Source organism: Vigna unguiculata, chromosome 8 (genome assembly GCF_004118075.2).
Source record: "Vigna unguiculata cultivar IT97K-499-35 chromosome 8, ASM411807v1, whole genome shotgun sequence".
NCBI lineage: Eukaryota > Viridiplantae > Streptophyta > Magnoliopsida > Fabales > Fabaceae > Vigna > Vigna unguiculata.
Genome location: NC_040286.1, coordinates 8387379 through 8531557, shown reverse-complemented (window position 1 = coordinate 8531557; position 144179 = coordinate 8387379). Strand labels below are relative to the sequence as shown.

The 144179-nt window shown below is 32.1% G+C and overlaps 9 protein-coding genes and 2 non-coding genes across 12 annotated transcripts in view; 8 read left to right on the top strand and 3 right to left on the bottom strand.

Annotated features, from left to right (window-relative positions):
* Window positions 1–429, top strand: part of LOC114193716 (putative RNA methyltransferase At5g10620) — a 7569-nt gene extending 7140 nt beyond the window's left edge. Inside the window, exons 6-7 of the mRNA XM_028083617.1 lie at window positions 1–2; window positions 157–429. The exon at window positions 1–2 is cut by the window's left edge and continues 144 nt beyond it. Of these exons, the coding sequence (XP_027939418.1) occupies window positions 1–2; window positions 157–196 (42 nt within the window). The 3' untranslated portion in view covers window positions 197–429. The remainder of the gene's footprint in view (window positions 3–156) is intronic.
* A 7799-nt stretch (window positions 430–8228) lies between these two features.
* On the top strand, window positions 8229–13081 carry LOC114195393 (uncharacterized protein At2g24330-like). Of its 2 annotated transcripts, XR_003606478.1 has the most exons (6): window positions 8229–8725; window positions 9808–9952; window positions 10599–10708; window positions 11689–12109; window positions 12242–12572; window positions 12733–13081. XR_003606478.1 is itself a non-coding variant. In XM_028085846.1 (5 exons), exons 1-5 carry the CDS (start codon window positions 8453–8455, stop codon window positions 12487–12489), a joined length of 1197 nt encoding a protein of 398 aa, XP_027941647.1. In that variant the 5' UTR covers window positions 8229–8452; the 3' UTR covers window positions 12490–12863. The 2 variants fall into 2 exon arrangements, 1 of the variants encoding a protein (XP_027941647.1); XM_028085846.1 differs by having other exon boundaries at window positions 12242–12863.
* A 21014-nt stretch (window positions 13082–34095) lies between these two features.
* LOC114195600 (ubiquitin carboxyl-terminal hydrolase 26-like) lies at window positions 34096–43415 on the top strand. The gene is made up of 16 exons (XM_028086121.1): window positions 34096–34212; window positions 34334–34379; window positions 35048–35146; window positions 35237–35833; window positions 36560–36815; window positions 37248–37978; window positions 38157–38265; window positions 38840–39018; window positions 39245–39529; window positions 39609–39807; window positions 40080–40151; window positions 40368–40607; window positions 42178–42441; window positions 42706–42853; window positions 43017–43143; window positions 43196–43415. Exons 3-15 carry the CDS (start codon window positions 35070–35072, stop codon window positions 43109–43111), a joined length of 3252 nt encoding a protein of 1083 aa, XP_027941922.1. The 5' UTR covers window positions 34096–34212; window positions 34334–34379; window positions 35048–35069; the 3' UTR covers window positions 43112–43143; window positions 43196–43415.
* Window positions 43416–54793: 11378 nt separating this feature from the next.
* On the bottom strand, window positions 54794–56188 carry LOC114193814 (guanine nucleotide-binding protein subunit gamma 1-like). The gene is made up of 4 exons (XM_028083757.1): window positions 55874–56188; window positions 55678–55730; window positions 55511–55555; window positions 54794–55024 (listed from the first exon to the last, which is right to left on the bottom strand). Exons 1-4 carry the CDS (start codon window positions 56063–56065, stop codon window positions 54943–54945), a joined length of 372 nt encoding a protein of 123 aa, XP_027939558.1. The 5' UTR covers window positions 56066–56188; the 3' UTR covers window positions 54794–54942.
* A 5686-nt stretch (window positions 56189–61874) lies between these two features.
* LOC114193266 (ribosomal RNA small subunit methyltransferase H) lies at window positions 61875–65862 on the top strand. The gene is made up of 5 exons (XM_028082994.1): window positions 61875–62347; window positions 62973–63197; window positions 64105–64173; window positions 64874–65066; window positions 65321–65862. Exons 1-5 carry the CDS (start codon window positions 61991–61993, stop codon window positions 65731–65733), a joined length of 1257 nt encoding a protein of 418 aa, XP_027938795.1. The 5' UTR covers window positions 61875–61990; the 3' UTR covers window positions 65734–65862.
* A 4821-nt stretch (window positions 65863–70683) lies between these two features.
* LOC114193589 lies at window positions 70684–73982 on the bottom strand. The gene is made up of 4 exons (XM_028083453.1): window positions 73810–73982; window positions 71565–71637; window positions 71427–71482; window positions 70684–71037 (listed from the first exon to the last, which is right to left on the bottom strand). Exons 1-4 carry the CDS (start codon window positions 73854–73856, stop codon window positions 70923–70925), a joined length of 291 nt encoding a protein of 96 aa, XP_027939254.1. The 5' UTR covers window positions 73857–73982; the 3' UTR covers window positions 70684–70922.
* A 7294-nt stretch (window positions 73983–81276) lies between these two features.
* On the bottom strand, window positions 81277–84140 carry LOC114195686. Its single transcript, XM_028086231.1, has 4 exons — window positions 83850–84140; window positions 83661–83757; window positions 82112–82332; window positions 81277–81820 (listed from the first exon to the last, which is right to left on the bottom strand). The coding sequence occupies exons 2-4, from the start codon at window positions 83748–83750 to the stop codon at window positions 81514–81516; spliced, it is 618 nt and encodes a 205-aa protein (XP_027942032.1). The 5' UTR covers window positions 83751–83757; window positions 83850–84140; the 3' UTR covers window positions 81277–81513.
* Window positions 84141–101200: 17060 nt separating this feature from the next.
* Window positions 101201–104463, top strand: LOC114195662 (mediator of RNA polymerase II transcription subunit 36a-like). The gene is made up of 7 exons (XM_028086209.1): window positions 101201–101317; window positions 101779–102092; window positions 102175–102270; window positions 102369–102446; window positions 102523–102699; window positions 103611–103679; window positions 103973–104463. The coding sequence occupies exons 1-7, from the start codon at window positions 101302–101304 to the stop codon at window positions 104150–104152; spliced, it is 930 nt and encodes a 309-aa protein (XP_027942010.1). The 5' UTR covers window positions 101201–101301; the 3' UTR covers window positions 104153–104463.
* Window positions 102984–103054, top strand: LOC114195736. Its single transcript, XR_003606569.1, has one exon. It is a non-coding gene; the product is annotated as a small nucleolar RNA snoR60 (small nucleolar RNA).
* Window positions 103272–103342, top strand: LOC114195735. Its single transcript, XR_003606568.1, has one exon. It is a non-coding gene; the product is annotated as a small nucleolar RNA snoR60 (small nucleolar RNA).
* A 31451-nt stretch (window positions 104464–135914) lies between the features above and the next one.
* Window positions 135915–139284, top strand: LOC114194284 (glucan endo-1,3-beta-glucosidase 5). The gene is made up of 2 exons (XM_028084411.1): window positions 135915–136836; window positions 138008–139284. The coding sequence occupies exons 1-2, from the start codon at window positions 136496–136498 to the stop codon at window positions 139107–139109; spliced, it is 1443 nt and encodes a 480-aa protein (XP_027940212.1). The 5' UTR covers window positions 135915–136495; the 3' UTR covers window positions 139110–139284.
* The last annotated feature ends 4895 nt before the right edge of the window (window positions 139285–144179 follow it).

Here is a 144179-nt window from a genome sequence, read left to right as displayed (position 1 = left end):
AGGTATCTATCCTTTAATCTCTCAATATTGTATTATAATTTTTTTAATGCTATAGACTAAAGTTGTAGCACTAGGTCTTCATAATTATCCAAATGAATTGATCATATTCATGAGACTATTAGTTCTATGTCGCTAACATCAATATTTGATTTGTAGGTCTTGGACAATTTTAAAAGGACAAAAGTACCACCATTAGATATCCTTTCTTATTCTTCTTATCTATATGTCTGTTACGACCAATCGAGCTTTCCTCTGAACCTTTTATCTCTTGTCTTCTATTTAACATAATTTCCTTCTTTGAATTTTGGGTGAAAGGCCGAGTTGTCTTGTTATGTATAGTTGAATTTGATTACATAGTGTATATGAAGTGACGTGAAAATTTGTGAGGTGGTTGTTTTTATTTGTTTAACTTGTTCCATTATTAAAGCGGAAGTGTGTTTCAGTTAGAATTATTTTAAAATCAAACGTGTCACGGTAGAAGAAATTGTGTTTAAAGCTATCATATACTTTATCTACAGATTAAATTGTTCGAATTTGCTTTGGAAGTTTGTCCAAATAGAATATGGCATTACTCTTTTTGCATTTGACCCTATCCTTTTTGGAAAAACTTCTAGACTATATTTAAACTCCAATGTAATAGTTACGAGTAGAAAATTAGTATAGGGGTGGTTACTACCACAACACATGAATGCAGACTACCATTTGAAATTAGTATAGGGGTGGTTACTATCATGCTTATATCATGAATGGTTCACACTCAAACTATTTCCATTAACATCCATCACTTGTCTAACGACAAAGTGGATGTACATTTCAAATAATTGAACACATGCATATTGATGTAGGCAATTTCAAAATAATTCATATTTGAGATAATTTAAAAGGATAATTCGTCTATTTAGATAATTTTAAAACTTTTACACTAAAGTGATTTGTTTGGATAAAATAAATAAATAAAAATTGAAATTTAAAAATATTTGGAAGGTATTTCAAATGCATAAAATAGAATAATTTCAAATACCTTAAAAATATAAAACATTTGAAGTTTTAGTCCTTTTTAGGTTAAGTTGGGTTGGTCCAAAGATAAAATTGAGCCAATTCAATCTATCTCGAAGTTCTAGATTGATAAGCGTGGATCATAAGTTGAGAAGAGTTGACTAGGTCAATGGTCGAGTCAATTTAATGTAGGTTGTAGAAGTTGATTTGGTGCAAGTCAAAAGGTTGAGTAATTCATCTTGTGATGAATGATAAGTCAAATCAATTGTGGTTGAAGGTCGAGCCAATTTAGCATGGACGAAAGATTGAGTTGATTCGTCTTAGGATAAATGCGACTCAAGTTAATTATGGTCGAAGGTCAACATGAGTCAACATGGGTCAAAGCTCGACACAAGTTGAAAGTCGAGACAAGCAATTGAGTCAAGGTCAAGAATAGGATTGTAGGTTGAGTGGTTTTGAACTAAATTGAAGGTCGAGTTAAGTTGGTTTGCGTGGAAAGTCAACAAGTCGACTTGTACTAAGGATTAGGATGAGTCAGTTAAGTCGAAAGTCGAGATGAGTTGACTTGGGTCAAAGGTCAAGATGAGTTGTCTCAGGACAAATATCTAGTCAAGTTGTCCTAGGTTGAAGGTTGAGCTAATTCAACTCGGGCTAAAGGGTAAAATTGAGTTATCTAAATATTTTTAAAATAAATTTTTACCTTAAATGAAAAATTAAAATTGCTTTTTTCAAACAATAAATTTGAATTCTAAGATATTTCAATTACTTCATTCAAACAAACTATTTGGGAAATGAAGAGAATTCAATTGATAGTAATTCTAATTCAAATACCATGTGTTCTAACTTCAAGTTCGTTGAGAAAATATCGTTAGGGTCAATCATATCGCATATGAGATATTGTCCACATCAGAGACTAGAGTTCCATCATTGTTTTTCCTCAAAAGGTGCCTTAAAGGGTTGAAGGAAGAAAGCGTATTTAAACTTATCTTAGTTTTGACTTCTAAATGATGTGAGATTATTGGATATCGACTCCCCACAAACGGTGTCAATGTTTGAATCCCAAGTCTGTCAAGATAACATTGTTAGGGTCAGTTATCACATCTGAAGTATTGTCTGCTTTAAAATTCGTAACTCCTTCATGGTTTTATCCTTATAAGACATCTCACTACATTGACTAGGTGGATCTTCCCCTATTTCTCTTTAGAGCGCAATAGTTTTCTCACCAAGAGATACAACTCGGGTCTTGAGAACCTCATACTTTGCCTAAAAAATTTTTTAATGCTTAAGTCGGTAAGAAAATAATGATTGTACAATGATAATTAAGTGTAGAGAATATGAATTGAGTACTTCATTTGGTAGGAAGTTGTATTTCTAAGCTTCTCAAGAGGTAAGTATATAGGTATATTAAAAAGATTTTATTACTCGAAGATAATCAAATTTTATATCTTGAAGATATTTGTAAGATCCGAGAAAATTAAATAGTTATTTAAATAATTATTTAATTATGGCGGGTAATGGAAACATTTAAAGTAATTAATGTGTGGAACTATGACGTGGAAAAGTACTAGCTTAAGTGGTTGAGAGTACTTGAGAGTACTTTATTGTGTGTGAGGACTTGGGTTTGAGTTCTATGTGCGCCACTTGAATGTTATTTAATTTATGCCTTTTTGTTTAATGAAATATTGAATGCGTGGTGGGTTGATAAATTCCTAAAATTTTAGGAGTTATCATGACATATGAATTGGTTGAGTTGGTTATGTACTTTAATTGTTAATTGATTTGTTGTGGGTTCAATCCTTACTAAGAACAAAACTAATTTTCTTTTTGGCAAATTTTTGGTTGCATGGTATTGAAGGGACGTAGAAACCCTAGCTGCATATAAAGGCAGTCTAATGGGTTAGAAACCATTCAATAATGGTTCATGAGTAGTCATTAACAAGAATACTTAAGGTATTTTCGTTTTTAGCATTGAGCACACTTAATTGGGTAGTAAGTGAGAGAGAAAAGGCTAGTTGGAGAGGCAAAGAGTACTGCAATTGCGTGCAAGGGTCGAATACTAGGTTTGCAGAAGGGAAAAACTGATTGTAAAGGGGTGGAGAGGCTGGAAAACATATTGGATGTGCAAGAGAGGGTTAAGAAAGCTTTTGGATTGGAGCTACATCAAGAATTCGTGGTTTAGCAAGGAATTCCAGGTAAGGGGAGTTGTCTTTGCGTGTTTTTAGTCGAGAAAACCATACTGTATGTTGTTGATTGGAATTGTAAGCCTTTCATCCATTTTCGGTACTGTTTGATTGAGATTTCTGGGTTTTTCCCAGAAACCGCCTGGTGGTTCAATCCCTACCGCCAGGCGGCACATCAGTGGTAAGCATTGTTCTTGTTTTGGTATGAACCGCCTGGCGACGATGAATTTCTGCCAGGCGACGCGAAGCTATTCGCGAATTTCCTTTGATTTGTTCTGTGCGCAGGGGTCAGTGAAACATTTGATTGTGATCTTGTATTGATGCTATGTGTTAATAGTACGAAATTGTGAGAATTGGGGGTTGTTGGTTCTTTGGAAATATTTTTCAGAATTAGCATGGTTAGAGTTGGGGTGTTAGAAGGGGGTAGAATCCAAATTGAATTGCTATGGTTCATAGTTGGTACGAATTAGAGGATATATTGTCAACGGAAATTGGGTTAGTAAACCATGAGCGAATTATTGCCTGGTATTGAATTTGATAACTGAATTGTGTCTTGAACGTCTTGAGTGGGTCGCGGGTATAATAGCCTGGGATTTTTCTGGGTTCTGGTGTACCGCCTAGCGGTACTCAGCTTGCCGCCAGGCGATGACAAGGACAGTGGCACAAGATGCTGTGTTGGTTTTGGTTGGTTGCGAGGGAAGAGGTTGGGAGTGAGTTGGAATAGAAGTTTAGGTCGAGGAAAATGGAAGAGACACGGGTACTTAATGTCCTTGTAGTGGAGACAATAGGAGAATTAAAATTGAGTTTTTACTAAGTATATTAGGCTGGAATGCTAACTTGTAAGTATGAGGTGTAAATGTGTAGGATATGAACTAGGAAATGTTGAGAACCTGGATGCCTTGAGATAAGAATGTGTAATTGGTAAGAAAAATTAAAGGAAAGAAACACTAGTGTACAGAGTGTTAAAGAATGTGAAATGGTATATCTTAATGATGCGTGTGATGATGATAAACTAGTAACTAGTGAAAAGTGTATGAGCCACTTATGTCTTAGAGGATTGGTAAGGATATTGATAGTCATACCTCGCGGGAAATGGGGAAATTTGGTGGGTATAGGTTGTAAGTAATTGAACCACTGTAATGTCATAATTGGATTTGACTACCATTAAAGAGAGGGTGCATCGAAAAATTAGAATGCTTGGGGTATAAATCAGATGGTATAGAGTGCCTAAACCAGCAGCTTTTCGCTACTGACATAGCGCCTGGCGGCTCGAGTAAGTGCGTCAGGCGATAGGGACAGCAGGGAGGAGATCTGCATCGCGTGGCGCCTGGCGGCAAGGGTATGCCCGCCAGGCGGTGGTTGAAATACAGTGGCACTAGAAGGGCGCTGGCGCCAGGCGATCTGGGCTTGTGCCGCCTAGCGGCGCTGGGTACTACGCCAGGCAATTTCGCTGCAGGTTATGACTTATGTGCGTTGATTTTAATTGACAATGATGCTACACTTGGATCGGGAGATGTTGTGCCATGAGCGGATAGGTTCATGGATGGTGGTTAACATGTGATGATATGAACGGGGAGGTTCATATCCAGTTACTCTCACGTGAGGATACGAGCAAGGTAGGTTCGTATGTTTCGTGCTCACAGTTGAGAGATGCCACGTGCGGGGAGGTACGGGGCTGGTGGATCACATGTGTTGGACTACGGGCGGGCAGGTCCGTAGAGCAGGACTACGAGCGGGGAGGTTCGTAGAGGCAGGACCACGAGCGGGCAGGTTCGTGTAAGCATCATATTTCCCGAGTCCAAGACTAACCATTTGTGTGATTTGGAGGCTGTAAAGCCTTGAGGTTAAGGTCTTGGCCAAGAACTATGTAGGATGAATAAGATGGGTATATGTTTATCTTGTATTATATATACCTGTTATTTTATTTTTCTCAGCTCACCCTTTTTGTTTGTGTATGGCGATGATCGTGTAATTCGTTACACGGGAGCAGATGTTGATACAGGTGGTGCTGAGGATGTCCTGGCGACGGAGTGAGGGCTAGCTTTGGGATTAGAGTTTTTAGGATTTTTCTCACATGTATTATTTATGCTTTTATTTATGAACACGTATTTTGGGAACTTGTAACACTTTATCGTTTAAGTTATGAGTTCTGGCGCGCTTTTTAATAAAATTTAAATTTTTCCGCGTTGGGATTATTACGAATGCGACTTTTGATATAATTTTATACTTTTATTATTTATTTTTAAGTAATATTCCTTAGGGATGTTACAATATTCGATAATCACTTCTTATATCATGAGGTATTTAATCATAATATCTTTAGATAATTAAGAATTATTTAATAATATCTTTAAGATACAATAGAATCTAATAATAAGTTATTATATCATAACATATTATCTTTTGGAAAATGGGTGTTAAAGTTCATGTCTTAGCTTTGACGATATTGTGATAAAATCAATTGGTAATGAATTTTTGAGTTAAATATGTTTTGGTTCCTTAACTTTCAATGAAAATGGGAATTAGTTCATTTTCAAAATTTTGGTTCAATTTAGTTCCTTAGCTTTATAAATGCGTGAATTTAATCATTTTAGTTATTTTTTTAAGTTTATTTGACATTTCAAATGTGTTTCATAATAGCATTTGAGTTGTTTATACCGTTTGACAAATTTTCACTTCTATGTTAGTTGGGAAACGCCTTTGAAACGTCAAATAAATTTTACAAAAATTTGTTAAATGAACTAAATTCACGCATTTATAAAAAGAGGAGACTAAATTGATCCAAAGTTTCAAGATCCAATGTTTTAAAGAGAGACTAATTCCAATTTTCACTGAAAGTTAAAGAATCAAAACATATTTAACTCATGAAGTTTTTGAAAATTCGTTGGTAAATTTGTTGATAATTGATTTGTTTTTTTGAAAATTTGTTAGTAATTTTTTAAGTAATTGTGTTTTTAAAAATTTGTCAGGAATTTCGTCAGTAAAATGGACATCAATTTTACCGCCAAATCTGATAATATATTTTTTATAAATTAAATGGAGATGGATGAGAACAAGAAAGGAAGAAGAAAAAATAATGAGGAGAAAGAGGGAGAAGATAAGGCGATGACGACAATGATGGTAGTGAGATTGGTGACAAAGGAGGAGGAGGAGGAGTCAAATGATGGTGGTAACGAATGCAATGATAGCAACAAACACAAGAACGGTGACAATGGCGACCACAAGGGAGGACCATGAGGAAGAAGAAAAATAGGAAGAAAAAAAAAGAAGAAATGGAGAAAAAAAGAAGAAAACCAAATCATGATATTTACCAATGAATTTTATCGATGAAAAAAAATCATCGATAAATACCGACAGATAATTATCGACAAATTTTCATTGTTTGTAATTTTATTTATCAACGAGTATTTTACCGATAGATTTTTAACGGTTTGTAAATAAAAATAATTTTGTTCTAACAATGAATTTCTGTGATTACCCGAATGATTTTAATAGTACTACCAACTTTTCTTGTAATATTTAGGTTACTCATACTTGGTACTTAAATCACATAAACTTTTTAAGTTATTTAGTGGGTTAAGTATATTTTTAATCCCTGAATTTTGGCCAAAAATTGGAATTCGTCTCTGGTTGAAACTTTAATAAATTTTGGTCCCTAAACTTTAAAAATGAATGAATATAATCCTTTTAACCCAATTACGTTGACTTTTTTTAACATGTCGAATGTGTTTCATGTTAATATAAGAGTTGTTTACGCCGTTTGACACATTCTCGGCTCAATATTTACTGAGAAATGCGTTCGAAACCTAAAAAATAGTTAACAAAATTAGGTTAAAAGGACTATATTCATTCATTTTTAAAGTTTAGAGACCAAAATTTATCAAAATTTCAGCAAGAAACGAATTTCAATTTTGGATCAAAGTTTAGGGATTAAAAACATACTTAACCCTTATTTATTCTAGTTTCTTTAAAAAATAACATCTTACGATTGTATAAATAAAGATTGGTAATTCCAACCCTCCATCCACCCGAAAACATAAAATTATTTTAAGCTTGCACATTATTGAAGTATTTTCACAAATGATTTGTAGGTATGTTACGGATTGACATTATTTAAAATAATCTAATCCCATAATTAGAATTGAAAATAAAAAAATAAATTCCACAAAACCGGATTAAATATTAATAAAACAACGAAAATAAATATCAATATAAGAAGAAAAGTGATCATTAGTCAGAGAAATTATTAACAAGAAGAAAGGAATGAGGTGAATCAAACCAAACTTTGCATACATTTTCCAAAAATGTGATGAAGCTGTGTCATGAAGTTTTATTAAAGAAAGAACATAAAAATAAAAATAAAAAAACTCAGACTGGTACTAAATGAAATACATTTTTATACTCTTCCTCTTATTTTCCTTTTCTCATTGATCTTCATTCTTCTCTCTTTTTTTTATTTTAGTTTTTTATTTTCTTACAAAATATTTCACCTCCCACGAAAGAGAAGCAACAATGCGTTTTTGTAACAATAGCTAATAAAAAAACATTATTATTTTATTAATAGTTGAAATCAAAGTGTATGTTTACTATTTCCTTAAATTATACAAGAAACTTCTCCACTTTATCATTTAACATATTCTATAGCAAGTTAATTTAATTTTAAGAAAATAATAATTATATAAAATTCCTCCAAAGTCAACCTACTTTGATCGGTACTCTCTATTTTAATCTCTATTTTAACATGCCACATGATTTGACATCACATCGCACCGTTTTGGACTCATTCATTACACGATTTTTTTTTCTTAAATACAAAAAAGAAATTATAATTTATTGAAATAGTTTTAATATATAGATAATTATAAATTTTAAAACTTTTAAAATTTTAAATCTATATTTTTTTTAACTTTTCCATAACACTAATAGTAAGGTATAACATACAGTAATTAACGGTTGACTGGTAGTGGTAAGTCCCAACTACATCATAAGTGTCATAAAACCATTCGCGGAGCGTGAACTCCAACGCGCGTGGCATCGCGTGCACCAGCAACGTTATCGAAAAACCAAAACCCCAAAAATTTGAATAACCCTCTCTGCCTTCTCCTTCTTCTTCCTCTCCCCCACTACACAACTCCACCCTCACCCTCTTACGCGCGCAAGATCTCAACTGCCGAACATTCTAGAACCCTTTCAGATCGAACACCATCTTCCATCTTCCATCTTCATTCTCTTCTGTTGTTCTTCTGGCGACTGATTCGAACGAAGCGCTGAGAGTGATGGGGGATGAGAAAGCTGAGAAGAAAGAAAGTGGTGCGGTGAAGGAGAATATCGAGAACAATGGAGAGAAGACGAAGGAAGAGAAGAAGAAGAAGAAGGGGTTTATTTCGAGAATTTGGCACGCGATGTTCAGGTCCAACAACGACGATTTCGAGAAGAGGCTTCAGTATATCACCAAAGAAGAAAACGCTGTCGTTGTGAGAATGAGCAACAGATCTCGCTCTTGGAGGCGAACCTCTCGCCAGCTTATTTTATTTTCAATTCTGTTTGAGGTAATTCTTCGTTTTGCTCTGAACTTGCTTGGCTACTGTGGGGAGAGTAGAAATAGTAGATATATAGATGTGAGATTTTGAATTGTTGTTGTAGAGTCTCTGATGATTGACATGGTTGGAATTGTTGTTGAGATATGGTTTTGGAGGCTTCGGACATTATTGATGTTGTGGAGATTTTGGAGAGGAAACTTTGGCATTGCGAGAATTCGCGGCTGCAATTGTGGCTGCTATTGCGGTTGTGATATGATTTTGGAACTTCAAAGACCTTGACGTTGGGAAAAATATTGCCTGCAATTGCGTTTTTGAAAGAGTGGAGAATTTAAATCCTTGGATATGTGAATGAATTAAGCATGGGCTTATTTTCGTTTTTTGAAGAAAATAACAACTTTTTTTCTTTTAATTTTTTTTTTTGGAAAGATTTAAGTCGTGAATTTATTCGTTTGATGAGTTTTAAGGTTGTTGGTGTTTTAGTTTGTTTTTTTTTTTTTTTTTTTTTTGTGGACAATTGGTGGATTGGATGAGATTATGGGATGATTTTGGCTGAATCGGGGTTAAAAAAAAGTGATCTGTATTTTGGAAATGGTCTTGGTAGGTACTTGGGTATTATGAGATGCCTAAGTTCCACATTCAGTAAGATGAGATTCTCTGTGTGGTATTTAAGTTCTCATCCCTTAATAGCTAACTTTTCAAAGTGGGTTCTCCGAGTTTTTTGGTGTTTTTCAATTGGTATTTGAGTTATTGGTGTCTCGAAAAGGAATACTTGCAGATAGTATTAAAGGGTTTGATTCTCCAAATTCTTGGGTGCTTACACGTCTTTTAGAAGTTAGTTTAGATTTTGTTTGGATAAGAAAGTAGAACCATTTTTGGAGTGTTAGTGTAGAGTAGTTTGGATTATGCCATAGATTATTGAAAGGAAATGAAAATGGAATAGATACGAGGTGTGTGATAATGTCTCTATCTTCTATATAGAATGACAACGGGGAATAGCCTCAATTTTTTAAATTTCTCCACTAACATTATTCTTATCTTTCTGAGGGTGTAAAATTAAATGGATTTTACTTAAAATCGTTTTCAACTTTCAGGTCATTGCTGTAGGTTATGCTATTATGACTACAAGATCAATGGATATGAATTGGAAAATGCGGGCAATTCGAGTGTTGCCAATGTTTCTTTTGCCTGCCTTGTCAACTGCTACATATTCAACATTTGTCAGCTTCACAAGGATGTGTGAGTTCCAAACTCATATATATCTCATTCTTTTGCATGTAGTTTTTTGGAAATTTTAGCACCATTTATTTATCTGTTCTACTGAATTTGCCGCTGACTTCTAGGGCCAGTAGAACCTTAATTTAGTGTACCGATTTTTTTTTTCAAATTTGTGCTCATCATTGTTCGAGTCTTCCATATATGGTTTATAGTTGGAAGGGTTTTCACTCCATCACTTTTATTAACAACCTCTAAGTGAGTGAAAAAGTCTATATTTAAGTACTCAGATGAATGAATGCTTTTTATAAAAAATAATTGCTCCTATAGTTTTGCAGCAAGTGCTGATAAAAAAATGCTTGATCTTAACATATGTTTACATTAAGTAGAAGTAGAAGGTCCCCAAGATTATAAGCAATCTTTGTACAAATACCGGAAATGAAATTCTGTGCAGAAAAAAAGGTGAACATGGAGCAGCGTTTATTATACATTTAGTACCATCATTCATAAGTTGTAAAGGCTACCACTGATAACCATAGTCATTTAATTTGTAACATTAGATTTCAATTTAATGGTAGAGTTTTTGAACCTGAAGCTAGTTTTTAGAGTTTGAAATGCCAAGTGCAAATAATATTAGTTTAATTTTAAATAGAAAAGTGTGATTTTATAGGTGATCGCAAGGACCAGAAAATTCTTGAAAGGCTTAGAGCTGAAAGGAAAGCGAAAATTGATGAGCTCAAAGAGAAGACAAATTATTACATTACTCAACAACTCATTCAGGTAATTTTTTAAAGCAATTATTAGTACATAGGTTTCAATATTACCTTTGTTCCTTGTCAATCAGAGCAGACAATATACTGGGATTGTTTTCTTTCATGCTTTAATTGGTGCATACAATGTAGTAGATCTTTAGTGCTTAAGTAAATACTATCTTTTACTTGGTGTTCACACACCACACTTCATAGTATGGTCAAATTCAGTCAAACAAATTGAACCTGTTACAAGTCATAATCATAGCCGCAGCACTTGATATGACCTAATAAAAAAAAAAGTTCTTGCACTAGCGTGACCAACTGCTGCTGAAACCAACGTGCCAATGCCATCACCGCCACACAATTAGTATCAGATGAGCCTTCAAGAAATATGGCGCCTAAAATAAAGGCTTTTTACAACCCAAACATAATATAAACCTAATCAGACAAAAAAATCCCAAAATAAACTAGTTTGAAAGATAAGACAATCACCAAATTGCATAAGTAGGACAGTTATTTCAAAAAGTAACACATAATTAATAAATACTTTGCATTAGGTAATTGAATCATATATTCTATTAGAGCCAAGGGTGTTTTTTTTTTGTCCGGTAGTATTGTCAGATTATATTTTGCTTGACAGCAAACATATAATCGGCTAGCATCACGCTATCTTGTTGCTCATGCAACTGGGAAAAAATTGATTGTATAAGAGCCAAGCCTCTTTATACTCAGGCCGTATCCCATTATCTGTAAAAATAGATAAACTTTTTTACATAATAAACAATCACTTTGAATTTGGTCGCGTCCATTATGTTATTTGTTAACATTAAGAACTTTTTGCCTTGGGGAAGTAAACAAATTGCATGTGCTATGACCAATTAAACACGACTAGTTTCTTTAGTATATGTTCCTGTGCTTTCAAGTGTATTATTAAAAGTCAACTTGATGTATGTGTTTGCAAATAATTTAATATTCTTGTGTATTATACTTGGCTCTTGTGATCCACAGAGATATGACACGGATCCAGCAGCAAAAGCAGCCGCTGCAACTGTTTTAGCATCTAAGTTGGGTTCAGATTCTGGTTTGAACGTGTATGTGGAGGATGAATCTTCTGCTGCTCCAACTGGGAAGACCAAGGATGTTGAAGTTGTGCAGTCAAGTGGTCTTCGAAATCGCAAGCAAGTGAACTCTAGATCCACTAGTCCAGGGACAAAGCCAACAAATTATTCTGATGAACAATTAGTTGGTTCTGGGAAAATTAATCAAACTCAAACTCCTGAGCAAAATGAGCTTGTAGTTGTTGAACATCATCCTCAAAGTTCAGCAATGAATGATGGAGGATGGATTGCTCGAATTGCAGCATTGCTTGTTGGTGAAGATCCAACGCAATCTTATGCACTCATATGTGGTAATTGCCATATGCATAATGGTAAGTCCACTGCCTTTAATGTTCTAGGATTTTCATACACATGCACTGACACACGATCACACAATACAAAGTAATCGCTAATTTTCATTTTTGAATTATAAAATGTGTTTTTATCTTCCGATTTCTTTTCAGGTCTTTCTCGGAAGGAGGATTTCCCATTCATTACCTATTACTGCCCACACTGTCACGCCTTGAACAAACCAAAGCATTCGGAAGAACATACATCTATCCCAAATACTGGTTCTCCAAAAGCAGATGATGGCGAAGAAGTCCAAAAAGCTGGTGCTTCTGACAGCTCAATCTCAAGCGATAATCCTGTAAAAGCGACCCCTGAGATTGAGGAAGTAGCTGCCCGGGCTATTTCAGGTGAAGAAAGCTAGTTAAATGAGAAGCCTCTTTTGGTGATGGACTATTTGAATGACATGTCTTGCCCTTTGTTTCATGTCAAGGTCCAACTGTTAAGGTAAACAACTTTGCAGTTTGTTTCCTTATTGATGTTGTAACAGGAAGAGTTTTGAGATATTACTTTGAAAAAATGCAATTTATAAATTATAATACATAAAGTACATGGCTTTCTTGGCAATTTTAGAATTTTGATATATTTTTTCCTTTTCTTTTGTTAGGATACTCAATTTTAAAATCGGACTGTATACCCAAGAGACTTGAAAACAACTTCGCAGTTGGTTTCCTTACTGTTGTTGTAACGAGAAGAGTTTTAATATATTGCTTTGAAACTTGTGGTTTACAAATTATAGTTCACAGATTACATCTCTTGCTTTTGAGTTGAGGCAATTTTTTGATTTCCATATATTTTCCCTCTTTCTTGGAATAGTTTAATAGATCAAAACAAGAAACAATAAGAAAATTTCATAAATTGGGTAAGTGTGGATGATTTTGGTGTGAGATTTATTTCATAAACATTGTAACTTTGTAATAGCTATGTTATGACTAATGAAAAAATAGTTCTCATTTTATTCTTTTGCAATTTTAATTTATGTTTATTTTTAGTTTTACATTATTGTTGTTCAATCATTCAAAAGCATTTGCCTTATCTGCATTCTCAAATTATCCCCGTTGGTTCATTCTGCGTTTGTGCCTTATCTGCATTCTCAAATTTTCATGTCCTATTCATTTTAATCTTTGATAACCATTTTCAACTATTTGGTTTCATCTAACTAATAATTCTGCAAGTTTCTTTTACGTCATTTATAATTCAAGCAACTTTACTTACATTTTATTTCCAATATTCTTCAGATTAACAAAAGATTATTAAATTCTATTTTTATCTTTTTGGTCAAGATGAAGTTTTGATAATAAGTATCAATTTTAATTCTTATGGTAATTAAAATCGTATTTTGATAATAATAAATATCAATTTTGATTCTTAAATTGCTATCAAGTTGAAACTAACAAAGATTGTTTGTCTAAAAAGAATTTACAATCATCATTCTTTTGATTGAGATATTTTTATAAATTTACTTTTTACCAAAAATAAATTGGGAATTTTGGTACAACAATATCGACAAGGCAAAGTCAATCTATTGTGGTATTTTGTAATAACACATGTTGATCCAAATGTGATCACAACAATGGAAAACATTGCTCCAATCACAGTCAACCTTACAAAAAGGTAAGGACTTCAAAACAAATAAATTGAATCGATGGATCTTCTATGAATATATCCAAGGTATGCCTCAATGCCAAACTACACAAAATCCAAATTTATAAACATTACCCAATCTATCAAATTTAGGATTATGGGGAAATTTTTTTATAAATCCACAAATAGGATATTCAAGAAGTTTTGTTACTCGAAGGGGAGGTATATGGGTAGAGGTTTTTTTTATGTGCTTTTAATATAAATATAGAAGGGGATTTAATACAAGTATATTGAATAATATAGGGGACAAATTTAGTGATTTTGGAGAAAAGTTAATTTTTAAATGTTTAAAGTTTAGAGTTTAGGATTTAGGTTTTATAGGTTGAATTACATTACTTGATTTTTCCTGAAAAAGGGTCATTGAATGTGTTCCCAATAATATAATAAAAATTTTAAACAACAAATGGAATGGATCATTGTATTTATGATATGGTAAATGACAAGCTTTCAACGTACAGTGATATTAATATATTAAATTTTTTTAATATATTTTAAAATAATAAAATCAGTGTCGTACCTTAAAGACTTGACAAAAGGACAAAACAAAAAATGACAATAGTTTTAAACTTACTAGTGAAATGGTAGTTTTAACTATCAGAAGACTCTAATGATATGAATAGGAGAAGATTTTGCCATTAATCAAAAGGATAATATTAATTTAGATCTTCATATAAACAATAATATCGGTGGACAGAATAGAGACAATGCTACTTATTTAGTTCAAAGAGGACAAGATATTCATAAAATCTCGCAACAAATGAGAAATAACGTAAGGATGCCATGATATAATAATATCGACGAAAATAATAATATTGTGTATGGTTTGAATGTATTGTGTGTCTAATGGAATGCACACAATAAGAATTTATATTATTGAATAGAATTTAATAAAGATACATAATAATACGGAATTAATCATCCTGATTTACGAGATTTTGTAACGGTTGATTTTCTAGAATTCTGTAACCGCTGATTATATTCAAACACCCCCTTCAAGCTGGAACATATATGTCATATGCACCAAACTTGTTACAAATATACTCAATCTGAGGGCTTCTAAGGAATTTGGTGAATACGTCATCCAGTTGATTGTTAGAGTTGACAAAATCAGTAGTGATTTCTCCAAAGAGCACTTTTTTCTCTAACAAAGTGGCAATCAATTTCAATGTGTTTGGTTCTTTCATGGAAGATCGGGTTTGATGCAATGTGAAGTGCATCTTGATTGTCAAAAATAAGCTTTGTTTCATGGATGTCCCCTATTTTTAGTTGTAGTAGTAGTTGCCTAAGCCACGTAAGCTCACAAGTGGTTGCTATCATAGCACGATATTCTGCTTTTGCACTAGATATGACAATTATATTTTGTTTCTTGCTCCTCCATGAGATGAGGTTACCTCCGATAAGAACACAGTACCCAAAAGTGGATCTTCTATATGATGGTAAATTCGCATTAGAGTAACAAGTGATCTTAGTATTGCCTTTGTCTTCATATAATAATCTTTGTCCTAGAGTCTTTTTTTATGCATCGAAGAATACGTGTCATAGCATCCCAATGGCTATCACAAGGAGCATTTAGAAATTGGCTTACCACACTAACCGCAAAAGTGATGTCAAGTCTAGTGATGGTGAGATAGTTAAGTTTGCCTACCAGGCGACGATATCTTTTTGGGTCTTTTAGTGGCTCCCCTTGACCGGGAAGAAGCTTGATATTGGGATACATAGGAGTATCACAAGGACGATAGTCAAGCATAGTAGTTTCAGTAAGAATGTTTAGGGCATACTTACGTTGATCAATGACAATTCCAAAAGCAGATTCAACAACTTCAATGTAAGAAATATTTGAGAGGGCCCAAATCTTTAATATGAAATTACTGTGAAAGGTGTTCTTTGAGTTATCGAATTTCAGGCTCATCATTACTCGTGATGACAATGTCATCAACATAAACAACAAGGTAAAGACACTTGCCTAAAGAGGAATGGAAGTAGAAGACAGAATGATCAGCCTCACACCTTGTCATGCCAAATTGAATTAAGACAGAACTGAAACGATCAAACCAAGCTCGAGGAGATTGCTTCAAATCATAGAGAGATCGTTGAAACTTACAAACAAGACGAAAACCTCACGAGCAAGAAAACCAGGGGGTTGTTCCATATAAACTTCTTCTTGCAATTCACTATGTAATAATGCAGTTTTAATATGTAGTTGATGAAGAGGCCAATGATGAATAACAGTCATAGCCAAAAAGAGACGAACAAAAGTTATTTTAGCCACAGGAGAAAAGGTGTCCCCATAATCTAGACCAAAAATCTATGTATATCCTTTGGCAACCAAACGAGCTTTTATCCGATCAATATAACCATTAGTATTGCTATTAAATGTATGCATGTGTAATGTGTTATGTTTTTTATGATGCCCATAATAGATTTACATTGTTAATTTGACATGTATGTGATATCCTGAAAATATCAATTTGTTGCCCCAATAGTTGACTAGGTTACTAATATAGTTAACTACGCATATCCTGGAACTTGGTGTTGGACTCTGTCATAATATAGTTGACTAGCCAACTAATGTAGTCGACTAGGTTCGTGTCTGTAGCAGTTGTTATATAAAAATAGTTTATGCACTTCCCGATAGTCGACTAGCCAACTAATGTAGTCGACTAGGTTCGTGCCTTATAGCAGCTATTAGATAAAAACAGTTTCTGCACATTCTGGGTGAAAATATGAAAAACCAGAAGAAAGAAAGAGAAGTGCGAAACAGGTTCTTGGAGCTATCTTAGAAGGTCCTCTTGAAGATTTCTATCAAGACATATTCAATTTTGACTTGGCAAGATGAAGAAATTTCAGTCTTGGAAAAGGTGTACTCGATCCATTTTGTAGGCTTTGTTCTTGTGTTTTGATACAATTTGAAATTGTTTGTTTCTGTTGTTTTCTGTCTAAAGCAAGTGTGTGATAGCCTTGCTGTTGTGTGGTTGTGCAAGTGTGTGGATGCCTTGCATTTGTGTTCCTTTTTCTTAGAATTTAGATTTATCAAGTGTATTTGTAAATCTTGAAATTCTTGTGATATAGTGAATATATCTAGTTGTGGTTTGCTAGATGAACTGTACGTAGATTTTTAAGAATCGAACCAATATAAAAATTTTGTGTGTTTTATCTCTTTCTCTCTTTATCTTGCCATAGTATAAATGTTCCATACATTAAGCATCAAACCATACTATTTCAATTTATTCAAAAGCAAAGGTTATTATCAAAAAAATTTCAAAAGTGCTAAAACTGGGCAAAATTTGTTAATACCAATTCACCCCCCCCCCCCCCTCTTGGTTGTGAAATATTGGAGCATCAATTCTAACAAGTGGCACTAGAGCTGGTTAGTCAAATTTATAGTCGACTAGATCCTGACAGATGGCCAATATTTCACAGACTTTTTCTTAAAGGGCTTCAATAAACAGACCACCCTTATTTTCTGGAGATAACTATCCCTTCTGGAAAATCAGAATGAAGATCTTTTTAGAATCAGTTGATAAAGATGTATGGGATGCTATTGTTAATGGTCCATTTATACCTACAAAAATTGAGGAAGGAAAATTATACCTAAAGATTTCCTATCTTGGACTCCTGATGAAAATAAACGTGCTCATTATGATGTGAGAGCCAAGAATATAATCTCATCTGCACTAACATCGGATGAATTCTACAGGGTATCAATTTGTCAATCCGCAAAAGAAATGTGGGATGTGTTAGAGGTAACTCATGAAGGCACAGATGAAGTCAAGAGAGCTAGAAAGAACACATTAATTTAGGAGTATGAAAGGTTTAGGATGAAGGTTGAAGAAACAATCTATGATGTGCAAAAAAGGTTCACTCATATTGTGAATCATCTCATACCATTGGGAAAGGTCCTTGAAAAGGAAGAACTGACTATCAAAATACTGAAAAGTCTGAATAGAGCATGGCAGCCTAAGGTCACTGCAATTTCTGAATCAAGAGATCTCACCACAATGAGTATGGCAACCCTCTTTGGAAAACTAAGAGAACATGAATTGGAACTTGGACGTTTAAAAGAGGAAGAGGAAGGAGAGAAAAGGCAAAGCATTGCATTAAAAGCTGCTGCAAAAACTGAAGGCAGAAGCAAAGCCAACAAGGATAAAGAAACTGCAGATCATGAGGATGAAGATTCTGATTCTGAGACCCTGAATCTGATGGTAAAACGTTTTTCAAAATTTTTGAAGTACAAAAATAAATCAAATGCAAAATCTGCAGCGGCAGGAAATAGAAGATTCCCTTCCAAGAGGCAAGAGTCATCATCTAACACTCCAACATGTTATAAGTGTGGCAAATCTGGTCATATCAAACCTGAGTGTCCAATTCTCAAGATCAAAAAGAAATTGGAGGAAAAGAGTGAGGCCACAAGAAAGTCCAAGAGAGTGAAGAAAACATATATTGCTTGGGAGGACAATGACTCTAGCACCTCTAGTGATTCAAGTGAAAGCAATGAAGAAGAAACAAATATGTGTTTGATGGCTGATACAAAATCCTTTGCCAGCAGTGTAAGTGATCTTGAATCTACTGATGAAAGCTATGAAACTAGGTTCTATCAACTACTTGATGTATATAATGAGTTGCATGAAGAGGCTAGAAAGTTGCAATACTCTAATAACAGACATAAAGGTGAAAATAGGTGGCTTGAAAATAGATTAAAACAGCTTGAAACAGAAAATGAAGAATTGAAAACTGAGCTTGAAAATATTGAAAAGCATAAAAGTTGTAATTACAAAAAAAGTGTGATTAATTGTGAAAATTGCTCTAAACAATTAGAGAGAATCAAATATCTAATGAGTACATTAACTAGATTCACTCTAGGAAGAAATTATCTAGATGCTATGCTAGGTTCCCATAGAAGTGTACTGAACAGAAAAGGCATAGGATATGCAGAACACGAAAATCAACTAGGTAGTCAACTAGAATCAAGGAAATTCATTAACATATGAGTAAACCATCTTCTATTGTATGCTTTTACTGTTGCAAATCTAGTCATACATCGAATAAATGTTACTTTAAGAAGCATGGTGTTCCTAAAGGTAAATATAAATGGATAGCCAAGAATTCAAATGTTTTGTCTAACATGAAAGGACCCAAACTCAATTGGGTACCTGCATCATCTCTTTAAACTACTATGCAGATAAGTCTTGGAGCCAAGGAATCAATGTGGTATTTGGATAGTGGCTGTTCAAGACATATGACAGGTGATGCAAAGAAATTCAGCAAAATATCATACAAAGCAAGTGGTCATGTTACCTATGGTGATAACAATAGAGGTAAAATTCTAGGTGTAGGCAAGGTAACAAGTTCTTCTTCCACTGTCATTGAAAATGTACTGTTTGTTGAAGGGCTGAAACATAACTTGCTTAGTATAAGTCAATTGTGTGATAAAGGGCCGAAGGTTATTTTTGAATTAAATCATTGTTTGATATGTTGTGCATCATCAAATGAAGTAGTATTTGTTGGAAAAAGAATTCAAAATATCTACATGGTTGATTTTGAAAATTCTGATTTCAAATCCATTCTTTGCTTATTTGCTAAAAAGATGATCCATGGGTTTGGCACAAAAGACTTGCACACATTCACATGGCACATCTAAACAAACTAGCTAAAAAGAAATTGGTAAATGGTTTGCCTAACATTAAGTTTGAGCAAGATAGACTATGTGATGCATGTTAAAAAGGCAAGCAAATCAAAACTTCTTTCAAATCAAAGCAAATTGTTTCTACATCTAATCCATTAGAATTAATACATATGGATTTGTTTGGACCTTCTAGAACTAGGAGCATTAGGGGAAATTATTATGCTTTAGTTCTAGTAGATGACACATTCAAAGTCTTTAAAAAATTTGCCAATGTTATACAAAATGAGAAAGACTTAAGAATTAAATCCATTAGAAGTGATCATGGAGGTGAATTTCAAAATGCTATTTTTGAAACATATTGTGAAGAAAATGGGATCTCACACAATTTTTCTGCACCTAGAACACCACAGCAAAATGGTGTTGTAGAAAGGAAAAATAGGTCCTTGGAAGAATTGGCAAGAACCATGTTGAATGAAAATAATTTGCCAAAATATTTTTGGGTTGATGCAGTAAGTATTGCATGTTATGTGCTAAATAGAGTATTGATAAGACCCATTTTGAAATTAACACCTTATGAACTTTTTAAAGGAAGAAAACCAACTATCTCTCATTTGAAAATTTTTGGATGCAAATGTTTTGTATTAAACAATGGAAAATCTAACATTGGCAAATTTGATTCAAAGGCTGATGAAGGTATATTCTTGGGTTACTCTCTTACTAGCAAAGCATATAGGGTGTACAACAAAAGAACTTTAACTATTGAGGAATCAATACATGTTGCATTTGATGAATGTTTGGAAACCTATACTAACATGCATGAACCTAGAAAAAGCGATGAATTTCTTGAGACAGGGGGATATTTAGCATAAAAGCCTCAAAATGTTCAGATTGAAGAGAAAACTGTTGATACAATCACAGATAGTCAACTACAAAGTAAACTCAATGATCTGTCAAAAGTATGGACTACTCCAAAGGACATGTCACTAGACAATGTGATATGAGACATATCAAAAGGAGTGTCTACAAGGAAGCAGCTCAGTCAGTTATGTTTAAATGTGGCATTTGTATCCCAAATAGAGCCAAAGACAATAGATGATGCATTCAAGGATGAGAGTTGGTACTTTACAATGCAAGAGGAGCTAAACCAATTCCAAAGAAATGAAGTTTGGGATCTAGTTCCTCGACACCAAAATCAACAAGTTATTGGAACCAAATGGGTGTTTAGAAACAAACTCAATGATAGTGGCTGCATTGTGAAGAATAAAGCAAGACTTGTAGCCAAAGGATATAGTCAAGAAGAAGGGATTGACTATGATGAAACCTATGCACCGGTGGCAAGATTAGAAGCTATAAGAATTCTTCTAGCCATTGCATCAATGTTGGACTTTAAACTCTTTCAAATGGATGTGAAGAGTGCTTTTTTGAATGGATACATCAAGGAAGAAGTATTTGTAGAACAACTTCCTGGTTTTCAAGACTTTGCATTTCCAAATCATGTCTACAAACTAAAGAAAGCTCTATATGGTTTAAAGCAAGCTCCAAGATCATGGTATGAAAGACTTAGTCTATTCTTGATTAAGTGTGAATTTCATAGAGGTAATGTTGACTGTACATTATTTGTCAAAAAATCCAATAAAGATCTCTTATTTGTACAAATCTATGTAGATGATATCATTTTTGGATCCACTAATCTTTCTTTGTGCAAGGAATTCTCTACAAATATGCAACAAGAGTTTGAGATGTCTGTGATGGGAGAATTAACCTTCTTTCTTGGACTACAAATCAAGCAAGTTAAGAATGGTATATTCATCCACCAAGCCAAGTACTGTGCAGAATTATTAAAGAAATTCTCTATGGACAGCTGCAAGGAATCTTCAACACCTATGGCCACTAATTGCTATTTAGATATTGATGAATCAGGTAAGTGTGTTGATCAAACATAGTATAGAGGTATGATTGGTTCTCTACTTTACTTAACCGCTAGTCGTCCGGATATCATGCATAGTGTATGTGTTTGTGCACGGTTTCAATCATGTCCTAAGGAGTCTCACTTAACTGTTGTAAAAAGAATTTTGAAATACTTGAAAGGCACCAAGAGTCTCGACTTATGGTATCCTAGAGGGGCTAATATATCATTGGTGGGACATAGTGACTCTGATTTTGGTGGCTGTAAAGTGGATAAAAAGAGTATTAGTGGAACATGTCATCTATTAGGTTGTTCATTAGTGTCATGGCATTCTAAAAAACAAGCATGTGTTGCGCTTTCTACCACGGAAGCAGAATATATTGTTGCAGGAAGTTGTTGTGCACAATCCATTTGGATCAAGCATCACCTAGAAGATTATGACATTCATTTAGACAGCATTCCTCTTAGGTGTGATAGTACTAGTGCTATAAATCTCAAAGAATCCAATCATGCACTCTAGAACCAAACATATAGAAATAAGACATCATTTTATTAGAGATTTTATCATGTTGCAAAAGGAGAATGCAAAATTGAATATATTGACACAAATAATCAATTGGCTGACATATTCACTAAACCTTTGGCTAGGGAAAGATTTTATGTACTTCGAAATGAATTTGGGATACTTGATTTAACATATACTACATAGCTACTACCTCATATTTTGTACTCTGCAGTAAATACAGTTAACTATATTGTGTAACATCCCTAAGAAATATTACTGATATTAACGAAATAAAATTCGAATTAAATGTATGCATATGTAATGTGTTATGTTTTTTATGATGCCCATAATAGATTTACATTGTTAATTTGACATGTATGTGATATCCTGAAAATATCAATTTGTTGCCCCGATAGTTGACTAGGTTACTAATATAGTTAACTATGCATATCCTGGAACTTGGTGTTGGACTTTGTCATAATATAGTTGACTAGCCAACTAATGTAGTCGACTAGGTTCGTGCCTGTAGCAGTTGTTGTATAAAAACAGTTTCTGCACTTCCCGATAGTCGACTAGTCAACTAATGTAGTCGACTAGGTTCATGCCTGATAGCAACTATTAGATAAAAACAGTTTCTGCACATTCTGGGTGAAAATCTGAAAAACCAGAAGAAAGAAAGAGAAGTGCGAAACAGGTTCGTGGAGCTATCTTAGAAGGTCCTCTTGAAGATTTCTAACAAGACACATTCAATTTTGACTTGGCAAGATGAAGAAATTTCAGTCTTGGAAAAGGTGTACTCAATCCATTTTGTAGGCTTTGTTCTTGTGTTTTGATACAATTTGAAACTGTTTATTTCTGTTGTTTTCTGTCTAAAGCAAGTGTGTGATAGCCTTGTTGTTGTGTGGTTGTGCAAGTGTGTGGATGCCTTGCATTTGTGTTCCTTTATCTTAGAATTTAGATTTATCAAGTGTATTTGTAAATCTTGAAATTCTTGTGATATAGTGAATATATCTAGCTGTGGTTTGCTAGATGAACTGGATGTAGATTCTTATGAATCGAACCAGTATAAAAATTCTGTGTGTTTTATCTCTTTCTCTCTTTATCTTGTCATAGTATAAATGCTCCATACATTAAGCATCAAACCATACTATTTCAATTGATTCAAAAGCAAAGGTTATTATCAAAACAATTTCAAAAGTTCTAAAACTGGGCAAAATTTGTTAATACCAATTCACCCCCCCCCCTTCTTGGTTGTGAAATATTGGAGCATCAACTCTAACAATTAGGTCTAATTTTCACTAATAAACCCAATGATAGCCAACAACTTGTTTGCCAGGAGGTAAAGGAACAAGTTCCCATGTGCCATTAGAATGTAAGGTTGCCATCTCCTTTACCATATAGAATTGTATATGTTCTGAATGTATTGTGTATCTAATGCAGAGCACACAATATGTATTTATACTATTGAATAGAATCAATTATAATAAAATCACATAATCATATGGAATCAATCACCTTAATTTACGAGATTATATGTAACGATTGATTTCCTAAAAATCTGTAACCACTGATTATATTCTAAGAGTCTTAAATCAATATGGATGATGTTAGGCCATTTCAATCAACCATTATTTATGTCTTTCTTTTTATTTTATTGCACGAATTAAGTTACCTATAAGGTATACAACTTCCAAATTTATTAAATTTATCAATAAGTTGAAGGAATCAAAAGTTAAAACATAAAAGCATTTTCTAAGTTGGTTAATGAAAAATACATTCACATCGTCTACCATGTTAATACCCAAACTAATATATAATTGAGCACAAGTGGAAGGGCATTTTTATGAAAATTCTTTTGGAAGAAAAACAAGAGTTAGTATCTTTTTTAGGTTAAAATATCTTTTTGGTCCCAATTTTCGACAAGTTTTGTCAAATCAGTCCTAATTTTGTTTTTATGTTCAAATAGGTCCTAAATTTTGTCAATTTTGTTCAATTTGTTCCTTTTTTTGTTAACACCATTTAAACCATTGACGACCATGAATAATGACTGCCACATGTCATTTCGTGATTTTTTTTTTAATTTTTTTAAAATTTTTTTAATTTTTTTTAAATGTCCACGTGTCAATCCAACAACGTGCCATGTTTCAGAGTCAATGTTTTATCTTCAATTTGGTCCTTATAATTGTTATTTTTGTTCAATTTAGTCCAATTTTTTGTTAAAATTGACCAATTTTGTCCCTGTCGAAGAGACCAAATTTAATTTTTATATAAAAATTATAATGATGTGAATTTTAATATATTATATAAAAATATTTATTTAAAAATGTGAATTTTAATATAAAAATTAAATTTGGTTTCAATTTGGAAGGGGACAAAATTGGTTCATGTTAACAAAAATTGGGAATAAATTGAACAAAAATCACGAATATAGGGACCAAATTGAATATAAAACATTGACTTTGACACATGACACACTGTTGGATTGACATGTGGACATTAAAAAAATTAAAAGACATTTAAAAAACATTTTAAAAAAAATTAAAAAACCATGAAGTGACACGTGACAGTCATTGTCCATGACCGTTAATGATTTAAACGGTGTTAGCATAAAAAGACCTAATTGAACAAAATTGATAAAAATTAGAACCTATTTGAGTAAAAAATAAAATTAAGATTGATTTGACAAAATTTGACAAAAATTGGGACCAAAAGTATTTTAATCTATTTTTTTATTATTATTTAATGAGTGCAAAATGATATCATATTGTAAGTATTGATAATTACTTGGTTTACATAACTAAATAGTAAGTGTTATATATATATATATATATATATATATATATATATATATATATATATATATATATATATATCCTTGGCACTAGTTAGCAAGAATGACATTTGTTGGTTTTGAAAATTTTCTTTATAAAAGAAGATAGTTAACCAACAACGTACAAATATGACTTCATAGCAGATAAAGTAAGAAAAAAATGAACAATTAAAATTCAAAAAATAAATATATCAAAACTATGACAAACATGTTAACAAAGATAAAGTGGCTTATGTTGAAACTATGATTAATAATAACCAACAAAATGAAACTAATCAAAAGGATCATGTTTTATATTAAGGGAGTAAAGTAAGCATGGAAAAGTTTAAAATAAGGCCCATACAATTTATATTTTTTTTACAATAAGAGAAGTATATACACAATACCAATTTGATACAATTTCAATGTAACTAAAGTTGATAAATTTTCAATATTTTGCTAAAAGATAAACAAATACAATTAAATGATTATCATATGTTACCAACCTTTGAACAAAATAAAGGAAGTTTTAAAAGTAAATTTATACTTTTAAAAGTATAAAAGTGTTTGTTAAACATTTCAACACGACAAATGCTCTAACATAAGGGAAGGCAAGTTTAAAGTAAATTTATACAAGGATTATTTGTGACGACCAAATTTTTGTTTTTTTTTTTTGTTTTACTTTTTTTTACTATTATTTTATATATTATACTTATAGAAAACATTTAACACATAATTTTACAATAAAATATAACATACATAAAATATTCATATATACATATATTTATATATTTTATAGTATTGTATGCATATTAAATTTATATCATTTGGTACATGTTATATTTTCTATACTAGAAGAGGAAAAAATATTATTTATTTATTTACAGTTTGTCCCTTGTATATTAACCTTTAAATATCTAGAGGAAAAAGGTTATGGATAAGATTCACTTAGACTATTGTGAGTAAATAAAAAGTGACTTCAATTTGTCCTTCCAGGATAACTGGTGCATTTGAAGCATTTAGGAATGTAATGGTAGAATTTCGAGTTCCTTGTAGGGATGGCAACGGGGCGGGGCGGGGACGGGTTTCGCTATCCCATACCCATCCCCGCATAAAAAATTCATCCCCATCCCCATACCCAAACCCAACGGGTATCAAACTTTTTTCCCATCCCCATCCCCACCGGGTAACGGGTATAATCTCGTACCCATACTCGTACCCGTGTTCTAACTACTTCAATATTAATTTTTATAAAAGAAAAAAAATTACGGTAAAGAAAACATAATATTATGAAATATTCAATATTAGGAGGATTTTCTTCGATGCCAAATACCTTAAAATAAATTATAATTGTTTACATTTTATATTAGAATACCAAATAAAATTTCATGTGAACCAAAACATTTATTAAATTTGCAAACTACAACATTGATGAACTTAGTTGATAAAATTAAAAAATATTTCAAAAAAAATATAAAAAGAAAACAAATATTCAAATTAAAATATATTTTAAATGTTTGTTTACTTCAATTTTTTTAAATTCTAATGAATCTCTTTTTTATACACTAATAAAAGTTATAATATATCACTTGATCAAAATGACACAAAGAACAAATAATAAACATAATAATAAAAGAAAAACAAATATTCAAATTAAAATATATTTTAAATGTTTGTTTACTTCAATTTTTTTAAATTATAATAAATCTCTTTTTTATACATTAATAAAAGTTATAGTACATCACTTGATCAAAATGACACAAAGAACAAATAATAAACATAATAATAAAATTTTGACATAGATTTTGTATCTTTTGAACTTCAATATATGTTGGATAGTGACGAAAAAATATTCGTAGCAATTACATTAAATTTTTATATTGTAGTAAATAAAAGTTATTTATACAATTAAACTGAAAAAAATTACAGTATGATTAATAGTGAGTTATAAAATAACAAATAATTAGATAGAATATATCGAAATATTATTCTACATGATGAAAATAAACAATAAATAAAAATATTAAAAAACTAACAAATGTGTGTTTTAGAAATAATTTGAGAGACTATCGAAAGAAATCGCACAAAGGAAATCAAATGTATAATTAAGGTATGATAAAATGAAAAATACCTTAGAGAACTAATTATTAAATTACGTTTGAAGTGGTTAAAATTAAATAGAAATATCATTAGTGACCAAAAAATTTGTCATTAAATTACAAATAAATTAGTAATTAAATTGGTCACTAAATCAAGTATCGATTCGATCATTAAATCAGTCACTAATTTAGTCATTGATTCAGACAATAAATCAACTACTACCACCAATGACGAAAAATAATGACTGATATGGGTTACTAACTAAATCAGTCACCATTTCATGTTTTTCTTGTAGTGAATTATCATATACTATTCCTAAATATCATTATATATATATATAATTTTAACCACTTCAAACAGAATTTAAAGTGAAAAAATTACATTATGATTAATAATGAGTTATAAAATAAAAAATAATTAGATAGAATATATCGAAATATTATTCTACATGATAAAAATAAAAACAATAAATAAAAATATTAAAAAACTAACAAATGTGTGTTTTAGAAATAATTTGAGAGACTATCGAATCAAATCACACAAAGGAAATCAAATGTATAACTAAGGTATGATAAGACGAAAAATATCTTAGAGAACTAAGAAAACTTTTCAAATATCAACATATATACTTAATGGTTGAAAAATAACGAAAATTATTTTAATGAAACAAAAGAGTTCTTCAAATTAAATAAAAATTAATAATAATAATAATAACAAGTAAAGAATTTTTTTTATATTACCTTAAATTGAGAGTATAAACATTCTCATGTGAAAGAAAAATTTATAATAAATAAAAATATTAAAAAATAATATAAATATTCAAATGTGAGGCATAATATTTTTTTTTATTAGCATACATCATTTTAACATAATTACATAAAGGTTATGATAAGATAAAAAATATATTGGAGATGAGAATGAGTTTCATGACAAAAGAAATAATTAAAAGAAAAAAAAATAGAAAAAAAAAATATATATATATAGGAGTTACTTGATTAATTGTGAATATTTTAATAATTTAAACGAGAATGGAGATATGGCGGGGACGGGTATTATGGCGGGTATATGTACATCCCCATACCCATCCCCATACCCAACTGAAAAAGTCGGGGATTCCCCATACCCATACCCATACCCAGTCAATGCGGGGATTCCCCGTCAAAACGGGGACGGGTTCGGGCAATACCCACGGGGACGGGTTTATTTGCCATCTCTAGTTCCTTGAAACGTTACCGAATTATGTACCGCATTAGTTTGCCATGCGTTCCCCGGAAATACTACTGCTATATCGGCAAGGAATGGGTCAGACATGTTAGAGGCAGTCATCTATGATGAGATTATAATATTTTTTTTTATACGCAACCATAAAATAGGGAACTGAGACAAATATCACATGAAAATATAACATGTCTTAATAAAATAAAATGAAAACTCATTTAAATCCATAAAACTTGAATCTTTATTTCACTAATAAAGATTTTGATTAATTTTGTAATAACTAGTCAAGATAAATGAGTTTCATCATTACTAACAAAGTAATCCAAGAACATATTATCTTGAGTATTAACTACTCATTTAATCCCCAAGGTCATACCTCCAAATACAATAATCAAATCTTTATTTTTTATAAGTTTTATTTTGATATTAAATTATATAATTGTATAAATAAATAAATAGGATTAGCAATACTAAAAATAAAAGACGATACGTGACTGAAAATAAATATAAATAAATAAATGAGAGTAAATATAAATTAAATAAATAAGACTAGTGCACAACTGGAGATAAATATAAATAAATAAATAAAAACGGATATTAAATATAAATTAAAATGGAATTAGGGACACATCACTTAGGGTAAATATAAATAAAAATAATTATAAAGATAAAAGATAATAAAAATAAAAAGATGAAATGATAGATATCTCATCCCCTTATCTTAGTTGTGGTAGGAATTACATCAAGGTTGTATTGAGACTTTGATAATATATAAATTTGTCCTCTTTGTTGTTATTGTATATCTTCACTCTCTCTTTTGCTTTATCTATTCTTCTTTGTTCTTGTTTTACCTTTTCCACATGCCTTCAACCTTCATCCTATTTATACTACTCAAAGTAATAGATTATTGTTAATTCTCTTTTAATCAAATTCTTTCCAATACTGAGCTAATTACATTGATAACTAAAACCTCGTTCTTGATTTTTTTTTTTTCAGATTGACATTCATTTATTATTTACTTCAAATGGTTACATGCTTTTACTATAATATATATATATATATATATATATATATATATATATATATACTAATTAATTTTATTTTTATTTTTGGATAAACTTTGGACTCTAACCGTGTTTTTAAAAAATTGTGGTCACTAAATATAACTCAATCATTTACCACAAATATTTATTATAGATTCAGACTTTTCGTTTCTTTTCTTCTATTATTATAATAAAAATGATTATTTTCCATTAACATATATTTCCATATAAATTTTAAAGTATTTAATATATTTTCTTATAAAATATTCAATTATTTGTATATTATGAATATTTATAATCTTTATATTTATATGTTTATAATTTATTATATTAGATACATCAATAAGTAATGTATTATAAAATTTAAGTTATTTTTTATAGAAATCATGCTTAATGTAAGAAATAGGTTAACACAATTTTTTAATAAAGACCTAACAAGGACAAAAAGTTTTGGGCAAAATTGATTGATAGATTTAACCAGATTGTGACCTTCTTTTACTGACATGAACAAAAATTGAAGTGACAAATGTCTAATTAAAAAGATTAAAACAATCAAAGTTTAAAATTAAAAGATTAAAATAACAAAAATATTTTTGAAAACCATAAATAAATATATTATTGGAATCTCAAACCCATGTAATGATTAATAAATTCTACACCACCATAAACTTATGTAACAATTCCTATTATCCTGAGTTAAAAAATAATAATTAGAAGTGGAGCCCCAAACAAAATGCAGAAACATTATAAACTTGTTAAAAGTAAACTTAAAGTAACACAGATTATTTATTTATTTATTTGCCATGTTTAAAATACATCATAAATTATATATTTATATTTAAACTGAAAACTAAATTTAGATTATTAAAAGTGGCTATAAATTGAAATATTATATGCACGCTGTGAAAACCTAGAAAATTTTTTAAGATAATGAGATTTTATTATTATTTTAATAAATAAATGTTTAAATATAAATATAAATTTTATAAAAGCATCTTGTTATTTGGAAACATTTCATCTTTTTAACAACACTTTTCTAGGAGTTATTTTATTTTTCTTTACAGTTGTTCATTATATTCTCATTTACCAGACTATCAAAGATTACGAGAGTGATTTTTAAGATGAGATCTCTAAGTTCATCCGATCAATTCTTTCCATTAAGTAATTTAATTTGTTGAAAATATTTTAATATAATTTAAAAAATAAATAATTAAAATAAAAAAAACTACAGTTACTCAAGTTTTCATAAACTTTTATTTTATGGGTTAATGTCATTTATGACTAACGGCTATATTCTTATTACTATTTACTTCTCTGTCTCCCTTTTCTACCTATAAATACCACCTAGGGGCATGGGGAAAAACAACAACAAAAACAACAAACATTAGAGTTTTCTCTAAAATGAATGTTTTTCTTTTCTTCTCTATATTATCTTTAAGACAGTGGTGTTCATAAGGTTGAGAGAGAAACGCATATGATTTCAAACACACATATGAGTGTGTATTTGTTTAGCCCTGTGCAGTAGGGGTGTTTTCTCTCTAAGGATAGCGCTATGCGTGCCTCAACCCAGGATATTTCTACTCCTTACCTTTTATCTTTTATTTATTATTGTTATTATAATTGTTGATATCTGATTAATATTCATTGTTTTATATATATGTCTTAGTATTATTATTGTTTTAATAATTATTATTATATCATTTTATATTTGTATTATTATTAGTATTATTTGAGTAATCACTTTCTAACAATTTTCTCCTCAATTATAGTCGATTCTTTTCCTCTATGGATGTGATCAATGATGGATTGCTTGTAGATTATGAGTTTACTTTGTGAGTTTTCTCTTATCAATGGTTCTAATGGTGTAGTATACCCTGATCCTGTCTATGTTAATTATAGATTGAGTTACACGCTTAGTAATTGAAATGGGGGTTTGTCGCTGTTTTAGTTCTGAGATTGATTGATCAAGTAAGAAAGCTAATTAGACTTTGTTTAGCTAGTGTGTAGGTTGAATTGGTGATAATTGCTTGAATTTGATTGTAAATTGTATTTGACTATGATTTGGATTGGTTGGAAATTGGTACTAATTCTAAAATTGAATGTTAGGTTATATCTGTTAAATTGACAGTGTGTTCAATCTTCCTTCATGATTGTGATGGTTATAAATGAGATTCGTGTTATGAATTGGTATTTGTGAAATTATCCAGTAGTTGTGTATCTGGTTGTGAAAATGAAAAATTTTACAGATTGAGAATTCACTAAAATTATGTTGAATTTTGATATGCATAATTATGCAAACTCGTTGGACAGGCTACCAATCAGAGTTCTTTGTTTCATGGGTCGTTAGGCGAATTATGAATCAAGGGTTCCTTGACTTGTGTACCCGCTGGATGAGCTAATTTGTCGCTGATCGAGATAATCTTTCTCGTCCAGTGAGCGGATGTGCTCATTGAGCAAGTAATTCAGAACTGGGTTCAAAGATTTACTTTTTCATTATGGAAAGTCTTTAATTATAGAATTGAATTGTTAATGTATTTGAAATGGATGATATATATATATATATATATATATATATATATATATATATATATATGTGGAAATGTGATGTTATGACAATAATTTCAAGGATAAAATCTATATGGAAGTTTAATGTATGCATCAACATAAGGATTCAAATTGAATTGGTATCCTTTATCTAATAACTACTTAAGCTCAAATATAGCAAAGTAGATTATGTGGTGAAGAGAAGAAGGAGGTCCTAGCCATGGGATTCGATCAAGTTTAAGGCGTGAAAGGGATTTGCCTTGCTGATGGTTAGGTGATAACCCCTTGAGGCTAAACTGTACAAAGTTTAGGAACTATTCGCAGGTGTAAGCCACTAGGAGATCCATATTCAGATGCATATATCCAGATAGTCGAGTCAATGTCCTCTGTTTGACGAAAAATTCTTGCATTGACTATAAAAATAAATAATGTCTAGTACTTTAAATATGTTACCAGGATGAAGACGTACATATTTACACATACCTTGCGTGTTTCAAATTACTAAAACATCTTTAGGTAACCTACAAGTTTATATTTATTATTTTTGTTTTAATTCTTAGATTTATGACCCTTATCTTCTTTTTTCTTTCACTACATAATTATTTTGATTATTTATCAATTGTGTAATGTGTTAAAGATTCACAAAATTCTCACGTACATGTATTTTTCTTCTCGTTACAATTTTGATTACACAATTTTTTCATTGTATAATTTGTTCAAATGATGCATTGCATCTCAAAATCACAACTCTCAATGTCATTGAATCAAATAGTTTTTAAAATATTATTTATTTGTTCATATTCTAATATTTAACTTCTCTAATTATTTTAACTAGTGATGTCAACAGGATAGGTAGGATACAAATAGTAGTTCCTCTATACCCTACCCAATGAATAAGTATCTGTCCTGTACTGTTTTCATATCCGTGCGGGTATGCGTTATGCAAGTACTTACATATTTTTTTAATATTCACAGATTTTCGCAGATACCTGTGAGTACTTAAAAAATAAAAAATAAAATATTTAACAATATACTTTAACCATAAATTAAAATACAATACAATACATAACATTCATAAATTTCAAACAAAGTCAACATAACCCATTTAAATAGTGTTGGATGAGACTTTAAAAAAAAAAGAGAGATTTTATTTTAAAACCAATTAATAAAAAATAAATTATTTAAAATTGATGTGTTAATATTTTAATTATTTTTTAATTTAATTAGAGTATAATAGATACGAATATCCACGGATACAAATATTATGTATCTATATTCACCCCATTAACAAACGAATATAAAAATTACCCATACCCATTATTCACGAATATTCATTTATAATATGAATTTCTAACTTGTACCAAATTTTATTCATAAATATCCTCATATACAAATTGGTTCACATCCTAATTTTAACCTTTAGCTTCATTTTATTTACTCTGAACACTTTTGTTCGATTTTAATTTGAAAGTTATTTTCTGTCTTGTAACAATTTTAATTACACATGTCATTTCAATATTGTTATCAACATATCTAATCATTTTTACATATTTATTTATTTTATAATGATTAAACTTTTATTTAGTTATTACCTGATATCCAAATCTAATAATCTCTTAATTATTTTTTCTGTAATTGTTTGTATAAAAAGATGTTTAATTAATATACCAACAGCAAGAGAATATGTACCACAGAAATACTTGCATACTCATTATTAAAAGACACAAAGATAAAACAAAATTTCATTAAATTAAATATTAACTATGAAAATACATTTGAGGAGAAGTTTTATTTTAAAAAGAGCCACGTGTTCCCACTTCTAACCATTGACCATTCTAAGATAAATGAATAGAAAATGTTAAGAAAATTATAATTTATATTTTTGTAAAAGTAATTATTAAATATTATTAAAGTTATATTTTATTGACAGAACTGTCCAGGTATAATAATATTGTAATTTCTATGAATTAATATAATTGCGACCAATAAATGTTTTAATTATGATAATAAATTGTATTTTAAGCAAAAGGTACTAATCAAGATTTTTGAATAATATAATTAGTGTAATCAGTAATCATAATATATTTAACTTAGTTAACATTATATAGAATCAAACTTCAATCAGAAAATAATGCTAAACGTATACATAATAATATATTATTTTAAGCGAAAGGTAATTAAGATTTTTGAATAATATAATTAATGTAATCAGTAATCATAATACATTTAACTTAATGAACATTATATAAAATCAAACTTCAATAAGAAAATAATGCTAAACGTATTTATAATAATATATTTAAAACACATAAAATTAATTTCAATAAAACTAATTAAAATTTAAAAAAGGCAATTAAAGTTTGTTTATATAATTTAGTTTTAAAATCTCATATGACATAACTGATCAAATATAACATCATCATCAAATATATATTAATTTACTCTTTTTAGTTTAAAATCATAATGACAAGAATAATTTTGATGAATTGAGATTGAAAAATTAAGAAGATTTTGATTAACCTCTTTCGTATACCTAAGTGAGAGGGAAAAAAGCGTGACTCAAAATTGACTCATTATTTCACTCTTTCATGTTCAGTTACATGGCCCAACACAAATCAATTGTCCCTTTCTCTCTTTTCACTCTCTCTCACAGACTCTTCATCTTCTTCCACCATTCCTTCTTCTTCTGTCAAAGGTAAAAAATTCTATTAACAAAGAACAACAGTTATCAACTATTATTGCTCAAAACAAATTTAAAAATAAATTCATTTTGTAATTCTCTTGTTTCTCACTTCCTTTCTTTATTTTTTTTTCAGTGATTCTTGATCTTCCAGTTCAGAGCAGTTCCTCCTTTTTTCGCAGGTAACGTCACATCCACGTTTTCTGATTTTCTCTGCCTTGGTGTAGTAATTTCAGGATAATGTTGTTGCGATTGTTGATTAACGTTATTGTTGATGTTTTTTTTTTAATTGAATCGTACGTGTGTTTTTTATTTCGTTGTGTCTTCGTTTCTCTGTTGATTTTTATTTGGCTGGTTAAAATTGGTAGGGTTCTTTTAAGCTGTTTGTGATATTTATGTAATTTGATTTATTTTTTCTGCTTCTGGTGTGCAATGAATACTGATGATGAAGAAGTGAAGTTAGGATAATGTGTTTGCGTACATGCACAAATATAGCTACTTCTCGTGTAATTTGTTTTTTGTGAAATTTTGGGTTTATTCGTTTGTAATGATAGCTGTTAGGTAACTGCGTTTGCATATTTTGAATTCGTTGAAAGTATGTTCTGTATGAACATTTTCCTGTGCTGTAGTTTGAATTTTGAGTTGCATTCTTGGCACACTAATAATAATTGGTGTTGGGTCATGAAATTTTGATCGCAGAACTACCTACATAGATTGAACAAGTTTAACTATCTGTTGATACAGTTTGGTTCAATGTTGAGAGTTAAAATAGTGATGAGGGACTACTGTCTTAATTCATTTCATTTGCTTTTGAATCAAGGAAATTAGTTGCTGCAGTCCTTTTTTTCAGGGTTAGGCTTATTTGTTGTACAATGACTAGACCAACAACTCGAAATAAAAATAAAAGGCAGAAACATGGGGATGACGATGGCATTTCTGAAATATTGAGGTACTACTATCCAAAATTCTTTGGTTTTTTTAGCTTGTGAAACATAAATAGATTAGAGCAGATTGTTTACTTTACATGTTTATTGTGTAGGAAAATTCATAAAACAGGAGCAGTGACTGAAGATGATATGAGCCAACTGTATATGATTTGGAAACCAGTCTGTTCAGGCTGCCGTGTTAATACTAAAGACAACCCAAATTGCTTTTGTGCATTGGTTCCGCCTCCAAATGGTACTCGGAAGTCTGGTTTATGGCAGAAGATGTCTGACATTCTTGAAAGTCTTGGCCCTGATCCAACAACAGATCTTCGTGCTTCTGATTGTTCACCTGCTGGTCTGACAAATCTTGGTGCAACATGTTATGCCAACAGCATACTACAGTGCTTGTACATGAATAAATATTTTCGTCAAGGCATATTTTCTGTAGAACCTGATCTTTTAAAGCAACAACCAGTGTTAGATCAATTGACTCGGCTTTTTGTACAATTGCATGCTAGTAAAAAGTCTTTCGTAGATTCTTCCCCATTTGTTAAAACACTGGAGTTAGACAATGGAGTGCAGCAGGATAGCCATGAATTCCTGACATTGCTTTTGTCACTACTTGAGCGTTGTTTGAGCCATTCCAAAATTGCTAAAGCAAGAACAATTGTTCAAGATCTTTTCCGAGGGACTGTGTCTCATGTGACAACGTAAGAATCAGTGCTTATGGGTAACTTATTGAACTATATGCAATACTTTTTTCCTACTAATTTTAATTTTGACGGGGTGGCCCTGTTGAAGTATTATAGATTTGTCAAAAAATTTGATTTTTTTTTCTTATATTTTTAATCCATCCCTTTCCCACTCCTTAAACATACAGGAAAATGCCCAAAAAACTATTTAGTTTCTGTTGCTTACATGTAAAATACATTTGTGTTTAGTTTCTGTTGACTCCTTCTGCAAGATGCAAATTGCATTTGTTTTCCCTGACAATGTATTTGATGTTACTAAACCACGCTTCTGATTATATTTTTCTTACTAAATTGGCTGTCACATTTTTCTTTGAGCACTGTTGGTACTGGTTCTTCATAATCCTTTTCTCGTTGTTGGTCAAAAGCTAATATGAATTGGCACTGATTTGGACAGAGGCCATGACAGTGATGCATACACAGCAGCACAACAAAATTTGATCTGTCCATGTAATTTTTGTAGTATCTTATTGTGTTCCGTGTAACATGAAGTGTTTGGCACGTTTCCAATGCTGCCTTTCTTGAAGTGTCAATGCTTTATATGTCACTTGTGAATCTGGTATATCGTGATCAAATGTTACCAAATAAGTTTTTTATACTTCTACATTCATATTATATATGCACGTGGCCTTTGGTAGTTGTATTTATGACTGTTACACATTTCTTAATTTTATCTTTGATTTGTAGGTGTTCGCAATGTGGAAGAGAATCTGAAGCTTCTTCCAAAATGGAAGACTTCTATGGGTTAGAGTTGAATATCAAGGGATTGAAAGATTTAGATGAAAGCCTAGATGATTACCTCGCCATTGAAGAGCTCCATGGAGATAATCAATATTTTTGTGGGTCATGTAAAACAAGAGTCGATGCTACACGCAGCATCAAGCTCTGTACATTACCTGATGTACTTAATTTTCAACTTAAACGTTATGTCTTCCTTCCACAGGTATTAGGAAAAAACATGAATTATTATTGAGAGCACTACAGAACAAAATGCTGTCTGCATTTTTTGATGGTTTACATATTCTTTATTGTATTAGGTTGACAATGAGGGAACTTACTAAAAGAATAAATATTCCATTACAGAATTTAAAAAACAAATGAAATTGATTTACTTAGGAAAACCTTGCAGGATGTATTTTGAAATTATTTTTTTGGGTAGTGATCTTGGAAGAGTAGTTTTCCCAAGATAGAGACTGTTTTAATGATTACATGGCTTTTCTTTCTTTGGGTATTTACATGTAACAGTGGTTTCTTATTTTATTATTCCACCCTGTGTAACTTTTTATCTTCTTTATGCCTGTGGAGTAAATCTTATTTTCTGTAACACAATTTCTTTCTGATATTTTTTGTCTTGTATTTTTCGATTTCATTGCAGAATACAATGAAGAAGAAAGTTACTTCTGCATTTTCATTTCCAGCTGAACTTGATATGCACGCTAGATTGTCTGAGCCATCTCAGTTTGAGTTGATATATGACTTGTCAGCTGTACTGATTCACAAAGGCACTGCTGTTAATAGTGGTCATTACATTGCCCATATCAAGGATGAAAACACTGGGCAATGGTGGGAATTTGATGATGAGAAGGTTACTAACTTGGGTTGTCATCCATTTGGAGAAGGAGCTTCATCTTTTACTTCTAAATCTGTTAAGATGGACGCACTTCATTCTAATTGCTCTGAAGCAATGCTAGCTGACGGTAATGGTATAGATGCTCCTCATTCACAATCTTCACTTGTGGAGATATTTACATCTGATGAGGCATACATGTTGATGTACCATCTTAGGCATAGAAAAAATGTTGATGAAAAGGGGGACATGGTTTATGGTGCTAACTTTAAAGAAGCAGATCACAATGCAGTTACTGCACAAGACAGTGCTTGTATCCCTTCTCATCTTTGTGACGAGATTCAAAATTTTAATGCCACATATCTTGATTCTTGCAACCAGTACAAACACAGGAAAGCATTAGAACTAAGTTGTATCGATGAGAGGAGACAGGAAGTTCGATCTATTTTAGCTGAATCTCCCACCCAACCACTAGAGCAACCGTCTTTTTGGATCTGTAGTGAATGGCTTCGCCAGTGGGCTGACTCTATTGTTGTGACGTTAGTGCACATTTTCTATTGCATTTTTTTACATTAAACATTAGAGGTTTTATTTTGTTTATTATTTGTATCAAAGGTCAATTTTTCATGTCTTTAGATCTGGTGTTCCTTCTACCAATTATTGTAGGTAGGATTATTTCACTTAACGAATAGGTTACTTACATCTTAATGTTAACAGTGCTCTTGACAATACACCTATCCAATGTTCACATGGGAAAGTTCCAGTGTCTAAGGTTACCTCAATGAAGCGATTATCTTCTAAAGCTTGGGATAAATTATTGACTAAGGTAACCTGGCATATCTTAAGTACATGATTCCTTCTTTTTTTAGTCTCCTTGTGTTATCATATCCTACATTGATTCTGTCACTCTTGAAATCAATATGAAAAAGAATGGTAATTTAGCATGGTAAAGAATACATTGGATCGTAATTGTTTGTGTTTCTCTTTTACACACTGTGATAGCTAATACTACTAGGAGTTATATAAAAGGATTTATCAGAGGGAGAATTAATAGTAGAAAACTAGTATCCCATAAGCGAGTTAATTTGCAGCATTAGCAGGCTGTTTTCATTATGAAATGCCAAGTTTACCTTGTTCTTATTGGACTTTAGCAAGAAAATTGTTGTCATATGTGTGTCTGAAGGAGGACTCGAGGAGTAACATTTAAATAAATGATAATTTTTGTGAACTGGGCATTACATTGTACTAAAAATGAAACGAAGTTTAAGCATCTGTTGAGAGATTTAGTTACTGTTGATTTTTTGTCATAATTTATGGTTTATTCATATGTATCACCTCATATTTTTCCATTGTTGCAAAATAATTATTTACATATTCATTTATTGGCTGGTGAAATTCAGTATGGTGGGGGGCCAACTCTTTCTCACAATGACTGCTGTTGGGATTGTCTGATCGAAGGGGCACAGAATGTGGTGTCAGCTGACTCCTATCGGGATCAAAGAGAATCATTGAAGCAATTTGCACGGGATATTCTCAATGGAAATTATGAAGATGGAATGTACTATGTGTCTAGACCATGGTAAGACTGAAATTCTTTTTTCCTGCCAGTTCTGCTTCTTTAGAAAGGGGTAAGAGGTGGTGTGGATAAGTGCTCTGTTTCATTATGAAATAGTAAAATTTGCCTAGTCTTAGAGAAACCTGTCACCTGTTTGCTCAGTTTTAATATCCTTGCATTATCTTTCCTTGTCTGTTAAGATATTTCAAAAAATATTAAAACTTTTATTCTGATGAGTTTAAATTTTTAGGTTGCAGCAGTGGTTGAAAAGAAAAGTTGGTGATGCTCCATCTGAAGCTGATGCTGGACCAACAACATCTATTTGTTGTCCACATGGACAACTTAGGCCTGATCAAGCTGTTGGGGCCAAGCGGTTGCTTGTTCCTGAGGGTTTCTGGTTTTTCTTATATAAAGATGCCATTACTGTAAAAACAGATGATCCTCTCGGTTGCCGTGCTTTTCCTGTAGGCTCAAGTGAATGTTTGCAATGCCGTGATGAAATATCTAAAGAGGCTTGCTTTGAGGACTCTATGAGGTGATTGTTTTCTGTACATTTTCTATTAGTGTAGAAGTGGCATAGCAAATTTTGAAGTGAATTTATTTTCATGACGCAGATTAGTAAAACAAATGCAACGACAAAATCATGAGAAGTTATTTGTTGGTAAAAGTATGCCACTTTCATTACATTGCAAGTATTTCTTAGTTCCTTCATCGTGGATTTCGAAATGGAGAAATTACATTAATTTGGCCGTCAAGAATTCTGATACACCTGAAACTTTGGATGGGGTAATTGATTCACTGATGTGTGTAAAGGTATCTTCTGTTGTTATGCTATGTGCATCTGTCTTTTTGTCTCAGTTTATTATACTACTTACTAGCGCTTTGTTAAATTTGAGTTTTCTTTTTAGGTGTGCAATTATTTTGAGAATAGTAACTTTGAAAAATTGTCATGTCATACATGTTAGGGATTTAGTTGTGTATCTCTTACTCTTTTTATTTTACTGTGATTTGTTGTCATGTATATGCCATCTTTAATCCATAGCAATTTCATGATGAATTTTGTTTCCCCTTTTTTGTGTCTTCAGCACTCACAGCTCGTAGAAAGGCCTCCTGAACTGATTTATAGACGTGGTGTTATAATCTCAAGAGAATCTTCTGTAAGTTAGAATTATTAAAGGAATTTTTACAATATAGTCAGTCAAGTGACGTGCACATGCAAGCTTGCAGTTTTATCTCATTGTTTAGTTAGCTGAAATTAAATTCAGTATTTTAAGTATGCTTTAAATCCTGTTTTGCTCTCTCCATTTTCACTATGTTACTTAAGTGTGTTTTCCGTCTCTCAGTTTTATAATTATTCACTTTGTTGATTCTAGGTAGATGGCTTAACCATCATATCTGAGAATGATTGGAAGTGCTTCTGTGAAGAATGGAGTGGTATTGAGACCAAAGGAATATCCGCAAGAATTGAGAATGTTAATGATTTGGAAGATGCTTTGAACGGATCCTGCAAAGAGATGCCTATATGTGAGGATCAACTTGATCCTTGGGATAAAGTGAATAATGGAAGTGGGAAGGGAGTGAATAGACAACTTGTGATTAAGACTAGTCCTGAGGTAATCCAAAATCTCTGCCACGATCTGTTGTATGTGCTATTCTGCCTCTGCTCCTAATATTTATCAATTGACGCTAATTATCATAAGCTACTATCTAAAGGATTCTAACAACCTCACGGTGTTCATTTTGTTCCTAATTTTAGAGAGTAACGTAGATTTCCATCTTATGTATATTTTTCCAGATTGTGCATGATTTCTCTTTTTTTGACACATAGAAAACCCCTCAAGTGTTTAACACTATTATATTGTGCACGTGAATTTTACTGAATTGTTCCTAAAATGTCCACTTCATCTTCTACAAAGACTCCAATGTTCTCCTTCTCTTCTGCATTTCCAACCCGTAAATGAGGACTGTCTCATCTTTGGCCCTTCTTCCGCTTTCCCTAGGGATCCTTTATCTTTGGCCCTTCTGCCTTAATGCTTCTGTTGTTGCCTAAATACTCATTTACTATTTTGGATCAAAGGAAAAAGTTGTAGTCGTAGTAGGAGCCAACAAATAACTTGCTTTGGTCTATGTAACCCATCTTCATCATTATGTTAAACCCTTTTATCAATTTTAGGAACCTTATCATTAAATAAACAAACCACTAGATAAGAGTCGATAATAAACAAAATAAAACCCAATCAACCAATAGGATCCACCGAACAAATGGAGCATGTATTATTATGGAATAGTAAACAAAGAACTGCAATATTCCCTGCCAAACAAATTCCTTTGCCCAAACACTAGATGAAAATTGTAAGTTGTGTTTGGACGTAACTGAGTTTCAATTCAAATTAATGAAAATTTCTATAGGAGTACTCAACCGAGAATGGTCATGAGGCTGACACTGGCAGCAGGGAAGGCCTCAATGAGGGAGTGTGATGGCTGGGCACTGAGGTGGCATCATTCTATTTAGGGAGTGGAAGCTTCCTGTTGTGCAAACTTTTCAAAGATGTGGGTTTTGGGCTTGTGGTTTAGTGAGAGCAATACTTTTTAGTTTTCACAGAAAGAAGAAAACCATATTCTCATTTGACAAAAAAATTTAAATCATAACTTGATGCCGTTTCATTAAGAGGTGGCAGTGTGACGCAAAAAAAATGGAGGTTTATCGGGTACAACTGTTTAAAAACGGGTGCAAGTGTATTTTACCTTTTTTTTAAAAAACATCTGCACAGGAAATGGTGGGAACAAGTTGAACAAATTTATCAAATAATCTAATATGGTGGAAATGGTGTTTAGTTCACCTTGACTTGAAAGACGTCCTTGTTTTTACTAGTTTTCCTGTTAGATATTTTCAGCAAATGCATACCACTATAACCCTTTGGTTTTTGTATGTAGTGCATGTTTCTGAATGAAGACCATCGTATCTTCAATAAGCAACTTTCAGATGTGTTTGTGTTACTTCTGAAAATATGTTGTACTTTAGTTAATAATTGTCTAGTTCTATTTTATTTGGCATGGTCTATGTCACTTCCAGTCCATATTTGCTCCCGCTGAGCAGATAACTTTAACCTACATATGTTGAAAGTAGAAACTTCTCTGTTTTGTTTTAATTTGAACTATAATCCTCCTTCTCTTAATATGCAGGTTTGTGAAAGTTGCATTGGAGAAAAGGAAAGTTTTGAGTTATTGCAGAAACTTAACTATAGCGATAAGGACATTAGTGTAATTCTTGTCCATGGAAAGGAGGTCCCAAAATCTGTCTTGGATGCTGCAAAGCGCTTTGTTGAAACAGATAGGAGGGTTTCTAAACGTTCTCGGAAGATGAAAAATGAGAGTTCAATTAGCCTTAAAGTTTCTGCTTCAACATCAATTTACCAACTGAAAATGATGATATGGGAATCCTTTGGGGCAAGTCAAATTTGTTTTATATGTTTATCATTACACTCATCATATATGTTATGAGTTTTTTGTTTATTTAAAAGCATTGCACATCAAGGTGAACTGAAACTGACATGGATGTTTAATAGAAATTAGCATAGCGTACTAAACTGAAAATAGAATGGGATGAGAAAAACCACTTTGAATAAATTTCCATGTATATGTTGCTGCAATCAATGTAGTGCTTCATAATGTATAATTTGTTTTTTCTACATGTGGTAATTGTCCTTGCAGGTTGTCAAGGAAAACCAGATACTACAAAAAGGCGATAGGAGAATTGATGTTGATAACGAACATATGACGCTTGCAGATGTTAATATACTTGCTGGAGATCAGATTATTGTGAGAGACTCTCAGATCCATGAAAATCGAGATATTGCAGGCATGTTATTTGATACTGCTTCTTGATTAGCTTTTACTTTCATATACTCTTATAGCCTCGATACTTTTATCTTCTTCTTTCGTTTTGTCATTCTGTATGTTTTTGTTATTTCAGTGATTTTGAGTTCTTAACGTATAAACATTGTCATATTTGTATTTTGCAGAAGAGCTTTGTGATGAGGTAATGGAAACGCAGCGTACCGAGACAGGATTTCGTGGAACACTCTTGACGTCAAATTTTTCATCTCAGGTGGTTTAGGAAACAAACTTTTAGTTAACATTTATTGCTGTATATATATATATATATATATATATATATATATATATATATATATATATATATATATATATATATATAAGTTCTGAATGGAAAATTTTGAGTGAGAAAAAGGAGTGTACTAAGATACAACCATGTAAATTCATCTGGACCTTACACAGCGTTGAATGCAAATTTTGTGTGCGTGAGAGAGCAAATGCTCAAAGGTTGAAGGCACTGTCACTTACATTGTGCAGAGTACATCAATCCTTTCTAGTTAATTCGATATCAAACCTGAGGCTAACATCTTCATATGTTTGGCATAACTTTTCCTTTTTGAAGTTAAAATTTTAAAAATAGTTGTTATTTAGGGTTTAAAAGTAAATTAGTTTTAGTTTGAACGAAATTAAAAGTTGTCACCTTTCTACTCCTTTTGTATTTCAGATTTTAAATGCATTCTGGATTGCATAATATGAAATACAAATATATTTTGAATGGTATAATTTGCCATATAAATATTTTTTGAAATATAAAAAATTGTATATTGTAAAATATAAAATAAAAATATATATTTTAGACATAGAGGAATGACGCTCTGAAGTGAAATTTTGTGTATGCTAATGTGTATTTGTTGGTTTTCGTTGTTGAATGCTGGTTTTTTTTCAGATTTTCAACTTAGTATCAATTAGTTTCATTCCATTGTGCTTTACTTTTTTTTTTCAATTATTTACAAAAAGTAACTTGTTATAACTGGTAAAAGTAATTGGTTCACTATATATAGTTGGTTAATACGTCAATCCTTAAACTCGCACTAAACTATATAGCTATTTTTGTAAGTTATTTAAGTAATTTTTTGTATATTTTTTTCAATGTAGCTTATCTTAGAAGTTTAGAGTATGTTTGACGTGTTTCAATTGTTTCTGTTTGTCTCTTATCCCTTCTCTTGGTTTAGTTTGCTATGTTTGTTGAGCTAACCTTAAACAATGTTTTTAGCTTTTGGACAAATGAAAAGTTTCTTAAAATCGTTATATGATCCTTAAAATTGAATATGATATTTTAACCATTTTGCAGACCAGGCAGATTATAAAAATATTTATTCACATGAGATTATTTAAAAAATCTTCTAAAACCACAATTCAATAATCATTCTTGTTTCTTTTTCTCATTTGGTATCAAAGGCCAACCTCTAACTATTCAACACTTGATTTTGTCCAGAAGAAAAAAAAAATTCTAACATGAAAAACAAAGACAACTTGATGCAGCATTCTTCTTCTTCACAAGACCATCAACATCAAGTTCACACAATATTAAACTTTGGAATATTATTACAGAACGAGAACTTAAGATACTAGAAGAACATTCGATAAAGGATGACTTAAATATCGTACAAATCAAGGTATATTCTTATTTATGTTTTATCTTAACATGAAGACATCGAAGAAAATATGAGACTCCTTAAAAATAAATTATAAAGAAAATGAAAATGTTCAATTAAGGAAGTTACTCCTTTATCTAGACAATGTGAAAGTTTCAAGAGGACGAAATTGGGATAATGCAAGTTCTTCTAAATGGTCTAGAAGCTCTTAAACACACTTAAGATGCATGGATAGGATGATTTTAATAAGTTTTAAATAAATAAATGTTGATATATTTTGGTCCCTAAATTTTAAAAATGAATAAATATAGTCTTTTTAACCTAACGACATTAATTCTATGTCAAACATTGTAAACCGCCTAAACGTCAGCCTGAAACACCGTTTGACACATCCAAAAAAATCAATTCAATTCGGTTAGGATGACTATATTTATTCATTTTTAAAGTTTGGGAATCAAATTGTATCAAAGTTTGGAATACAGACGAATTTCATTTTCATATCAAAGTTTAGAGACTAATATATTTAAATCATAAATAAAATACTTTTTGTAGGATAGAAATTACATCACTTTTAATTTTTAGAATTAGAATTTTTTTTTTGTTTAACTAGTGCAAATAGTAATTTTGTATTTGAATATTTAACCTTAACAAAAGTTCTTAGGAACATTGGATGGCTAAGAAGCAAAAACTATATTGAAAACATGCATGCTTAAGGAAGCCCAGCATAATACCCAATCAAGGAGTAAAGTGTCAAGGAGAAGTTTAAGTATGTTAAGTGTGAATTAAGCATGGAAAGTTTGAGTCAAGCATGATAAACATGTATCTTATCTTAACTACTGATGTAGATCTAGGTTTTCAATTTTGAAATTTTAATTTCACCCTCTTTTGATTAGACAAATTTTGGTCAACAAATAGGATGCTAGATCTAAAATTTGTATTTGATTCCAAGGCAATTTCATTTAGCTTAGAAATTTCATATCCAAAGGCTATAAACAATCAACACTTCTCTTTGTAAAGGACTTTGGAATACTAAATGAATTGAAAAAGTTTCTTAAAGTTCTCTTATAGAAAGAGTCTTATCTACATTATTGGATCAAGTGATGACTTCATCAACAATTATCTTGGAACTCCTCCAAGTGTTAGAATATCTTGTATCAACTTTATAAGTTTTTCTTTCCATTTTCTCTCTTTATTTTCTTTTAATATTATGGAATACACTTTGTCTTATCTTCTTTCTTGTTCATGTTTGTTCTTGTTATTATATGATCATGTTTATCTCTTTCTCTTGCATACAAATTTTCACACTTATATAATCCTATTGGATTGAATTCATGTCCAAAGGTGAGCATTCGTAATATCCATGTTTTCTAAATCTTAAAAATATAAAACCAATCAAGTTTTTAAACACTACAAGTACAAAAAGAAGGATAAGACAAATGATTATTATGAGTGCATTAAGCTTTGACATATGAGAGGTGAATGTTGCAAGATTAGGAGTGAAAACCTTACCATAAGTAAAAGAGTATAGTGATCATGTGATAAGTTTCAAACTTTGAGGAAAGCATAAATGGGTTAAACAAAGAGCAAGTCAATCAATGATTTATGGTAGACATAGAAGCACACATTGATGTAATCTTTCAACCATAATTTCTTTTTGAAAAATTTAAGTTATCCTTTTAGAAAGAGGAAGAAATTTATATGAAACTTTGTCACAATTATTATACTCTCTCGAAAAAATACATAAAGCTTAAACAAAAATTTAAATATGTTTTTTGTTGAAAATGAAAAGCTTAAAAGGATAAACTAATTTTGAAAAGAGTAAAACATTCCCCGAATCAATCATAGACAATTTATCTATTTGAAATAAATAATCTGAAAAAAGAAATGATTTGTTTAAAAAAGTTATTTTGGGAGATTTTATGAGAGCTTTGAGGATCATAACAGGTTTTTCAACAAATCTCAACATCTTAAGGTTAAGTTTGGTGCGAGATTAGATCATATAAATCGCATTCCTTGTTAGTTTCAAAATGAATCACATGTAACCTATGTGGAAAATCGAGATATCCATGTAACATGTATACACAAAAGAAAACATGTAATTAAGAAAACTAATAGGAAGAACCTAAAATGTCTATTATTAGGTCTCAAACCACTTACATTCAAGACACCTATAAATTGAAGTTGTTCTTGTATGGAACTGATGTGTCTTGCAAGGTATGATCTTGCCCTTATCGTTATAGTTGAAGGGTGTCCGACTTCTATAAGAGCGTCCTCACTTGGTCCAGAGAGAGAGGGAGCGAGTACTTGAGAGTACTTCAAGGCTCAAGTTAGTGGTCAAGAAGTATATAAGTTCTTTTGTTATAACAGAGAGATCAAGATGTCCTTTACCTGAGTCTCTATTACCATTTTGTGCTAACCTTTCATTAATTACCTTTAGATTAAGTGGATTAATTGATAGTAAATGCATTGCCTACCAAATCTTTCCTCCAACCATTCTGACTGAAAAACCTCTAACTCCATCATTGATGTCCTACATGGTCGAGTACTAATCAACCCTATACCATATACTTGGCCATATAGGCCCTCCAGGCTCCTAATGCACAAAATGGCCAAGTACTACTCGGCTATGCACCCTGCACTTGGCCTCATAAGCCTTCCAAGCCTCCAGCAAACAACATGGCCAAGTACTACTTGACCCTGCACTTGGCCTTCTAGGCCTTCCAAGCCTCCAACAAACAACATGGTCGAGTACTACTTGACCCTACACCGTGCACTTGGCCTTCTAGGCCTTCCAAGCCTCCAACAAACAACACGGTCAAGTACTACTTGGCTCTACACCCTGCACTTGGCCTTCTATGCCTTCCAAGCCTCCAACAAACAACATGATTGAGTAGTACTCAGCCTTATACCATACAGAAGCCTTGCAAAGTAGAGAAAAAACTAATAATCTTATATAGATTATAAACATATTTTTAATGTGTTGCTGCTTGAAGTTATTAATGTATATCATCATAAATCCTCTTATAAATAATAGAGAAAGCACACCATATTCGTTCTAAAGATGCATCTAAACAAATAGTGTTTATATCCTCTTGTTTGAGATTTATTCTTACATTTATAAACAACTTCATTTATTAAGGTCAAGAGTAACAGTAGTAAAATATTAAGGGAACCCTTTACAATTTGTAAAAAGGAATTGGTTTACATAACTTAGTATTAGAGTGAAGTAGTATAAAAATCAAATGTCTCATTGTTTCATCTATTACAATCATAAAATAGTCTTATATATCTTTTACAAGATGTTATTGAAAATAATTTTATAAATCCTTTTTAACTAGAAGACGATATCTCTATACCTTCTATTGACCATCATCTTGTAAATATCTTCAAAAACATTTTTAAGATCTATTTAATTTCCTTCTAGAGCTAACCTATTATTTTTAAATCTATAATCTACATTAACGATTACTTTGATTGTCTTCTTAAATGAGAGACACTTAACACTTAAAGTAAAATTCACTTAAAATTCAATAAAATTTGAAGTGATTTTTTATTTATTCTACCATGTATTTTTATAGAATAATTCATGTTTTATCTTTATTTTTTAATTTTTAAAAATTTAAATAAAAAAATTTATTACCACATTAGTGATGGATTTTAGTAACGAAATTCAATATTGAAAAACTTTTAGAGTGAAGTAAAATTATACTTAAGTTGTAATAAAATTAATTAATTATACTAAAATTATTAATGATAGCAAAATATTAGAAAACTAAATTAAAAATATTTATTAATATATTTTCTCACATAATAATTAAATTTATAGGATATGACATTTAAATCACTGTTAAAAATAATATAATTCTGATTGTCCAAGAAAATTTAATTAATTTGTATATTTAAATAAATTAATAAAATTTATACCAAAATCAAATAATTAAATTATATCTAAATTAATTAATAAAAAAATTAATTGTTAATATTAAAAATTAGTTAGTGAATAAATTCAAAATTATAAATAAATATTAGAATAAATTATAATTAGTAAAAATTAATTAGGAAATAGTTTATAAATTATATAAAGTATAAACAAATCATTTTGTGTGAAACCCTTAAAAATAGACTTCTAGATGTAGAAGGAAAAATAAAATGATAATAGAATTAGTCTTTAATGAAAAATAAGGATCCTCTCTTGTGTTCACATTTCATAATTTCAATTTTACCCTTTACAATATAATTATTTGTTAAATTTCTAAAAATTAATAATTATTTTTACATATTTTCTATAAAACTGTCTATATTCTCTATAAAAATTAATAGTTACTTTTCTCTATTCATTTCATTTCATTTTTAATAAATATAAATTTATTCTGTATATTAACTTAATTATATTACAATATCATCACCTACTAATATAATATCATGCATATTTAAAAAATGTGTACATACATGTGTAACAACACATGTATTTACGCTAATATGTATAATGTAATTCAAATCTTCTATCGTAATTCACTTGATGTAAATATTTGATTTCTTTTAAAAAAACCGTATGTATTATGGATTGTAATTATATGTATTTTCATCTTATTGTCAGTTTTACTCAATACTTTGAATTGGAGGAATTTTATAAATAGTTAAATTTTGTGATGAAAATACATTTATACAACTATAAATTGGAAAACACTTAAAATGAAATAAAAAAATCTCTAAAGGTTATTTAATATCAAATTTTCAAACATTTAATATACTTTTTATATTGTTATTTTAAAATTTAAATAATTCCATCCAAAATACAAAATGTTACATATATTTTTATCATCGTGGTTGTAATTATCAGTGGACTACTTGGTTTGATCGGTTCAACTAGGAACTGGTCCCTGCCTATATCAATTGGTATTTAACGGATGAATTTTATTTAAATTTTTATATGTATTTTAACTATCTATAATAATTTTAATAATATTGCATTGATTCCGTTCAGCCGTTAAATATTAAATTGGTGCATTTTTTACTGGTCCAGTTTTATTTTTTTTAATGTGGTTATCGTTGATGGCATTCTCTATTAACAATTAAATAACATATTAACAATCAGATGACGTACAGTTAATCAAAATTACTTAATTTTATGAGATTAAACGACTAAATATACAATTAAATTTTTATTAGAATCATAATTATAAGAGTATGGATGTCAACGAGTCAGGTAGAGGTACGAATAGTAGTTCTCCTGTACCCTACCTGCTAAATAAATATCTCTTTCATACTCATATTCATATTCGTGCAAATGTAAGGCCTACTTATATTTATGCCTTATTTTAAAAGACATTTCCTAATCAGATGGGCTTAGGGCTGGCCCAAAGGATAAAACACAACTCTAAGTCTGTCCTAACTCACTTATTCTACTCTTTCAGAAAATCTTAGAGTTGCAGTCGTCCCCCCTCTTCGCTAGGGTTCAGTCTTGGCCTCCGTCGCACTTGTTCGAGCCAGTTCCATTCCACATAAGTTGCCTCCCATCCCATACCTCTCTTGTTTAGCATTGTTGCTTCGAGTCCCAACTAAGTTCGTTCTGGGTAGCTTCGTTTCATACTATTCTTTATGTTTCCAACTCGCTAAACTGCTCTAGGAGCTACTGTGCTTCTCTGTTCGTACCCAAGAACCCAGCTGCTAGCCCTTTTCCAGGTACGGGAAGCTAGGGTTCACCCTTTTATCCTACAGCCCTTGGAGATACCAGTGTGGAAATGGGACAGCATCTCGATGGATTTTGTGACCCATTTGCCACAAACTATTAGGGATCATGACACCATCTGGGTTATAGTGGATCGACTGACCAAGAGTGCTCATTTCTTGGCAATGAACTTGAGGATGTCAATGGCCAAGTTGGCCCAGTTGTACATTAAGGAGATAGTAAGGCTGCATGGAGTACCCTCGAGCATAGTTTCCGACAGAGATCCACAATTTACATCACGGTTTTGGCAAACCTTACAAGATGCTTTGGGAAGCAAGTTGACGATGAGCTCAGCCTACCACCCCTAGACCGATGGTCAGTCTGAGAGGACGATTCAGTCACTTGAGGACTTGTTACGGACATGCATACTGGATCACTTGGGTGCTTGGGATGAAGTGTTACCGTTGATTGAGTTCACCTACAACAACAGTTTTCACGCGAGCATTGGCATGGCACCATATGAGGCTCCATACGACAGGAAGTGTAGAACTCCCCTATGTTGGTATCAGGATGGGGAAGCAGTGCTTGTCAGACCAGAGTTGTTGGAGCAGACTACTGAGAAGGTAAGGATGGTGAGGGACAAAATACAGGCTTCTCAAAGTAGGCAGAAGGCCTATGCGGACCGCGGGAGGAGACCCTTGGAGTTCGTGGCAGGAGACCACGTGTTCTTGAGGGTGACCCGAACCACCGGTGTGGGAAGGGCTCTCCGCTTAAGGAAACTCTCTCTTAAGTTCCTTGACCCCTATCAGATCACGAGAAGAATCGGGCCGCTGGCTTATGAGATAGCTTTACCCCCTCAGTTGGCGAATCTTCATCTAGTGTTCCATGTGTCGCAATTGAGGAAGTATGTGTTTGATCCGGCTCATGTGTTGGAAGTCGAGTTGCGCTAGAGGATAGTAAAGTTGAGGAACGTAGGGGAAAACCAGTCAGCCTAGTCAAATTCATCTGGGATCGGAGGACAAGTGACTCTACTTGGGAGTTGGAGGAGGATATGAGGAAATCGCATCCACATCTGTTTACCAGATAAGTTTTCATTTTTAAGATCGAAAATTTTCTTGTTGGAGAGAATGTAAGGCCCACTTATATTTATGCCTTATTTTAAAGGGCCTTTCCTAATCAGATGGGCCTAGGGCTGGCCCAAAGGATAAAATCCAACCCTAAGTCTGTCCTAACTCACTCATTCTATTCTTTCAGAAAACCTTAGAGCTGCAGCCGTCCCCCCTCTCCGCTAGGGTTCAGTCTTTGGCCTCCGTCGCACTTGTTCGAGCCAATTCCGTTCCATGTAAGTTGCCTCCCATCCCATACCTCTCTTGTTTAGCATTGTTGTTTCGAGTCCCAACTAAGGTCGTTCTGGGTAGCTTCGTTTCATCCTGTTCTTTTCCAGGTACGGGAAGCTAGGGTTCACCCTTTTATCGTGTTTGTTCTGCTTGTACTACTGTTTTATCATTATAATATGCTTGGTGTGTTAATGCGAACCTGTGAATGGTATTATTGAACTATTGGTGATCTGTTGTGTGTTTGTGCAGGAGAGAACAGTGGTGAGCACTGGTTTTCTCGTCCAAACGAGCATGTCTCGCCTAGGCGAGATTAATAGAGGCTCGCCCAAGCTACTTCACGCGAGTAGTCGCTTAGGCGACCCACATTCTTTCTGAGCGAGGAGTTGGGCGATGACAGTGTGGTGTTTGGTTGTTTATTGTTCTTGGATGGTTGGCACTTGCTTGGGTATAATTGTTGTGATGAAAAATATGTGATGAACGACTATGTATGAGTGATATGATTCGTGGATGGTGAATGATGTGTTTGGTATGAACTTGGCATGTAAATTAAATGAGGCGGTTGGTATCAAAGAGGCATGGCATTGATATGAAATACAAAGGTTGAGTTGGTATGGATTCAATACTTGGATATGAATGAGGATTGATTGAAAAGGGTTGGCATGAGGTTATGTGTATGATAAATATTACCTGATTGATTGAGAATGATTGGTCTGTGTCAGTGCATAATTCCTAGAAATCTTTAGGTGAGATTTCAAGGTAGTGCTTTAGTGTTCGGGACGTAATTCCATGGCCCCTGTTAGTGGGTGCTCATGGTGGTGCCCCATCTATATAATTTGGTAAGGATTCAATGTAAGGTTGCATCCTGACACTCTAAGGAGTCAGTTAGTCTCACTTAGAGCGGACTGACTGACTCTTGTGGTGAGAGTAGCAGGAGGCCTGAAACTCATTAAGGGCTAACCTTGTGTGTGGGGAATTGAATCATTGTAACACTTGTAACACATAGCTCGGGGGTGAGCAAGGTAATCCACCACAAGTGCAAGCATCCGCTGAATCCAACCAGATTATATGTATCCGGATGAGTCGAGTCGAGTCTTAGTGTATTGATTGGAAGGTCATAACATGCTTGGATGATATATGTATATTGGACTGTGAAAGTATATCTGATTACATGATAAAATCTTTTTGGCTCTAACTTACCCTTTGCTTGTTTGATTGCTCTGTATGTTGTTCTTCTACTCTTGCGATGATCATCAATTTATTGATGGGAACAGATGCGAGAGGTACTCGTGGTCAACAGGGGAAAGATGATTCCGCTGCATAGTCTACTTGGGTTGGACTTCATGTTCTTATTGGGCTTTTCTTTAGGACTATGGCCCATGTACTAGTCTGTCTTTTAGATTTCTATATGATTTTATTAAACTTTATAACTTGTTTCTTTTTTGGCATCGTGATGTGCCTTGAGTTGTGAAGAGTGGTGTTTAAACTCTGAGACTGCGTTAAAATATTATTTAGTGTAATGCTTCCTTTAATTTCGTTTATTAAATTAAATGGGATGTTATAACAAATATTCATTATGCAAGTACCTGCATATTTTTGTAATATTTATAAATATTCACATATATCTTCAAGTATTTATAAATAAAGAATTTTTAATATCTAATAACTTATTTTAACCAAAAATTCAAATAAAAATAGAATGCATTACGTTTAAAAATAGAGAATGCCATCAATGATAACCACATTGCAAACAACTTTTCCAACTACGTGGTTTGATCGGTTCAACTAGGAATTGGTCCCTGCCTATATTAATTGTGATGCAAAATTGGTATTAATCCGATGAATTTTATTTAAATTTTTATATGTATTTTAACTATCTATAATAATTTTAATAATATTGCATTGATTCCGTTCAGCCGTTAAATATTAAATTGGTGCATTTTGACTGGCCCAGTTTTATATTTTTTTAATGTGGTTATCATTGATGGCATTCTCTATTAACAATTAAATAACATATTAACAACTACATGACATACAGTTAATCAAAGTTACTTAACTTTATGAAATTAAACGACTAAATAGACAATTAAATTTTTGTTAGAAGCATAATTACAAGAGTAGGAATGCGAGTACGGTAAGAATCGTATCTCTCGTGTACCTTATCTGTTGGATAGATCTTTGTCTTGTACTCATATCCATATTTGTGCAGGTATCCGCATATTTTTTTTAATATTTACGAATATTCACGAGTAATCACAAATATTTACAAAAATAAATTTTGAATATTTAATAGGATATTTTAACTGTAAATTCAAATAAAAGTACAATGGATAACATTTATAAATTTCAAACACTGTGTAAACAACTCTTTCAAATACAAACAAATGGAAATGTTTTAAAACTAATTGATAAAAAAATAACCCCTTCAAAATCAATGGGTTAATGTTTTAATAATTTTTTTAATTTTTTTAATTTAAATTTGAATATAACAGGTACAAGTATTCGAGGGTACGGACACTATGATACCCGTATCCGTCCCGTTAATATCTGGATATAAAAAATACTCGTACTCGTTACCACATGTATCTATTTATAATATTCATTTCCTACCCGTTGCGGATTTTATCCGCGGATATTACAAGTATAGAATTTTTTGACATCCTTAAACAATAGTCATTTAATTGAAATGTGAAATATTCAAATTGTTTGAAATTGAATTCTCTCAATGTTTTTTTAAAATATTTTACGTAGATAAAGTAATATATATTTTTTAATTTTTAAGATAAATTAATTGAATTTTCTTCAAAAATATATTTTTTCTCTTGAAATTAAACTTTACAAACAAGTATTAACCAAATTTAAATAATATTTAACAATTTAGTTTTTTAATATATATATACATACATATACATATATATATATATATATATATATATATGATTAATTATGAAATTTCAATTTTTTTCTTTTCTTTTAAATAAATTTCAAATGTCCCTGTTTTATATTTATTTGAAATATCTCATAACATTCTTATTTTCAAACAATTTCTTTTCAATTTTTTTCTCAAATATTTTATTTTATTTTGAAAATATTTAAATTCACTAAATAAACAAATTACTATATTAAATTACATCGTCCAACTTCAGACAAAAAATTATATAAAGCTTAACAAATAAAAATATGACATAAATAAGAAGCAAAAATGTTCCAAAGCAAAAGCAGAACTAGTATGAAATAAAAGACAAAACACCAAAAAGAGAATTTCCATTCACTTATATCATTATGATCTTCTTTTTCTGAAAAAAACAAAACAAAACAAAGCCTTAACAGCTTAAAGAAGATGTGATTCATTCATGAGTGTAGAACATTACAATCTCCTCATCAATAGCAGGAAAAAAATATTAAATTGTGTTCATGTAAAAAAAAAAACATGTATATATAAATAGAAAACAAATATCTAAATCCAACGTTTGTGATTTCGAAAATGGTGGGTGGATCCGAACCATCGATCCCAAGCAGCATCAACTGATCCTTTCGTGCTGCAAAAATTTTACATCTCATCAGTTCATACCCTTTCCTTTCACCTTTTGGTTAATAATATTATAACATAAGCTTTCTTTTTTACATTAAAATACACAAACAACGCAACATTGGATCCTTAAAAACAAGAAATATCCTACATCAGATACATACCATAACCACTGTTCTTGTTATTTTCTTCATTACAGTTATGTATGAGAACACTATTTTACATACACTTGTTATTACTGGTTCAATTTTATGAAAATTTCACAAATTTTGCTGCATTTCATAATGATTCTTTCTTAAATTCATTACTATCAATAAGTTTCATTTAATCATATACCTCGCTTAAAAAAAGTGTATGCGTTATTAGCATTCTTCATTCTATAATACAACCTTCTGTCACATAAAAAAAAGACTAAAACTTTCATCACAGAATAAGAAACCATTTGTGAAGGTTAAAGGTACTGTGATGAACAGCATCAAGATGAACAATTTCTTACCATGGAAGGAGAGGATCTGGTGTAGATTCAACGCTTGAAATTAAACTGTTATACCACAGTGGATGAAAGAGGGTCAATGATTAAAACAAACAAACAATCAAACAAACACTATATTGTTTCTGATATGTAATATGTAATATAACATAATATAATATGGTTTTGCTTACTCCTTGCAAACGGTGGAGGATTCACCAATTGTTTCAACCTTTTCCAATTCTTCCTGCATCATCACAATCATCATAGTTCAGTAACAAACAAGTTCTTCCAAAACTTTATGCAGATTGTTGAACAGAACAAAATGGATGATGAAATTGACAGAAAAAAAAAAGTAAGAACAGATAAAAAGGGTTGATTTGATTTGACCTGAAGAATGGTAATTTGGTTATTGAGATGTGTTAGGGCTGCTTGCAACCTATGTTTCCCAATGAAGCCACCAGGGAAAGATTGAGACTGAGATTGAGGGTGATGAGTGGTGTTTTCTCTGTAATCCTCTGAGAATTGTCTTCCATTTTCTGATGCCAAAACCTGTGATGATTGGTGTTCATCCATGGCCATATAACTCAAACCAGTTCAGAAAGAGAGAAAGAAAAAGGGTATGAGAAGGAAGAAAAAAGAAAGGATTTTTATTTTGTGGGTCAAATAAGGAGGGAGGGTGGAAGATGAGTTGAAAATGAGGGTTGGACCAAAGGGATATTAAATATCCAAATGATAGATGCAAAAGGGGGTGGGTCTGATGACAGGTCATATTTGGATTCTCAGAATTAGGTTTAATTAATTGTTGTCAGAAAAAGTGGTGCCTCTGTTCATACTAGATTGGTGGGTTAGTGAGGAAAATAATGAGGAGTATATAAATTATTTTTAATTCTGAGATTGGGACAGTGGACACCACTGCAAGCAATGCCATGTGTGGAAAGAGAAAAACCTCACACACCAACACTGCCTTATCTTCCACCATTTTCTCCAAAACTCCTTTAATTTTAATTGTTATTTGATTGATTTCTGGTAGAAAATAAAAAGCAATATTTATATACTTTCTTTTGAGGCTTTAATTGCAAGACTATTATGATGATTATGAATAGTAATTGAGTCATTTTTAGTTTGATGGAGTGTTATAAATATAGCTACCAAAAATAGCTTATGATGATGTAACAATAAATTTGACCTCAGCAGTGGATGAACTTGCTATTATTTAGATGATTTCATGTACTACTTTATGCACCCAATAACTCTGTCACTTACTTCCTTCTTATAGTAAACACTATATTCACCATGTTGCTTTCCTTAATGAGACGAATTTGACAATTTTCAAAGTTACAAATTTGAAAAAAAATAAACTATAAAGAAATTGTGTTAAGTTAGTATAATTTTAGATCAAAAGATTTTTAAAGTTCAAGTTATAAAGTGATGAAACGATTTTAGTTTAAAGTGTTTTAAACTGATGTCGTGTTATCTTAATACAATTTTTACATAAACTAAATTAAAGTTATTTTTGATACGATTTTAATTTAAAATATTTTAAATTAAAATCATATTATATTGACATGATTTCAACTTTAAAAAAATTCTACACTAAAATTATGTCATTGTGATGAAGTTGTGTCTTCATAATTTTTTTAAAATTTATCCAATTTATTAATATTTAAAAAAAAATACACTAGAATGATGTTTTTCCTCATAATTACACTCATGAAATCCTTTCTGTAAAATAGGATTCTATAAGATTATAGAGGGCATCTGGTGCTTGTTTGAGCCAATAAATTTTCTTTCTTTAACTTGTAAAATTTTCACTCCTCTCCTTTTGAATATAATCACAGGTTGTTCTACAAAAACGTCTTCAATAATTTTCAATGTAAAAATTCAGTTTTGACATCCAATTGATGGATCAGCCACCATTTTTGAGCTATAAACGTAATTACCAAACAAACAATAGCAAATATTCTGCATAGTCTATCTTTAAGTGTTAAGCACACACCTTTAATTTTAATGTCAAATTTAATATCATAAAAAACTATAAAAACATTTTTCATTCAAAAAAGCATCATGTTATAATTAATTAACAAATTAATTCTATTTATAACTTTATAACTCATCTAAACTATTATGATAGACCCAAATATGATTTAATAAAATATAAGGACCAATTGATTATTGTGGGAAGTTATAATAAAATAAAATAATAAAGATAAAATAAAGCCCAGCCCAAATTGATGATCGTTGGTCTATATAAGGGAGTAGGGTTATGTCTCTAATCACAAGGTTCTTTCACCATTAAGAAAAAGAGGGGTGGGGGTGTGAGAGGAGAAAGTAAGGCAAAGAGATAGATTGAGAGAAAGAGGTTGAAGAGCAAATATTGAAGAACAAATAATACATTCTCATTGGATCTCTCTCATGGATCAAAGTTAGTATTCTATCATGATTTATGTACATAAAGGTGTGAAACTGACTCATAAATTTTAAGATCACAAAGTAGTTTTCTATAATGAATTATTATCTCTTGAAAACTACAAACTGATTTACACGTGGTATTAGAACATGTTGTTAGATTTATGATTTTCCTATTATGATTTTTTTTTTCAAATTATGTTTTGTTTTTCCCAAATTATGATAAACCCTAATTATGAAGTTAGGGATTTTATGATATTATAAATCCTAATTATGATTTTAGGAATTTTTTGAAATTGTGAAACCTAGTTATGAAGTGAGGGATTTTCTAAATTATGAACTCTAATTATAAATTTAATGACTTTTATGAAATTAGTATGAACCCTAATTTATGTTTTTGTCCAATTTTCAATAGTCTTAATTATTAGATTTTAATTTTTTTGGCTGCTAATGGATTTTAGATTGAAATTATGTTATTTGTATGATGAAATTATGATTGAATAGCTACACATTGTTAAATGATTGAATTATAACTTTCCACGTGAGTCAATTGCAATTGTAATTAAAGTGATTCCAAATTGGATGGTTTGATTGGAAAATGTAACCGATGGAATTGTGAATGATTTTCATTCAAGTATAATGTTATTGGTTTATGTCATCAATAAAAAATTAATTTTGATTTATTTTTATATAAATAATATATTTTAATTTGTAATAATGTATATGTTTTATTATTTTGAAATTAAAATTAATGAGAATGCTACATATGGTTCATAGCAATTAAATGAATTTATTTATTTGAAATTAAGTATGATAAATTTTGTTTGTCACCATAGGATAAATTAAGTATGATAAATTTGAAATCAAAGGTCGTAGGTGATTCTAGTTGATGCATATTTTAATTATCATTAATGTTATATAATATGATTATCATAATCATTATGTTTGTGTATCGGTGCATCTCTCGAAAGGAGAACATTAATATACATCGAATGATCATTTATGATTGAATCTGAATTTATGTTTAGTTTTACAACTTAAATCATTAATGTTAGACATGTGATAATTGAAGTCTTTATTTCGATATCTTTATATTCACTTGCTACGTTTGTTCACATCTTCAATGGGTTGAATTTTCCTGACTAGAGCGAACAAGTCCAATTTCATTTAGGTGTGTTGGTTCTTGATTTAGCTTTTCAAGTTGAAAAGCCGACTGTTATCGTGGATGCAAGTAGTCATGAAGAGAAAGCCCATTACAAAGCTTGGAAAAGGTCAAACATACTTAGTTTAATGTTTATGAGAAGGAGCATAGCAAGCAACATTAAGTCAACTCTTCCCAAAACTGACAACGCGAAAGAATTTATGAAATTTGTGGAAGAACGCTCTCAACTTACTGACAAGTCCGTCACTGGGACATTGATGAGTACCTTGACCACCATGAAGTTTGACGGTTCGCGATCGATGTACGAGCATGAGATCGAGATGACAAATATCGCAACAAGACTTGAGTCTCTAGAATAACAGTAAGACTTAAGTCTCTAGGAAAGAATCACGAGAAAACCTTCATCAACTGCCATTTCTAGAGACTTAAGTCTTGTTGCAATATTTGTCATCTTGATCACATGGTCGTGCATAGTACGCGAATCGTCAAACTTCATGGTGGTCAACGTACTCATCAATGTCCTAGTGAGGGACTTGTCAGCAGTTTGAGAGCATTCTTCCACAAATTTCATAAATTCTCTCACGTTGTCAATTTTGGGAAGAGTTGACTTAATGTTGCTTGTTATGTTCATTCTCATAAACATTAAACTAAGTATGTTTGATGTTTTCCAAGCTTTGTAATGAGTTTTCTCTTCATGGCTACTTGCATCCGTCATAACAGTCGGCTTTTGAATTTGAAAAACTAAATCAAGATCCAACACACCTAAGTGAAATTGGACTTGTTCGCTCCAGTCAGGAAAATTTAACCAATTGAAGACGGGAACAGACGTAGCGAGTGACTGTAAAGATATCAGAACAAAAACTTCAATTATCACATGCCTAACATTAATGATTTAAGTTGTAAAACTAAACATAAATACAGATTCAATCATAAATGATCATTCAATGTATACTAATGTTCTAGATCCACTAATACACAAACACAATGATGTTAATCATATTATATAACATTAATGATAATTAAAATATGCATCAACTGGAATCCCTTACTAATCTTTGGGTATATAAATAAAACTAGTGACACATACAAAATTATCTACTATCATGATCACTAATTATAAGAATAATTAATCAACTTTTGGACGATCTTGAATTATCATATACCAATGAACTTCAATTAACTCATAAATCAATTATTCATAATTTAGCATCCATACTATATGTAATTAAAATTAAAAAAAAAAAATAGTTTGAAATCAAATAACTTTAAAATTTTGGTCACTTTGTGACTAAAAAAATTTATCATGCTGATTTCAAATAAATACATTTAATTACTATAAACCATGGATAGCATTCTCATTTATTTTAATTTAACAATAACAAAACATATACATTATTGCAAATTAAAATATATTATTCATATAAAAATAAATCAACATTCATTATTTATTGATGACATAAACCGATAACATTGATTGAACTTGAATTCAAATCATTCACGATTATGTTGGTTAATTATTCCAATCAAACCATCCAATTTGCAATTATCACAATTCAATCAACAATTCAATCAATTAACAAGGTAGTGATTCAATTATAATTTCATTATACACATAACACAATTTTAATTTGAAATCAATTAGCAGCGGAAGAAAATTAAAATCCCAAAATATAATAATTAGATTCTTAAAAATTGGACAAAAAACATAAATTAAGTTTCATAATAATTTCATAAAAATCATCATAATTTCATCATACATATAAAGCGATTTCAAAATTTGAAATCAACCAGTAGCGGAAGAAAATTAAAATCCTAAAACCTAATACTTAGGTTCTTGAAAATTGGACAAGAACATAAATTAGGGTTCATAATAATTTCATAAAAATTCCTAAATTCATAGTTAGGGTTTATCATAATTTGAAAAAAACAAAACATAATTTGAAAAAAACCATATAGGAGAATTATAGATCTAATACGTGCATATTAGTTAGTAGTTTTCATGAAATAATAATTCATTCTAGAAGACTACTCTAAATCTTAATATTCATGAGTCTCACACATTCATGTACATAAATCATAATAGATAATAGATATTATCCATGAGAGATTTATTGAGAATAGCTCTTCAATCTCTGTTCGTTAACTTCCTTTTTCAATTTATCTCTTTATCTTAAGTCCTCCTTTCTTTTCTCACTCTTTTTTTTTTACTTCTTAATAATTTATTGTGAAAGAACATTATGGTGAGAGATAGAATCTTAATCCTTTTTATAAACCAACGTCTATCAAAATAAGACCAGACTTTATTTTATTTTTATTTTGTTTTATTTTATTAAAACTTTTCATAATAATTTATAGATCTTTATATTTTATTAAAACATATTTATCCTATTATAATATTTTAAATAAATAATATAATATAATTAATTCGTAAATTAATTATGAGATCCGACCATTCCATTCTTAGGTTTTTAGTGGCTTATTCAATTATGAACATACCTCCATGGTTAACAAAGCAAAGGGACGTGAATAGCCAAAACTCTATGCTGCATATGTGCCATAAAAACGAGTTAAAAAAGCAGAGACACTTGCATAATTGCACATAAGATCACCTATCTTTCCATGCTAATCTCCTCTGCTCGAAGATGACTATCTATCTATCGTTACTCTCAAATCGATACATATGAGTTGAAATAAATACAAAAATCACTCACTCTTGTATCACTTGAGAAATTATTAAATAAAGTCTTTAAAAATTCATATAAGTTTGGAAACTTAAGAGATAAATATATTATTTTTATTTTTTGTTATTTTAGTTACAACCTTTTAAGACGATAAGACAGCTTTTGGCACAAGGCGGAGTTTAGGTCTGAAGAAGCAAGGAAGTTGAGGAATGAGTGAATAGTGGGATCGTTGTGGTGTGTTCCCAAATCACAAAAATGGCGAAGCTTTGCAAAATATCATCCTCACTCTTCCTTTCACTATCCCTCAAACCGAAACTCATCTACCGCACCAATGCCTTTCTGCTTTCTCGTTCAACCGCCACCACCTCAAACCACAAGATACAGAATGCAAAAGCAGGCTTGGCCAAAGAAAAGCGCAGAACACGCTCCGACAAACACTTCAACCCAGACGCCATAATTCACCATTGCAACGTTAACCACTCCGACATCGACACCGCCACCAAGTTCTCGCACATTCCGGTCATGCTGGGCGAAGTCATGGACGTCTTCTCCGCCGCTTCCTTAACCTCCTTCGTCGATTGCACCCTCGGCGCTGCCGGTCACTCCACCGCCGTTAGTATTTTTATTCTTCTTTATTTGTTAATTTATCAGTTTCGCCAAAGATCGGATTTTTAATTTGTAAATAAACTGATTTTAGTTCATGGAGAAACTTTTTTCTTTTGTTTTTCTGATTTCCTTTTGTTAAAGTGTTTCTAGAAGAAGTTATCCAAAGATCGGTGAGCCTTCTCAATTTAATCGTGTTCTTGTACGTGTAAAGCTATTTCTAGTTTGGTCACTAATAACTATACATGTAGTAGTATTCTTAATTTGACCCCTACAAGTGTAGGGCATTCTCAATTTGGCTCCTATAATTCAAGGATCAAATTACAAATGTGTCACTTGGATAGAAACCATCTTAAGTATGCACACTCAAATTAATAATCTATTAGGGGTTCCTTCAAATTAATGTGTATTAGGGGTGATGGTGGGAAGAATCAAATCAGTAATAGGTTTACAAATGTGAATGTATATGGACAGCTTTAATAAGTTTTTTAGTGTAAATTGAGATTGGTTTTAGTGAGTGAAGTAATAATTCGTTATAGGAACTAACTGGAATGTTTCACCTTTTTGAAATTTGTGGAATTTTCATTGGGTGTTGTTGAAGGGCTGAGAAATGGAATAAAATGAATTGAAACAGGTGATCAAGGGTCATCCTGAGATGAAGTTTTTCGTGGGGATGGATGTGGATTCTGCTGCACACGACATTGCCCAACCACGCCTTGATGCCGTCTTAAGTGGTGATGTCAAAGCTTTTACAGTTTTGAGGAATTTTAGGGATGTGAAGTCTGTGCTTAGAGAAATCTCAGACTTACACATGGGTGTTGATGGGATCTTAATGGACTTGGGAATGTCATCTATGCAGGTTTGTTCTACAACCAAATATGCATAGGACATATTTGATTTACTTGTTGATAAGCACGTCAAAAAATGAGAAGTTAAAATGAAATAAAAATTTTCCTATAAATTCAAATCAGTTTATGTATAAGTTAATTCATATCAGTTCTCTTATTTGGGATATGTTTGGATAAACTTTTCTAAAAAATACTTACAGAAGAAGAAAATGGGAATGAAAGATGAAATAAGTTTTTCTATAAGCTAAAATTATCTTTAAAAACTTAGTTTTAGGTTATGCATAGACTACTTTTAACACATGAGAAATTTATTTCATTGTAAGTGTTTGTGGATAAGTTTATCCAAAACATACCCTTAGTTTCTCCAAAAACGTTATTGTAACTTACGTATACACTAATTTTTAGTTTATACAAGAAGCTTAATTCACATATTTTCTACAGTGTCTGTTGAGAAGTTTATTCAAAGAGGATCATCATACCCTTCATTAATTTACCTGCACACTTGTGTTTCAGCTATTGTGGTTTCAAATTGCTGCTCACTTGTTGAAATTACAATTGGCCGCTATTGCAATTGCTAAGACAGTACATGGATAAGTGCTTGAGTATTTTGGATCTCAGACTTCGGGGTGCATTTGGATAAACAACTTAATTAAGCTTTTAAAGAATAAATGTTTATCATTTTAGGATTGTTTTATTTTATTTCTTTGAGCAAAGAGGAAATAAGGTTTAATTGTTTTGAAGTTATCCAAGAGATTTTGTTGAAATAGGCTAAATTTAACTTATGAAAATATAAACTGTTTTTATAAACACTCCTAAAGCACTTACAGGGGTGCTTATGTCATCATTCCAAAGAAAATTTAAATAAGCTATATTCCAAATGCACTAGTGTTGATTTTTCTTATGTATTTTTGGTTTTAGGTAGACAATCCTGCAAGAGGATTCAGTGTGCTCAGTGATGGACCCCTTGATATGCGGATGGATCCTCAGGTATAGTTTCTCAGGCATTTTGTATCTCTGTGAAATTTAAGCTCTTTTGATAAAGAATGGGATCAGTAGATATGGTGGAAGCTGTTTGTTTTTGTATTGCATTACATGTAATGTTGTTGCTGACATAATAATTGCAAGGTTCAAAATTGCCGGGATGGCATCAAATATATGTTGTTTAATGTTGTCTGCCCATTTTTTTTGTTGTCTCCTCGCAAAGTTAAGATGGTTCAATCCAAGTTGCTATTTCTAAACGGTTTGGTTTCTCTAAAGAAAGTGATGCATATGTTCCAAATATGGAGTTATAGCCAATTGATTATTCAATTAATGGCAGCGATTGTAACAAAGTTCCGCTGCATACATATGCACCAAATCATAGAGTTGTTAAAATTCTCTCTCTAAAGTGTCCCTCTTTCTTTAAAGGAGTAAAATTTATTTCTAAAATACCTTCTCTAGAAGTTTAGATATATGATCTGTAGTACCAAGTTATCTGTGTAATCAATGCTGCAAACTCGTTTGATGGCTTTCTTTAATCCTTCTTGTTGTCAAAATGTGCCTATTTCCTCTTTTACCACACTATGGTTGTTGTTTTCGGTAATCAAGGCGAACTAGTTTCTCGTGTAATTATACCCAGTTGACCGCTTGCTGATGAGTAATACATACTTTTTCTTTGCTATTGAACTGATGCACAGGCCTATGACAGGCAAGTCTTAAAGCAGAGGACATATTAAATTCCTGGCCAGATTCTGAAGTGGGTCGTATCCTAAGAGAATATGGAGAAGAAAGTAATTGGCGAACCCTGCAAAAGAAAATTGTCAATGCCCGATTACACGGTGGATTTCACTCTACCACTGATTTGCTAGATCTTATCAAGCGTGTGACTCCTCCAATGAAAGGTAGTTCCTTCTCCAGGCTTCTTTTTTTGCAGTTCTGTGTTCTCTTTAACTTATAAACATCACTTCTCGTGCATGCCATTAATCGATCATCACATATGTTTCTGTTATGTTCTCAACTATGTCATTCCTGATATTCATGTATGCTAACTTTCAAAGAGAGTTATAACATTTTTTTCACTCTTACCTTTTGTTTCATCAGAAGGTGTGAACTGTAATTAATTGTCCATGTTCAAACTTCAATTTCACTGTAATAGGTGGAAGACAAGGTTGGATAAAAACAGCAACACGGGTTTTTCAAGCTCTGAGAATTGCTGTTAATGATGAACTGAAGACACTTGAGGATTCCCTCTATTCTTGTTTTGATTGCCTTGCACCAAGGGGTAGACTTGCTGTCATATCTTTTCACAGTCTTGAAGACAGAATTGTGAAGCAGACATTTCTTAATATAGTCAAAGGAGGCGAAGATATGGAAGAAAGGGAGAGCCTGAACAGTGATTTGAGGAAGACTAGTGATGAAATCAAAGAAAAAGAAGCATGGATAAAGCAAGTAATACATGGTTCAAATGGAACAATTCTCACAAAAAGACCAATCACACCATCTGGAGAAGAAGAAAAATTGAACCGCAGAAGTAGAAGTGCAAAGCTCAGGGTTATTCAGAAGCACTGAATATAAAATATGACAAACTGTTGTCTGGTGTAGAAGTAGAACTAGAAGAAATTAAGATTAAGAAATTGTGTTATTCTTTGGTTTAGATGAATTTTGTAAGGATTGATTTACATACATTTAAATTTTGTCACATTGTGTCTCACAAATAGGAGTTACATAAAATTGTAAAAATGTGTCATTCTAGCATTTAGTTCTACATGTTAAGAAATTCTGTGACAAAATAACCTAAACTTACAGTGAAAAAATTTCAAGGAAATTATCCAAATACTTATGATAGTAGTCGGTTCTTCAATCTTTTATAGACGAAATTGCCCTTACAGATAAAATTAATATATTATTATTTATTGTTATTATTGTTATTAATATAATAATAATTATTATTAATTTCATTATTATTATTTATTATTAATAATATAATATACTTATTTAATATTAATATTATTATTATTTTGTTATTAAAAGAAATAATAATTAGAGAAATTTTATTTTATAAAAATTAAATAACAAATAATATTTACTTTCCATTCTAGCATGGAATCGATTCCTTACTTTTTGGAATCGATATATCAAAATATATGTGTATGGATTGATTTTATACTTATTAAAATCGATTTCCTTTGGTCTTTGCTTTCACTCATTATTCACAAATCAGATTCAATGGGACTAATTTTGTAAAGCTCTTTCTTCCCTCAAATCTCTTCCTATCAATGAGATGGAATATTGAGCTCATCATGCAAATTAGCTCTTTCTCCCTCCTGCAAATCCTTACATGTGAACGCAAAATTCAATCGTTTATGCATCGTCGCTAACTCTTAGTAATAGTAAATTTGCGCATTCAAACACAACGTTAAGGATTGATTTGAGGGAAGAGAGGGAGAGGAAGGAATTATGTGGATTTGAGAGTAAAATTGGTATTGTTTATTTTAAGGGATTTAAAGGTGGTGATGGATAAATTTAGGAGTGAAGTTTATGAGTGATTGTAGTTAGAGCTGCCATCTTTTATTTCAGCCCCTGGGCTGACCCTGGCCCCCTATAGAGCTAGGCCCCATTTTGGTGGCCCATTTATGAGGGGGCTTTTTCAAAGTCTCTTGCCTCCAAAGCCCTCAAGTCGGTGGGTTGGGACAAGATAGGACCAGGTCAACCCCTCAGATAACTCTTTGTTCAAAAAACAAGGGAAATACATCTTCGTTCAAAACTATTCTTCTTCTTAAATTTCTTTCGCCCAAGCTCAAGACAATATCTTCCCAAACTGCCATCATCTACGGCGGAGCTTGACGGCAGCATACAACGAAAAAGTGATATCAGAGGTAATCCTTTTGTGTGTGACTAATACCTCTTTGAAATTTGACTACAAATCCCTTTTTGCATTTTTTCTTCAATTTTGGGGATTCCAATTCTAATATAGAGTACATTATTTGCGTTATCCTTTTTGCATTTTTTCTTGAATTTAGGGGACTGCAATTATGATATACATTACATTATTTGTGTTGTGTACGTTATGCAGGTTGTGCTTGTAGCCTCTGATAGTAGCCCACGATGGTTGACGAAGCATCTACTAAGTTTGGCTTCATGAAGGAGTGGGCAGTGGACCCTTTATGTTTGTTAGAGATATTAAACACGGTGAACTTGTGCTTTCTCATACTAAGGAGTTTGGCTTCAAATTAAGTGAACTTGTTCAACTAAAAACTGTCATTGCTATCGAAATTAAGGTGAGATCCTGGCATCACACCAAGTCTATAACATGTTTTGTTTCTGCTATCTTTAAAATAAATTTCACATGTTATCTTGGTGTCACAATGCAGAGCTAGGCTTTAGAGTAGTCTTGTAGAAAAACCACCATAATATTAAATTTGGAAGGTTTTTTGTTTTGCCAATTTTGTATTTCGTTCTTAATATGGACTAGGTCATTTTGCTTTTGGCTATATCTTAATGAGAGAAGAAAAACATGATTTCTCTTCACAGCCCAGTAATAAGTGAAAAATACTAGGTCTTAGAATTGTGAACAAAAGGGATAAATGCATGGTAATTAATCCGGGTAAGAACATTTCGATAGAGGTAGTTAATCCGGGTAAGAATTATCTCTTCAACACAACAATCTCTCAAGGTCTTTTATAACTCATGGGGTGGTAGCTTGAGGAGCTACGTATTTCGGCTCCAAAATTTCATCCTAGATTATAACTCCAAAGTCTGCTTCTTTGGAAAACTTGAGTGAACTCATTGAGATTTCTCTCAGTCATAACCAACTTAGATGACCTACCCCAAATGAAATAAGAAGCCTTTCTAGACTTAAGACAATAGATTTGTCTAGTAATGCATTGAACTTAAGCTTTCTAATTTCTAGTAATGCAACAAAGTTAAACAATGTAATTTCTGCAGCAAGAGGTGTTCCTATGAGCAGAGCTCATATAAGTGTTGGTGGTTATTATGATGGTCTGTGAAGCATTGATTAGGTGGGTGCATGAAGCAATTGGAGTTTTACAATGGAAGAGTAGTTCCATAAGATCTATGAGTCTGGCCATATTCTATATTGTTGTAAATAATTGATGCCAGATTTCTAAAAGAAAACCATGATGCTAGATTGTTGTTCATGTTTGTTTGCTCTGTATATTTTCTGTGATCTTGTAAATTAAGTCATAGATCGTAGGAACTTTTGTTATTATTTGATTATAATTTTTGAATTAATATATCAACATGTTTCTAGCTTTACCATCATTGATTAAAATATTAATGTTTCAAATTTTAAGGAAGTAAAATATATATTTAACAAAATTTAGAGTTAGGTTATAATTGCTAACTTTTTCTATTTAGTTGTTGTACTAATCAAAGACTATTTAGTTATTATTTCACATGCTTCTTAAAGACAAGTTTTAATTGTTTGTTTAAAAAAAAAATAGGACATTTAATAAGGGTATGTTTGGATGGAATTTTCTCATAAAGACTTCTAAGAAAAACAGTGAAACTAAATTGGAAGCAGTGGATAAATTATTTTATGCGTTGGTCTCCTCATGCATTTTTTTACTGCTTTTCAGAACTGTGCCAAATCTATGGGTGTTGAAGTAGACTAACTGATGCTAAAATCCACTGTGGCGAGGTTACAAATTGTGGCATGGTAGTTCAGAAAATGTCACAAGAATGTGTTAACAATATAAATGTGGATGGTTGGTGATGCTACCTTTTAGTCAATTTTCTCGTGCTTTTGTGCACTTTACAATGTCAATGTTGGAATATTTTTTGTTGTTTACGGTGCAATGAGTGTCATGTTGTTTACAGTGCATATAGATGCAAAATAGGGAAGATGCATATGTTGTTTTGTTGTGGTTTTTTTTTCAGTTATTTCTATTTTTTTGTATTCATAATGAATATTTTTTTCTTAAAAAAAAAAGGCCCATGGGCTGGTCCTATATCACAGGACTTTTGTGGACTTTTGGGTCTTGTGGACTTTTCCCATAAGGGGCTTTTTGGCCCTGTAAGCTTTTCTAACCCCAACCCATGTGGGCCAGGGCCAAATCATGAGAAATGGGTCAATTTGACATGTCTAATTGTAGTGTTGTGATAGATTAAAAAAAGTTAATAAATATAAAAGTAAGATTATCAAATTGTCCTTGATGTTAAAAGTTAATATAAATTAATATCTAAATAGGCTATAATTATTTTTTAAAATTTTATTGAATCAATGAAATTTTAAAAAAATATATAATTTTTTTAAAAAAAAAACAATATATTTCATACGACAATAAATTAAATATTTACATATTGAATGTTTTGGTGACAAATAATTTATTTACAATGTATTTGGTATGAAAATAATCCTCCAAGGCCACTCCACTTCTTGAGAAACAAAAGTAGAAGTAAAAAAAATTGCATGGAATCGAATTTGAACAAAGGGAATCGTTCCAAAGCCCATGGTAAAAACATGGAATGAGATCCATGATGGAGGAAATCATTTATAACCACATGCCACAAGCATGGCATCGATCCATGATGAAAGGAATCATTCCCAACATAACCAAACTAGAATAAAGAACCAGTTCCATCTCTCTCCATAACAATTCGTCTCCTTCTACAATATTTGAGAATCGTTCCAACATGTTCCATATTTGATTCCAATGCTTCGTCTTCTTCATTTTTGTTACCATGGACCTACACAAAACCGACCATCATTCCTCCATTATTGATACGGGTTCTTCACCATGAACGATGACCTCTTCTCCATTTCCACAAACTCAACACACCACGACACATGTGGTAGCATGTGCATAAAATGTGAATTGATAGAAAGATTATTCAGTAAATGATCGTTGGTCACTCTCAAATCACCACAAATATTACGAGATGAGATTTAGGAACAATCCCACTGTTCATTGCTCCCAAACTCCTCCTCTCATACCCAAACGAACACAATTAATACACTCTAATCATTGCTTCCTAAAGCACACTAAATGTATACAAAAGAAAACAACACTAGTTTTCATATATTTAGCATAAATAACTCCCGGAAAAATCACATTTAAAAACCAAGTAAAGTTTGATTTAGAGAAACAGAAAACTAATCATCTTTAAAATAAACATAAACCTGTCCATTTGCTAAAATCACAAGAAAACAAACCGATCCATTACTATAGTATGTAAAATAATTGAAACCGAAATGAAAATATTTTTTAATATCATTAAATTTTGCATTAAGATTGAAATAAAATTATGTGCATTAATAATAATACAAAATGACAAACTACTGCAATACGTTTGTCGACTTTTACAATAATATCTAGGAAATGATACCAGCACGAAGAGTGATTTTTTTATATTAGAAATCATACCAAGAGTTAATTGTTATTAAATTACTATGTAAAAATGTTGTAGACAGGTATATGAACATTACATCCTATAAATATGTCAATCTACACATTATGAGACCTCCTTCTATACGCACTATAGCAACAACTTTCTAAATTTCAGGAAACAATTTTCACCTGTGCCACCAACTATCGTCCAGGAATTGAAAGTAAATACAAGTACATTACTGGAGTTACCGAGCATATTATGTACTAAACACTTTAAACATCATCTATAAAAATTCAAAACTGAATGTGAACACTTTTCCAACTTGAAAGAAACAAATACAGTTACATTTAGACGGTAGAAGTTAATAGTACACTTCAACAACCAAATATTCAATAGATAATGAGATGTCACAACTTCATTTCTTGGCCAAATTGTTCAATAGTTTTTGTGGCTAGCGTCAGGACATCTACAAAAGCACTAAATGATGCCCGCAGAAATCTGGCTTCTGTTGCCTCAAAGTGCCTGAATAAGATTACACATTCAGCATGCCCTTTAAGCTAAATTAACTAATGAAAGTAGTAAATGAATCCTTTTAGGTAAAAGAGACCAACATTAACGCCTAACATATTGCAGATGATATTTAAAATTGTAGTTAAGTCAAAATATCTTCATGAGAAAATTGCAATTAACCCAAACATGATGCAAATAGATAGGCATCTATACCTAACATTTCATACCCAAATTTGATGGCTAAAACTTAATTGCAAACTTCACTTGAGTTACCAAAACTACGTATTTTATATCTCATTCACTCTTAATAACCTAATAACATTAATTGCTTTAACCAGCAAATGAAGCTTCACTAAACTGACAATAAACAGTCAACTATTAATACTCAAGAGGATACTCACACTGACAGCTTTCCATCTGACACTGACATGCCTCGTTTTACTTTATCAGGTTGCAACTGCAAAAGGCGCATAATTATATAAAAACTAGGTGAAAATAATTGGTAAAACATTGGATAGATCATGTGCCCAGACAATTACCTCTTTATCAACTGCTAAGGTAGCATACACAATGGAAGCGTTCTCTTCAGATCCAAAATCCATTTCCATGTCACTGTAATTGTCATTCCGTTAATTACATGTTTGTCAATATTTCAGTACACAAGGGAAATCTCAGAATTTTCTAAGCAAGTTTTTCTCGTGGCAGTGAATCTTTTATGTTGAAGAAATTTACACACAATTAATGTACATATATTTACTAGATCAGAACATTGTTAAAAACAAAAAAATGTTTACATAAATATTTAACTGATTAGGTCATAAACTTGAGATTTTGATTGCATTTGGCTTACTAAGTTCAAGAAATTTATACACAATTAATGTACATATATTCACTAGATCAGATGATTCTTAAAAACAAAAACATTTTACCATAAATATTTAACTGATTAGTTCATAAACTTGAGATTTTGATTGTATCTGGCTTACTAATAATAAGTTCTGGCCTAAAAACAGAACTTGGGCCAACTATTTTATTCAGGCAGTGCAAAGCACAAGAAAGCTTTATGATTTGGGTAATTCACTCCAAAAGGCAGGAAAAAGAAATAAGTAAAGGAAACTTCTTATGCTGACTACACAGATTGGTTAGGAAGGTAACATGAATGTACGGATGAGTGCCTCACAGGCATGATCGACTAAAATCAATTTGCTGACAGTAGTTTTCTCTGAGAAGCCTAGGGCTCTGGTTGCCTTTTGTTAGAATTTCGACTTATTGCCCTTCTGAAATTGAATAAAACTCACACTAGTTCTTGTTCCTGGTCATTTCCAGTCCTAACTTTAATTTCATTAGTAGCCCAATAACAAAGAGGATACACAATGAAGTCAAATGCAACAGCTACGAAATGCCAATCTAAAATGTCCAGACATGACTGCACAAAAACTCAAAAATTTTAAGTCTAATATTAACAAACCTTTTGTCAACAATGAATCACATCTTTCTCAATATGTTAGTTGAGAATTTAAAGTTTTGTGGGGTAGGAAGACTTTCCAATTTTTAAATATTTTCTTTTCCTAATATTATGAATCAGCCATAAATTTATCCTCTAAAAACCTATCCACATAACTTGGTTTCATCATGCACTCATACTTTTACAGTTAGAAGGCAAGAGGAATTTCAAGTGTTGTTTTCTACATAGTTCCTTGTTACTACAATCTTCTGTCCTAGGTCCTCTCCAACTTTTATCTTCTTACTAAATCAATATCATAATTCCTATTAATCAATATATGTCCTCACGCAAAACATGCAATAAAACTCAATATAACAGTTAATCCATACACATCATCTAGACTAAATTTCTTTTATGCAGGAAATATATTTGGGCAGCAATATAACGTCTGATTTGGGAACCATTGCCATCATGTGATACATCAAGGTTTCTAATTCCACATCCTCACAATGTACTTGTCACCTAAGAAGATAAACATTGCAAACACATTTCTATAACTTCAATAAACTCTATTCTATTACTATAGCGTCTAAATATCCTGCTGGCAGAATTAGAGGTATACATATAAACTAAGTTGTCCTTTTACTTTCCCAGATCAAGATTTTCAGCCATAAGTTTGCAATGGCAATGTGTCAAAGCATGAAATAAAAATGTTTCTAAGAAGTAATTATCGTCTGTGAGATATGAAAATAAGAAAGAAAAAAAAAACTTATATAAGCTATATTGTTGAAGTTCTCTCATATTACTTATTTAAAAGTTGGTTTTTAACTTATGAAAAAGCTAATTTTAACTTTTTTTTCCATTTCTTTCTTCTCTTACAAGTGCCTTCTCCAGTATAGCTTTTGTATTTCCTAAATTGAACAGGGATTATATCGATGACATACAAGACAAGACATGCTAGCAACACATAGAGTAATATTATTGGTCAAAATTGATTGAAAGTCATAAAATAAAGAGAAAATAATTGAATTAAAGATACGAACCACAAAAAGTTGTGATATACCAATAGTAAAATTGGGTTTCTAGCTTTTCTCCCCACAGAAGGGTATCAAAGCAACATACCGCAACATAGAAACCAAATTCAAAACTTTAACAAATATCATCAACAAGAAATACAATTCACTTCCGAATTCTCAACACAGAAAAAGAAGAATAACGAAAAACATGAAAAAGAGAAGGAACATGAAGAAAGTAAATGTACACATGCCACATCACCATTTGTAGAATGGAAAACGCTGGCTAATTACAAAATTGGTTGAAAAGTTTAGATAGAGAGAAACCATGAGAATTCCCATTGCGGTTGGTCATGTGGTGCGGTGGAAGCCATGTGTGAACCTTGAAAGCGTGAAGTGGCTCTGACGGCAGAGGAACGGGAAACAGAGTGGTGCAAGTCAGGGTATGTAAGTGATGGAGGGAACAAGAGTCTGAAATAGGGTTTCTTTACAAAGCATAACGAGGGAAAAGAAAAACGATTTTTTTCCTAAAATAAACCCAAATAAAAAATAATTACTAAAACATTATATATTTTTCCTAAAATAAATCCAAATAAAAATAATAATTACTAAAACATTATATACTTTTTTCTAAAATAATTATCTAACTTATACTTTGAAATGATTAGGTTAAATCATACCGAAGGTCTCCTTCTTTATATTTGACTCAATTGGGACCATATTCTGAAAAATTCGTTGCAATTAAATAATTTTCGTTAGTGTTAGTAGTACACTAACGTGGTCAACTATGTGACATGTGTCAGCATGTGATTTTCTTTACTTTTTAATTTTTTTCTTGTTTAATCTTTTTTATAATTCTTTTAAAAAAATAAGATTGTCACGTGTCAATCTGACATTGTGCCACATGACAGAGATAGTATGATATAGTAGTGTCACTGTCATGTGCCACGTGTCACTGCCATGTACCACGTGTCATTATTGGATGTGAGAAGTCTCGATGTAGTTATTGTGTTTGTTATTTTGTCTTAATTTGGTTCCAAATTTTTTAAATTGAATCAATTTCGATCTTTATTCAAATTGAGACAAAATTTTACCTTTATATAAATGTTACTATGATATTTCTAACAAGATTAATTTTTTATTTTACATTGAACTTTATTTGAATATTGTTTCAAATATTTATATATCAATAATTTATAGACAAATATTAGAGTTTATTTAAAAATAACAACTTTATAAATTGAATTGTAAAATTTTAAATAAATATATTTATTTTAAATTGTTATAAAATTATTTTAAAATTTTATATTTGAATTTATAAAGTTTTTTTATTTTATAAACAACTCTAACATTTATCTATAAATTATAGATATGTAAATATTTAAAACAAAATTTAAATAAAAAATGCAAAATATACATTTAAATAAAATTAATTTTATTAAAAATATCAATTATAATAGAAATATCATTGTAAAATTTATATAAAAATTAAATTTGGTATGGGAATGAAATTAATTCAGTTTTAAAAAAAAATTGGGACCAAATTGTTACAAAATAACAAATACTATATTGAAACTTTTCACATTCAATAGTGACACGTGAACTATGATTGCCACGTCACACCGTATTTACCACGTGGCACAATATTAAATTGACACGTGACAATTTCATTTTTAACAAAATTATAAAAAAACTTTAAAAAAAAGAAGAAATCATGTGTTAACCTTGTTAGCGTACTACTGACAAAAATAACTTAATTCTAACGAATTTTCTAACTTAAGAACTCAATTAAGTTAAATAAAAAGAAGTAAATCTACTTAAAATTTCGTTACAAAAATAGAGAAATCCGAAATTATTTAAGCAAATAATTATTTTCTAAAGTAGAACTGGTCACTGTACACAGAAATCGTGTTTTATGTAATCGATTCCTAAACTACAAATTATATAAATTTTGACATCTCTCCATTTGTAAAACGATTTTTTGGGAGTAGATTGCAATACTGTAACACCCCATTTAATTAATAATCGTAATTAAAGGAAATGTCACAACGAAATAGTATAGTGGCGCAGTCTTAGAGTTTCCATATAACGCCTTACAATGAACCAAGACTTACAATGATGCCAAACTAAACCAGATACAGAAATTTAATTGAAATGAAATGGAAGTTTAAAGGACAGCCAATACATGGGTCGTGGCCTTAAAAGAAAGCCCAGAGTAGAAAATCCAGCCCAGATGGCTAAGCAGTGGAGTCACCGTTCCCCTGTTGACCGCGAAGACCTCTCGCATATGCTCCTAATATACTTCCTTCTCCTATCATATCATCATACTTAATTGATCTTCAAAGCTCTGCCTCCCATAAGCTTCCAACTACACGTCTGCTTTCCCTATACACTTCATGGCCTCCACCCTTAACCTTAAACCTCCCACATTGTTCCACTTTGAATCTTAGACATTGTCAAGATGTAAAACCAAGTTGATTTCTCAAACCTTGCCGCATGAACACACACTGATATTTTCTCATACACTAATCTCTGAACTCAACTCTTCTGGTAAAACTTGTGGTATACGATCTTAGAACTTGATCTTGTATCTCTCTCAACTTAAAGCATTGCTTCTTAAATTTTAACATCATCTCTCAGCACTCTAAACCAAGACTCAACTTTCATCATCTATCAATATACAATCTTCTACATCTTCGCACCTTTGAGACAAGAGACTTCCTCCTAGGCCCCACCAATCCTGGTAAGGGTGAGTAGGTCAAGTTGAGCTTGAATCTGCATTCCCTCATCGCTACAGACACGAGACACAAAACACAGAGGCGTAACAGGACAAACTACGACATACAAGGCAACACTCCATCATCTACAGACAACCAAACCTTCTGTCTGTCACCCTTCCTTCCCCAAACCATTAGAATTAAGAAAGGAAAAACAATCTTTGATCTAGTCATGAGTGTGCACCCTCATCACTTTATCAAGACGTTTTCTGTTCTTAAAACTTTTAATTTCACTGACAAACTCGACTAGACTTGACAAATTACGCCTACAAGGCATGACAAACCCACAACCTCAGGTCATTCTAAGGACGAACTGCTCTGATACCATTAATGTAACACCTCATTTAATTAATAATCGTAATTAAAGGAAATGTCACAACGAAATAGTATAGTGGCGCAGTCTTAGAGTTTCCACATAACGCCTTACAATGAACCAAGACTTACAACGATGCCAAACTAAACCAGATACAAAAATTTAACTGAAATGAAATGGAAGTTTAAAGGACAGCCAATACATGGGCCGTGGCCCTAAAAGAAAGCCCAGAGTAGAAAATCCAGCCCAAATGGCTAAGCAGCAAAGTCATCGTTCCCTTGTTGACCACGAAGACCTCTCGCATCTGCTCCCATCAATAAATTGATGATCATCGCAAAAGAGAGAAGAGCCACATATAAGACAACCAGACAAACAAACAAGATAAGCTAGAGCCGTAAAGATTTCATCAATGCATTCAGATATACTTTCGCAATCCAATATACGTACATCACCCAAGCATATTATAACCTTCTAAATTAATACACTACGACTAGACTCGACTCATCCGGATACATATAACCTGGTCGGATTCAGCAGATGCTTGCACTTGTGGTGGATACCTCTGCTCACCCCCGAGTTATGTGTTACAAGTGTTATAAGTGTTACAATGAATCAATTCCCTCACACACAAGGTTAGACCTTAATGAGTTTCAGGCCTCCTGCTACTCTCACCACAGGAGTCAACCCACTCTAAATGAGTCTAACTGACTCCTTAAAGTGTCAGGATGCAATCCTTACCTTGAATCTTTACCAAGTTATATAGATAGGGCACCACCATGGACACCCACTAACAGGGGCCATGGAATTACGTCCCGACCACTGAAGCACGACCCTGAAGTCTCACCTAAAGACTTCAAGGAATTACGTACTGACCAAATACCAAACATATACAAATATCCAAGTAACAAATACATATATCATGCATAGGAACCTCACACCAGCATCTGTAACCAATCCTCATTTATCATATATTGAATCATTACCAACTCGTTATTCCCAACCATGAGTAAAGTGCTTCCTCTCATACCAATACCATGCCACTGGATTACTAACCATCAATGTCCATCGTTGCTCATGTAAAATTCGTGACCACACACACACACACACACACACACACACACATATATATATATATATATATATATATATATATATATATATCCAACCTCTCATGTATAATTCATAAAGAGATCATGCCAAACTCACAATTCACCACACGTAACCCTCTCTTAATCATGCATAATCACCCTCATCATGTCGTTATACAATAACCCAGTCAATCGCATGCTAACCATCCAAGAACAGAGAGAAAACCAACTCAGAACGTATCCTCGCCCAACTCCTCGCTCAAGCTGAAGGGCCTCGCCCAGGCAAGAGAGACTCTCGCTCAGGCGAGCTCCCTTCGCCTAGGTGAGAGCTCATGAATCTGGAACAGTGGCTTATGCACGTTCTCGCTTAGGCGAGACGCTCGCTTGCTCAAAACTGAGTGGGTCGCCTAGGTGACCATTCGCGCGAGAAGGCCTGGGCGAGCCTATGCTCACCTCGCCTAGGCGAGACAAGCTCACTTGGGCGAGATTATCAATCGCCACCACTGTCCGTACCTGCAACAGTTCAAGAATCATAAAAATACAAGCAAAACAACCTGCAATCGCATTAAACAACGAGGTTCTAGCTTCCCGTACCTGGGAATAATCTAGCACAAGACTTTGACGCTGAATGGAGGAACACCATAGCTATAGGAGAGGATTATGGAGCTAGAAAAAGAACAACAGTGGGTACGTTACGGGAACATTAACATTGGCTACACAATAGGACCAAAGATTGGAAGCTATGCGTTGGGGAATACTTACGTGAGTAGAACGAGGTTGAGCTAGGCTTGAATCTGGTTAAACATTGAAACCCTAACGAAGTGACGGCTGCGACTCTAAGCACCAAGGGAGCAGATTCTGAAAGTGTAAAATGAGTGAATTAGGACAGACTTTGAGGTGGTTTTATCCTTTGGGCCAGCCCTTAGGCCCAATAACTTAAAGGCAGCCCTTAAAACTTTAGGACAGAAAACTGGGCCTTACAAATACAGGTATTTTTTTATATTTAAATATTTAATTAAGTAAGTAAATAATAGAAATAAAATTATAAATATGTATATTTAATTAATAAATTATTTATAATAGAATAATACAAAAATATTGATAACAATTATATATAATATATTTTTCATAATATAAAAGAACATGTAAAAAAATATAAAACTATTTTTAATGATTGAAAAAGTTTTAGATTTATCAATTTATGAATGATATTAAATGTGTGTATATATATATATATATATATTATAACTAATAATAATATTTATAAATATTTAAAAGTTATATTAAAACAAAATTAAAGTTACAATTAATAATTATAAATATTGATTTAAAATTTTTTAGTTTTATTAAAAATATGTTAAAGTATAATTAATATTTACTTAAACATTATCTAATAATAATATAATTTATATTACCTATTAAAAAATCATTACTTTAATAATTTATATCGACTATTAAATTTATTAGTAATAAATTTATTAGTAATAAATGCAATTGTAAAATTCATAACAAAATTTAATTTTAAACGATATTCCCATATATTTAAATTACAAACATTAAAAGTGTAAGCATAATTTAAATTAAAAATAACTACGAAGTTTTTAATATTTAGGTGATAGAAAAATAATAATATATATATTGTATGGACCAATTGGCGTGCCAAACGTTAATTGGTCGATATTATCTCAAAATAATTTATATAATTAGTTGGAGTCCATGTTTGATGGTGTGATCATGTCTCGTCGATTGGCAATCATCAGGTCGCCTCACCCACTGAACAAAGGTATGAGCTTATAGAATAGATCCAGTTCTAGGGATTGGTCGTGGATCAGCCAACTAACCAAAAGTCTCTATTGAGGTTGACTGCTCTAAAATAATTATGGTGTATAATATTGTAGAAGCTATAAAACACTGCACCTAGATTTATCTACTACACTATTGGGTGACCAGCTGATCGTCAAGCCGTATTTTTTCGCAAGAGCAGTCTTTTTTTCAATTGCTCACTCTGGAGATTATGAAGATTTGTGCACCAGCGATCGATCAGCAAATTGTTCAGATTGCAATATTGAACATATGAAAATATGTGTATCACCAATCGGTCAACCACCTTAATGGCGTCATACGATAGGCTACGCTAAACTGTGGCAAAGATAAATAAGTACTTTTGTAACTGTAAATAAGTTAAACATATAGTAATTAGGTTTTAAAAACAATTGAGCCCGATTAAACCAACTCTAATAAGAAACCAATGAAGAAGATTGTAAATATAAGTCAACATAAGATTGCTGGGTGGCATTTATTACAATATTAATTGATAATACCAATCGAACTATTACTGATTTAAACATTGAAGTCTCTTTAGCATGTACACCGATAGGCGGCGAAGATAATCATACAAACAAAGGACTGAGGAACCAAACGAAGTGAAGACTACAAGATTAGACAAAATGTTTAAGTAGAAGTTAAATCTTGTATACCCAAAACAATCTAAATATAAAAATTAGATTAAAAAGAAAGAAATCTTAAGGATTATATCAAATAGTATAATTAGTTTAGAGAGATATTTAATTATTAAAATTTTGATTAAATAAGAAGTTTAAATTTAAACACATAATTGTCATATTATATCCTAGTTTCATAGTGGTATCCGGTAACACGATGAGGACAACTTTTTTTTTTTTTTTTGTAGTAGTAGTTGGTCTTCAAAGACGAATAATCCTACGGGCAAGGCTTTCAGTGCATACGTTGGTATGTTCCACACTATTTATCTGCTTCAACATGGAAATCTCCTATGTAAAGGATTGCATTTAACTATGGGTCGAAACTATTAAATCATTATAATAGGGGATCGGATTTTCTGCAAAAGTCCACCTAATTTTAGTAAATGTTACTCAATTTTTAACTAATAATTTTTTTGACCTTTTCCTAAAAAAAAAATATCAATATCCGTTCTCCATAGATTGATCAAACAAATGATGTATGTCAATCATAATCGGTGGTGTCATGTGGTCAAAAGTTGAATATATTCTTGCAGAATTAGGATAAGACCCATAGTGCTTAATCTTTATTTATTATTATTAATTGTACTTTTTAAATTTTTTAGTAATACTAAATAATTTACAATTATTAATTGAACTTTTATTTCTTTTAACATAATTTAAAACAATTTAAAATATTAAATGATATAATGATTCTTCATATTGTTTTTAAACCGTTCATATGTATGGTTAAGAAACAAATTTAATAATTGTATTATTTACTATTGAATTTTTCTCAATTCTCGTGCTCGATACTCATGTATTGTTAGGATTGCATTGCATGTTATTAAATATGTATTAGCTTAAGAAAGATATATTTCTTTTTTTTCAAATAAGTTGTTGAAGATAACAGATAAATAAAAACTATCACATCATCAGATGATATTGCGAAAAGTATCCTACAGTATGTATTTACAAAGTTCTCTGCAGTATTATTATAGGACAACTTCAATACATTTCACAACAAATAAATGATACAATTGTTACATCACAGATAACCCCAGTTGGCTTAAAGACCATAAACATTTCAAAAGGAAACAAAAAGATCCATCTATAACAAGGTAGCTCTGATATAAAACTGTGGGAAATTCAAGGACTAAAAGAAGATAGATTTATAGAGAAGGAATCCAAATCCAAATTATAAACAACTATGTGTTTCTGCAGTAATGCTTAATCACTACAAACTTTTGCAGAGAACAAACATTTAAAGTATGTACATTTCAATATTTGATGTGAATGGTTCAGAATGATATATTAAAAGGAAACCACAGAAGTAACAGTGCAACAACATTTATTTCTACTCTTAGAAGTGCAGTTCAGGAACTCCCTTTCAATCCTGAATCAGCATCATAATAATTATCAGAGGAGGCTGTGCCATATTCACCCTTGTCAACACCATTGCCTTCTTCATCGAAGAAGTCCTCACGAGCATTTCCTGCTAACATAAGGGCAATCAACCACAAGAGAGATGAATCAAGGGACAGAAAGGCACCACCTCCAAGGAGACCAGTTTTGGCTGTAGGGCATTCATAGTTCACATCATGGTGTACATTGTGTGTCAGGTGAAGTTGTTCGGTGATTGTTGGCCATAACAGCAATGCTGCAGCTAATCCAGCAGTGAACCTATGTAGATACACCATTGCATACAAGAAAAGTCATTTATGAAAACATGAGAACAGAATCCACACATTGGTAGGCTCCAATATTTCCTGTGATGACTTGTTCATTCATAGAATGCATGGTATTCCCAATATCAAGTGCAGTGCAGCTAATGTCATTATGATCAACAAAACAATCTTTTGCTTATATTTTACAATGGTGGTTTACTACTCTTGGTTCATCCATTACCATTCTACATTCACAACATATTGAATCATGAGAATTGATAAGCAAAGATCAGGAAGCAGTACTTACAAAGAAATGTTGAAGAAAACTGTGAAAGTGGTGTGTTTAAACAGAACTCCTTGTGGAATTGACTTTCCTTTGTAAGGGTAAAACAAAGACAGATACCCCACCACTGTGGATGCAACAAGAAATGCTACAGAAAGATATCCCAACACAACAGTTCGATCGGCCGGGTACTTGCAGGTCACAGAGGCACCATTCAAACCAGTCACAGGTATTCCAGCAGGAGGCTGTAATGAAATAACAAAAATATCACTGGAATCAGTATCACTGGTCAATACAGAAGAAAATAGCAGCTGAATCAACAACAAGCTTCAGAAAGAAATCACATTGAACCTGCAAAGAACAATTACGCTTACACAAGGGACACAATAAGCTCATAGATGTGCATCATGTGTTATAAATCCATTTGATTATCTCTCTTATATGAAATGCACTTGAGAAGTCAAAACTATATAATGATTCTTAATAATGAAAAAGAATCTCCACAGTGTTGTGCTCAGTTCCAAAAATATGTTTAGCCCCTTTCTAAAACATGTGTTTCACAGATTTCAAATCTTGTCGATTTCTTTATCTAATAAATGTTTTGTAATGAGTGTATTATATTATTAACCTTAAACATCAATAGTTTTAGAACTAGGTGGTAAAATTTGCAAAGAAATTTAGGAGTTGTTTGGTTTTTAACCACATTTTCTATCTTTATTTCTCGTTTTTATTATCTGAAAATACTTTTCATTTTCAATTTGCTAAGATTTAGAGAACTTGCTTGATTTTTACTACTTTTTTTCATTTTCAACTTTTATCCGAAGCCATTGCCGACGGTTACGAGGTCAGCGATGCAAACCAATATGAACTGGTTAGACTCCATTGTTCATGATAATAACACATAATGAATTCAAATAAAAAATAAAAAACATCATTCATTTTCAAATTTTTACTTTTTCTACGAAAAGATTTTCTAATAAAATCACTCATAATTCTTAATCAAAGATATTTTCAGATTCATTTTCCACTTTCTTTGAAAAATAAAATAAAAAAATACTCAAAGTAAACTGACACAATTCCACATGATGCACTCGGGATGTTATTCCCCCATCAAAGTTGAAGTTTATCCAAGTAAACCATGTTGACCTTCAAAGCAAATCTATGCTTCCCAGGTTATTGGAATGAAACATAAATGCTAAGGGTGAAAATGCAATTCTGCTTGGAGATCAACACCAAATGCAACTAAACAACTAAATCTGAATTTTATCTTAATAATTTCTCTACATCAAATTGGAGAAGCTTTCTCAAATTCTGGCATGTAACTGTAATTGTGGATGAAAAAATAAGGTTTTGTAAGTGCCCCAACCCGCAATTAGGACCAGATCAATTTTCTGCAATATTAAGGTCCTGAAAGTCTCCAGAATCACACTTAGAAAAATAATACTTCAACCACTAAAACAATCATTTGACAAATTATATTATAATAATAGGAACCATGAAGTCATCTTTGTATGCTTCAATATATTCTCTATATATCATTCCCATTTAAGATTCAGAATGTTTGAATTGTTACCTTCTTGTTTTCAGCAATAACTCCCAAAACGAAGGACACCACGCCCAAAAAAGACACGATCAGAGACATCTGTTTCATGGTGGCAGCCATCGTGACCCTGCGAGGACCCAATTCAAAATAATTCAGAGAAACACAAAAAGATGAATCTATGAATAAACAATTGAAGAAAGGGTATTCAAAAGGTCGTGCCTTTTCGCAAATCTTCAACGAGTCGAACCTCGACGATTCCCTCTGGCCTTCCGGGTTTGGTTGCGAGAAAACGCGTATAAATGGGAAGATATAAACAGAGTCAAACTTTCAGTTACAAACAGAAGTCAACTAGCCTTGGAATATTATGGAATTTGGATCACAATTTTGGGCAAATTCATCTTCTCTTTCTTCCTTTCTCTTTCAATTCTATCAACAACAAGAATGGTAGCAACTTATTACAGCTGTTGTTGATTAGGAATCATGCATTGTTTTACTCTCTTTTTGTTTTCACCAAAACAAAAATAACTTAAATGTGGAAATTATTTAATTATTTAATACTGTGAATCCCTCCGTTTTAATTTGATCCTCTGGAAATTATTAATTATATATTCATACTACACATGGCATAACTATTGATTTTATGCTATGATAATAAGAAATAAAAATATAATTAAAAAAACAAGTACCTTCTGTATCTATACTATTTATACTATTATATTATATAAAAGATTCAATTTGTTTCTCGTTCTTATCTTTTAAGTATTTCTTTTAAATTAAAGTAATTATTTTGTTAATTTTATTTTTTAAGTGTTTGTTTTTCTAAATTGATATGTTTCATTTGATCATTTCTTTTTAGTTTAATATTTTTTAATAGTAAAACATTTGTCTATAATAAGTAGTAAAAAGTATTTATATTTAATTTTATAATTATAATTTATTTTAATTTTATAAGTTTAATTTATTTTGATTTTTAATAATAATAATAATAATAATAATAATAATAATAATTTTATTACTTTTCGAAATCACAGAAAAAAGTACACACACGGGTGTTCCATAATATTTTTTCAACATTTATTTATATCAGTTAAAGTAACTATTTTTTTCTCTACATATTTTTTGATGTCCTATAAAACGATATAACGATATAAGAGTATTGGTGGTTTTATTAAAATTATAACACTATAATATTTTAATATTAAAAGGTTAATTTATATAAAAGGTTTAATAACTAAATTTCATTCTTCTAAAACCACCATTATTCTACCGTCAAATTCTTTAAACTCTCTTTGACTTCTCTTTACCTTATCTTATTCGTTCTTCATTTTTTTGACGATCAAGAGTTGCAGTTGTGATCTTTGTGATGAGTTATAGGCAAGCACTCAACTAAAGAGTCCAATAGAGTAAGTCAAGTTTTTGTCCTCTTTTTAAGCTTTGAGTCCTAGAGTTGCATGTGGCTATAGAGTCATGCATGGAACTCAAGGTTGTTCTTGATGACTCTAGTTGGTCTCTTGGCAAACGTACTAAAAGTCAACTACAATATAATGACTTTAAAGTAAGAGTGTCGATCTCATGAAGAATATATTCAATTAAAATAAATTATTATCTCAATTTGTGTATATACAAAGACATCCATTTGATTAGTCATTGATTGTAGCACTAAATATGCAAAAAAGTAATACATTAAAAGCATAAAGTTTAGAAAAGGTTCAGTAAGAAACTGGGATTGAATTTCATCTATCTCACTTGTCTGTAATTTGAATGAATATAAATATAAATATATAACATTTGAAAATACCAATGTTGATGCAACACCCAAAAAATATTTATATTGATTTCTCAATACAGAGTTCATAAGATTAATCCCCTAAATATTGATTCCTCTCATATTCAACAGATTTATCCAGCATCATGCTCAAATGTTATAAGCAATTGATATATTGAAATCTATTCCTAACATCACAATACATCAAGTGTCATTGTTCAAATCAGATTTTTAGAAACACTTTCCAGACAGATCTAAAAATCACAATCAGGAATATATTGATCAGATAGAATCAAGCATTAAGAACAAAACAATAATACCAATATAGAGTAGAAACATAAATGTTATATATACCAATCGTGTCCTTATAAATTGTGATTAAAGACTATGTTGTTCACAAACTCTAAGGAGTTGGAGTTGTTGTCTGCTCATCAAGTTTTGGGCAAGTTGAAGGATAAAACAACATGTCATGTGATTTTGAAACATATGGAGGTTGGGCAGAAGAATGTGCAGGGTTAAATACAGGTGGTTGAAGAGTTTGTGGGTGTTTTTTTTTTTAAATAAACACTTAGGTTGCCTCCACAAAAGGAAATATAGTTTCTTATTGACCTAGTGCTAGGGGCATGATCAGTACAAAATGGCTCTTGTAGAGTTGAACTGAAAAAGTAGATAAACAAGTTGTTAGAGAAGAAGTTCATCAGTCCTAGTCTATCACCATTGGGGCACCAATAGTGCTAGTAAAAATGAAGGATGACAATTATAGGTTGTGTGTGGATGGTAGACAACTGAACAAACTCATCATAAAAAACAAATATCCTTTGTCAAGGATAGATGACTTGATGCACCAACTGTGTGGGGTTGTGGTGTTGTCTAAGATAGACTTGAGGTTTGACTACCACCAAATTCTAGTGAAGTCTTAAGGTGTGCAGAAAACAACCTTTATATATAAGTATGTGTCCTATGAATGTGTGATGATGCTCTTTGGAGTGACGAATATTGTAACATCCTGACCGGATATTACGAATTTAAATAATAAAATATAGAATTATTACATCATCTTCATTTATTAAAACCTCATTTCCCACAAATTTAAAACTTTATTTCAATTAAAAGTATCTCAAATACATATAACTCATTTATAAAACAAAACCATGTTCATAAACAATGATTACAATCTACATAAAGCATAATAAAACAACTCTATAAAAATCTCCCAACTAGCCCATGCTTCGTCTTTATGCCTCACCAGATCCACCTGCAACATCCTCTGCTCACGTGTACCGCATACACGATTATTGCCAAACACAAGTAGATAGGGTGAGCTTAATAGAATAAACACACACACACACACACACACACATATATATATATATATATATATATATATATATATATATATATATATATATATAGAATATACATATATACATACAACATAACAAGGAATTCCATCCTTTGATTCAATAAATACATGGCCATCACCATGTTAACCGTGTTCTACGTCTTCTAGTGAGTACCTCAAGATGTCTTGCTGCCATACCTATCGGTCACAACCAATAAAGCCCGTGCGGGAAACCATGCTACGGATCACACACTGTAACGCCAGGTGGAGTCCCAATACGAATCTGGTTCATGACGTCCCAAGACTACCAAACTCGTAAGTTAATTACTGAGAAGGGTAATCTATCTGGACCCATCCATATTGGCCACAACCAGCACACTCACACCAGCAACACTCGCCAACCCGAGCCACAACTCAAGAGTTTCTCGTGTTCATCCGCCATCCCGAGCCACAACTCAAAAGATGTTATTCTGAACCATAACTCAAGGAATACCACGTGCTTAACCCCTATCCCGAGCCACAACTCAAGGGATACGTTTCGAGCCACAACTCAAGGTATACGTTCCGAGCCATAATTCAAAGAACACCAGCAAGCCGACCTTTAAGGTATCACAGAAGCCTTGTAGACCATGCACAACAAAGCAAGCGCAACACACATCTGTTGCAACACCATAGCATGACACAAATCACGAGGTGTCAGGCACATCATACTTCCAGGCCGCTTGGCGGAGGACACGTATCGCCAGGCACCACACGCCTCTGGTACCACTCTGCCTACAGGTTTCGCCTGGCGGAACACTGCTTGCCGCCAAGCGCCTCACGTTCCAATTCTCCTCTGTTTGGTAAGTTTCGCCTGGCGGGTCTCATACTGCCGCCAGGCACCACACCAGTACTCGCGCAGTACTGGTTTTGTTTTAATTTTAGGTATTGTATTTCACTCCCTTACTCACATATTCACTTGACATGTCTAATTAACATATCTTATATTAGTAATAATGTCCACTACCTTACCACTATCATAATTACTACATCCATAATTTCTCAAACCAAGTTCATCTCATTAAAATCCTTAGCCACACATAAACTTAGATTAATTCCATGCATTATAATAGTGATGTACACCAACCTCACAATTAATTCATGACACTACTGGTACCAACTCAGTTCATAATATAATCAGACTTATTACGGCTTTGATCTATCCCATGGCTAACAATTTTAAGTGGATCCATTCAATCTGTTATATATATATATATATATATATATATATATATATATATATATATATATATATATATATTCCTACAAACTTTTACCTCTCACATCACGATCAAATTACAATGAATCCTTTGTATCATATCACCAGTAGCTCATTACTTCAATTTCTCGTGCACTAAACATCACCCCAACTTCTACTGCATTCACTGCATTATAATAATCCCCACTTCACGAATGAATGAGGTAATTCTTACTTCTAACTTGCATAAGACATCACCAAGGCTTTTACTCAATTATTATCTCTGACTCCACAATTAGCAATAACCTAATTTTCCCAAAATCCCAGAACCACCAGAACTTCTCGCAGCTACTCAAAAGGGTTGTTTCTGCGATGGCGCCTGGCGGCAGGCCCCGTGCCGTCAGGCGGTGCATGCGCTTCTGGCAATTTTCTAGAATTCTTGCACCTGTGACCCCCCTTCTACCATTTTCTGATACTTTTCCTTGCCTATCTTTGTTGTTTCGTAATTAAGCATGGTAAATGAGACCCATATATTCCAACGTAACTATATCCAACACAGTTCCAATACCAATCTACAATATTCATTCTTGAATCACAAAACCGCCTAATATTCAACCCTAAAAAGGGTGTTCATAGCAATTTTATCGAATTGAACCTCTAACCATACGTAATTCGACAATGTAACACATCACATCATTAATAATTACATAGGACTTCCTTTTCCCCCGATCAAAATCACCCCAGAACGCACAAAACATCAAAATCGAGTCAATTTGACTCCCGTCGCCTAGTGAGTGTTCATCACCGCCAGGAAGTTCATCAAGAAACCCAGAAACTGGGTTACAGGTTTGTGTCGCCTGGCGGTACAGGGCTTCACCGCCAAGCAGTTCCTCAAAGGAAATTAGAAAACACTGAAACTGGGATGCATCGCCTGGCGGGTACGAGTAGCCCACCAGGCAGTTTTTGGGATTTTCTAGAAACACAAAAATTGATCAAGGCAGAGGGGAATCATACATATATTCAATACATACATCATGCATTTAATTAAAACATGTAAAATTAGCATAGTCCAGTTCCCCTAACCCGGTTTCCTTGCTTAATTTGAATGTGTGATGGTTCTTCTTGGCCCAAAAAAATAGCTTCCCTTAGTGCTCCCACAATTTAGCTCCAAACAGGCTTTCAATTCTCTTAGCACACTCTCAATTTCGCTCTCCTCTTACTATGTAACAATGACAACACTGCAAACCTTTCTTCTAACCTAAAATTGGCCTTTTAATGGTGCCCTAATGCTAGGTTAATGACCAAAAACGCAAATTTGGTTTAATGATGCTTGTAATTACCATTCAAGCACCATTATGGCTGTTTTTTCAGCCTCCCTTGGCTGCCCATTCAACTAGGGTTTTCTCTAACCTTTAACATTCATGCCAAATGTAAAATTGGCAAAAAGAAATCTTAATTTGGTTCTACCAAGGTTTAAACCCTTAACCATGTCAATGACAACTCAATGCACAACCACTCAACCAATTTATGTTTCATGATAATTCCTATAAGTATAGGATTAAATTATCATTCATCACAATCTAGCATATTATTAACATTAATAATAATAAATTAAATAACACACAATGGCATACATAGGACTCAAACCCAAGTCCTCTCACACAATTAAGTACTCTCAACCATTTGAGCTAGTACTTTTTCACATTATACATATCAGAATTTAATGTCATAAAGGCTCTCACTACCCGCATTTATTAATTAATTAATTATTTAATTAATTAATTTTCACGGGTCTTACAAATACTCTAACCTTATTTATGGACTACATGAACAAGGTTATACCTTTTTTGGATAACTTTGTCATAGTCTTTATAGATGACATTCTTATATACTCAAAAACTCAAAAGAAGCATGTTAAACATATCAAGACAACGCTTAACATTTTAAGCGAGAATCAGAGTTATGTCAAACTGTTAAAGTGCAATTTTGGATGAAGGAAGTATAATTATAAGGACATGTAATATCAACTCAAGAGATATCAATAGATCATGTCAAGGTGGAGTCAATGCTTCAGTAGGAGCATCCTAAGAATGTGTTTGAGATCATAAGTTTTGTGAGCTTAGTTGATTACTATAGAAGATTCACAGAAAGATTCTCTAAGATAGTAACAACTTTAACACAATTAACCTACAAAGATCAACCTTTTGTATGGACAAATAGGTGTGAGTAGAGTTTCCAAAAATTCAATGAAATGTTGACAAATGCTCTGGTTTTTTAAATTCCTGATACAAGTAAACCTTTTAAAGTTTATTGTCACGCTTCTCATTGGGATTGAATTGTGTGTTGATGCAAGAAAAAAGAGAGTAATGACATATGCTTCAAGGAAACTAAAGACTAGTGAGACGAATTATCTTATTCATGACTTGGAGTTGGTTATTGTTGCTACCCCATTGGGGGTATAACTTATATCTAACAAGTGCATAGGGTCAGTTGTAGAACAACAAGATCGTATCCATAGGGATTTGGTAACTAAAATAGTAATTTATAATCTAACTTGAGTTTGGCAATAAAACAAGAACGAATGGTTTGGTTTGGTATTGTTAAAATAGATTAAAACTAAGTTTGAGAGAGGTGATGATGATTAAGGTGTTGGGATTGAACTTGGCTTCTTAACTCCACTATATTGCTCTTAATTATCTATAAATTATGTTCTTTATTTTAGTGTTCCTGGAAGTACGCTTCACTTATAGATCTAACCTCATGTATGAGAGTTAGAACCTAAGGGTGTCAAATGTAGGATGTCCCCATCCAGGTAGAGGAACTCTTGCATTGAGAACAAGATTCTTTAAACCAACTAAAGTTGCATATCCATGTATGTTATATGTCAAGCATTATGATACTTGATTGGATCTAAACACTAGATCAGATGTCTTTGCATCTAGTTTTGATGAGGTATAATGATTGGCCAAGTCACCAAAGAGTTCAACACAAATCAAGTAACCAACATGTAAAAGAAGAACACAACAAATATATAATCAAGTGCAATACAAAGTTTAGAAGTTACATTCAATCTAAACAAGGAAGGATTTAGCTGCTCATGATGATGAATACAATAAGAACTTGGAGTAGCTTTCCTCCTTCCATAACTTTACAAAGAAATGTACAATAAGAACTAAAACTAATTAGGGAGTTTCTCTATTTAAAACTAACATACAAAATAAACGTATGAGTCCCAAGAACATGCCCTGTATTAATAGAAAATCAAGTGTTGTTATAGCTTCTATTATTGAAGATTAGCCATGGAGGTTTCCTTCATGAGTGAGTTTTCTTCCAAGCTTGGGCAACCACCTTGGTGTTCAACAATGGAGGTTTCCATACCATGGAGGTTTTCTCTTGATACTCAACTTCAAATATGGAACTTGATGTTTCCTTGCAGTGAATGTTTCTTAAAATGTGGCTTAGTGCCAATATTGTTGCTCACTTGTAGGATTCAATTTTACTTTTCTGATTTAATCTTTTTTGCTTGAGCTGTAACTTTTGGGACTTAGCACTAAGTTCGTAATTTTCTTCATTTTACTTGTAAAAATAACACAATTATATTAAATTCCACTTTTTATGATTTCTCATCACCACTTTCTTTATTTATATGCAATTAGGACAATTCTAATGATTTTTACATTGATTTAATGCAATATAAGTGTCTAAATGATGTGTAATTTAACTAATACTAGATACGTATCAATTGCAATGGTGTTTACCTTGAAGACATGGAAGCATTATAAGTATGGTACACTATTCCAAGTGTTCAATGATAATAAAAGTTTAAAATACTCGTTTGATCAGAAGGACATAACTATGAGATAGAGGCGATGTATAGAGTTTTTAAAGGATTATGACTTTAAGCTGTTATACCACCCAGGAAAAGCAAATGTGGTTGCAGATGGTTTAAGCAAAAAAATAGTGCAAATGTTCTCAATCATGATCAAGGAGTTGGAGTTGGTGGAACAATTCAGGGACTTAAGCTTAAATATGGAGTTTGTGGTGATCAACATTAGTTCTAGTCGTTTAACTATATCTTGTGATTTTCTTAAGCGTGTCCAAAAAAGACAATTGTTGGATTCGAGTTTGAAGCGAACAATGACTTTAATAGGGGCCGAGCGAACGAGAGACTTTGTGATGGATTAGACAATGTTATGAGATTCAAAGGCATAATGTGTATACCTGATGATAGGGAGTTAAAGAGGTCACTAGTGCAAAAAAGACCTATTACATCGGTTATTTTGGGCTTATTACATCGGTCTAATGACCGATGTAGTAGTACCCGATGTAATAAGTGTTTCAGATATTACATCGGTCCAAGGACCCGATGTAATATCTACAACATACAACCTCGGTCACAGTAACCGTTGTAAGCCTTGAAAAAAAAGAAAACAGAGTCTGAATAGCTATTACATCGGTTATTGCAAAAACCGTTGTAATATGGGTCCTATTACATCGGTTAAGGTCACAACCGATGTAATATGTACGTGTTTTTTTTTTTTTAAAAGTTGGTCTGTTTTGGGAACTATCCAATAACCTGCAAAAGCGACAAAATATCCAGATTCCAGAAAATTCAAATTTTGGTTTCCTAAGATACAACCATTTACTAAAGCTTATCAAAACTATTAGGCTAAATGTGAAGGCCACAAAATACCTAAGATACAATCATTTACTAAAGCCTATCAAAACTTTAGGCTAAATGTTAAGGCCACAAAATACCTAAAATATCCAAAATAAAACATTTATAATGGCTATCAAAACTAATGTTTTAGCCTCAAAAAATAACTTGCCCATTCCTTGCGAATTTCTTCAACTTTATCTTTACCCAGTGGCTCGACTCCATCAAAAACCTAAAATATGGAATATATTAATTATGGTGTATCATAGGAAGCAAAGTTAAACATCAATAATTGAATTAACTCTTACATCGGCCCATGAATCAACAATGGTAGCACGAACTATAGTCCACATCCAATGCATAACGTAGTATCCACACTCAAAGCTTCCACGTTGTCTATTGCACTAATATATGAAATTTATGCAATTAATATATGAAGAACTAAGACATTTTAGTTGATAATATATAAATTCAATGCAAAGTACATACCTTAGGATAAATCCAATCAAGATGAGATGAAGATGTAGTGGATTTACCATCCAAGACACCACTTACATTAATAGCACTAAAATTAAAGGCATTAGTAATTTACAATATAATCATGATAAAACACATTACATTTGTAATGAACACATACCTTTGTATTAAAGTTTTCATTTCTTTGCTTGGCTTCTTGTGCAATGAACAAAACCATACGACAATACGGTCTATGGGGCAAATAATAATCAATTGCCAATGACATTTGGTAAATAAGAATTTTAGTTAGTGATATGAAATTAGTTAGATAATAACTAAAGTAAGAGTCCAACTTACCCTTTAATATAAGGTGCGATGTAAATTCTTTTCTTGGATTCATGAATCCATTGTTGAATATATCTTTGAGTGTGCATTGATCTATTCCCAGACTTTTGTATAATTTGAGGCTCAAGGAAACCATAAATATCATTATGCCCCGCATTGACAATTAATTCATTTAGATACCTACATTCATACAAATTCAGAAGGCTAAGGTTGATTTCACAAAAAACAAAAGATAAATGCAAAATCTAAATTTAGAGTGCACTCACATAATCCAAAGTTGAATGATTGCAATGTTCAACATCTGATTACCCTGTATTATTTCCCACAAATCTGACATGTTCACATACAAAGGTATATTGCCATTGTCAACGCCAAATATTGTTGCATCCCAAGGAATGGGAAAAGGTTCTTGATACAAATCAGAAGAAGCCACAATCAACCCCTGAATTGGATTACCATTGTGGTGAGATAGGGGCCTGGGCTCGAGCTCAGGCTCATCCTCGGGCTTAGGCTCATCCTCGGGCTCAAAATCGGGCTCAAGACTTGCATGAGATACAATTGGGGACTTTTGTCTAATCCTAGGGTCCTGTAAAACATACTAACAAACTTAAATATGAGGTGTGTTAAAAGTTATGTACCAATGTAGAAACACATACCTTTTTTGTTGAAATTGACTTGATTAATTCTTTTGGCCATGAGATAAATGTTCCAATTGCGTCTCCTACTACTTGCACCTCTCATGTGGGCACTGGTACTGGAGCAGTGGCATCTCTAATGTCTTCAACCACCACTCTAACCAAATCATCTAGCATTGGCACAGTGTGCATGGTGGACCCACCTGGATAGACTCTCCCAATGGCCACAAAATGAGGAACACCTTCAACAAACAACTTACAACGATAGGAGATATCAGTCTCTATGTCCTCATCTTCATTTGGATTCATCACATTATGGTTGGTGGACATGGACTCCCATCGTTGCTCCCACTCACGCCTTAAATCTTCAGTAACTTGTCTCCTTATTTGCTGAGAAAATTGCTTCATCATCTCTTGAGTCTTAGTTGTCGCAAAAGTGTTGGGTCAAGGACATGATCCAAAATATTGTCTCACACCCACACCAAAACCAGTAGTACGCACACGACCAAGGTGTTCTTCAATGCCAATAGCAGTGGTCAATATGTCACGACGACCCTGAGAGACAAAATTACCTTGTGAACTTTGTTGTACAAGTTCATCCTGTAAAAAAGAATACATTGTCACTTATAATACAAATTACAATAAATAATTGCTACATCATCATTGTAACTTACAATTCTTTTAACAATCATCATTGATTTCTCAAATGTTATTTGTCCTCATGCTTTTGTACGAGCCATCTTCCATTTCTCATGTCGGCTAGGAGGAGATGGAGGAGAAGGAACTTCTTCAGCAACAACTATGTCCATTTGTTTCTTTAACTTCTCTTCCATCATTCTCTTTTCTAATAAGTCATATCCTCCTCGAGAAAGTATGTGAGGAGTAACATTTTTTTTTTGGATAGCTTGAGCTTTCTTTCTCTTTTCCTGTTAAATAGACAATATTCATAGATAGTGGATGGCACTATGACTTTATCAAAGTGTAACATCAACAAAAAATATACCTGCCAAGAAGAATCCAATCGAGTCCGAACAAACAATTGCCATGTTTCCTCATCTATGCCATACATTTCACAAGGGCTTTTGTCTTTATATTTTCCAAAGACGTAAAAGCTAGTCAAATTAGTCTTGAATTGTCTCCATTTTGAGGCTACTGATGACATTATATTACTCCTTATGGAATTAGAAGTTTCAAACTCAAAGTTTGACTACAAAATAAGAGATTGGTCATAAGTAATTAATATTCAAAATCATAATTAATGAGTTAATATATATATATATATATATATATATATATATATATATATATAAGTTGAACAAGTAACTTACACAAATATCCTGCCAAATCATGTTTTATCTGCTTCTGTCACATGATCCCAGCTACGTTCTAAAATGGACACCTTTGATCGAGCTAAGACACCCAAATAACTAACAAAATCATTTCGATTGGGTCCTTTAGCTCTTCCTGTGCGAGGGTCTATTTCAACATGAACTTTACCCTTAGTCAATCGTTTAAGAGCTAGATGTTTCATACGTGTAGCTTCTCGACTCTTCTTGGATGACTCAGCCATGTCAACTGCAAAATGGAACTATTAATTTTAAACATTGTATTAAAAAAAATTGTTAACTATAAAAAATACAACAAACTTTAATATATAAACCTCAAAACCTAACCTATTTCTATTGTGGAAGAGTTAGAATGTTCTCCCATATTCCTTCATTATGATCATTACGTGTAGCATGAACTTCATCATTATCAACTTCATCATTCGTTGGAGGTATTCGCCTTAACAATGAAGGAGTATCTATGAGATTCAGTGTTGACTCATCAACTAGAGTAAATCCCAACTCATCAACATGTACTCTTGTATTGATGTCAACCCATTTGCACTTAAATACAGGTACTCTAAATTTGATATAATCCACTTCCCAGATTTCTTCAATGACACCATAGTAACTTATAGAAGCCATAATAGGATTATTGTCTTTTGAACTAGAAAAGTGCATTGATTTTGCTTCAAGGGTCACACCACTATTTTGCATAGTACTTTTGTCATCTTCCGCCTTTGTATAAAAAGACAACATATTAATGTCATATCCGGTCCATGTTATAACATCAAAGTTCGCTCCTCTAGCTAACCATTTTAAATGCTCAACATCACAATCTTCTTGACTAATTTTTTCTTTAAACCATTTCATAAAAGTCTTTTTATGTTCAATCAACAACCACTTTTCATTTGCCCGAGGATTTGTTGACTTCAACAAGCTTTTATGTGAGTCAATGTAAGGGATAACATCATCAATATTATTCAATATATAGAAATGTGCCTGGAGGACTTCATGTTGATCTTTTCGAACAACCTTTACACCCTGTGTGCCTTTACCTTCATTTCTTCCTTCATGTCTTGACTTAGGAATACCAATGACTTCAACATCTGACAAATATTCTGTACAAAACTCAATTGCTTCCTCGGCAATATATCTCTCAATAATAGATGCTTCTGGTCGATAAGGATTCTTCACATACCCTTTCAATATCTTCATATATCGCTCAACTGGGTACATCCATCTTAAAAACACAGGGCCACATATTTTAATCTCCCTTACTAGATGGACTATTAAGTGGACTATGATGTCAAAAAATGAAGGAGGAAAATACATTTCTAGTTGACATAAGATAATGACAGCTTCATTTTCCAAATCATTTAATGTGTTTGGCTCAATTACTTTCTGACAAATACTATTAAAAAATATGCAAAGACGAGTGATGACTTGTCTTACATTCTTAGGTAAGATGCCACGAATAGCCACTGGGAGAAGCTGTTGCATGAGAACATGGCAATCATGAGATTTCAAGGCAACAAGTTTCAAATCTTTCATTGAGACAAGACTCTTAATATTTGAAGAGTATCCTTGTGGTACTTTCATTTCGCGGAGGCATGCACAAAAACTTTTCTTCTCGACTTTTGACAAAGTATGACATGCTGGAGGCAAATAAGTCCTTTTACCATAAGCTTGTGGTTGTAACTCCAAGCGAAGACCCATCTCAACTAGATCTTTATGAGAATTTACATCATCCTTTGTTTTCCCTTTAATGTTAAGCAATGTCCCAATTATACTATCACAAACATTCTTTTCCACATGCATTACATCAATACAATGCCTGACATCTAATTTGGCCCAATATGGAAGTTGAAAGAATATTGAGTTTTTCTTCCATATGTTTTTCATGATAGGTTTCTTGAGTATTTTTCCAAATGTGACATTGACTTGACACACTCGCTCATAAACTTCTTCTCCAGTTAAAGGTGGATGTGCAATTTTATCCTCTTGGCATCCATTGAAAGCCTTTTTCAACCTACGATATGAGTGATTACGTCTTAGAAATTTTCGATGACCAATGTAACATGTCTTCCTGCCATGTTTTAGTTGATGATAACTTGTGTTTTCTTCACATATCGGACAAGCATAATGTCCCTTCACACTATAACCGCTTAAGTTTCCATATGCCGAAAAGTCATTAATTGTGCAAAATAACAAAGCTCGCAGATTGAAATTGTCATTTCCATGTGCATCAAACACCTCCACTCCTTCATCCCATAACAATCTCAAATCTTCTATCAATGGAGATAGGTAAACATCAATATCATTTTCTGGTTGCTTTGGTCCTGATATCATCATTGATAACATCATGTATTTTCTCTTCATAGACAACCAATAAGGTAAGTTGTAAATGATCAACAAAACAGGCCACGAACTATGCTTACTACTTAAATTACCGCAAGGATTCATCCCATCTGTTGCAAGACCAAGCCTCAAATTTCTTGGATCACTCCCAAACTGTGGATAAAGAGTATCAATTTTCTTCCATTGAGGTGAGTCAGCTGCATGTCGTAACAATCCATCACTCTTTCTTCCATTTGCATGCCAAACAAGGTTTTTTGCATCATTAACATTGGCAAATAAACGTTTAAATCATGGTATGATTGGAAGATACCATAACACTTTTGCAGGAGGACCCTTCTTCATGTTATCTTCATCCATGTCATCATCCTTCACTTTGAATCGTGATACCCCGCATCTTGGACACTTAGTCAATGTTTCAAACTCCTTTCTATATAATATACAATCATTTGGACAAGCATGTATTTTCTGGTACTCCATACCCATCGGACATAGTATCTTCTTTGCCTCATAGTGCCGGGTCGGCAACATATTCCCCTATAGGAGCATTTCATGCAATAATTCAAGCAATTCAGTGAAACTTCTATCGGTCCACCCATTTCTTGCCTTGATGTTAAATAATTTTAGTATTGTTGACAAACGCGTGAATCTTGTACAACCGGGATATAAAGATTTTTCTGAATCATCTTTCAATGAATCATACACTTGTGTGCTTTTAAAATTGTCTTCTTCAATATCATCAATCATATCCTCCATGCGATCTTCATGATATACATTCGACTCTTGAGATTGAGGTATGCTTGAGAGGTTTACAACTTCACCATGCCAGGTCCACGTTCTATAACTCTTTAAGAAACCGTCACAAAGGAGATGTTCTCGTATCAACTCAATTGATTGTCGTCTCACATTCAAACAATTAACACAAGGGCAATAATATTTTCCATTCACGAGTGTTGCATTTCACTGAGCAAATTGAAGAAACTCTTCAACACCATTCTCATACACATCAGTGATTCGACTAGCATGCACCCAACTCCGATCCATTCTACACAACATAAAAAGCTCGTTTATACTTGCATTCAATATTTTCCAACTGTCCAAATGAACAGTTGAAGTTTATAAGAATGATTTTCTTGATGATTGAAAACATCTTTAAATCATTTGATTCTTTAAATCATTGATTGAAACCACTAAAACTAATTTCTAAAAACATTGTCGAGGGTCGGACACCTTCGAACTCAACCAACACGTTCAATAATAATCGTAAACATACAACAACAAATACATATTAATTAAGTATTCAATTCAAATTTAAATTTAATTTTAATTCTAATAAATATAAGAAATTAAAATTATATCAAATTTTAAAAAACTAACCATTAGAAGCTGAAAATTTTTGCGTACTGTGTTTGAACCTTCAGACCAACAATGCAACAGTTAGAGGATCCCTAAATAACCCAATAGAGGGCAGCAACAACAAACGAGATGAGGGGACCAGCGACGGCAGCAACGGGAAGCGGTGGCAGCAGCAGGAAGTGGTGGCAGCAGGGGGAAGCAGTGGCAGCAGCGGCACCAACAATAAACGGGAACCACCAACGTCGGAGAACCCTCGACAACGCGGCAGTGCAGTGGAAGGAAAAGCGGCGGTGCGGTGGAAGGAAGGCAGTGCGATGGCAAGCGACGGGAGGAAGGGACGCTCTCACCAAGCCACCACGCTAATGCTCCCCCGCGCAACTGCTAGGGCTTTGGGAGGCCACTACCGGCGGACGAAGCTCGCAAGAGGTGGCCCAACAGCGGCGTGGCAGTTCGAACGGAGCGGAGAAAGGTGAACGGCGAACGGCTGCGCGGAGGAGCAAAGAATGGCGAACGACTGCGCAGAGGTGCGGCTGCGCGGAGAACGGCGAGTAGTTGCGGTGGCCGTGCGGAAGAGCGCAGTGGACGACGGTGGAGTGGGTTGGAACGCAGTGCGAAGAAGAAAACGCTGAGAAGAGAGAAAGAAGAAAGAAGCGCGAAGAAAAATTGAGAAAATGAGGGGAAACCCCAGCTGGAAAAAAGGGTTGTACTACATCGGTTTTCTAGAGCAACCGATGTAGTATTTGAGTTCTATGCAGAATAGGTAGCTTTTTTCTCTTTTTTTTTGAAAAATGGGTATTCCATCGATTTTAAGAGGCAACCGATGTAATACAGTTCGCAGAAATTTCAAAAATGCCACCGCGCACTCTGCTACATCGGTTTTCGTGTAAATGTTGTAATATCTTGTTGTAATATGATATTTTTGCACTAGTGGTTTGGTGTTATATGAAGGCCATAAAAGTAATACTAGCATGCATTTTAGCATGACTAAGATGTACCAAGATCTTAATGAGTCATTTTGGTGGTCTGAGATGAAAAGGGACGTGATTCAATATGTTGTGGTGCATCTAACTTATCATCCAAGCGATGTTGAGCGTCATCTCCTCTGTAGGTTTGGGGAGTAATAAGACTCTAGGGAACTAAGCGCCAAACCTTGCCACTAAGTGCCAACTTTTGTGAGGCAAATGATGTTGATTGCCAAATTGGGTTGTTTTGTGTGTTTTGCCTGTTTGACTATTTTTGGACGTTCTGTGACTGATATGAGACATAATTTATGGTTTCATTATTATAAATTGAATTGAATATACTATGATGAACATGTATGACATTGTTAAAGGAATTTTAAGGAGAAATTATGTGTGGTGATTATTTTAATGTATGCATTGACATATGGATTCAATATGGAGGTATCATGTACTCTAATAATTATTCACAATTTAGTAGAGTATAATAGGTTATGTGTTAAGAGTTGTAGGAGATCGTAGTCACTGACTTATTTAGTCCTATGCGCGAAGGGGATTTACCTTATTTAGTCCTCTGCATAGTTTGGTTTGGGAATTACCACAGGTACACACCGCTAGTGGATCTGATGTTAAATGTATGTATCTGGATAATTGTCTAACTTGTGTTTTATTTGTCTCTTTTGCAAGGACCACTTAACTTAATGAACATAGAAGAGCACATGTAATGATACTCCTCTAGTGGAAAGCAATGAAACTATGAATTAGTGCTTAGATTTTTTGTAATTTTATAAGAATTTTAGTTATTTTGAAAAATTCCTAAATATAGTCCTCTATTTTGAAAAATTCTTAAATATTTAAAAGTACATATTAGAAATATTAAAATAACAATTTATCTAGATCATTTATCAACACTATCATTAAATATTAGTAATTTGTGTCACGGTGATATTTGAGAATATGAACTAAAAAAATTATAAAATCAAATCATATAAAATATATATTTTCAGACTAAAAATGAAAGATCACATAGAAGAAGATTGGGTTTATGTGAGGAACGTATAGAAAATGGGCCGGATCATTTGGGTGTGATTGTGACCCGTTAGGGTTAAAGTGGTGCTCTCCTATTTGTGCTCTATAAATTCAAAACCCTATTTCTTAAACCCTAATTATCAACCTTCACCTATTCCATTTCCACCTGTTGCGTCTTGTCGCCGTTTGCAACCTCTGCTGTGGAAGATGGCTCCTCCCAGAGGTGATAATACACCTTTTATGCATCTGTTACAAACAATATGGGGTTTTTTCTTCTGGGCATTCAAACGTTGTAGTTTATACACTTGACATTGGAACTTTGATGATTTTTTCGGTGTTTGATAATTTTTCATTTGTTGATAGAGAAAATATGGTTGTTGTTCATTTATTTTACATTTGAACTTTATTTCACGGTCTACCTGAATGATATATTTTCTCCCCTGCTTTCTACCTCTTCAATGAATGTTTTCTGCTTGCGATAATTTTTCTGTTGTTGGTAAGAAAATTATAATTATTGTTTAGGCACTTGACATTAGAATTTTATGAAATGTTCTTTGGTGACAGATTAATTTTCATCCACTCCTCTGCATGCTTTTGACTTTGTTTGTAGTTTTTAGGGATTTCTTTTGTTGATAGAAGAATGTAGTAGTAGTAACAGCTTTCTTTTTGTTTGAATCTGTGCAGGTCGTGGTGGTGGTGGTGGAGGTTTCAGGGGTGGTAGGGGAGACAGAGGTAGAGGAAGGGGCGGTGGTGGAAGAGGAGGAGACAGGGGTACACCCTTTAAAGCCAGAGGTGGCGGGAGAGGAGGAGGCAGAGGAGGTGGCCGTGGAGGAGGTAGAGGTGGTGGCCGTGGTGGAATGAAGGGAGGGAGTAAGGTCGTTGTTCAACCACATAGACACGAGGGTATTTTTATTGCCAAGGGTAAAGAAGACGCCCTTGTCACTAAGAATCTGGTTCCTGGTGAAGCTGTTTATAATGAGAAAAGGATAACTGTTCAGGTTAATTTTCTTTCTCAATCTGCCGCACCCTGTCTTTTTTGAACTAGTAGATGACGTTTACAACGTAATTTTGATTTTGCAGAACGAAGATGGTTCCAAAGAAGAATACAGAATTTGGAATCCTTTCCGCTCGAAGTTGGCTGCTGCCATCCTTGGTGGAGTTGATAACATATGGATTGTAAGATTTTTACTAGTTACCTTTGCTCTGATTTGATTATTTTGCTTCTGTTCACTATCCTAACAATTTTCTTATATTTTGTCTTTTACCCTGTAAAGAAACCTGGTGCCAGAGTCCTTTACTTAGGAGCTGCTTCTGGCACAACTGTTTCTCATGTTTCTGACATTGTTGGCCCCGTAAGTATATTCTGAATTGGACAATGTTAGATTTGTGGCAAAAAATAGAAAGTTTGATTCTATTCTTTGTATACAGACAGGAGTCGTGTATGCAGTTGAATTTTCCCATAGAAGTGGACGTGATTTGGTCAATATGGCAAAGAAGCGTACTAATGTTATACCCATTATTGAAGATGCTAGACATCCCGCTAAGTACAGGATGTTAGTTGGTATGGTTGATGTCATATTTTCTGATGTTGCCCAGCCTGATCAGGTGTGGATTAAAAATATCAATCAAACCTCTTGATAGTGGCTTCAGCTTCACCTTACTAGTTTTGCATAACTGTGATTTACTTCAATCCTTATGACATGTGATTATTGTTTGTTTCTCTCAAAATTTACTTTTCTGTTTGGTTTGCAAACACTTGTATTGAGTTTATATATTTTTCTTGTTTCTACACCTTTACATTTGTTAAAAGTTATATTAAATTTTTATCTTCCTATTTTTTTTGCTGTATTAAAATTTTATTTGAATAGTCTTTCCAATAGGAACTATCAGTGCATATGACAAGTTACCTGGATTCCCCTTCAAGACATCGTTGTTGATGCAGATCCCGGTTTCTGATGCACATTAATTTTAGTATTTTAATATTCTTGTATGAAGAATTTTGTTTTTCATAATTACTGTCTCATGGGTTTTAATTTTATTATGCTTGTTTGTGTACCAGTTTTTAATCATTAGGTACTGATTTTTGTTTTGTTTTATTTTTTATTTTAGTTTTAATTTTTGTGAGTTTGATGTTGTGTATTACTCAATTGTCATGTCATTTGTCCATAAGAATTAATGTGCACATGACGAGTTACTCGGATTCCCCTTCAAGACATCATGAATGATGCATACCCGAGTTTCTGATGCACTTTAGTTTGTCTTTTAAATATGCTTTATTTCTTTTTTAATCAACAACTTTCGACTGTTATTTTGTTGTATTATTTTTTATATTTTAAAATTTTGATGAATGTGTTACAGCGTGTCCATTTTTTAGTTTACTCTTCTGTTTTGTGCATTGATTTTAATTTCTGGATTCTTTACATTTTTAACCATTGCTAGAAATGGAAGATTAAAGTTCACTTTATATTACGAGACTTTTATCAGCCTCGTTATGGATTTTCTTTTTACCATTGTAGGCAAGGATTTTGGGACTCAATGCTTCGTATTATCTCAAATCTGGAGGTCATTTTGTTATTTCAATCAAGGTATGGTTCTTTGACTATATTGTGTTGCCTGGTCTATGTAGAACCTGTCGAAAAGGGTGATTCTGGTTCCCACTTAATGATGCTGTTTCTTTAACTTGGGTCTTTCATATGACATAACACAAGTAACTTGAGGATGCGTAAAGGGGCTCATCCTGTAATTAGAATACTGGAACGAGATAAATTTTCATGATTAGGTTTAATCAATGTTCTTGGGACAATTTTTTATCGGTGGTAGTTAAATGACTGTTGAATGTTATTTTCTGTGTCTAAAGTCATCTTCATTTGTATGTTAGGCTAACTGCATAGACTCAACAGTTCCTGCGGAGGCAGTGTTTGAAAGCGAAGTGAACAAGTTGAAGGCTGATCAATTCAAGCCATTCGAGCAAGTGACCCTTGAACCATTCGAGAGGGACCATGCTTGTGTTGTTGGTGGATACAGAATGCCTAAGAAGAAAAAGGACACAGCAGCGTAGATTGCTTAGTCATTAGCCACTAGGCGTGTACCAATCTCATTTCATGAGACTTTTTTGTTAATTGTCTTACAAATCTGTCTTCAAACACCTCTATTTTGACCAAAACTTTGTACTTTTAGTAGTTAATTAGTATTCAAGTTCTCTGCCGTCAATATTTAGTGTGCTATAGTATAATCGCATAACGTGTTCAACTATTTACTTGTGAAGGGAATGAGTGTGAAATCATCGAAAACCAATGCGGAATCTTGGTCATGAAGGAGTGCTAAAAGTTTGTGATTATAATGTCACTCAAGCGGAATCACTTTTGATAATAATGTTGCCAGAACTCCTCATAATGTGGGCTTTATGCTTCCTAGAATTTTAATGTGCTGGGATGCTTGTGGTGTGTGCTTTGTTGTGAGTGTAGTTGCTGAGTTGTTATATATATATTTTAATTAATAAAATTAAGTTACTTTTGAATTTATTTAGTCAAAGAAAAACTACTTTACCGTTGAAAATATTGTTTCAAAATAAAATGCTTTCGAGATTATATAATATACATATGATTTCGGATTTGAAATTATATTTTAGATTGTATAGTTCAAAATGTGTTGTAGAACAATATTTATTTCGGATTGGAAAATCCAAAATATAGTTGGATTTGGAAATGCATTTTAGTTTGTACAGTTTTGACATTTTAGAAATTATATTAAAATATACCAATTTCGTCTCCACTATCCTTGACCCCAAATCGGAAAAAAATGCTTCTTCAAATGCTTCCCACACGCTATGGAGGCAATGTAAAGTGCAGGCGTGAAGGAGATGTGCAGTGCGGTATGAATATGAGGTTGTAAAGATGTAGTGATTTTATGGTTTTAAATAATTTTTTAATAAATGGTATCTCGGTCATTTCGCTAAGACTAAATGGGTGCAGGAAGAAATGCCCATAATAGTTTGCATTAGAACTTGTTAACTATGAATTCTGTGGCAGTTTCAACTTGGGCAAAGTCAATCAACTGTATAATTTAGGCTATTGTTTCATGCACCTTCACAATTACTAACTGTACTCACATCATAATACTCACTTTTTACTATTGCACTTCATCACCCTAGTCACTTCCATTATCATTGTTTCTGCAGAGGAGGTAGAGAGGGAGAACTTTTTTCTGTTTCATGTTTCGGAAAGTTTTTTTGCGTTGGAAGTTGTTATATACATTCTATAGTTCATTTTCGAAATGTTATTTCAAAAAGCTTGTTTCAAAATGTATTTCATGCATTTCAGAAATTTCATTATGAAAAAAACTTATTTTGAAAATTTGAAAGAAAAAAAACATTGTGAGGGAACATGAAGCATATAATTTATAGGTAAAGAATAATGCAATTCTCTTATTTAAATGGTTATTATTGCACGTATGAACTGTAATTTGTTTGAAATCGATCTACAACTAAAATGGTGGATAATGAAAACAACCATCTCTTATTTCTTTAGTGAAAACTTTATTTTTCCAAGCCTAACTTTTAGCTTCTGAAATTAAAGTAGAACATTGGTCAAATAAGTTAGAATTGTCATTTTAATAAAGTTTACGTAATCAAAATAAAGTAAGGTCGTTTATTGAATGGACCAACTATAAGATGTTGAAAAATCATTAAATGAAGAAACTACTTACTCTTCAAGCTACACTCATAATTGAAAGCAAAGAAATTAACATAAGTACATTGTTTCACATATATTAGAATAGTACACCCTATACCTAAAACTTGATCTTGCAAGCTACATATATTAGGATTTGAAAAGCAACTAAAAAAATTGATGTGCACTAAATGCACCCTTATAATATATGATACCCTCATTCTTATAATATACTCAAAAAATCCAAATCATGATTCCAACTATAGATGTTGCTACCCACACCTCTCACTTCATAAAGACATTGCTTTACACACTTAGACCAACAATTTTTCATTTTAATATAACTATACAACACATAAGTTACTAAAAAAGTACAAGAAAAATTCACATTCTTCCAACATGGTATGAGTTGTAGTGAACTTAGCTTTCTTAAACAAGGTTTTAGGGTGAAGAAAAAAAAATTGATTGAATAAAATTAAAAAAAATTAATAGTATTTTTAGTCCTTATATTTATAATAACGATTCAGTGTTTTCTATATCTATATTTTTAAAAAATTTAATGTGTTCCCTATGTTAAATCAATATTTGATGTTACTTCAGGAGATGAGTCGACATCACCCACTTTTTTTTCCGTGTTTATTGTCAAATTTCTAAAACAAAATGAAAAAAAACTCAAATATAACAAAAGAGACCTTTTTTAAAGAAATATAAAAATTACATTAAATCAAATATAAATAGAAAAAAAATGTTAAATCATTATTATAAATATAACAACAACAAAAATATTATTAAATCAACTAAAATATAATCAGTTAATTTTTTCGACCAAAACTAATCTCCCACATAATAAATGAATTATCCTTACCAAATGTTTACATATATTCATAATCTAAGTCCAAATAAATCTCTAACCATACTCCTACTCCTCATCAATGGGAACATAATTGGAATTATATAACTTCACAATTAAATCACACTCTCAAACAAATAGACAAACATTCATTTATTTAAGATCAGAAAAAGTGGCAAGGGATTGTGACATTAGAAGAAAACAAAGGAATGGATAATATAAACTATGAGCAGAAGCCGAAAAGATGGACCACAAGCATTTTACCACCCATAAAATCATAAACCACCTATTTTATTAGTATCTTAATTTTTAGACCTTAGTGGTTTATTATACAACAAAGTAACATCTAAAAACTATTTAGACTTCAACTAAAAAATGAAAGATAAAGGAACAGTTTGGTTAAACTAATAAAAAAAATGTTTATGAAATAAGTCACTTTTAAAATAATCACTTATTTTAAAAAAATATTTATTTTAAAACCATATCCAACTATATAAACTGTAAAACCCTCTTTTCTGCTATAAAAATTTAAAGGAGCCTATCCCCATCTGTTGGGCCTATGGGCTAGCCTATAGGGTGCCCATGACCATAAACTGCCTTAACATTCTCATTCATTTCACTTTTCAGAAAACAACTCTCACCCTCTCTTAGAACAGCTATCATGCTTTACTAGGGTTTGGTCCCAACTCTTTGTCAAGCAAGCTCAAGCTTTTCCGCTCCACGTAAGTTGCTTCTTAGCTCATACTAGTTCCCCTCTGGTCTTATTTCATGTTTCCTCTGAGGCTCATCTTAATGACCTCGTTTCCATACTATTCCACTATTGTTTCCAGCTCATTAAGCTGTCTCAGAGCTATGATGCTTACTGTTCGGGTATACGAGTCGTTTGGCTAGCACCTTCCAGGTAAGTGAAGCTAGGGTTTATGTTTTCATAAGTATCTGGTTTATTTCTGGATTGTTCTTGTGTTGTTGGTGCTTGAATGATGTTGCTGGTCGTATGAAAATGTTTGGTGCATGGCTATGTTTGGTTGAACGAGGAGTTGCAAGTGCTAATAGGTGAGAACCTGCTGATCTCGCCTAAGCGAGAGTAGCAGGAACTCACCCTTGGTTCCAGCACGGGTTGTCGCCTAGGCGACTAAGTGCATTTTTGAGCGAGCAAGAGTCTCGCTTAGGCGAGACGCTGACGCCTGTTCGAGAACTTGCTAGAACCTTGCAGTACCACTGTAGAGCTCTCGCCTAGGGGAGAAGGGCTCGCTTAAGCGAGAAACCCCTTTTTGCTTGGGCGAGAACCCTCTAGTTTGGGCGAGACTCGTGCGAGAAGTGCTGTGTTGACTGCTGTTTGTTCCATGGTTGTTTTCTATACTGTTCTTTGCTCAATGTATGTGATCATGTGGTTATGTATGCCTGGATGGGACTGGATTGGATGTGTGGTTATGTAATGAGCCATGACTTGGTTTGTAAGACCCGTAGAATTTAATTAATTAAATAAATAATTAATTAATAAATACGGGAGGGGTAATAATTATGACATTAAATTATAATTGGTATGACGTGGAAAAGTGCTAGCTCATATGGTTGAGAGCACTTTGATTGTGCGAGAGGACTTGGGTTTGAGTCCCATGTATGCTAACTTTTGATGTTATAGTTTTGTTATTTAAATTTGTGAAAACATGTTCTTGTATATCTTGATAATTGAATTGTAATTCCTAGCATGAAATATGGATTGGTTAAATGGTTTGATATTGATTGGGTAATTGCATGGTTATGGGTTCAAGTCTTGGAGAACTTACATTAAACTTTATATTTTTGGCATTTTTGGTTTTGACGTGAATATGGAAAGGTGGGGAGGAAACCTAAGTGAGTGGGCAGCCAAGGGAGGCTGGAAGGGCAGCCAAGGGAAGGAATGAATGGCACATTATGTCCCATTCAATGCCATTTTCGTTTTAGAAATTAATCCCTTAGTTTAGGCACACTTTAAAAGGGAAAATTAGGTTAAGGGCTAAGGTTTGATAAGCTGATAAACTATACCTAAAGAGAGAGCGAAAATCTGAGAGAGGGTGAGAGGTCTTGGGTGAATTCACGTGGCTGAATAGAGAGGAAGCAAGGAAGGTGGGTGATCAAAGGGGATCCTACGAATTGTCAAAGCTTAAGCGAAGGAGAACCAGGTTAGGAGAGCTGGACTCCGCGATTTTTGTTTGAAAAGAATAATTACATGTGATGTTTTATAATTGAATGTATATCTGCTGCTGTGTGCTTGGATTTCTGCGTTTCTGGAAATTTTCCAGAAACCGCCTGGCGGGTGATGAATCACCGCCAGGCGACTCATCTGTTTATGTGAGTTTTGGGTACTCTGGGAGGGGAACCGCCTGGCGGCACATTCCCGGCCGCCAGGCGACGCTTGGATTTACACTAAATTTCTGGGTTTCAGATGAAGCGCCTGGCGGGGTTGGTTGAACCGCCAGGCAGCGCGAGGCCATTTTTCCTGATTTGGAGTTTTCTGGAGTTCTGGGTTAAATCCAATCGGTGGAAAAGCTATTGGTGATTAACAATAGACGAATTGGATATTACATGGTGTGCAGTTTACGCGATAGTAGGTAGGAATGAATGAAACAATGATTTAATGTGACGGAGATGAAAGCGGAGTGCTCTTGGGATGAAATTGTCGTGATCCTTGCGAGGTAGGGTGGTAGTGAGATGTGGGGAGGCTGAAATTGTTGGAATTGTTATGCCAAAATAGGAGGAATTGTATTGAGATATATGATAGGTGATAGTTGTGAGGGTTAACAGTGGCGAAAGATAACAGGATGGCTCTCGGGTCTGGTACATCGCCTGGCGGGAGATTAGTTACCGCCAGGCGGCAGCGTTACAGCAGTGGTAGACTGAAGTTTTGGTTGGACTGGTTCGGGCTGAAGGAGTGGAAATTCGTGCAGTGGGGTAATATTATACTGGGTGTGAACAAATTTAACTACGAGATGAATTGGAAAGTTTGGAGAATGTAGACTTAAGTATGACTAATAAGATGGGGTCAATTATGGGGTGGACAATGAGAAGAGAATGACGACAGATAGGTCTTAAGGCTGAAAAATACCATAGGGAAGGGAGTGCTTTTGGTCAGACTGGATACCAAATAGAGGAGGATTTCCTGTGAGCATACTGGAAGGATTAATCATGTGGTGGTCAGACTAGGGGAAAATGTGTAGTTGGATAATATGTGGTTGAAGGGGGAGAATCTTCTAAATAACCTTAATTAGTGTAATGCATAGGCAAGATAGGATGAGAGGACTTGAATGAATAAAGCTAGTATTGGGGTAACATATTCATAAAAAACGAGTGATTCAGGTGGTACAGAGCAAGTATGGGGAATAACCTAGGGGTGGAGTGCAGATAAACCAGCACGTGACGCCATTCTGAGATGGCGCCTGGCGGCGGGATTCAAACCGCCAGGCGGTAGCAGCAGTATAGTGGGTCTGATTACCAGGAGACGCCTGGCAAATGAGAGGTATTCCGCCAGGCGGTAGTGAGAACAGTGATGGGTATGAAGCGGTGGCGCCTGGCGGTGTGGCTTGACCCGCCAGGCGGTAGCTGATAAGTCTGTATAATTGAGGCGCTTTGCGCCTGGCGGTACGTGTCCCCCGCCAGGCGGTCTGGAAGCTGTGGCGCCTAGCGGTACGTGTCCCCCGCTAGGCGATTTAGCTGCTATGAGTCCTAGTTGATGGACTTCGTAGGGTGTTCTACAAGGTTTCTGGTAGTGCTTTAGAGGCGTGGTTGCTGGAGTTCCTTGAGTTGTGGCTCGGAACGTATCCCTTGAGTTGTGGCTCGGGATAGGGGTTAAGCACGTGGTATTCCTTGAGTTGTGGCTCGGAATAGCATCCCTTGAGTTGTGGCTCGGGATGGCGGATGAACACGAGGACCTTTGAGTTGTGGCTCGGGTTGGCGAGTGTGGCCGGTATGAGTGTGCTGGTTGTGGCCAGTACGGATGGGTCCAGATAGATTGCCCTCCTCAGTTGTTGGCTGACGAGTTTGGTAGTCTTGGGACGATACGAGCTTTGTCCGTATGTGGGAACTCTACCTGGCGTTGCGGTGTATGATCCGTAGCATGTATTCCCGCACGTGCTCTATCGGTAGTGGCCGATAGGTATGGCAGCAAGTCACCTTGAAGTAACTAGCAGACGATGTAGAACACGAATAAACGTATTGGGGATTTAATTGAGGGAATAAAGATATAGGGCAATGTGGAAAGTTAATCTAAGTGATGTGATGTGTATGAATACTGCATTATATATATATGTTTATAACTTTGTATATATATGTGTTTTATCTGCTAAGCTCACCCTATCTGCGTGTGTGTGGCGATGATCGTGTACGCGGTACACGGGAGCAGATGCTGGTGATGCAGGTGGCTCAGGTGCAGCTTAGGCGCGGAGAGGGGATTGTTTTTGGGAAACTTTTATTTGTATTACTTTGTGTTGGACACATTTGTAAACCCGGATGGGTGATTTAACAACATTGTGGTTTTAATTATGTTATGGACGTTCTAGATTTTTATCCGTTCAATTAATAAAGTTTTAAATTTTCCCGCGTTTTTGGGAAAATGAGGTATTATTAAATGCGTTATTTTATTTATTCTATTTATTTATTTATAAATTAGTAATATCCTGACGGGATGTTACATGGTTGGATTGTTATGTTAAAGCATAAGATGAGTGAATATGCATGAGTGAAATGGTTTATGGGTTGTGGATGATAAGTTTAATATGATCTTGGCATGTGACCTGTATGGGATGGTTGGTTATCAAAGTGGCATGGTTTTGGCATGAGAAATGATTCTAGATTGATTGATGGAAACATGATGTTGGTTTGGTTAGGACGTAATTCCACGATAGTTTCATGGTGGTGCCTCATTGGTCAAGGCGTAATTCCATGAATCACTAGGTGAGGTTCATGGTGGTGCCTCATTTGGTCAGGACGTAATTCCATGACCCTTGTTAGTGGGAGTTTCATGGTGGTGCCTCATTTGTATAATTTAGTAAGGATTCAAGGTAAGGATCGCATCTGACACTCTAAAGAGTCGGTTAGTCTCACATAGAGCGTACTGACTCAAGTGGTGAGAGTAGCAAGAGGCCTGGAACACTTTAAGGGCTAACCTTGTGCGTGGAGGGAATGAGACACTATAACAATTAGCTCGGTAGAGTAGTAAATGTCACCACAAGTGCAAGCGTCCGCTGAATTCCGACTAATTATATGTATCCTGATGAACCAATTTCATAACACTATAACAATTAGTGTGTTGTTTGCAAGTCATAACATGATTGGTTGACATATGCATCTTGGACTATGAACTTGTATGTAATTGTATGATAAACCAATTTCTACTCTAGCTTGCCCTTCTGCTTGTTTGTATGTTCTGTGTGTGGTTTTCTCTTTTTGCGATGATCATTAATCTATTGATGTGAGCAGATGCGAGAACTCTTCGTGATCAACAGGGAAATGATGATTCCGCTGCATAGTCCAGCTGGGTTGGATTCCGCTTTTCATGTCTTCTTTTAGGACTATGGCCCATGTATTGCCTTATTTTAGAACTTTACTTTGAGTATTTTAGATCCCTTACTCTATTTTGATACTGGCATCGTTGTGTGCCTTATTCTTTTCCCGGTTTCTTCTGGATAACTGAAAGGAGTAGCATTTATACTCCAGAACCGTGCTTACTGTATTATTCTGTATGACATTTCCTTTAATTAGAGTTATTAATTAAATGATGTGTTACATAAACACATAAAAGAACTAAAATATATTTATTTTATAAAAAAAATACAAACTATCTCGCTAAAAAACATGTACAAACCGAAATAGGAAATATAAAATACATTCAAAGTAGAGTTTAAAAATAAGACAACATAAAAAACTAATTGAGGGGCACAATTAAAAAAAAAATGCACGATGCCATGAAAGTGATCGCAAGATCGACCAAACATATTGAAAAGGGTAGTTGACATCGGTGGATTCAGAAACTTTCTTCAGAGACAAGTTTATAATTTTTTTAATGGAAAAAGATTATAATTTTAAAAAAATAGATAATCATGTGATTATTATTATTATTATTATTATTATTATTATTACCTTATTATATTTTAAAGATGTTGTAAGTTTTTATTTTTATTGTAAATGTTATAAAAGTTAAAAAAGAAATAAAGTACTAAAATTAAAGCAAATTTATTCTCTCTTTTATCTTTTATAACTTTTACATTTTTCTAAAATAATTATTTGATGAAAATAAGTCTTTTTCTTTTTTTTAATGGGACAACAACAAAAATCAATGAATACATTAATTTAGGAAAAAAAAATATCCGTGTAAGACAATTGCCTTTTCACCCTTGTGTGAGGAAATAAACATATAATTGTTAAGTTCAAACTAAATCATTAGGTTGAAAATATTAAGTTCAAAATCTTTAGTAGGAGAACAAACATAGAGGTACCAAAATTTATCTGAATTGGTTTTGTGGCTCTAAAATTTTACACAAAATAAGTTGAATGATAGACAAAACAAATTACAACATAAACTTATACGACATTTCTAACTATATTTATTTAATATGCGAGTAAAATACATTTAGGTCGGAAAAGTATGTATTTTTAAGTTCATCTATTTTGAAAATAATAATTATATTTCTAAAAGTTAAAAACAATATAATCTTATTAACATATGTGTATATTTTATAATTTATATATAAAATCATTATGTCTGGAAATTAAATTCTGAAAAATTATAATGTGTGTTCTTAAGGGACTAAACACACAGGACACACATCCACTAGAAACAATCATTCGCGGTAATCTCCTCTTCAATCCAAGCTCACCAAATCTTCCTACAATGAAGGCTGAGATGCCATCCTCCAATATAAATACTTCTTGGTCTGAAGTGTCTATAATATCACTCTCACGCCTAAGTCAAATATCTTTATAAGAAAACAATAAATGCAATATTAAATGCCTAAAAGATTACCTTGTAAACGATGCTATTTATATTATTCTTAAATACTTTCACTTGGGACTAGATTACATAGATTAGAACCTCTCTTAGGTAGTTTCGGGTTTTGTTAATCTGACTTGTTAACCTAAACCTTATCAATCATACTAACCTTAGTTTGGAAAACCGATATGATCTAGGTATATTTTGTTATTATGGTCAAGACGTTTGTACTAAGTTGGTGTCGTCTTAGACAGACAACATCATTTTTGGTCTCATAACATACAATATGTTTTTCTATTTTCAAATTTGTAATATTTTTCTTTTTCATTTAGACCAAACTAATGTGTTATACTATAATAGAATTAGTTTCAAGCTAAAAATGATAGTCCATTTAAATATATGGCTCAAGATGGTCATTCACATTTTTTTCTCTATACATATCAAAATAGAGTATTAAGAAGAATATTGACTTTTAAATGTAAGAAATTGCTGTTATGGAGAACTACCAATACTATATTCAAAAGCAACTTGTAGAGAATTTGAGAATTACCAAATCTATGAAGCATTTTGAAATTTTTGATTAGGGTTTTAAAATAATGTTTGGGTTAAATAAGTTTTTGTCCCTTAACTTTAAGTAAAAATTAAAATTAGTCCATTTTCGAAACTTTGAACTAAATTAGTTCCCCATATTTAAAAATGCATGAATTTAGTCTTTTTAACTAATTTTTGTTATGTTTATTTGTCGTTTCAAATCCATTTCTCAACAAACATAAACATTGAAGCGAAAATGTGTCCAATGGTGTAAACAACTCAAATGTTATAACGAAATGCGTTTGAAACGTTAAATAAACTTAACAAAATTTGGTTAAAAGGACTAATTTTTGAGTCAAAATTTTGAAGAGGAATAATTCCAATTTTCATTGAAAGTTAAAGGGACCAAAAACATATTTAACCCATAATTTTTTTAATTAAGTTTCTCAACGTTTATTTATTTTTCAATTAGGTTCTTATCGAAAATATTTTGTTACTATAGTTAATATAAAGATTTAATTAACTTTTTTTAAAGAAGTCAAAAAAACCCAATTAAGAAATTTCAAATATTTCAATGTTTATAAAAAATAATTTCTTGCTCTTATTTGTGTATCATATTTGGAGGTATTTTTTCTAAATATTATAATTTATTTATCTTATTTTTGTATCATGTGATTTAATTACGCTTGTTACAAAAGTTAGGTCTGAACAATTAGTGTTGAGTGAATGTTGGAATTTTGAGGCTTTGTAATTCATGTTTAAATATTTTTATTTTAAGAGAAATTTAGAGTTAAATATGTTTTTCGTCCCTATCCTTACGTGTCAAATTGGACATCGTTCCTCTCCCAAATTTCACATAAAAATGATTCCTATACTTTAAAAATGATTGGAAAACATATCTCCCATTTTAAACAGTGTTAAATTTTTTATGAGTTGGCAAACGATAGAGATGACCTATATGCTTTTATGAGGCCACATGTTACTAAAATTTAAATGACGTTGTATCTGTCACAATAGGGTTTTTATGGGAGAGGGTTGTGTTGTTGGTTAGGTTTTTTGTTCGTGAAAACCTTGTATTGCCATTGTTGGCTGCCCATTGTTTCTTCGCACTAGAAAATGTTCACACCAGCTTGGGAAATTGATCTGTGAAGGGCGATATGGACTTTGAGTGGGGTGGCGGTGAAAATCTGGTAAGTGGGTTTGATTTGGGGTTTTAGCTTTGAATGGGTAAAGTTGTTTTAATTTTGGGATTATTGGTAAACCATTGTTAGGTTAGGTTTTGATGATGAAATCCCATGGAGAAAGCTCTAGATATATTCACAAAAGTACTGGAACAAAGAGTGTTGGTGCATCAACATCGTTCTCGAGCCTAAGAGGGAAATTATGTGGTTGTGGGGAAAGAGTAATTCTTTTGCAAGCAAACATACAATTGATGTGTCGAAATGACTAGGTGGGTCAAGTCACAATTAGATTGTGAAACTTAAGACACTCTTAAGAAAAAGAGTTGTATCTGGAATATCAATTATAACTTTCAACCTAGTGATAAATGCTCAATTAAATAATTGGTATGAGAGCCAAGATCATGAGTTTGATTCCTAGTAGGACAATTGTTGTGGAGAAGATTGTTGTAGGTGACATCAATTTTTCCGGGTGAAGACTAGGTGGGCCTAGTCTTAATCAAATCACTTGCGGAGGGAAATATTGTTGTATGTGACATCAATTGTCTAATGACGAAAACTAAGTGTGTCAAGTTACAATCATTAGATTGTTGAGGGAGATATTTTCATAAGTGACATCAATTTTTTTATAGTAGAGATTAGGTTGGTCAAGTCAAATCAAAGTGTTCAAACTATTATGCTCTTAAGTAAAAATAATTGTCCTTTAACTATTAACTATTAGTTATAAGTTCTAACTTAGTGATAATTATTCTCACTATTAGTTATAACCACTAACCTAATGGCAAATATTACATCTAATACATCATCCACTTTTAGTCAATCTTCTTCCAAGATTTTTTTTTTGGGTTAACTATTCCTATCCATTATGATATCAATTTGAAGGGTGTAAAGGGAGAGAGAAACATCATAAAAGGAAAGTCGAGGAATTGGCAAGGTAGATGTGAGAATATTGGGTAAGATTATTAGGTTTGTTGTATAATAGCAACATTACCAATATATGAAATAATTAGAAAAACTGAGGTGTGTTATAGAAAAAGTGGTTAATGAGAAATGGATGGAGAAGGTGAAGGAGATGGTTTTTTTTAAAAAAAAAATAAAATAATATGATGTATATATCTAACAAAAGAAGATGAAGGAAGTTGAGAGAAATGTGGTGAATTATTATGGTACAATAAATATTTTGATGAGTTCATGAATTCAATGGGATGGAAAAGTAGGCCACACAATGCAATTCATTATTAGTTTACCTCAATAAGGCATGTACTACTGTCGTGTCTATCTTCCTAGTTGCTCCAAACACACAACTATTTCTAGGCACATAATTCATTTATTTAGGATTTAATAATCAAACCATGGGACCAAAAATTTTCAAATCATTAAACAATATAAATATACCAAGTTGCATATTAATTAGGGTTGCGTGCGGAGCTTGAAATATATATTGAAGGCACATGAACATTATATTTTCAAAAGATTTTGGACACAAAAGAAAAAGAAGATTATTGGGGTCTTAAGAAATAACAATGATATCAGCTTATCATTCTTTTAAATATTTTATTATTAGGCTCTATCACATATCTATTCGATTAATATTGAGAATCAATTACAGTCTTTACAATTAAAAACTGCATCAGTAATGCACTAACTGGTTGTGATAGCATGTTTTGTCTTTTTCTGAATTAAAAATAATAACTAAAACAAGTGGTTTTGGAGGTTATTTTGAATTTTGTGGTCGTTTCGTATTCAAATGTCATTGTTTATGACACTTAATTATTCTCATCTACTGTCTATATTGTTACCTAGTTTTTTTTTTACTGAAAAAGATACACTTCTTCAGTTTTTAAATATTATAGTTTTTTATTTGAGTATTATGTCGTGTATTGATTTTAAATGGAGACGTTGAATATGATGTAATAGTGTTTAGAGAAGTTTAATGTGATAAAGATGTTTACAATTTTTAGAATATTATAGAAGTGGAAAATGTATGATCAGAATCATGACCCTCACTTCTCTTTTATTACATAAGCCAACGGCGGACATAGGGGCCGTGGCCCCCAATTTTTTATTTATTTATATTATTTATTATATAATTTTAAATATATTTTTTGAAAATTTAATATTTTTAATATATTTTATATATTTAATATTTAAAAAAGAATTATATATCAATACATAAGAAATTTTTTTTTATTGTCCAAATTTATTTTTTAATTTGACCTTTTAAATTTTTTTAAATAAAAATAATTATTTTCTTAAAATTATTTTTAAGTGATCATTTATTTAGTTTAACCATCTTTTTATTTAATTATTTTTTAAAATTTAATCACTTTAAATGAAAATTAATTATAATAAAATTATAAAAATTATTTATATTTAATTTTATAATTATAATTATAACAATAACAATAATAATAATTTTATTATTTTTTAATATCATACAAAAATAAATACAATGTTTTTACTAGTTTATATAAAAAATTTGGATTACTCTTTTGATTTTTATTTTAATTCAAAAATATCAAGTTAGTCCTCTAATTTTTTTTAGTTTCAGTTTGGTTCCGATTTTTGAAAGAATTAAGCAATTTGATTTTTTTTTTTGTTAAATTTCTTGGATTGGATCAATGTTTTTCAATAAAAATTGTAGTTGTGAATAATGATTTTTTTGTTAATGTAATTGACATAATCTTAGTGTCAATTTTGATGAAAAATTATTGCTTCGCTTCAAAAAATTTAACAAAAAGGATAAAATTGCATCAACTTTTAAAAGATCGGACCAATTTAAGACTGAAAAAACTAGAGAACCAATATAACATTTTTGGACGAAAAAATGGATCAAAAAAGTAATTCAACCAAAATTTTGGCATCCCCAAAATATTAGTTGAAGATCCGCCACTGGCCTAAGCTAATATATATATATATATATATATATATATATATATAGATATTTAAAAAGAAGATATTTAAATTTAAGCAAGGAATACGAACACAAAATATTTATGGATGTTTAATAGGTTCGATAATAGGTGATTATGAATATTCGATAGCAGTTCGATAGTATATGATAAGCTATGTCTAACAAATAATAAATCTCATAAAGATAAACTTTTAAATGATTTTAAGCGAATTTTAAATCTAATTTAATTTTATAAAATTGACTAATAAAATGAATTTACAAATACTTATATCATACTTTATATTATATATATATATATATATATATATATATATATATATATATATATATATCTCGAAAATTCATCTTATTTTTATTGATATGGAATCTTCGATTAAAGGCAACAATAGAAAATAGACTTATATACATAAACTTAATGCAACATTTTTTAATAATCAAAAATATAATATTTTGGCTAAAAAATAATGAAAATGAAAGTTTTATGTTTATTCACAAAATCAAATTTTTGATAACATAAACATCAAATTAATGTTATGTTTTTTTTAATGATATATTTGTTTTATTTAAATTGCTCACTTTCTATAAGTTTAATTTATTTTATATAATATTTTCATATCATTCAAATTGAAAATAATTAAAATTGTTTGTTTAAATAAAAATGTATATTTTATATTTACTTTTTATTTAATTACTAAATATATTATAAGTCTATTTTCAAATTAAATTAAAATTAAAGTCAAATTATAACTTTTGCCATAGAAATCATATATATATATATATATATATATATATATATATATATATATATATTGTATTTATAGTCCATTCATAAATAACTTTTTTTAGGTTAAAATATCTTTTTGTCTCAATTTTCGTCAAGTTTTTTCAAATCAGTCATAATTTTGTTTTTGTGTTTAAATAGGTCGAAATTTTTGTCAATTTTGTTCAATTTTGTCATTTTTTGCTAACATAGTTTAGATCATAAACATGTTACTTCATGTTTTTTTTTCTTTTAAATTTTTAAATTTTTTTAAATTTTTAAATTTTATTTTAATTTTGTATTTTTTAAATGTACACTTATCAACACACCAATGTACCACGTGTCAAAGTCAATGTTTTATATTCAATTTGGTTCTTATATTTGTTATTTTTGTTCAATTCAGTCCCAATTTTGTTTAAAATTAACCAATTTTGTCCTTGTCGAAGATGAGACCAAATTTAATTTTTATATAAAGGTTATAATGATGTAAATTTTAATATATTATATAAAAATATTTAATAAATTGTGAATTTTAATATAAAAATTAAATTTGGTTTCAATTTAGAGAGAGAAAAAATTGGTTCATGATTATGAAAATTGAGACTAAATTGAACAAAAATAATGAATATAGGACCAACTTGAATATAAAACATTGACTCTGACACGTGGCACGCTACTAGTTGACACGTAAACATTTAAAAAAAATTAGAAAAAATTAAAAAAATTAAAAAAATCACAAAATGACACATGACCATCATTGTTCATGGTGTTAATGATTTAAACAGTGTTAGCAAAAAATGACTAAATTGAACAAAATTGACAAAAATTAGGACCTATTTGAGCAAAAATACAAAATTAAGAATGATTTTACAAAATTTGACGAAAATTAGGACGCAAAAGATATTTTAACCTTTTTTTTAAATATAAAATTTTAATCTATTCGTAGAATTAAAAACACACATATATACAAATATATATATATATATATATATATATATATATATATATATATATATATATATATATATATATATATATATATATATATATATATATATATATATATATATATATTGTCTTAGAAACTATTGTCCTGTTTGACACAGGTGCAGATTCAAATTGTATCCTAGAAGGATTAATCCCCACTAGGTACTTTGAAAAAATATCTGAAAGACTTAGCACAACTAATGGTTCTAAATTACAAATCAAATACAAACTATCTAGTGCAATTATAGAAAACCAAGATTATCGAATAGAAACCCCATTTTTGTTATGATCATGCAAAGGTTTGATTATGTTACTGATATTTGGAATAAAATTCCCTACATAATTAAGACAACCCAAGAACCTTTGGAGTTGGGTTTTATCAATTATCTGATCTGGGAATTTATCTGCAAATTCTATTGCCCTATCAATAGGAATAATTTTTCCTTGGAAAATCATGTGACCAAGAAAACAAATTTTTGTTTGGAAAAGGTTGATCTTTGATTTAGATACAACTAAGCCATTCTGTTGAATAATGTTAATAAAGATATTAACATGCTTAAAATGCTGATCTATGGATTGAGAAAATATTAACATATCATCAATGTAAACAATTGTGAAATTGGAGTACGAATTGAAGATATCATTCATTATTTTTTGAAATTCAGATGGTGCATTTTTAAGTCCAAATGGCATAACGTTCGGATCTCCTAGCAGAATTGTATTCTGATCTAGCAGCCTCAAATCTGGAGGAAAAGGAATTTCTTCTGTCAAAGATGATTTCTACTTTTCCTGTCTTAGTTTGTCTTATTTCCTGAAGTTCAGGAGTATGCCTTGGAGCACTAGGAGTAGCCCTATCTAACAGCCAAGAAGTGAGTAAATCGACTTCATCCCATTTGATGAGTCTAGGAATTGTGACATTAGCTTTGGCCATGTCAGTGACAAATAAGGTAGTTTCCCTATCGGTTGTTTTCAGCAGAACTCTAGAGTTACAGGTATTCATAACCTTGTACTGAATTCTATATAGCAATGCTGCTGGAATAGATCCCTCTTTCATGTTTAATCCATGAAGCCTAATGTTTAGAAATAATGAGTCTAGAATATTTCTATCCAAAAGACTCACCGTTTTGTTGGGAAAACAATTGAAATATACAGGACCATGTCTAGTAATAGCTGCACCCTTTAAAACCAGAGACTTAAATGAAGAATTTTCTTCAAAGGATATCAAAAGCCTTATGGAACAGGCCAATTATACAAACAAATATCTCCAAGTATTAGGAGAAAAATTAATCTCTCCAAAAACTGAACTTCTAAAAATAGGTAGTTCTTCAGGGCAAGCATCTACCTCAAAACAATTAGAAAAACCTTTGTTCAAACCTTTCAAAATAAGTCAGAAGGCTAAACAAAACCTATTAAAAGCTAAAGCCACTTCTGATCAAAATCATTGTGAATTATTAAATAAAATTAATAATTTACTAACGACGGTTGTTCCAGATACTCCTCAACCCACCGAAGAAACTTCTTCAAAACTCAAAATTAGACAACCTACAAAAACCATAGCCGTCCTAGAACAAAGCTCAGATAATGAATCTGAACCTAATACTCCTTCCCAAATCAATCAAATCTTGGTCACTACAAACAAGCTATGGAAAAGTTTAACTAAACCAAAGCCTTGGATCTTACTATGGAAGATACAAGCACAAAAACAAATGGATTCAACGCCAACAATGTTTATGAATGGAACATTGATGGCAAATCTGAGTACAATATCATGCAAATGTTACAACACATGACCATGGTTTGTACGGCCTACCAAACAGCCTATGATTCCACAGAAGAAGCCATAGCCAGTATTATAGTATCTGGTTTTACCGGCCAATTAAAGGGTTGGTGGGATCAATATCTCACTGAAGCCCAAAAGTCTGACATCTTTTTAGCTGTCAAAATATATGATAATGGCGATCCAATTTATAGTAATGGTGAAACCATCCCAGATGCTGTCAACACTCTAGTGTTTACAATAGCCCAACACTTCATAGGAGATCCATCTTTATGGAAAGATAGGTCTGCTGAATTATTATCAAATCTCAGGTGTAAAACCTTAGGAGATCTCAAATGGTACAAAGACAATTTCCTTACAAGAATTTACACTAGGGAAGATAGTCAAGAACCTTTCTGGAAAGAAAAATTTTTAGCAGGACTTCCTAGATCATTAGGAGACAAGGTCAGGGAAAAAATCAGAAGTTTAACCCCTGATAATATCATTCATTACGACCATTTAACTTATGGCCAACTTATCTCTTATGTGCAAAAAACAACCTTAGAAATTTGTCAAAACGATAAACTCCAAAGACAACTTGCTAAGGAAAAATCTCAAAGTAGAAAAGAACTCGGAACGTTTTGTGAGCAGTTTGGTATACCAGGATGCTCTACAAAGAAAACTAGGAAAGTTGTCAAACAAGAACAATTTCCAAGTACCAGACCTAAGAATAGTAAATCAAAATTTCGTAGGTCTAGAAAACCATTTCAATCTAAAGAAAGCAAAACACAAACTAGACCACCAACAACAAAAAACATTATTTGCTACAATTGTAGGAAACCAGGTCATACTAGTAAATACTGCAGACTCAAAAGAAAATTAAGCAATCTCAATCTAGAACCAGAATTGGAAGAAAAGATCAACAATCTTCTAGTTGAAACTTCGGAAGAAGAATCTGATCCAGAACTCTCTGAAGAAAATCTCAATGAAATTCAAGAGGATGAACAAGAATCATCCTCTGACAATGAAAACATTCCAACTGTGAATGTTTTAACAAAAGAGCAAGATCTTTTATTTGAAGTAATTAATTCCATTCCGGATCCTAATGAAAAAAGAACTTATTTGAATAAGCTCAAACAAACCCTGGAACAAACTTCTAGGAAGAACTTACTAGTCACAAATAGATATGATCTTAAACCTATTTTCAAAAGGTTAGAAAAATCTGCCTCTAAACCAGTAACCATTCAGGATCTACAAACGAAAATCCACAATATCAAAAAGGAGATCAAAGAAATCAAAGAACAACAAACAATTTACAATGCAATATTATCCAATTTAGAGGAAAATTCTGATCAAGAAGAAATTCCTGAAACAGAATTAGAAAACAAAGAAGAATTTGGAGACTTTCTGGGTCTTATTAGTCGTTTGACGATACAAAAATTCTTCATCAATATTAAGATAATAGTTGAAGACTTTGTCTTAGAAACTATTGCCCTGTTTGACACAGGTGCAGATTCAAATTGTATCCTAGAAGGATTAATCCCCACTAGGTACTTTGAAAAAACATCTGAAAGACTTAGCACAACTAATGGTTCTAAATTATAAATCAAATACAAACTATCTAGTGCAATTATAGAAAACCAAGATTATCGAATAGAAACCCCATTTTTGTTAGTCAAAGACCTAAAAAATGAAGTTATTTTAGGGACACCCTTTATTAAAGCATTGTTCCCTTTAGAGATATCTGAAGAAGGAATCTCGACCAAGCATAATGATAAATCTATAATATTTAGATTTATTAGAAAACCTATCGCCAAAAAAATCAATCTTATTCAACAAAAATCAAATCAAATCAATTTTTTAAAAGAAGAAATTTCTTTTAAAAATATTGATTCCCAATTAAGCTTGCCCCAAATTCAACAAAAAATCAAAAGAATGCTCCATTCAATTGAGTCAACCATTTGTTCTGACCTACCAAATAACTTTTGGTCTAGGAAAAAACATATAGTTGACTTACCCTATGAACAAGATTTCAGAGACACTCAAGTACCAACTAAAGCTAGACCAATTCAAATGAATGAAGAACTTCTTCTCCATTGTCAAACAGAGATCAAAGATCTTTTAAATCAAAAACTTATAAGACTAAGCAAGAGCCCTTAGTCCTGTGCAGATTTTTATGTCAATAAACAAGCTGAACAAGAAAGGGGTACTCCAAGGTTAGTTATTAACTATAAACCCCTAAATCAAGCCCTAAAATGGATTAGATATCCTATTCCAAACAAAAAATGAGTTTAATTGCTACTTGAACACATCCTATGTGTAAATATTTGTATTTTCTAGCATGTTCAGCCACTGATTGTTTTGTGAGAAGATGAAATTCTTCTCCGGCTTCAAGGTCGAGCGGAATATTGTTTTCCGCTGTTTTGATTATGTAATCCGAATTTCGGACATGTTTGTTTTCTTATGGGATATACAGTTCATCCTGTGGAATCTTCGATATTTCCCAGTTATCTATTGCTTGGTTAATATCTTCAAAGCAAACTTCTTCTTCGAAGATATTATTTCTTGGAGGGATTTCCTCCTGTGTTTGATTATGCTCAGTGAGCAAGTTTTGATTTGACCTATTTGAGGTAGAAGAGGGGGAGGCAGAACTTTTAATAGAAAGACGACGAGAAAGAGATCGAAGGAGGCTACTCATTTTGTATGATATTTGGTATCTCACCGTCATTTGGTTTCATAAGGCATCATTTATCAATGTCAAGTTTCCATATATCCAATAAATCTGGTTTTACAAAAACTCTTTTTTTTTTGTTTTTTTAGTCTTGGTTGCTAGATCTAAATCTTAGTAGCCTCCTTCGATCTCTTTCCCGTCGTCTTTCTATTAAAAGTTCTGCCTCCTCCTCTTCTACCTCAAATAGGTCAAATCAAAACTTGTTCACTGAGCATAATCAAACACAGGAGAAAATCCCTCCAAGAAATAATATCTTCGAAAAAGAAGTTTGCTTTGAAGATATTAACCAAGCAATAGATAACTGGGAAATACCGAATATTCCACAGGATGAACTGTATATCCCAGAAGGATTTAAATTGTTTAAAACCAAATACGACCAGGATTAGATTTATCGTAATATATGTTAACCTAACATTAATAAATATCACCCTATATATATATATACACACACAAATATATGCATGTCTCATAGTGTTCACCCCACCTCATTATTGAACATTTCCACCGGACCATCCTTTATTCTTGTGTAACATATTATCATGGCATATAAAAACCACAATCCCAAGAAATAACTAGCATATTTTTATAAATCAAACATTTCTAATAGAAAATATTTTAAAACCTCACTCTCAAATCATATTCAACAACCACACAATAGAATCATTCAATAAAGTTGTAATTACTAGTGACATATAATTTATTTTTGAACGACTCATACATTGAATTAAACTTAAAGATTTTGCACTTGTCATATAACCTCTCAGTGGATTATGACATAAGTCCTGACTCTACTTGCCCTCACCACTCAAGAACTAACTCCTCCTCATATGACATGGTAAGTTCTCCCACTTGTGGGATACAATTCTTTTTCACAATGCACTTTAGATGTAAGAACTTCCATGGAATCTCACCACCTTATTATCCTTTTCTATGTGAGTAGTAAAGTCAAGATAATTTCCTTTAGAGTCCCCATTCAATATACATCATATGATCATACAACATAGTATTTTCTCCCTGGAAATGACTACAATTCACATAGCAACCCAAAGCCCTGGGAGCTAATTTCACTTGGCTCCCCCAATGAGTTCTGGTGTTCCTAGCAAGTGGAACAACCTAAATTCTCCGGAATTTAAATTTTTTATCTTTGCTCAGTGGTTGACAATCTCACTTAGCAAGTTTGCCTAACTCGAAAAACTAATAGATATATAATTTTTGTTTTATTGGCTCCAACTAGTGTTTATATCCTTTTTCCAAGCCTCAATAGATGCATTTTAGTTCTAAAACACAACACCATGAACTGATTAACCAAACTAATATACATATTCTCAATTTACTCATCCATCACATAATCATTAAACTTACAACATCAACCAATACTTAACAAAATAACTAGCATTTTCATACATTATATTTCATCATAGATATAATTCACACTATTAAATCAACCACTCAAAACAAAATAAAACAATTAAAGATCTAGCTTCCATTACTTGGATTTGAACTTCTAACTCACTAAGCTGAAAAACCTCTCAATCTCACAGGATGTTCTACCAGTACATAAAAAACTCTGATCAATATGGGCATGCCCTAATAATCCTATTCAAACATAGATTGCTTATGAGCCCCCTAAATCTATTTATAAAGCCTCCTAGTGCATGCATGCAAAACACTAAAAATTGACTCAAAAGAAAATGATAAAAATGAACTTACTCAAAATAAAATTTTAATTAACTAAGATTGTAGTATTCTATGCCAAGACTCCTATAGTTCATTTTAATTTTCAAAGAGATGAATAAATTGGTTAAAATCTTAGAAAGAGTATAAAGAAAAGAAAAACCCTAGCTTAGAGAAACGATAATATTTATAAAATAAAACTTAATTTGACTTTTGTATTTATAACTCAAACTTCTAATAATAAAATAATTAAGTTTCATTTATAAATATGGACCAGACCGTTACACGAAATATACACTATATATATATATTAATAATTTTTTTATCCTAATTGTTGAAATTATTTAACATCATTTCTCATTTTTCGTCGAAAAAAAAGTCAGTGTAGTCTTTTTTTTTTGTTAAATTAATGTTACACCATTCTGAAAATAGCAGAATAACAATGTAGTTGTATATGTCCAATCACCTAGATATTTATGAAGTTAGAAAAGTTTAACCAGTACAAATCATTCATGAAGTCACCCCGTGACCTTGAAATAATATTAACATTAATTTTAAAGAGGGGGAGATTAGAAAGAGGGGGATCTGGGAAATATGTACAGATAAGTAAAGAAAGCACATAAGAGGTAAAATTTATGAGAATATAAATCTGGCAAAGCCGGTTAGATATTCTCTCATAAACTTTAATTTCAGCAAGAATATAAACAGAAATATAAACAGAAAGAGAAACAGAAAGATAAAATTCTGTACATAAAACGTTTTTAAGCCTTTAAATGATTATCGCATCTTTTAATAAATATTACTCAAGGCATCCGTAGATGCCTAAAAAGAAATTACTCCATAAAGACTTACTCAGATTCCAGAGGGAGAGGGGGAAGATCAGAAGTTCCTCGTTTATTTATGTTTGGAAGCAAAATATACAAGGGGAGAAATTAGAGAGAGAGATTTGTAGAGAGAAGGCAGAGGAAGAGGGAAGTGAGGATTTAGAGAGAGAGAGGTTCCGAGTTCTTGCCCAGCATAAGGGTCTTACAAACTCTTTTATAGAAAAATTTTTGACTTGTAACTTGTTGAACCGGTTTTAAATGACCGGTTACCTGTAATGTCAGTCATGAGATGACTGTGTTGTTTTACCCTTCAGTCTATTACTCGGATAAGAGTAAAATTACTGTGTCACAGGTAAAACTTTTCTTTATTGTCCTTTTCTGGAGACCACCGTGGATGTTAAGTCTTCATGGTCTTCTTCTAGGATTTGATCAGAGTCTTCATTGTCTGATGGAAAAGAAGATCCAGGTGTTCCTTGTCCATGGCTTCCTGTTTCTTCATAGATTTCTCTGTATATTCTTTCTTTTTCAAATCTTTTTACTAGTATTGGACTAGCTTCAATAGGGAAAGGGTGAAATTTATTTCCCATAAACTTTTTCCAATACATCTTTGTGTTTATAGTTTCTTTCAAAAGGATATATTCTGAGTTATCCTTTCTAGAGAAATTCCAGTTTGATCCTTCAACATATGCCTTCCAAAGCTGGTATTGGTAAAGCTTATCTTTATTTAAGGATAATCCTGTCAAGGTTCCGTGTTGAAGGTGGACATGGGCCTCGGGATTTGTCTCTGTGTATAGTTTTATTACATGGGTTGCCATGCTGTCAGGGTTCGTGGCACTCTTCGGAGAAGAGGTAATTTGTAGGCAGATACTAGTCATGTATTCTGCCTGTATTTCATTTACTACCGAATTTATTTCTTGGGTGAGAGAGTTGAATTTTTCGGTAGGGGGAATGATAAGTGTCTGGAGACATCCTGCTTCTAATAATAGAGAAGGACATATGACTACATCTCTGTATAGTTGGTTTTTGAAGGTCTTTAAGTCAATTTGGGCCTTTCTAAAGATAAACTTGATCTGGCAAGTACACTTTGTGGACACTGTCTTACAATATTCGGAGGACTCTTGACACGGTGTCTTTGTATCAAAATATGTTTGGGGTTTAACAAACAAACCGTTGTAATTTTGTGTTTCAGAATGTACCTCAAACAAGAATTCCTGTATGACATCAAATTTTGCGAGGAAAATGTTTGGGTTTATTTGTGGTGAAAAACTGCAAGAAGCAGCATAGGTATGTGTTTGGGTCTTAGGTTCGAATGCCATTCCCATTTTTATTTTCTCTTCATCAATAGTTCCTAGTTTTAAAGCCATCTGGGCTTCTTCTAAAGAATTGAAACCTTTGTATGTAGACCAGAATTGGTCCTGTTTTGCCTCAGAGAGGTCTTTGTATGAAGTATAAACTCCTTTGTTTGGCCCTGTAACTAAGGCATAATGTGTAAATCCTTTCCCAGAGGGAGAGGCTGATGAAGTTAATAAAACTCCTTTGTTGTCTGTATTGCAGAAATTGTATAATGCACTAATGATGCTTTGTTTCACCTTAGTGACTTGTTGTTCATTCTGAACTGTGTATTTTGGAATATTCCAAATGTTGTCAATTAAAACATTTAATTTGACATTTGTGTTATCTCTACCAGGGAAATGGTAGGTATTTGTAAGTATTGGCAACTCTTGTTTGCCATATTTTGTGTATTGGTCCACCACAAAAGGGGACTTTACGGGTTTAGGACCTAGAGGTCCTTTCTTTGTACTTTGTATAAATTCCATTCTGGGATTTTTGTACCTGCAATAAGACACAAAGGTTAGGCAATAAAATGTCTAAGTGCTCTGAGGTGTTTTTCTAATATTAGGATGTTGGCTTTATACGAGGCGAGTGTATAGGTGTATAGAAAGGGGTTGTGTGGGAATAATTCATTCCTTCTTCGCCTTAACTTAGCTAGTTTTCTTTTCCACCTTTTTATTAGTCTAGATATTTCAATAGCCGGATTAGGACTAAAATTGGGACTAATTCCTCTTGGTGGAAATGCCTGTCTTCTGAGATTAACCCGGAATCCGGGAGGGATTTCAGGATCTCTGATGTGTATCATTTCCATGTATATAATTTGTATAAAAGATTCTCTTGAATCTTATTTTTGTACGATGTACCTGGAGAGGATATCAGCAAACATATTGTCAGATCCTTTGATATGTTCGAAATTTATTATTTTTCCAGAGTTTATATAATCTCTGAAAAGTAACCATCGTTTGTGAGGCTTTTTGTCATTATTTATTTGATTTTTCCCATATGAAACAATTGCTTCGCAATCAGTTCTGATGGTTATTTCTGGTTTATTTATCAAAAATAATTTAAACGTTTCTAAGGCATGTATGATTGCATTGACTTCGTAATCGGTGCTAGTTTGGTAAACTTGTGGTTTAACAGTATATTTTCCAGAAGCATACCTGCATATTTGTTCATCCTTTTTAGACAGATATTTATTTTTCTTTCTTTTTAGGATGGCTCCCCATCTTGATTCACATCCATCACATTCAACTACTAAGTAATCTGAATCTAATGGTAATTGTAAAGTAGGTAATTTATTTACTTTTTGTTTTATTTCTTGGACTAATTTTATGTCTTCAGAGTTGAATTTTCTTTCTCCTTTTAGTGAGGTTTTATTGTATAACGGAGCCGTGTATTTTCCGACCAAAAGGCATAACGTGCCATTCGTATAATCCTTCAGAACAGGAGAATGCTGTCCATTTTACAGACTCTGGCTCCATTTTTACTTGATGGAATCCACTTTTGAGATCGAATTTGGAAAACCATTTTGCGTTCTGAATTCGGTTTATGAGAATTTCTTTAGATGGAATCGTATATCCATCTTCAACTGTATTATCGTTCAAACGTTTATAGTTGTAAACCATTCTAGATTTACCTCTTTTTTGTTCAGACGATTTATTTACTATGAAAGCAGGACTCCTGTGAGGGCTTTCACTTGGAGATATTACTTTCAATTTCAGAAGGTGGTCGATATGCATTCGACATTCCTCTTGTTCCCAGTTATTGAACTGTATATCTTTAGTTTTTATAATTAAGTCTGGGTTAATTATGTTTATCTTACATGTAATAGGGTCGCGGTCCCAAAATTTTGTGGGATCTTCTCCTATTATATTAGTTTTATTTAATCTATCTAAGATCTGTTGGATATTATCGAAGGTGATTGTTTTGGATATTTTTATGGATGAAAAAGAATCCATAGTGTCATCTGAATAATAATCTGTGTCTTCTAAATTTTCTTTTATACAATCACATTTTTCTGTGGAATTAGGGTTTGTACATGAGCATTCCTCAGGAGATTGTCTTGTATGGCTGTCTCCACTAATTATGGGTGACATTTGTGTTTTGTCACTAATAGTGACGTAATCTTTATTTATAGTGATAGCTCTATTTTGGCCTAAAATAAAATCTAGACCAATAATCATATTTTGTTTTGAAGGAACCAGGTTTTCTACCCGTATCGTTTTAAGATGTATCTTTTGGCCAAAAAGGTCACAATTTGTACTAAATTGAAGAGAAATATTGTTTATTTCTTCATCATTTATCATTATTATTCCGGACATAGTCCTGGTTTTTTGTATATGTTTACTCTTAGTAATCATATATGAGGGTACTTTTGTTTTGCAGACAACTGTTTCTGAGCATCCTGTGTCTATGAGGGCCTGTATGATTTCTTCTTTAGCAGGGTTTTTGTTTTGTTTAGGAAAGTTTAATTTAACTAACACCTTAACAGATATTAGTTGTTTCTCGTTGCAAACTAATGGGATACATTCTGTGGTTCCCATCATGTTATTTTGTATGTTTTGTGAAATGGTGTTTGTTCCAAAGTCTTGGATTATTTGTTCTAACCGAAGGATTTTTTCTTCAAGATTATTGACTCTAGTTTCTAAAATTGAGGTCCTAGTATCAATTATGTTTTTATCTTTAATGTTTTCTTTTTGTTCTAAAAAGATTGGTATATCCTGTATTTTTAGATGTGTTGTAATACATTTTATACAAAAATTTTTGTAGCATGTCGGACAGTGAGCCCTTTGTGATTTATGGAAATATCTGTCACAATATTGGCAGGGAATAGATGTTGGTCCTGAGAAGTATTGTAATGTATGAGAACATACGTTTGTTTCAGTTATATTCATTAGGTAATATCCAGAATCATCTAATATTTCACCTAATTCATTGTATCTGTCGTTTAATTCGAAATTATTTTCTTTAGGGTAGATTTGTATGAATTCATTATTTGTGAAATCATTTATTAAATCATAGTTTTTGGGTTGTTTTTCTAAGTTGATTTCATCATTGAATTCTGTTATACTAACTACTGATAATATTTCAGAATCAGTAGATACATCGTCGTCTATTGGAAGAAGATTCATGTGGCAGGATTTTATAAGCTCTGCTTCTTTTGTATAGAGGTTTGCTATGTTTGGACAATCTCTTGAAAAATGTCCAGTTTGGTTACAAGCATAACATTTTAATGCTTGTTTGTAATTTTTATTTTCTCTAAATTTTCTGACGTGCCTGTCAGGGTTTAGAGTAGGTTTTCTAGAATTTGAGGATCTTATTGTATAAGTTTTTCTAGAATTTGAAGGTTTTTGTACAGAAGATTGAGACCTTTGGCTGTAAGATTGGTTATATTTAGGTCTTCTTCTGGGAATGTATTTTCTGTTAGGTTTGTTTTGATGGTATTGTTGTGGAGTATAGATTTGTTTACAAATTCCAGAATCGGAATTTTTTAGTTGTTTTTGTATTGCAATATGTGTGCAAGTGTCTTCCATTATTTTCATAATGTGTTGTATTCTTATTGAGAGGTTATTTAACATAGGAGTTACCTCATCGTTTTTCCAGGATTCTCTAATTTTCTGACCTAATTTTCCTGGAAGTTTGAGAAACATTTTTTCTCCAACACTTATATCATGAAAGCATCCGGCTATGGAGGCATACATGAGATAATCTTGTAAAAATTCTTTAATTTTTCCAAAATATGTTATAGACAACCTTTCTAGGTGTCCTAGATAAATTCGTTGTCTGAGTGTATTCCCATCATTTACAGATTGGGAGGTGAGTAATCTTTGTATTAGAGAACAAAAATTATAAATATTAGGACCAGGTTCGATCACTAATGTATTTAATTCTGTTGGGTATTTTTGTTTGAATGATTCCCAACATGCTCTGGCTATGTCACCTAAATAGGTTTCCCCTTTGGAGATCATTTCTTGTGAAGATTGGACTTCTTTTTCGTAATGAATACCATAATCACGGATTACAGTAGCAGTCCATTGTTCAATGTATGTTGGTAACAACTGAGGGTCAATTCCTCCTATATTTAATAAAAGATTTGGTAATGGGAAATTTGGTTCTATTGGGAGTCTTTTTCCTTGTGTTGTATATTGATTATCTGAAAGAGTAACATTTGTTGGGTATTCTCTGGGTATAAACCCAGTAGGGTAATCTTGTGTGCCCCCGTGATCTAACTGATAACTGTTGGGGTTTACTGATCCTACGCTTTCGTTGACAAGACCTATTATAGATAGGGGTTCTGATTTTACTGAAGAATTGTCTTCTTCTTCTAAATGCAGTCTATCACAAAATTCATTTATGATATCATCTGTTTCATCATAAATATCTTCAGAATCTGTGTTTATAGATGGATTTAAAGATCCTTGTCTATACATGGCTATGATTTCTTGATGATGATTCCATTCTTCATCAGTCATTTCATCATCTTCATCTTCTTCGTATTGTATTATATTCATCATGGAGATGTGTTCATTATTAGGAATGGCTGAAGTGCTATGTCTATTTTCAGCTATCCTTTCTTGTTCTAAGTCAATTTGTGGTATATTTGTGTAGTCTACAAAGCTTAGACTAAGTCCTCTAGACCTGTTATGTAAAATGGCAGATGAAGGGGCTGTAATTGGGTTATTTTCTTCTCTGGGTAAATGTGTTTGCCATAAATGTCCTTCATTTCTTCTCGTGAAGGCTTGGGCTGGTAAGAATTGTGTACCATAAGAGCTAATAGCTTCTTCTAAAGGTCTGGTGTTTATTCTGTACATGGAAGAAATATGGTTACTTATTCTTCCTATGAAGGTTATGTCTAAATGTAGATTTTCACCCATCCAATCGGGTCCAAAACCTATTGTTTGTACTTCTAAGTTTATGTGATTTATAAAATCCTGTAAAGTTAATGTGAAATTTGGAGCAAGATAAATAAGGGAAAAGGGTTGATTTAAGTCTACCTCTAAAATCCCTATTACACTTTGTGAATCATTATTTTGAAATCTTGAATCGTGTAGAACTATCAAAGCTCTAGCTTCGATCATATGTCTGGCTAAAGATCTGACTCCTATGGTTATTAATCCCATATGGACATATCTTCCTTGTTGGTTTTGTAATTGTCTCCCTGTTTGAGGAGATATTAGTGGGATTATCTCATAGGTGTTGTCAGGGAGATGAAAATCTTCCATTCTCCTATATCTGTAAAGGCTTGTTCGTTCAGAACTCAGCCATCCTATGTTGTATAATTGCCTAGGATTTAGGGAATCTATCCTTGAGTTAGATCCTATATCTGTATTTTGTTGTATATCTACTAAATCTTCTAATCTTCGAATATTAGTAGTTTGTTGTCTATTTAGGAATCTGTCTAAAATTCCTGGGTGTTGTATAAGATTTTGACCTCTAGTCTGGTGTTCCCTTAATCTTCTGGAGATTCCAGGGAATCTTTGTGTTTGTGTGCTATTTGGTGTACTATTCATGTTAATATTTTCTGTTTGAGTTTGTGTAGAAATATCGGGTTGTGTCATCATTATAAACTTTCATTATTGTTTGTGGAGGATGCTGCGTTGGTACTTGCAGCTTTTGGATCCTCTTTAGTTACAACTTTGATAAATTTTCGTGAATTCTTGAAAGTTGTTTTTATAGGTGTATGTGTCCCTAAAGAAAGTTTTGATACTTGCTTTATAAGACCATCTATGTCTTCGGACAAGTTTGTCTTTTTGGTAGAATCAATTATATGATTCAATTTTCTAGAAACTTCTTCTAGAAGAGCTATTATAGTGTTATTTTGTCCTATAAGGACTGTGTGTACAAAGTCTACCTCTGAAGTAGGTTTTTTATAACCTACAGGAGGAGAGCTTGTGATTTTTTCTACAGCAGTTAACGCTGATTTGTAGTCGGCGCCCAGAAATGGCTGTATATCGAGAATGGAAATTATTTTAGCAAAAAGATGGCATTAACTATTTTAACAAAAATGGAAATTATATCGAGAAGAAAAGAAGAAAATAAAGAAATATAAAACTGAAATGATATGATCCAATGAGGTTGTTTTGGAATTTGGATGAGTTGAAGAGCAAAGTACTTTTTGTTTGGATAAGCCGAACACGACACTCGGACAGCGAAGCATTGGACAACTACCGAGGGAGAGGGGACAAATTCCTTAAAGCCTTAAACATTAAGATTATCATATCAATGCATACGCACGCCTTCTTTAATTATTTTCCATAAAAACAAATTCTAAAGTTTGTATTATGTTATCAAAGCTTTAATACCTTACTCTAGTATGTGTACTCTCATAAACTACTTTACTTTTATCTTAGTTCATGAATTTAATTTTGTTTAATAATTTAGGGTTGCCAATCTTACTAAATTAGTCATATTTGTTTTATGAAAATGAGATATAAATTAATTAAGAGTTATATATAATAGATTACAAAATGAACTATTAATTTTCTTATTTTAAGTGTTACCTTTTCTCCTAAATCATCTTTAAATTAGTAAAGTTATATAAACTAATTTTAAAATATTAATATTTAATTCTTCATTACATTGATTAATTTTATTAATACTTTAGAAATTATTTTGATTTGAATGTTATCTGTTATTTGAAAGATTCTTTTTGTAATTTGATTATTTTGGGAACCACTGAAAAGAGAGTACTATTCTAAACATCAAATTAAATAGTTTATTCTTACATAAGAAAAACAAAAGAACATGCTACTCTCAAAGTTGGGTTAAGGGTTATTTTCTCACCACAATCAACAAAGAAAACTGTGCAGTAAACAAGTCTAAATTAAAACTATTTTTAGTAGTTTTTATTTTTACTTCAACGTAAATCGAATTGTTGAGACCTACGAATAAACACAAACTCATTTGTTTGTCTTAATAGAAAAAATAAATTATTATTATTATAATTAAACCTTTTAATTACATGTAGAGTGAGATTTTGTGTAGTTTGTCTTAGAAGGAGAAGGAGATTGCTAACCGGTGTTCGGCACTGGTTAAGAAATAATAAATGTGTTTTCGTATCATCATTTTTACATTGAAAACTGAAATAATTAAATATAATAATTAAAATAATATAAATGCACATAATAAATTTTATAAAGACAAAAATACTTTTTTAAATTTTTAGACAATACAAAACAAGAACTTTGAAATTTTTAAAGTTTCTATTAAAAAGAAAAAAAAAATTCAATTAAGTATCAAATTGACACTTTAATTGTTTTTTTTTGTAATATTTTTAGATGTTTAATACTAATTTTTTGTTGATTTTTCTATTAATTTATAATTTTTTATATTGTTTTTTCTTTAATTTTTAGATAATATTATTTTTTTATTGATTTTTCTATTAATTTAAATTTTCTTATATTTAATTTTTAATAATATTAAAATATAATTATTTTATTATTTAATTAATATTAACTTTTATATATGTAAATATTAAATAAAATATTAAATACATATATAATATTTATGGACATTATTAAAAAAAAATAAAGTTACAGTCAAATTTTATTTAATATGACTTATTAGTTTTGTAAAATCTAATGTACATTCCGGTTAATACTCGTTAGCAAAGACCCTTCTTAAAAAAGGTGAGTAGCAGTTTGCCAAGCATGCTTGGCTACTTCACCAAAGAAAAAAAGATTCTTTATTTACTCTGAAACTTCACTCTCATAATTCCATAAGCCAACTTTCTCTCTCTTCTCATCTCTTCTTCACTTTCTCTCTTTACTCTTCTGTGGAAGCAGCAAAGCCAATTACCAAAAAGTTTCTGCAATCCAAAGAGATCTGTTCTTAGCTTTTGTGCTTGGCTTTTCAAGCCTTCAACTTTGTTACTTTCTGAGAATTTCCATCTGGGGCCTTCACTTGCCACTTTCCATACTTGATTTCTTGCTTTTGTGTCATCCTTTCACCCTTAATGTTTTAACTAAACTTCTTAACTGTTGATGAGCCACTCTTCTGCCATCAAAACCTTTTCACTCTATTGTTGATCTGTTTTTCAGATTCTGCTATTTTCAGCATGCAAGCCTTGGATTTCCAAGGCTGGTTGCAGAATCAATCAACAAACTTGTTCAAACCCAGGAATAAAAAAACCAGCTTTGGGCTTCTGATTTGATATACTCTTACAAAGTAGCATATATTTGATCCTTGTGTTGGTGCTGGTTCTGGTTATCTTGGTTCAGTTTTTGCTGAGTTGATGGGGTGTAGAAGGTTTAGGGTGTGTCTTGTTCTTGTGTTATGTGTTGTACTGTTGGTGGGTTTAGTGAGTGGGATTGGTGTTAATTGGGGCACACAATTAACACACCCTTTGCCATCGTCCACTGTGGTGAAAATGCTGAAGGAAAATGGTATTCAGAAAGTTAAGCTTTTTGATGCTGATCCTGATATTTTAAATGCTCTAAAGAAGTCTGGGATTCAGGTGATGGTTGGAATACCAAATGACATGCTCTACACATTGGCCAACAGCATGCAAGCAGCTGAAAAATGGGTTTCCAAGAATGTTTCAGCATTTGTCTCATCTGCGGGTGTGGACATCAGGTAGTTTACCCCTTTCTCTCTATTCACTGATTTATGTTGAGTTCAACCATTGCATTATGCAGCTCACAACTCTGACCAGGAATGCATGTAATTGATTTATTCAGCTGTGTAATTATGCATTTCATGTTGTGCATGGACTTTGTTAAGCTTTGAGTTTGGAGGTTTTGTTAAGAACTGTGTTATCTGATTTAATGGTTTAGAGAAGTAATGATGTAGAGCAATTATGGAAGAAAGCATTGCAAAGAAACTTTCCAATGATGGAAACTACTTGTCTTTGCTTGATTCACATTTAGTGAAATACCAAGTGGAAATCTTTCCAATGTGTTTGTCATATCCAAAAGGAGAACTGATGCGATTTTGATTTGATTTAGAAAGCAAATCTGATCAAGTTTGACTGATTTTCTTTATGGACAAAAGGTAAAAGGAATAATGAGTTCTTTGAGTTGTTATCTATTCTCTGCTAAGTGGCATGCCCCTGTTTATTCGGTTACAAATGAATAGATCATGCTATTTGAATAGAGTTGGTGTTCAACTATCATTTTTGTAACATGATCTTCACAGTAATGGTTCATCTATATTTATGTGAGTCATTGTAATATAAGTGGCTGTTCTTCTTTGGTTCATATTATCCAACATGAAAACTTGCATACAAATTCTCATTCTTATTAAACAGTATTTTATGGTCAGCCCAATGCTTTTTTGTATCTGTGATGAATTCTCATTCTCCAGTCCTAGATGAGTGAAGTTGGGCACGTTATCTTCATAGATGTACTTTCTTCTAATGTGTGTACTACTAATGATCCTCCTTTTTCTTGAGACCACTCTTGTTTTGACTTAATGTGCTGTTGTTTGCATGAACTGAATTGATTACAGTTGTGCAAGAGTAATTCAGATATGAAGCTAAATTCTTGTTTACTAGTATTAGGCCATAGGCAACTTTTGATGAGATGAGGACATAAAAGTAAATCATAGTTTATGTAATATATGATTATTTGTTGCAATTGTAAAATTAAATGGTTGCAATGTCAACAAAATGTTCTCAGATCTCACAGAGTTAAGATCTGTGACTTCCACATCTCAGGAATGATTGTTTCCTCAATTGTCAAATTATTCACTATTCATATGTAATTCCTACCTTCTCTCAAACAATATTTCTTGTAATTTTTTCAAGGTATGTTGCAGTGGGAAATGAACCTTTCTTGTCAACATACAATGGTTCATTTGAAACCACAACACTTCCAGCTCTTCAAAACATCCAAGCAGCTCTAGTGAAAGCTAGTTTAGGAAACCAGGTTAAAGTGACAGTGCCTCTAAATGCTGATGTCTATCAGAGTGCACAGGTACCCTCTGATGGTGACTTCAGGCAAGACATCCATGATCTCATGGTGCAGATTGTGAAGTTCTTGAGCCAGAACAATGCCCCATTTACAGTGAACATCTATCCTTTCATCAGCCTCTATGCAGACCCCAATTTTCCTGTTGATTATGCCTTCTTCAATGGCTTTCAATCCCCCATAAATGACAATGGAAGGATCTATGACAATGTATTTGATGCCAACCATGATACTTTGGTATGGGCCCTGCAGAAAAATGGTTTTGGAAACATGCCTATAATTGTAGGAGAAGTTGGGTGGCCTACAGATGGAGACAGAAATGCAAACCTTCAATACGCGCAACGGTTCAACCAGGGCTTCATGTCGCGCTACATGGCCGGAAAGGGGACGCCGATGAGGCCCGGTCCTATGGATGCTTACTTGTTCAGTCTGATAGATGAAGATGGCAAAAGCATTCAGCCAGGTAATTTTGAAAGACATTGGGGGTTGTTTTACTATGATGGACAACCCAAGTACCAGCTTAACATAGGATCAAGAACAAATGGCTTAGTTGGTGCAACTGGGGTAGCATATCTAGCCAAAAAATGGTGCATTTTGAAACCCTCAGCAAACCTCAATGATGACCAAGTTGCACCAAGTGTGTCTTTTGCTTGTCAGAATGCAGATTGTACAAGTCTTGGATATCAAACTTCATGTGGTAGTTTAGATGCTCGTGGTAACATCTCTTATGCATTCAATAGCTATTACCAAGTGAATGATCAGATTGATAGTGCATGCAAATTCCCTGGCCTTTCTGTTGTCACTGACAAAGATCCTTCTACTGGAGATTGCAAATTCAAGATCATGATTCAGACAGATTCTGCTTGGATGCATGGGAATGGGAGAATTTGGCATCTCAGAATGGTACTCTTGGCATTTTTGTTTTTCACTCTTCTGTGACCCTGAGAGATTCTTGGTTTTTGTTTTTATTTTTGGAGATGTAGACACTACTGCTTCATTTTTCATATTCAACATGTGTGTTGGAGCTGATATATGAAAAATTGTTGAAGATCACAGAAACTTCTTTTCAGTGTTCAATATTTGGCAACATTTGTTTCAAAGTGACTTTTTGCTACATGAGTCTTTCATTTCTACGCTAGTGTTTTGGGATGAGATTCTTTGGAATAGAATATTTGGTTTGGTTGTGTGGTGGAAAAAGTGGTCATAAGATCAGTTTCACTGCTAAAGTGAACTTTTAACTTGTTTAAGTGTAGACATAGGTAGGCTGCCAAACTAAGTTCTTCTTTTATATAAATATTTTTGTAATATATTTTTATTTATTTAATAAAAAAATATTTATAAAAATAATGTCCTTAAAAATAATTTCTTCAAAACTTTTTAAGGTAAATTATACTTTGTTTACTGCATTCTCGTAATTTCTCACTGCATTCCCTAATTTACCAAAATGTGTACTCTCACCTTTTTCTTTTTTATAACATCAACGAACAATGAGCCTCGATATGAGTTTCATGATTAATATGGAAGAAATAACTTTTTCTTGGTTAAATATGTTTTTGTCCTTAAGTTTCGGTGAATTTTAAAATTAGTGTTTTTTTAAAATTTTATACCAATTTAGTTTTTCATCTTTAAAAATGTGTGAATTTAGTCTTTCTTATCAAATTTTGTTAAGTTTATTTTACATTTTAAATATATTTTATGATAATATTTGAGTTAACATTGAAGTTAGAATGTGTCAAACGGTGTAAACAATTAAAATACTATTATGAAATGTGTTTGAAACGTCTGATAAAATTAACAAAATTTGATTAAAATAACTAAATTTACACATTTTTAAAGATGAAGAACTAAATTAGTCAAAAATTTTGAAGAGAGACTAATTCCAAATTTCATTGAAACTTAAGGGACAAAAAACATATTTAACATTTCTTTTTGTTAATACTCAATTGTGGAATCTAGAATTTTTTTTTTTACTTTTAAAATTTGGATAAATTAATTCATAGGGTAATTCTAGAAGATCAACCATAACCCCATAACTAGAGAGTTTGGAAAGTAAAATAGACAAAGTAATGTGTGGGTCATTTCAGAATCATCTAATATAGAAGTGTGTTTATGACTTTTAGTGTTGATAATTTGTAATATATTTTTGATACTTTTTCATTAGCCAATTTGAGAATGTGTAATACATATTTCTAAATTGTTCAATCCAGACGGCTTTTTCACATCATGTAAAAAAATAATGTTATTTTTATCTAATATATATATATATATATATATATATATATATTACTATAATAAAATTATTAAATCATGATTAATTTTAATGATAAAATAATTAATTATTATAATAATTAATTTAAATATTAATTTATAAACTAAAAATTATTGGTAACTAAAATAAATTCAAAAAATTATAACTGATCTTTAAATCGATAACTAAAATAGTTTTTATTATATATTGATTTCTAAATTAGACACTAATATTAATTATCAAAATTTTGACAATCAAAATAATTAATCTTCTAAAATAGTCTATAATAAATAAATTAATCTTTAAATTGATTTCTAAATATATTTTTTGTCACTATTTAATATGTAATATATATATATATATATATATATATATATAATACAATGTAGTGTAGTAATATAATATTGGGTTTATAGAATTATAAACAAAAGTTTTCATAAAACAAATTAAATATTAAATATCCTAGGTTCGTATAAATTGTTATCAGAACCTACAACCTCGTATCAAATGGGATGTTATAAGAAAATATACAAACAATGATAAATAGATTTGAATTAGTTTCAATAGTAAATGCACATAAAAATTTATAAAACCAACATCATATATTATATAATTTATCATTGATCATCACAAAAAAAAATTTACATCAAGTTTTCAATTCAATAAACTCACATCACTCTAATTACACTCCATGAAATCACTGTAATTCAATACAATCAAATCAAACTCATCCACTTTAAAACACTATTGATCTTCACACGAACTTCAGTTCTAATTGATATAAAACAACATATCCTGCTACAAAATAGTACCTAACTTATTGTAAACATTTTTTTTGTCTACACACAAACCTCAATCCCAAAAGACAATATAAGTTTATTGCACACATAAATGTACAACAAAACATATATAATAAAGGTTCAAGAACTTTCTTTCACTTCCTCACCACATAATACTTTAATCTCCAATATTTAAATTAAACCAAAAATTAAACAAGTATATCCTTTTTCAATAATTAGTTTCTCTTATTGATCTAAGAATTACGAACTAGTTCAACACAACATTTGAGATATCTAACCTCAAATAATCCAATCCAACATAATATACATTATTCGATATACTTTCATATAGACAATCAAATGCAAACTCAAAAATCTTAATATTACATTATAAAATAATTAGTCACTAAATATTAATTTAACAAAAACATACATTAACTTCACTTTCAAATTCCTATTTAGATAAGCGTTTCCAATAATATACAAATGACATATCTTAAATATAATATACCTTCTTAAAATAAGAGTGGATTTAAATAAGAAATTAGTTCATTATTCTCGAGTTGAAATTTGTTGAACAAATTATAACAAACATGCAAAAACAATGATTTCACAATGTAACAAAAGTCAATCTAATATTTCTAAAATTTCTAATCAATCAAAACATTCAACAATAAATATCATAATATTAATTTCAAACATTTTTCGAAGGTCGAACACCTTCAAACTTGGTCAAACAAAAATAAAAAAGATGAACTAATTAAGATAATATCGTTACTCTATTGACAGAAATGATAAAACTGTGAGATACTCACTCCTAGCAACGAAGAATTAAGAAAATGGAGATTTTATAATAAAAAGAAACTTCTTTCTTAATTGAATTCTAATAGTTCAATATGTTCCATTCTTGGTCATTCTGTTTGTGAAAAAGATAAAAAAAACCGGTTACAGCAATTTGAACAGATGTAAAGAAAAAAAAAAAAACTAGTGAGAGAGAAATTAGAATGTGAAGGTTGAAGAGAGGAACAAGATGAGAGAAAGAAGAAAAAAATGCACTACATTATTTATTTAAGAATATTAGATAAAAATAACATTTAAAATCAATAGTAATGATAATGAATTCTTCATGGCAAATAAATGATGCTTCCAGCTGTGGACCTAGTCACTTTCTCATAAATAATGCTTCTATCTAGGTGTCACTTTCTCAAATGCATGGCTTTTTGAAAAAAACCAACATAATTATATATATACATGGCTCAAGCATTCAACAAATGTTACTGGTTTTTCTTTCATGGGTTGCTAATTATACAACAAGCAACACACTTTCTAATATTCTTTTTAACACTACTTTATCCTAAAATTTTTACAATTTCCGGCACTTCTCATCATACAATAAAGGGTTAAATATGTTTTTGGTCCCTCAAGTTTTAGCGAAATTTGGAATTAGTCCCTCATCAAAACTTTTGACCAATTTAGTCCTTCATCTTTCGAAATACATGAATCTAGTCCTTTTAACCAAATTTTGTTAAGTTTATCTGACGTTTCAAGCGCATTTCATGATAGTATTTAAATTATTTACACTGTTTGACACATTTTTGCTTCAATGTTAACTTAAATACTATCATAAAATGTGCTTGAAACGTCAGATAAACTTAACAAAATTTGGTTAAAAGGACTAAATTCACTCATTTTGAAAGATGAAGGACTAAATTGGTATAAAGTTTTGATGAGGGACTAATTCCAAAATTCACTAAAACTTGAGGGACCAAAAACATATTTAACCCTACAATAAAAGCAGCAAAAATGAAAATTCTGCTTCGACACAACACATAATGCTAGCTATCAGTGTCAGAAAAGTTGAGTTCAGATTATCTGCTGCATTTATTGGTGTTGTCCTGTTGAGCAATAAATTTTACTGATGTTAGTATATTAAAATTCTTTTTAATATATTTTAAAATATCAAAATCGGTATTTATTGGTATATTTTAAAGACAAAAAAAAGGTAATACAAAAAAATCCAACAAAAAATCTAAATTCTCTATTCTGATAGTGCTTTGGTTGTATATGATATCATCACTCTTCTACATTAATGGTTTGGCTATAATTGTACTAATGGATGGACTGTTAAGTCCCTATATAACCGAGTGAGGTGAAATGAATCATCCAATGATTTTATAAGCAAATCCATCGGTACTTGTTTCTAACACATGTTAAATATTTTTTTAGTTTAATTATTCCTTGGTCTCCACTTTCGGATCAAAATCTCAATTTGGTCTCTATTTTTTTTGCCGTTTCAATTAGGTCTCCAATTTAGTTAAAATGTCTCAAAGTTGTCCTTTTTGTTAAATTTTTGTAAACATCGTTAACTGAACAGTAACATGACATGGTTGGTCAATGTTGAAACAGTGACAAGGACCAAAAATAATTGACGTGGCAGCAAAAAAGAAAGTTGATTTAAGAATTAAAAATAAATTAAAATTAGGGTTTACCAACGATAAAGAAATTGGATATTTCGTGGTTCCTTTCGTGATTGCTTTATTAACACTTTATGAAAATGAAATTTGAAAAGCTTGACTGGGAGAGGGAGGAAGAGAGGGGCGAATGCGAACACCACCAACGAAAGAAACACGAAGCCCCTTTCTTCTATTCTCTTTTCTTAATCACAAACTATTCTTCTACTTCTTTTTCTTTTTCTTTTTCTTCTTCTTCTTCTTCTTCCTTTTTTCTTTCTGTTGTTGTGTTGAGTTGGTTTCTGGATCGAATTGATTTGATTCGAGAGTTGCACGTGTAATGGCGTGGTGTTTGGATATGAAACCACTGAATTTGAGCTTAATTTTTGATGAATTTGTTACTGATCGTTGTTGCGTTATAGTTGATAATCAATGAGTGGAGGAGTGAGTGAGGTTGTTACTTTTTTTTTCTTTTAAAAATTATTGTTTAATGGGAGAAGGGGAAGGTGAGTTCTTGAATTTTGTATATGTT

Bases quoted from the DNA above. Each gene is read 5' to 3' on its own strand.
- LOC114193814 (XM_028083757.1), bottom strand. From the start codon at position 56,065: ATGGCCATGGATGAACACCAATCATCACAGGTTTTGGCATCAGAAAAT. The intron at 55,731-55,873 runs GTCAAATCAAAT...GTGATGATGCAG, and splicing joins ACCAAATTACCATTCTTCAG to GAAGAATTGGAAAAGGTTGA. The intron at 55,025-55,510 runs GTAAGAAATTGT...AAATTTTTGCAG, and splicing joins CCAGATCCTCTCCTTCCATG to CACGAAAGGATCAGTTGATG.
- LOC114195600 (XM_028086121.1), top strand. From the start codon at position 35,070: ATGACTAGACCAACAACTCGAAATAAAAATAAAAGGCAGAAACATGGG. The intron at 39,808-40,079 runs GTATCTTCTGTT...TTGTGTCTTCAG, and splicing joins ATTCACTGATGTGTGTAAAG to CACTCACAGCTCGTAGAAAG. The intron at 40,608-42,177 runs GTAATCCAAAAT...CTTAATATGCAG, and splicing joins TGATTAAGACTAGTCCTGAG to GTTTGTGAAAGTTGCATTGG.
- LOC114194284 (XM_028084411.1), top strand. From the start codon at position 136,496: ATGGGGTGTAGAAGGTTTAGGGTGTGTCTTGTTCTTGTGTTATGTGTT. The intron at 136,837-138,007 runs GTAGTTTACCCC...AATTTTTTCAAG, and splicing joins TCTGCGGGTGTGGACATCAG to GTATGTTGCAGTGGGAAATG.
- LOC114195686 (XM_028086231.1), bottom strand. From the start codon at position 83,750: ATGGCTGCCACCATGAAACAGATGTCTCTGATCGTGTCTTTTTTGGGC. The intron at 82,333-83,660 runs GTAACAATTCAA...ATTTCATTACAG, and splicing joins TTATTGCTGAAAACAAGAAG to CCTCCTGCTGGAATACCTGT. The intron at 81,821-82,111 runs GTAAGTACTGCT...GTATCTACATAG, and splicing joins GTTTTCTTCAACATTTCTTT to GTTCACTGCTGGATTAGCTG.
- LOC114193266 (XM_028082994.1), top strand. From the start codon at position 61,991: ATGGCGAAGCTTTGCAAAATATCATCCTCACTCTTCCTTTCACTATCC. The intron at 62,348-62,972 runs GTTAGTATTTTT...GAATTGAAACAG, and splicing joins CTGCCGGTCACTCCACCGCC to GTGATCAAGGGTCATCCTGA. The intron at 63,198-64,104 runs GTTTGTTCTACA...TTTTGGTTTTAG, and splicing joins TGGGAATGTCATCTATGCAG to GTAGACAATCCTGCAAGAGG.
- LOC114193589 (XM_028083453.1), bottom strand. From the start codon at position 73,856: ATGGCTTCCACCGCACCACATGACCAACCGCAATGGGAATTCTCATG. The intron at 71,638-73,809 runs GTTTCTCTCTAT...TGACAATTACAG, and splicing joins CCGCAATGGGAATTCTCATG to TGACATGGAAATGGATTTTG. The intron at 71,483-71,564 runs GTAATTGTCTGG...CGCCTTTTGCAG, and splicing joins CCTTAGCAGTTGATAAAGAG to TTGCAACCTGATAAAGTAAA.
- LOC114195662 (XM_028086209.1), top strand. The intron at 102,700-103,610 runs GTGTGGATTAAA...TTACCATTGTAG, and splicing joins ATGTTGCCCAGCCTGATCAG to GCAAGGATTTTGGGACTCAA. The intron at 103,680-103,972 runs GTATGGTTCTTT...TTTGTATGTTAG, and splicing joins ATTTTGTTATTTCAATCAAG to GCTAACTGCATAGACTCAAC.
- LOC114195393 (XM_028085846.1), top strand. From the start codon at position 8,453: ATGGGGGATGAGAAAGCTGAGAAGAAAGAAAGTGGTGCGGTGAAGGAG. The intron at 8,726-9,807 runs GTAATTCTTCGT...TTCAACTTTCAG, and splicing joins TATTTTCAATTCTGTTTGAG to GTCATTGCTGTAGGTTATGC. The intron at 9,953-10,598 runs GTGAGTTCCAAA...GTGATTTTATAG, and splicing joins TGTCAGCTTCACAAGGATGT to GTGATCGCAAGGACCAGAAA.